The following is a 136,983-nucleotide window of genomic DNA, read 5'->3' on the forward strand; positions in this document are numbered from 1 at the left end:
TCCTCTAGAAAGGCAAGAGTCTTGCATAAGTAATCACCCTATAAAATAAATAACTTGACATTGATCTGAAAGCACTTAGGCTCAGCATAAAGCACCCGTTTCCCGTTTTCAAAACAAAGAAAAAAAGGAAAGGATGATTGTGCTTTGTAGGCTGATAAAAGTTGTTTTGAAAGTCTCATAGAGTGGTAAGCCCTCTCTCTTTTACCTCAGGGCATCGTAAGGATCTTTAAGGAAGTTTAAAGACAAGAGATGGCCAAATTATGCTCTTTATTAAGGAAACGAGGGGAACAGTGGACAAAGCTCGGTCTGAGTCATACATGCATAAAACGGAGAGAGGATTCAACTTACTGTTGTTATTTTGTTATTGGGGAGATGGGAAGCAGAGAGGAGAAAGAGGAAGTGCAGAAGAAGTTGATATCAGAACAAAATAAGAGTGAGCAAAGAAAAGAAGAAGTGGTGGAGTTTGGTTCAGTGCACTGGTCGGACATTCACTGTGGTTGCCCTCCATCTTTAAGCCATGCAGTGACACTCCCCACTCCTTCTCTCATTTCACCCATCACTGGGTTTTCTTTTTTCTTCTTTGTGAGTGTGTGTGTGTTTGTGTGTAATGTCAGATTCACTCGCCTGACTCCTCTGACCTTACCTTTTCACAGCTGCAGCTCTGGAGTGCCCAGCAACACAAGTTTCTTTTATCAATATGTCCTGTTCTGTATCACATCTCTGATTCCTGCTGGTGGTTGAGGGGTCACTGTAACATGTTTTTTGTTGCAATTAACTTTACTTACTACTTCTGATTGGTCATGCAAAAGCTGCAACCAGATCACATAAATCATATCCAATCTATCCCCAGAAAGGAGTCTGGTGTCATGGTTGTCTAAAGTTTAGTTTTGTATTTTTCTAGTTTTCTACTCCAGTTGACTTTCCTGTTTTATTCTGTATTTGTTGCCTTGTGTGTCATGTCTTGTGTTACTTCCCACATGTATTAATAATGAATTAGCCTTGTTTTCTTTGTCTTGTGTTGTCATCAGTGATTACTTCTTGTGTTATATTGTCATACATTACCCTCAAGTCTCTGCACCCCTGTGTTTAAGTTTTCATTGTTTCCTGTTTTATTTTGTAGTGTTCCCCACTAGTGTGTCAGTTTTAGCTTTACTACCTTCCCATGTGTGTTCCCTGCTGTTTGATTACCCTCATTAGTTTCACCTGTGTTTTTTTTGTCACACCTGTGTCTGATTACCCAGTTTGTGTTCAGTCTCTGTTTCCTCCCTTCTGTGTCAATTCATTGTTTCATCTTCCCAGCACTTCCCTGTGGATTTACCCCGATTCCTTTTTGTGTTCCTTTCTCTGGTGTTTTGTTGGATTTCTGTGATGGACATTTTGACTTTGGACTCTGATAGAGTGAGTTTTGTTTGCCTTTGGTTTTTTTTTGTTAAATTAATCTTCAAGCAGTCTGCATGTGGGTTTCCTTCCTTTGTTTGCTTGTTCACATGGCATCCGTTACATTAATTCAGTTTATGATTTTGACAATGTGACATAAATTTTAGTGTCCATTAGTTTGTCTCACCATACATCATCCTCTTATTTCCTTTATTGTTAAAAGGAAGTTTGTCCTTGCTGCTGTAACTTGCTAAATGCTGCAAAGTGCTCTGCTCATGGTGGATTAAGATGAGATGAGACTGAGTCCTGTCTGACCGGATCTTATTCTGTTGTTTTGTGGTTTGGTGGTTTATAAATAAGATTGATTGATCATTTATTGTCTTTGTACAATGTACAACACAATTTGTATTAATGCTACATGGTAACAGACATGTGCAGACATCTTTGCAGCTCTGCTTAAGAACGTTTCCCCTTCTTCAACCCCTTCTTGCGTGTAATTCATCATGTTACATATCATTCTTCCAGGTTTGCACTGATCTCCTCTGGTGGTGTGTTTTCCTGTATATTACTTGTTGTGTTCTTCCATTGGTGCACTGCTTCTAGAAATTTTGGGGAAGCTGGGAGGAAAAAGTGCCAGTAAAGTCAGGGTAAAAATGTTGTCTGTTTCTGTACTCACATTAGTTTTGTGCATATGAGAACACAGCTTAGATAACCATTGACAGACTATCAGTGTATCAGAAATGCTCCTCTTTCTCTATCATGACTGAAGAAGTGCAGTGTTTGTAAAATGAACTCTGCTGTGGCTGACTTGTCAATGGAAATGTAGTTGTAAAGGTGTGGTGCTAAAGATTGTGGACCCCACACTTTCTAAGCAGACTGATGACTTATCCCAGCATGATTTCATGGTGCTGAATCTGCTACTGCTGAGTGACTGACTGAATATGAATTCAATAAAATAGTCTGCTAGTGAATGTTTGCTTAGTTGCTTGTTCAGCCTGGAAAGGTAAAGGATAGCACATGTGTTCATTTTGGTAAAAAAAGAAGGAGAGGACATTTTTAGGGAAAGCTGCAGCAGGTTGTAGATCTAACTTTGTAATCAAGGCACAAATCTGAGACATCATCATGAAGCACAGACGACTTTAATTGTCATTTAGTCCTGCTGACTCACTTTTTTACACTTATGCATCTGTGTGGTTGTTTTCCTGCAGTGTGCTACAAGGACTCAGCTTCTGAACAAACTCCCTCATTACTGCTCCAGTCACAACCAATTAAACAGAAAATGATTGTAATATTAGTTGAAAATACACATAATAATAAGCCGACCTGTTGCTTTGACCTTGCCCCTCTCTAATGTAATAGCATCTTCAGAATTGATCGTGTTCAGGATTCAAGTGGTGCACTGGGAGTAGGTCATGTAAGCGCCACTTGAAACATAGTAATTCTAACAATCAGGACTCTTATGCATGCACTGGTTCTCCCCTGACCTCCATCTCTTTATACATAAAGTCTCATTATGACTCTAAACTTCTGCTAACCCCAAACCAGACACCATCAATTTAATACTCTAGGAGCTCATTTTTGTAGTTGGTCTGGTCATCACCCCATTTCATTTTGATTGCATTTTGTCTCTAGGCAACCATATGAGCAATCAGACAGATTTAAAGCACAGTTCATGGCGAGGGATTGTGTTATTAATACAGACACAGCCATAGTATAAAAAGACCATCAAGGTTTTAAGAGAAACCTCTAGTTCCTCCATTTTCAACTATTATTCATCAGTAAACGCTATGCAAGACTTGAGAATCAGTCAAGAGGCTTTGGGGAACTGAGTTTTTCATTTGCAGGATATCACTCATGAAAACACTACTCATAAGTCAGCCCATACAACAAATATAAATCAGTAGCAAACACATTTTTGAATAAAAATTTAATTTGTAGAGGCGATAATATCCTTATCCAATAACTAAGCATAATAGCATCAAATATTTAGAGTGCCCCAAAAACGACATGTGATAACATTTGAATGAGAAACCTTGCTATTGGCTAAAGGTTGACGGTGAAGGAGGAAGTAGTCTCGCTTATTGAGATGTCAAGTTTGTGGAGAGAAAGAATCAGGATGGAAGACAGGGTCAATGAAACAATGAAAACGACAGAAGCAATCTTGTTACCAATCAACAGTCAACATTGGTGTCTTCTATCATGAACATGGTTGCTTACACGTATCCAAGAATAGCCTTTTCTCACTCTAAGGGCCCATGTCCACTGACGACTGTTTCCCTGCTGGCAACACCTATTGTCTTTGCCGCTACTCACGCAACCACACTGTCAATGTCACTTTTCTATCTGATCTCAATTACGAAGAAGCAGGACTTCTGTTATAAAATTAAACAATAAAGGGTGATGTCTCTACAGAACAGAAACTAACCTCACCTGTAGACGTTGTGAACAGGACTCCATCAGGAATGTTTATGTTGACATTTCTGTCCTCGTTCAGCTCACCTCTGTCTCCTAGCTTTGATGTTGACACACCTTTTAAACATAAATGAGGCAAGTCACAGCTTTGAATATTTTTGCTATTATCCCTTCTTCTTATGATTCATGTTACTTTATAGTGACCAGCAACCTAAAGATGCACTCCCCAGCTGTGCTGCTGTTGCCTGGATTGCAAGACAGGATGTTGCTCCACTTCTTCCTATCAGATTGTTGGGGTCCAGGAGCTACCCCTGATGCTCTCAAATCTAAGCCTGGAAACTGTCCTTATTTTCTGAACTTCAAGACCAGCCTGAACTTAAATCTGTTGCAACAATGTTGAACAGTTTTGAATGCTGTTGGAGAGCAATGTTTTTGCCACAGTGTCAAAAGGCAATGGTGAAATGTTCCAGACTCTTTCCCGTAGTGTAATTTTATATGACGTGGTTCACATGACTTCAGGTTGAGAGTTTATCACTGCTTATTTATTTTCCTGTATGCTTTTTCCCCCCTTTATTTTTCTTATATGCATTTTATTGAGAGAACAGGGCAGTGCATAGAGTGGGAAAGGTTGGCGAATGACATACAGAAAAGGGTTGCTGGTTTACATTGATCCCTGGTGGCCTTCAGAGGACTTCAACCTTTGGGGCACACAATTTAACTGTGAGGCCTAACCGGCGCCCCTCTTATGGGGTTCTCACCAATCAGAATAAAGTACCTGGCACAGCTTGGCAGTCATTTTTGAGACTATTAGAACTGGCATGGGGTATGTATGGCACAAAGTGGTCATGTCACTCAGCCAAAACTATCCTTAGATGAGAGAACACTCCTACATTGTGTTTTCAACAAACCATTGTTCCACTTAGAAGGACCGGCTTGAATTTACTCAGATTGTCCTACAAAGTTTATTTGGTTCAAGGTTTAAGTTGTGGAAAACTTTTTAAATTCACTCAGAAAAGAAGGCTACACTTTGCATGTTTATTAAAGAAATTCCTCTTCACTCACAGGGAAAGAAAACCCAAAGTGCTGGAGGCAAAAAGAAGAAAAAAGAGCATGATAATTTCTAGAGTGCTTTTTTTTTTTAAAAGAAAGGACTTAATGCCCTCTCAATGAGAAATTCTGCAAAAGAAAACTATGCCATTCAATTTCTTGTCCCTGTTTTGAAATGCAAATATGATCCATTATAAAATGCTCATCACATCTACCCCCAGGTCTATTAGTAGATGTGATGTAACTTGCGGCAATTCTCCACAATCTGCACAAGACTGATATGTTTTATTGTAAATAATTTTGACTCATCCTTCTCATTACTATTGTGTTTGCATTTATTTTTGCTGCTTGTCTCAGCACTCAGCATGTGTGCTAATGCGATGAGGGTAAAACCTTGCCAACTCCAGATAAATGTTTTAATTGCTGCTTTGTTGCTGTGCCATTTTCCTTTTGATCATTTAATTCTGCTGATTACTTCTGCCTCCCATGGAGCCACATATTAAAGTATTTAGAGCTGAAGAAATTGCAGCTTTGTTTTCATACCATTTCACAGAGAAAGCAGATTATGTTCCAGAGAACACTTTATCTACAATTGTACCATAAATGTGATGTCATTTTTGAACCAGGGAGGTCTGAGATGGAGTGTGTCAGCAGAATTACCGGCCTGCCTGCTGTGCCACTAACAGACAGATGAAGGACTGGAAATGAGGAACAAATATTCTCTCATTGTTAGCAGTCAGCCCGGCAGCAGAGCGGCTCAGTTAAGCTGTCAGACTGTCAGGCACCAGTCTGCAGCCAAAACAGGCGTGAGATTTACACAAGACTTTATAAGTGCTCTAACAGCCAGACTATTACACAGGGACAATATAGTGATTATTATGGATGACTCAACAAAATTAGAAGAAAACTTTGGAGAAATACACAAAGCAGACTTAGTGTACAAAATAGACGAGGACCAAAAAAAACTGCAAGGAAAAAAAGCTTGTACTCTCACTCCATTCCACATAATGCTTTAATAGCGCTATGTTTTTTTCCCTTTTCTCTTCATCTTGTCAAAACTTCTTGTACTGTATAGTACATGGATGTAGCCTCATGATGTCATCCATTGGTTTATGAAGCAGAGTTTTGACGTCTCTTGTTTGCAGCTGCTAGATTATAAATGCTGACTCAACCTAACTTTCAGACAACCTAACAAAAGGCAAAGAGATTAAGTTGAGGCTGCCTCTTAGCCTCCTTGCTAAGGGCTACACTGTGCCTGCCTTTCAGTCAAGTCAGACGTTTTTCTCATGTGAAACTTGTATTTTTTTGTACCAGGCTGTAAACATGTTTATTTTTGCTGTAAAGATGAGCTTCATAGAATAGGTGGTTCCCCGTACTTTTGCAAGTGGTGTCTCAAGGAACTGCAGTTAATAGCACTGCGTTCATTTCACAAGATAGGGTGTTGTCACTTGATACACACCCATTCCAAAAAGAGCATCTTTACAGGAAAAATAAACATGTTTACAGCCTGATACAAAAATTATTTTGGTCTGAATAGCTTATTTCTCTATTGGCACAAACTATCCGGGGAATGGGATATCATTTTTAAATAATTTGTTAGTTTTGAAGATAAAAAAGTTTCAAGTTTTGCATATTTAGGGGCAAGGCTGACTAATGTATTTCTAATATGGTGACCGCCATTGAAAGGCTTCAAAACTCACATTCAGAAACAACTGCGTGACGTCACTGAGACTACGTCCATGTTTGGTATCGTCCATAATGTGAGCGCACCAAGGGATGATAGTCTTTTAATCTTTGACAAACACAAATACAAGAAATGGAAAAAGGACAAAAAATGTTGAAATTATTTTAAAGGTGACATATCATGCAAAATCAACTTTTTAATGGTTCTCTACCTGAAATATGTTTCCCTTGTATGTCTACAAACCCCCCGAAAATGAAAAAAATCCATTCTGCCCCTGTTTTGATTTCTACACCTTTCTGTAAATGTGTGTGAAACGAGCCGTTTCAGACTTCCGTGTTTTTGTTACGTCACAACAATATCCGGTCTGTCACGGAGTCAGAGCTCGGAGCTTGTTCAGCCCAAAGACTGTATAAAATACAACTCAACTCCTCCTCTGTTTTTCATTACCTGCACACATGTGTGCTAACAAGGAGCTTAGGAGGGAGGCATGCTAGTTGTAGGCTGTCTTAATAAACACAAAGGTTGGTTTTACTCCCCACGTCTGCAGATTTGAAGATCTAGTGGATGATTTTTATTTTTCATGGAAAAGTGCTAGCGCTAGTTAGCATAGCCACATAGCTACATGTTCGTCGCTGTGTACCAAGACACACGTCTACATACTGATAAATAAAACAACAAGAAACACAAAATCTTTGACCAATCTTCAGAAAGGTCCTGCTACAGGCGCCTCTCTGTCAGGATCAGATTCTGGATCAGATTCAGAGGGTTGAAGTGGCGCGGTCTGTAAGCAGTGTGTCTATTCAGCCAACATGTAAACAATAGATCAACGTGCTGGAGAGCTGAGGCCACATCTACTTCCTGAGGGGGCGTGGTCAGAGAAAAACTGACTGTTCTGAACAGGGCTGAAGAAGAGGGTTTTTCAGGCATGCCAAAATCTGATTTCAAAGCGTTTTTTTGAGCATAAACTTTAAAGACATGTTTTGAGGACCTCTAATACCAATATATTTTGATGAAAAGAGCATAATATGTCACCTTTAAAATGATCTCAAGAAAAGACACCTTTTAGATATATGAAGTTTTTAAAAAAAAAATCTTAGAAATGTTAATATGCTAATCACAGACTTGCAGTAGAACCACTTGGAAAAAAGAGAGACAATTTGAGGGTAGGAATAAGACCTGTATCTGCAGCCATGCTTGAAGTCCAGTCTGGTTGTAATTTAGATGATAATATAGGTCCAATGGTTGATTTGTCCCTCAGTTGGTTCCAGACTTAAACATTTTTAAATGCATAGCAGTGAAACAAAGTCATGGTCTCCAGATGATAATTCCTACAGTTTGATTATGTTTGAAAATTCACTAGAACCAATAACTGTTTATTTTTCTATATCTGTACAACATACTTATTCAACATATTCATGGTCCCCGGAACAAGAATTTAAAAAACCAAAAGGTAAAAGGCAATCTTTGATCCCCTGAATTTGTACCCAGCTTCATCCTCAGGTAGATTCATTCAAATTGTAAAAGACTACAGGTCTTTAGGCTTCATCCTCAGGGAATCATGAATATTCATCTTATTGTTTATAATATATTTACGTCTGGAACAAGGGGCTGACTGACGATGCCATTCCTGAGCCAAGCACCTAAAGAAGCAAATTTTTTTCTCAAGTGTGGTACTTTTTTTCTATCATCCTACTCAGTAAACTTTTATTCATGAAATGTTCTGCTTTAACACACTGACACAGCAATGACAAGACCTCAGGTATAGCAGTCTACAAACTGTCAAGAGACAGCCTGTTTCTGCTTAAAACCATGAAATATTCAGTTTTACACATGACAAGGCAGAGATCTTCTACTCACTGCCAGAGTACACAGAACACAGGATCTTATTCTGTTGAGAGCTGCAGACAGACTGACTTTCCAGTGTTAATGTGTTGACTGTGTACTGTACTTCTCTCTGTCAAGTTTCTGTCACTGTCCCGAAAACCTTGAGGGTACAGAAAAAACAATAATTGTCTAAAAAAAATAAACTTTTATCAACAGACCCATTATCAAGAAGACCAAAAAAAAGTTTGATTCCAAGATGTTCAAGCAATGTTTGCTGAGTTAACAAATTGCTATATTCCGGATGAGGTTTCTGTTTTTGTGTGTCTTATTCTTTGTAGCACAGTGTCGACTTTCAAAGAGAAACTGTTTTAAAGCGGATAAACATATACAACATCTACATGTACTTGCATGCCTTTGATAGAGTGTGAGAAGTTTTGTAAAGGCACAAACAAACGGACAGACTTGGCTGAGAGAGAACAAGAGAGCGAGACGATCACAGTTAAACAGGTCCACTTTGACTGTCTGGGACACTCGTACTGCTCTAAACTCTTTTACCTTTTGTGTTTGTTGGAGTGATGGATGGTGCTCATCAGTATTCAGCATCTCTGTGTCTCTTGTCATTCCTCTGGGTACCCAGCTATGTCATGAAAAAGGTAACCTCAAAGATGCAGTGCAGATGGATACATTTTCTGTCTTTCTTTCTGTCACTTTCTTCTGTGTCACTGAGCCTCAAGGGCAAACCCTCAACAAGCCGTACTTCATAGTTGACATTTGACTTGTATCACTTGATGCTGAATACAGAAGTAGTTTAGGAACAGTGGCTGGTACTCGTTAATCCAAGGAGCAAAGGTAATACGATTCCGGTAAGTGGGTGGCCATTTAAGTTGGAAAAAGGAAAGCAGAAAACCCAGATAAGCTGAAGCTTATTATGCCACGGGTAGTAATTCTTCTCAGTCTTATGATAATTAAATAGGTCCATTTATAATCGCTCCTCTCACTTTTTTTTTTTTTTTTTTTTGCTTTTGGGGGATCCCGTGGCTCAGGCAGCTTTTATAAAGGAGGTGATAATGCATCACACCACTACATATCAGAATTGTTGAGCATTGAGCTGAAACAATGCAACATATTCCCACAGCAGCCATCTAATGTTGATGTCATGCTCAGGATGGGAGGCTCTAATATTGTCATCATGTGTAAATATTGTGTTCTAGGTCGTCAGTCGTATGAAACTTGAGAGTCTGACAAATTATGGTCATTTCTCATCTTCCCGATTGATAAGCAACCATAAAGAGGAGAGATGGTGAAAATCAGGAGTGTTCTGGACAGATTTTGAATTAAAGAAACATAGTTGATAACCAGTGGTGGAAAAAAGTATACTGTCTTCATTACTGAAGTCAAAGTATAGATCCTCCTGGTCAAATATTACTGTGAAAGTGAAAGTTGCTCTGTCAGATTATTACTTGAATTAAAGTACTGAAGTACTTGCTTTTAAAAATACTTAAGTATTCAAAGTACTTCTTAAAAATATCTCAAAACTTTGTATTTTCACAATACATAAATGCAGTCAGGAATACATAAGAGTACATTAGGTTACATCATGTGTATCTAGAAGCCATTACTTGAAATCTCTAAGAACTATACCATGGAATAAAAACAGAAACTAAATTACTCCAATCACAGATAACTTAGTTTGAAATGTTCATCTGGAATGAAACAAATGTTACGTAGCTCAACACGCTTTCTCAGGTTGGACAGTGAATTTTTGTATTTTTGAGCAGAGTGGTAAACAGGGTGAACATTTCAAATGATATAAATGACCTTAAAAGGTCATTTTAAGTATTGTGTGCAAGAGAGAGTAAAACTCTAGGTCTATAGTGTGGTGTATTCAAAGAAAAGTGCATTCCCTTGTGCTGTAAGTCTGGCTTACTGTCAAGAAAACAGTACAAAGACCGCTTGCATTCTTTGCAGCTCTGTTTTTTTTAAAATGCCTTGTAGTGCCATGTATCAGTGTCTGACAAAGCCCCGGTCAGTGACTGGCAGTTCAGCAGCCTTTTACCTTCATTTGCTCTAAGCTGTCTGTATTTGTGCTATACCTTTTTTTTTCCTGTCACCTTTTAAATGTCATAACTCCTCCAAGGAGAATCAGCCTCGCCTGTTCAAACACCTCTGCTTCCTCTATCCAGCTTTCCCTGGCCAAGGCCATGCTTTCACGACAGATTATCCGCTGAGGTTTTACAGCGCCAATTTCGCCTTTCCACACTAATTCACTGTGTTTTGCAGTCAGTGCTCTACTAAAATCCACTGCTTTCCTTGGTCAGCTTAAGGCCTGCTTGGATGGTGGTGAAGAAATGGCAGCATTGTGAATGGCATTGTGATCAATCAACCTTCTTACCAATTGCAACTCGAATCAGAGCTTCGACTCCAGAATGACAATCCAAACTTTTATTTCATGCATTGACAGATCTGAATTGCATTTCACAAGAAATCAACCTTACTCAAAAATAGCTTTTTTTCACTTAACTTCTTCTTTGAACAGCAATTGTTGTAATTTAGCTTATCAACCGTGGACGTGGGTGATGGATTAAACTAGTCACTGTACATTGCCTTTTTAAGATGCAAATACACCCTCGCCATCACTGTATGTCTCATGGGGCCATAATGGTGGGGTGAGCTGGCATTGGAGGCAGTAATAGAGACATACAGACGCGTAACAGAGCCACAATGTGGGCCCACTGTACAGGATACAATGGGAACTACATCCTTCCCTTTACACAGCATTCTAGAATACCTAGCAATGCAAGCCAAGCTGGTTGCACAACTACTCAGCCATTAGTACCATCAGGAATGCTGGAATTAAAGAAAGGTATGAGTATTAGGTACAGAAAAAATGACACCAACAGTATCTTAAATAGTTAGCCAATGAGTTCAATATTTAGACCTCAGCATTGACCCTCCTTTAGTGAGTTGAGAGCTGATTTAGGACACAACCTTTTCCTATAGTCTTAACTATAGAACAAGATGCAGCAGGAAGGTTTGGCTATGGTACACCTGTCTTCACTCAAGATATTGCATTTTGTCAAAGACAGAGGGATAGGAAAAAGGAAGAGACAAATGTAGGCTAAACAGAGGTCCAGTTCAGGACTCGGGAGCACCAACACACAAACAAGACTGTTTGTTGTTTAGCTGGAATAAGTTAGCAGAAGTGCTTTTAAAGGTGACATATTACGCTCTTTTTCATCAAAATTGGTCTAAGAGGTCCCCAAAACATGTCTTCAACGTTTATTGCTCAAAAAAACACTTTGAAATCAGATTTTGGTATGTCTGTAAACCCCTCTTTTTCAGCCCTGCTCAGAACAGACTGTTTTCTGTGTCTGTGCCTTTAAATGAGAATGAGCTCTCTGACCACGCCCCCTCCGGAAGTGGATGTGCCCTCGGCTGTCCAACACGTTGATCTAATGTTCCTATGTTCCTGACGGAGAGGCGCCTGCAGCAGGACCTTTCTGAAGATTGGTCACAGATTTACTGTTTCTTGTCGTTTTATTTGTCAGTATGTCAACATGTGTCTTGGTACACAGCGACGAACATGTAGCTATGTGGCTATGCTAACTAGCGCTAGCACTTTTCCATGAAAAATAAAAATCATCCACTAGATCTTCAAATCTGCAGACGTGGGGAGTAAAACCGACCTTTGTGTTTATTAAGACAGCCTACAACTAGCATGCCTCCCTCCTAAGCTCCTTGTTAGCACACATGTGTGCAGGTCATGAAAAACGGAGGAGGAGTTGAGTTGTATTTTATACAGTCTATGGGCTGAACAAGCTCCGAGCTCTGACTTCCGTTACAGACCGGATGGCGTTATGATGTAAGAAAAACACAGAAAACTGAAACGGCTCGTTTCACACACATTTACAGAAAGGTGTAGAAATCAGAACAGGGGCAGAATGGATTTTTTTTTCATTTTCGTTTTTTTTTTAGACATGCCAGGGACACATACTCAGGTAGAGAACCATTAAAAAGTCGATTTTGCATGATATGTCACCTTCAACCAACCCATAGTAACATCTGCTTACTCGGTTGAAAAAACCCTGCTAGCAGCAGAAGTGCTGCGAACTGAAAGTCCTGCCAAAACTACAATTAGATGTCCACTTTCCTCTGCCTCCTATTAATCTTGAATAGTTATTGTGAGCTCCATGTGAAAAGCTCAACAAGCTAGGGATGAGGACTAAGCTAACGGATATAAACAGTGATTTTAAGCTAGCATTACTGGACATTGATATATAGCCAATTCAATTTGGAAGTTATCGGGTAATTAAGCTAAGCTAATCAAAGGAAGAATTCGATTTTTTTTTATGCCTTTCTTGGTTTTGCAGCAGAAACAGGGAAAACTAGTTGCCAAAGTTTATCCAAACAGGAGGGGTATTGTAGTGGCAAAGAGCCCATTTAATGCACTTCTATCTCAGTAATCGCACTTATAGATTCATATTTTATCATAGTTCTTTTAATCCTGGAAATAGATACAGACATCAGAGTATATAAGTTAATTATAGAACATTGGTTTTTATTTTTCATTTTTTAATGTTGCAATCAGTTATGTATTTTTTAAAATCAGTATATAGATTTTTTGCTTTCTCCTGTCTGTGCAGCACTTTACTGAAAAAGTACTGCATTTAAAGTACGTATTTCCTGCATGTGAATACATACTAAAACATTTACATCTTGTAAATCTTTGAATAAGAAATCAGTCAGTGCTACAGGTCGAATACTTGTGAATTCACGAATACATTAGGAGAGAGAGGAAGGGAGTTTTTATTGGTAGTATTCAAGGGAGAGGTTCCGGTGTCTGGTGGTGAGGCTTTCAGCAGTGTGACTGCCCCCTGGTGGCCGGCTGCAGTATAGGTCAAAAAATCCGCAGTCAAACTTTAAAAAATAAATACACGTCGTACGAATGTTTCTCACATCCGTATGCTGTGGTGATATGTAGTTAGTATCTGAGTGTTTTGTGTTCAAGGCCTCTTTTTCCTGAAAAGTTTCTTTTTCGTTAGTTATTAGAGTTTAAAAAACGGGGTTTTATCCGGGTTTCCTTTGATTCACAGCCGTCGTGGAGTGAAACTTCAAAGGACACACAGCGTCTTGTGACGTCACGCTGTAGGGTAGAGCTTATTACAGTGGCTTCACAGGCTCTGGCTGCACAATGGCGGCGCCCAGGAGCGGGATTTTTTGGCTTCAGAACCGTACAACGGGAAGAGGCGGAGCAACGCTGTCCATTTTTATTCACAGTCTATGGTAGTATTGAGACATGATAGTTGAAAGGTGATTTTAAAAAATCTGTTCCCTGAAAAGCCGTAAGATTCCCAGAGATCCCCTTTTTGTCAGAAAATGGGGTATATGACCTGAGCATGATTGGAAATGCACAGGCAACCTGTTCCTGCAAAGAGGAGAGAGCCAACATAGCCTTTGGAGGATAAGACAAGCTTTTCAAAACTGTCAGCAGCCTGTGGTTTGTAGTCTTAGATAATTAAGATCCCTCTGTGCTTGAGAAGTGAAGTTCAATAATGTTGACAAAGTATTCTCAGCTGAATTTTTGTTGTCAGACTAAATAGACATTACAGGACATCTCTGGATTAATTGTGAGTAATTTGAACTGGCCTTATTCTCAGCATCCATTAAAAAAGGCCTTAGATTACACTAAAAAGTAATCATGGACACAGTGAACGTTTGATATGAGTTTATAATCAGGTATTCTTTGGAACAGCTTCCCTGTGGATGAATGAAAATTTAAGTCACAGCTCCCGTTTCATAACTTCTTTTGTCAGCTACGGAGCAACAGCAATTATGTTCAATTTATCTTCCTACTGGGTATTTTTTCATGTAAGCAACTGAGATTACTCTCAGCAAAGACAAAAAGTATTTTAAGTGCTTTTCTTTTTTCTCGTTGTGTTTTGGTGGAAGAAAATTAAACGTTACAAAGAAAGGAAAAACAAATCAACTTTACAAATGAGAATCGGCTCCCTATCTTATGCCTGGGAAACATGTTTTACACCAATGCACTTGTCATTTTCCTTTCCAGCAGTCATGTTGATATCACATGGACTTTTGTCCACCTTTTCACCTAAGTGCAGGTTGGTCTTGAAATGTGGTGTGGTCCAACAGTTTTATTGCATAATACCTTGAGAGACTTTGCCATAGGGTCTAGACCAACAAAAATCTGGTCTTAAGTCTATGGTGCAACATTTTCTTGCCTAAGGATACCTTAGAAAGATGGCAGGATACACATAAATACATTTAAAAAAAATGCCTGAAATTCACCATTTAAATATCAATGCCTCCGCCTGCAGGCACATCTGGCTTTTGAAGGAAATGAAAGATGATGCTCTGAATGGTTTGATTTGACCCTGAAATATGTAATCAAGAGACCTAATCCAACCTCTTTGCACCTTTTGCCTTACTTAGTGCCCTGATTGTGCACCATTTAATAAGCAAAAGGTGGTCAAACAAACCTTAGATGGCCTTGAACCATTTACTTCAGACCATGCACTTTAGTTTATTTAGGGCATTTTTGTTTGCCTTTATTAAATATGACAGATGAAGAGAGACAGGAAATATAAGGAGAACAGAATGGTGGATGACATATGCATATGGTTGTGACCTGGAGTCGAACCATCGCCCCTACTTTAGATTGTTTGAATAGGACACTTCATTTTCATACTTATAAACATGATCTCAAATTGTGTTGCACAATTGAACACTGAAACAAAAGTTGGTAAAGTCTTAAATCTCAAGTCTTGTTTGAGATTTTGAAAGGACTTTAATGCTAATTTCAAATGTCCTATTTACTGATGATACTATTGATGCACAGAAATGCATTAAAACAAAAAAATGGTTTAACTTTAACAAAGTTAACATAATTAATGTAAGTATTGATTGTGTTATAAGTAGACACACTGGCTGTGTAACCCCCTTAACCCATCATACAGATCTATGCTGTTTTTCTATTTCATTGCAGTCCCACAGAAAAATATGTGTATGTATTTACTTCAGAATATACCATTTATATGTTGGTTTGAATAACATGAATAACAAGTAAATCAAACTTAACAAGAACTGGAGAAATAAGCATTGTTTTAAAAAATAAATTGAAATTGTTATGCAGTTAGCTGTTCAAGGGTCCCTAATTCAGAGTCAATCTGACCACATTTAGAGCTCCAATTCGTATCCTTGACATTTTAAAACATGAAAGTGTATGAGGCATGAAAAGGTCTCTATTGACTCTCCTCTCCCTCTGACACCAACTAGTCTTACTCCTGTTCCTATGTGTGACCCATTATCCGCCCCAACCTTCAATTATCTGTCCCGGTACTCAAGAGAGCTTCAAGTTTAACCTTTCAATTAGAGGAAACTTCCAAACTTTCTCTGTCTCTTTTTCTCTGAAATTGTAGAGTGAGCTTAACACAGTGTAAAATTGTGAATCAAGGGTTCAGTGACATGACACATGATGCCTTAACATTAATTCATTTCCCCTGCTTTTACAGAGGTGTGTGACAGTCCACTGGTGACCAATTTGCCGCCGTCGTCATTCAGAAGCTCCTCCCAGCTGACCAGCAGCCATGGGCCTGTTTTTGCTAAGGTCAACAGGAGAGAAGGTGAGGAATCATTCATTACTTTGTCCTTTGCTCTGTTTTATTTTAGATCATGGGTATTGTCTTAAGAAATAACTGGAAATGGAAGTTTTAAGATTTGTTCCTGGAGTTATTTTGATGAAAAGAAGTTCCTGCCAGCTCATGCTTGTTGGTTTCATTCCTCACACTCCTCCGTTGCAGATGTGACCTTTTAATTTCCCACAGCTGGGTTGCAAAGCGTAAACAGTGCATGGTTTGTGGGATGCTGGCTACCCATGAAAGTTTTGCCTTGTGCAGCTTTATTTTGTGCACTCAGTCAGTTTTTGGCATTGACTCTCTGGAGGCGCCTTTGGGCCAGTGAAATGTTGGGAACAGATTGAGAAAAGCAATGTCCCTCAGCTGCATCTCCATCTTTTACTGAGGTGTTTTCTGTTCTGCTCTGTGGGCTGCAGTGCTGCATTCCCCCTTAGTGCAGGAGAGAGTCTTTGGCTCTCCACAGGACACAGAGCACAAAACATCAAAGACAAACCTCAGCTGGATTCACATAGGCTGAGAGATATCTCTGCAGTGGCTGGGGATAGAGAGAGACAGAGATAAAGACAAAAAAACAGAGAGATAGATGGAAAGAAGGATAGAAATGACAGGCATTACAGCCAACCATCTGCATTGTATATTGGGATGTATTGGAATTGTATTAGACTAGTACATCAAAAAGTCTCCACAGGGCCACCTCCTCTCAACAGGGGTGTAAATCAAAGTTGGGTTTCACCCACCATAATAAAAATTCAAGAGGGTGCTCTCTGCTGGATGCTGATGTGCGGCTTTGTGCCTGGCTATCATGCCTCTTTGTGAAGTCTTTGGTAGAAAACAGTTTGCAGATTTTCCATTTAAAGAGCTCAGTGCATCACTGTGGTACCAGAGCAGAGAAACATCAGGGAGTTTGGGATTTCTTTCTCTTTTCCCCCCACTGTTAGAATAATTTGACCAACTTGGAGACAAATTGAAGATAAGCAAGCAGGGTGTTTTTTCTGAAAAGTTAGGCTGGAGTTTTCTCTCCCTGTAACCACCTTTCAAAACATTGCAGGAAGTTAATATGAAAGGGAAATTGTTGTCCTAATTTGTTTGGGTTTGTACTCACTGCTGAGACAAAAAGGCAATCATACAGCTGGACCTGTTCCAGCTGCAGCTGAGAGCCATGGGTCTTATTAATGTTTCAACACATTAAAATATTGGCAATATTAAATATTTTTTAAATTGAGTTTCCAAACACGTTACAACGAAAGGAAAAAAGCAAGAATATCAAAATCAATACATCAAATCTTGAATGTGCATTTATGCCTCATCTGATTACAACCCTAACACCCAAAGAATGTAAATGCAAATGTAAATCTAAGATATAAAAACTTTTTAAATGTGCCATGAAAGTGATTGGTAATAAAAATTAACTGTCCCTTCAAACCATCTTTGAAAAGACTATTCTTAATCAGGCACAAAAAATCTTGAAGGAGTCTTCACATGTTCTTTATTCAGATATGAATTACTGCCCTCTGGCAGATGGTTCAGAGCATGCAGATATAAAAATGAGCAGCACTGCACTTATTTCCACGACAAATTTCCCCCCGGGGACAATAAAGTTCATCTTATCTTATCTTAAAGAGATGGGACATGTTGTGAAAATGTTGATCAAACAGTTTTGATGGTTTGCAAATCATATAACCGTATATAAAATTGAAACTAGTGCGAATACAATGTGTCAAAAACAGAAAAAAAATATTGTTTTGTGAAAAGTATATGCTAATTTTAGATGCCATGCCAGTGACATGTTTTGAAAAAGTTGGGAGGAGGAACATATCCCAAATAATAAGATTTATTCATAACAGCTTAGCAACATAACTGTGAATGAAAGGGCTTTCCAGAGAGGCTGAGTCTCTCAGAAGGGATAATGGGACATGGTTCACCAGTCTGTGAGAGACTGTTCGAGCAAATAGTTCAACAATCCCAAAATGATGTTAATTTGGGGGTTTCATCATCTACAGTACTTAAAACCATGAGAAAGATTCAGAAAGTTTGCATAAAGGCTTGAAAAAATTACTGGATGGCTGTGATCTCAGCGCCCTCGGTCAGCATTGCACTAAAAACAGACCTGACTATAGTGGAAATCACTGCATGGGCTCCATTTAAGTACACTTATTTGTACTTCTGAAACCATTGTCTACGAACACAGGTGGCCCCTGCATCCACAGTTAAAGAATAAACTGTACCATGCAAAGAATAAACTATATATAAACTTGACCTTGAAACGTTGATAATGAAAGTACACTGATGATAATACCTTATCAGTTTGCTACTTCACAACTTTCAAGTTTCCCACAGAGTGAAGTGCAGTACATAAATCAAATGGTGTAAGACATGTTGTGTTTCTGTGAAAAGTAAAGGTCCAGGAGGGGCAGCTTGGAAGACAGGTCTCCAGAAACTACAAAAGCATGCTGTCTGGAGGAACTGGAGATATAGCATCCTTTAGACCCCTGACTGATTTTTCCTCGGCTTGTGAATTTCTAGGCATCTGCATCAGTGACTTTTGCTCTCATGGTGCTCACCAACCATCACAGACTCTCTCACATGGGTGAACAGAGGCAGGAGACAGAAACATTGAAGAAACTAGCCGTTCACCGAGTCCTGTCAGTCACTAAGTAGTTACAAAAACCCACCAAATCTATCAGAGAGGGCAGCTGGTGTGCTGGGGTTAGAGAACTCCCTCATGCCTTCTTGGTCTTTGCTCCTGTCAGTTAGCCCCTGGCAGTAGCTTGCACTTACAGGACTGTACACACATGGCAGTTTAATGCTTCACTTCCAGTGTCTTGCCCTGCTATGGATGGGCACCACTGGTAGTTAATCTCATTACTCCCACAATGTGCAAAATGGACAATTAGTGTGTCATCGGTTTGGGGAGAGGCCAGAGATATTGGCTTTGACAGCTTTGGCAATGATCCTCCAACAGACGGCTCTGGTTTAGGGGCCAAGGAGGCCACAGCTCAGCTCAGAGCTGATAGTCTCAGCCAGGGATAACTTTTTCATGAAAAAGGAAGAGAGAATGCTGGTTAAACTACTCTGATTTAGAAGAAGTGAGACTCTCCAGAACTGAATAACAGCCAATTTTTGTTATCAAAATCAATCAAAAGTAGCTTGTGGGTAAAAAGTAGGACTGCTGATGTTAATCCAAAGTGTGTTTAGTCAGCATCCTGAGCCACCATGCCAAAGTAAATGACTCATAAACATTTCACATTTCTTGTCGAGGAAGCTTGAGCATAGAGTTCATGGTTTGAGTTTATTCATCAAATTCTTAAAACAGTAATCACAATCAATGGCTTCCACACCACATTTACTATGTCACTTGAAAGAAATAAAATCAAGACAGAAACGGGCATATTCTATATGTTGAAATGTGGTACCATGCACTGGTTGGTGCTTTGAACAGTCATCTTTCCTATTCTTGGGTGCCTTAACTGTGCCATTCCTTAAAATACAAAATAATGAGGTCAGTCATGTAAAAAAAAACACCCTGCACAGTGACAACCAGGTTTTCAAGACTCTGAAGAGCACAGTGTTAATAGATCAGCAATAAGCACCCTTTATCAGCAGCAGACTGATAGACAGTCTGTATGAAAGGTTGGGGTTAAAATATTAAAATGACAATATCTGCATTGGTAGGGCACCAGCACTGAGATTTTTTAAATGCTATTTTATGGTTAAAGTGTAGCAAATGTTATTTAAGTGATTTAAATTATAAAGTGACTCAGCTTGAACAGGACACACCTCTATAGTCAAGAAGCCTTAGAGCTGCCTGCATCAATAATAGAGGCATCAATTAATGCTTTTGATCCTATTTTCTCCAGGACAAAGGCACCATACATGGAGCGACGCCTGCGAGCTAGTTTAGACAGACAACTCGAGCTGCACTGCTATACACGTCACATGTCCCAGTCTCATAGCCATCATCCAATCCCGCCCTCTGTCTCTCAATTTGGCGGTCTATTTAAACTGGGAAAAATCTCCCATCTCTCCCTCTGCCTGTCAGCGCCTCTGCTGCCTGCATGCCTATTGCTGAATTTTCACCGCCACCCCAGCATCCACCTGCAGGCTCTGGGGGTGTTGAATATTTTTTGCTGATCACTCCTCAATGTCTGCATGTAAACTTATCTGCAGGGAGTGATGAGGCTGGAGCCTGGGCACCAAACATGAATATGTATTTGCTGCTACAATAAACAATTTAAACGTGAGTTGCCAGACTGAAATATCACTTTATCACATTTTCTTACACAATCTTGAAGTTTACAGGGCAATTATAATGTTTCATCTACTTTAAATGCAACATGAGGGCAACCTCGGGGCACACCAGTGCTCTTTATGGTCACTATACTGTAGCCTCTTGGTGCATATTGCCCTCTGTAGCAGCATGGAGTCTGCAGTAGTGGGTTTAACATGGAGGCAAAGTCACCCCCAGCACCCTCATCTCTTTGGGTGTCTTTAAAAATAATTACTGTGCTGCTGTTTTTATAAAACCCACCAGTCTGAACACCCAAGCTTGTTATTCTACCCAGAGACACCCTGCTAGGTGTCATAAACCTTCAAAATTGGTCTTGTCTCTGTTAATCTGTGTTGGTGAACAACCAATGTGTGCCTGTGTTGCTTTCATGGAACTGAAAATAAGAGTTTGAGGAATTTGCCACAGGAGTTGATACTTTAATTGGGTTGCACACTTGCTGCACTTGCTGTCTATGCATATTTCATCATGCAGAGACACAGATACATGTGAAGTTCATAAAACTCTCCCGTTCATGCAAGATCTGTTCCACTTCTTTCCCCCTCCTTGGTGATATCCCTGCCCCTCAGAGTCTTGTTGCCCTCCTTGTACAGTGCAATCTGCTCCTGCTGTAAATGTCATTTTATCTCAGCCCCATGAGAGCTGCCAAGAAAACATTGAGTTAACTCCATTCAATCTTATAGGCAAATGTTAATGACAGCATTTAACATTTACTGGCAAATGTTAATGGCAGTATTTAACATCTAGAAGGTCTTTGTTTTTCACTAGGCCATACTGCTAATTGCACATTAGAAGCTCTGTAATTAGGCTGAAATAGGCTTGAAACACTTCATCAATTCCCAGTAATCATTTTCTGGAAGTGCTAATTTGGATTTAAAACAGGGATTGAAACATTAGCAGGGGGCTGCAGGTTGAAATTATACGTTAAGGGGTCCATGGAATGAGGTATTGATCTTTGTGTGATGTTTATGTGCCACCTCTGCCTCTCCAGGTGCCCGCTTCATGCTGCTCTTTAACACCTGTTATGCTTAAATCCTACAATACCTCTACTCAAAGTCTGAGGTCGTCTACATAATTATAAGGAAAAATAATGTTAGAATCCCTGATGAAATGCAGCTTGCATACCCCCCTGAGCTCTACAGCATTTCTTCTGCATCCCTCAGCACATTTTCTGATTAAAAACCTGAGTTGTAAATCCACGACAGCATCTGAGGAAACAAACTTCTTACACACCTCCTGAATGCTGAGACTACACAACCTATTTACTCCTGTTACTCGACTGTCACATGAATGGATGATAACACTACATCTTAACATTTAGAATATTTAAAACAATAGATAACAACTTAAAGACTTGTTATACAATTATTGCAATAAAACTTTGTAAGACATCTAAAAACAACTGACGTGTATGGCTTCCTGACCAAAGAGCTTCTTAAAGCAGTGAGATTTATTTTCACAATTTCTGTATAAATGGTAAAATTGATGTGATGTTGTATTTTGGATTAATTTCATTGGTGGATTTAACATTGTTTGCAGCTTTGACACACCTTTCTTGTAGTCTCTTCTTAATGACTTTTGTCTTTCCTTCCTAAACGCATAGTTTTAGTTCCCTGAAATTAACTGAGCCTTTAACTTTTGATATCTTTAAGCCACTTGAAGGCAGTAGAAGCGGGTTGTAAACACAGAATTATCATATAATCACTAAAACAATGAGGTGTTGTACTTTTCAGAAGTACCAACAGTTGTTCATTGACACATCAAGCATTTATTTGGCAGCATTGTTGGTCATTTGGAGCCATGCTTCTGAGCCTCTGGTGACTGTAGCCCCTATCAATCTCTTTCGATCTGTCGTGGTTTCTATCAACTCCTCAGGGGAAAAATGACTGACTCTTTAGCTGCTAAATGCTCCATTATACTGACCAGCTGTTTAACTATGTTTGTCTGCCATTGTGGCTCTGAAGTAGGGGTGCACAGTTGGTTGTAAGAGCTTTCTTGCTTCTGCCTGTGGAGAAAGATAGATGTGGCAAGAGTGAGGTACGAACATCTGCAGATTGAAGTGATATTTCTGTCTGTCCGTCACCACAGGCCACATTGACGTTGTTATTGATTTAAAATTGTCACACTTGTAGCTACTTTAACTGTAGAAGCTGAGAGGCGAAAATTTGACATTACTTTAAAAAAAAATTTAAACGATTAGCCACACTCGAACAATTTAAAGTTGGACAGAAAAGCTCTGTTAACTTAGATTTGTTGTCGGAGATTAACATTATGCATGAATCTTGTTATCTGACTTGACTGTCTGATAAGGTCATATTTGCTTTCTTCTTCTTTCTCATACTCCTCTCATGCTATATCAAAAAAGACACCCAATTGTTGGTGCCCAGGAGTTTCATTTTTGTTGCCATGGTATTGAAAAAAGTATTGATATCATTTGAATTTTATTAGTGTTGTATCAACATTTAAATTGATAGTTTAATGGCCGCTAGAGATGTGCACAGGTAGTTGACTAAACGATTGAACTTCATGACCCTCGTTAATCTGTCCCAGAATTACGAGTCAGTTAAACAAGTTATCAATGTTTTTATTATTACAGGACTGAAATGTTAAGTCAAAGCTGTGTTTCATCCACCCACCACTAAACGAAGCTGTAGCCACGGTTTCTGCCTTAATGCTGCAGTGCTCTAATATCTGGATGTAAACAAGCACAGATGACAGATGGCGTCTCGTAGCCTGACACAGTTTGACAGTATTATGATCTAGATAATGGAGATAAAGTTGTATGTAGCCTGTGTTAACTCAAACAGGGTTAGCTAATAACAATAGACATGTGGAAATTTACCTGCAGGGAGGACTGAAGGCTGGTAATGCTAGCTCTGGTAACTTTAACCACACTCAGCAAACTTGAACACATTGTGCTCTATTTGATCTGTTTTCAGATTGTTCTGTTACCTTTAGACTATTCTGTTAATCAGAATCTAAATTTATGTTTAATATTACAAGTGACAACCTTTGTATGAATCAGATGGTGAACTTATACAGATAAAAAAGAAAGATATGACATGGTTTGCTTTATACTTAGGCAGCCGAGGGCCTGCCCAGGCATCGTCTGTGTGGGAAACTCTGTACTCTACAGGTATTTTTCTGTTCTCATTTTTCTATTATATCACCAAAAAAAACAGATTAACTGTACACTGATCCTTCAATGTAACATTATTTTCTGAGTAAACATGAATTTATTTTAAAAAGGGTCCCAAACTTCGTGGATCCAGCTCTTTTCTTGTTTTGTTGTCCATCACTCATGACTTGTTGCTCCTGTATGTTTCTACCATCAGCTTTGATGCATAAAGGTCTTGTAAATAATCTCTCAGCAAACTGCAACCTCCATTGATTTCTTCCACTTTATAAACTCCCTGTTAGTCTGAGTCCCATTACTTAGACATCCTTTCACTGCATCCTCCACCTGCCTACCTCATTTAGTTGTAAAACTCTAAAGCCAGCATCTCCAGAGGCCTGCCCTAATTTAACTCTGCTGATGTTGGCTGAGACCCCTAAAACTGGATTCATTACCTTACCCTTGACTTCACAGACATGTACTAGTGCCCTGCTATGTTAAAAGCAGCTCCTTGGAAGACTTGATTCTGCACTGAAGTGTCTCTGTTCCTCTGAGAATCCTGTTCAGGCTGTTGGCTCTGGTGCTGAGTCACTTTTCATATATTTAGTTGCATAATTTCTCCCAGGTTGTCAAAAACATGTTAGACTTTACCTCAAATCAACTGCTACTATGTGACTTCCAGCTCAAATCAGCTGAAAGCCCCTTTCAAATCCCCTGAAGCCAACATGGGACCATTTACAGATCTTGACCTGAAATAGTGTCTGTCCCTCTTCTTAGTTATCTGTGTCTTACTGCCTCTTTTTCAAACCTACCAATTTTGGGTGACTCTTCCTCCTGTAATTGCTTGTATCCTTTCCCCACATGCTGTTTTTTGTCTTCTTGTCCCCTTCAGTGTTTCATCTCTCTTTCAAGCAGCACTGAAGGGGCAACATTGCATCAGTGTGTCCCAGTCATTACTTTTATTTGGTGTGCACATCTGCTCCTTCTAGTGAAGCTATTGCCCTGACAAGCACTGTGTCAGTCTCTATTTCCTACGAGCGGCTGACACTGTGGCAATTTCAATTAGAACAGAGGGATGGGAATACTTTGCTGGATGTTGTGTTTTTTACTTTCACTGTCGTTTTAATGACACAATTGCTGAAGTTAATTCTATATGAGATGGAGTCATATGTTTGTGGGTGTGATGATACACAAGCTGGCTGGTAGCTCAGAGGGTTTCTCTGTGGTCTATCGTCCATTGCTTATAGAACAGACTGGGTTTATGGAAGGGGGTTTAAGTATTCAGGCTTGTCCAAAATACATTACTTAATTTGTGTGTGAAATTTGAAGGTTTGTTTAAAAAGTGTATCAGTTCTAGTTTCAAAAGTGAAGTCATTACAAAACATGCACAATTTCTATTGTGCAGCAGGGGGCAACTCCTCTAGCAATGTGCATGCTACATTGCCCCAGATTCAGTGTGGTCTTACAATGTCGGGAGGGGAGGTTTGCATCAGAAGAGTGGAGACCACAGGGGGGTTTTGAGGGTGAAGCAGACCAGTGAGATAGGAAGGGGCCAGGTTATGGAGCCTTTGTGAGGTACAAGAAGAATTGAATGCATTGGAGGACAAGAAGCCGGCCCAGAGGAGGCTTTGGAGGACAGGGGTGATCTGATCATGGGAGTGGGAGTGAGTAAGTGGACAGGCAGCTGAGTTCTGAATGTACTGGAGTTTATCAAATACTTTGTCTGATGAACCATGCAGAATGATGTTACAGCATGTTCACATGCCTGTGATTGATGAATTTTGTGCAAGTCACTGATAAATGATAAAAAAGAGTTGAGAGAAAATGTAACTAACTCTAAAAAAAAATCACTGAACCCTCCATAATTAAGAGCGTCTGCTTCAAATCAACACAAGACTCTGTCCTGCTGTACACTGTACTGACCTGGGGATCTCTTTGAGATGCAGGTGTCATTTATATTTCCGACAAAAGTGCAAACATTCATCTTAATAGTTCAGCTGTTAAAGGTAGAAGATACTCACTTCCACAAGCTTGATCCTGATGTCAGATTTTGTTTTTCTCCAACATTATCCAGTGATGTGTTGATCCATGCAACTTAAATCTGCACTGCATTAAAACACACACAAGTGGCATTTAGAGGTTTCTTAGTTGGTGCAGATTCACATATCATTTTAGATGTTAGTCACTGAGATTGTGCTCAGATCAGGCACAAATCCAGGCCACTTTTCAAACACTTGTGGCTTCTGATGGTCGCAGATCTCACTACTGTGGGAACTCTTGAGTGTCTGTCACATCTTCCACTCTGCTGCCATAAAAAAGTCATAATCCTGCCTTTATGCCACTCATATTTGGCTTGTTTCCCAACACAGAGCCTGGAGGAAGCACTAGAAATAACTTTCCCTTTGATGCTTTCAAGCAGGCCCAAAAAATCTATGTATGATTTGCAGTAATGACACATATTTACTTATTGAGGGAATGCACTGACTTTTGCAGGGGACTTGTTTGAAAACTTTGAAAAGTAAAGAGAACCTTGACATAAAAATCTCTCAAGCACTCCATAGATTAGCACAGAACTGACCTTTTAGCAGAAAAAATGTTTGCTTTTATTTGACTCCTGACAAATTCATTTCAATAATGAAAAATTCTGCACTCAATACTGCAATTTCTCAAGGTTTATTTAAAAATCTGTTTCTGTTGAGAAACCATGCTCTAATCAAATTTGTATTGATTTTTGCTGCACAATCTCCCATCCGCCAGTAAATACATATCCTCTGAAAACAAGAAGGTCACACTCCAGAGCTTGTTGTTGGAGAAACCTTTAGTTGGAAATTGGGCCCATATTTCAAATCAGGAAACATTTAATTTAGCTTATTTTGTTTATCGCTTCTATTTATCAGGATTAGTGTGAAAACTCTACATTTATTCCTCCAATGAATGTTTTCAGACGCATGTTGTTCGACAAAAAAATGCTGACTTATTTGGTTGGATAGTTCTAGTTGTGTTAATCAAACTTTTTTCCCAAAAAATATTATAGTTGTATTAATGACAATTAAATACTGCTTTTATATGCTTTACCTGTTGAAGAAGAGATCATAGCAAAAAATGTTTTTTTTTGTGTGTAAGTTGTTAAAAAGTAAACTTAACAGAGTATTTAGGGTCGTTTTTGCTGCTGGATCAATGGAAGTACATTTTGGGTGACATACCCCACCTGTCCCAGTACCTGTTTCAAGCCACATCTTTGGTTTAGTTATTGTGAGCTGCTCAAACTTCCCAGATATTTCCTGTGATATTTACAATTCCGTGTCCTGAAGTTAAAGGTCTGTATTGATCTGATGTGGTGGGGTGGTTTGGACCAGATTCAAAATATTTTGTGTGGACGAAATACAGTCCAAATAGTTTTCCACAAAAGCAGTATCACATGGTGTAGGATGTCATGCTGCCTCTAAGGTATGCTTGATGATGCTACATGAGCATATTTGAAACTATTACAATGCAAGTGTAGCTGTAATACTGTGATTTCTTTTTCATTGACTGTAAATATTGACAATGATTGAATTACATTTTTAGCAGATGCATTTGTCCAGAGTGACGCACATTACATCTGAGAGTATACAACACAAGGATAGAGCAGCATGGGTAAGCACCACTAACTGCTTTAAGTCCAATCAGAGGCACTGAGGCAATGCACAGGGTGCATAGAGGCAGCTGTTTTAGATTACTTTAACCATCAACATAAACACCATTTTCATCATGAGTATGTTAATTAACGTTAACATCCTCAACATCATCACCAGCATCAATATCAATATCATCAACTGTGAAGGTGCTTGGAAAAGAGCCGGTTCTACAACTTTCCTCAAAGGTTAAAAGGGGCTCTGTGGATCAAATGCAGTGTAGTTGGGTAACTCATTCCACCACTGTGGCTACAGACTAGAGAGCAGCCTAGGTAGTGAGCCGGGGCCTTGTTGTTAAAGGGAATACCATTTGAGTTGGGCACATCAGTCATCTATGTCTAAGAACATTGATATTTCATCTACATCAACAAGCATTTCTTTTTTAACCCTTTCCGCCCACATTAGTCAATTCACTGTACTTTTTTTACTTTTAAGTATCAAATATTCCTGCCCCAATGGGATAAGTAATATAGATAGATGGATATGTCTGTTTGAATTTGTTAACTTGGAAACAGTATTGCAAAAAAATCCTCAAAACTTCATTTTTAAGGGCTTCAAAGTGCTAACTTTAACAAATAGAAATGTGCTACTTTGACATGCAAATGAAGCTACCTGCAACTTGTTGCAGTATCACCCAAATAGTTGATTTTAACCTCAGTCCCACTTCTGACAAGACAAATCCTGTTTTAGGACATTTGGGTAGCATCTGGAGTGGCCAGTTGAGTTTAGTGGGGGCACATGCTACCTCTGCCCCCCCCCCCCCCCCGGACACACCTGGCACCTGGTAGGGAACTAACAGGATTTTAAATATGTTGTAGGAAGCAGAGCCATTTGAGGGATATGAACAGTGGAGTCACGTGTGCAGCCATTTGCAGAAGTTTTAATTTGAGATTTGAACAGTGATTTGATTATGACCTTTTTTTTAAAGAAAATTAAATGAAATTTCAATCTTTCATCAACAGGTGCAGCTGTGCTCCACCAAACTTTAATATGATTATTCATTGCTTTATTTATTTTTTCCAAAAGAAACCAAAACTCAAATAATGACAATAAAATATTAGAGCTAAATTGGCATGTATGAGGCTGCTACAAGTTGTTAAAGATGATGCTGAAAGACAAAAGACAAAGAAGTTCCTCACTGCCTCTGGGTGCTTGTATGAGACATGTGATAGTATACTGTGGTTTCTTTGAGACAGGTCTGCCTGTTCTCACTTGCTGAAACACTGAGGTGTTTACATCGGGCTCAGGTGATCTCCTGCTGATACTAAAGTCTCTCCTGTTAGACAGTAAACAGCTCTTTGTTCTCCATCCCACTCTTACAGTTAAACTGTTTGTCTAAGAGTGGGAAGGAGAATCATTTACACAATCTTATTGATGACCCTACAGCCCACTTTTTCAACCTTTGTCCACTCGGGCCCTGAGAGGTGTTTTCGGTCGATTGGTCTTCTGATTTGCTGACCTAAAAAGTCACAGTCTCCCGATTGGTACATTCATTGTGGTGATGCGCAAATTTGAATGTCCAGTAGAGCAGCGATGCAATGTGCCTGACCTGTTTTTAACCTCAATTACTGTCCTGGTGAGGAAAACCTTTGGTGTCATTATTGACAGCTAGGTGGAGAAATCAAGGAGATTTACTGGATCAAAAGTGAAGGGTATGCGTGAAAGAATGTATTGCTTCAGTAAGCAAGTTAGTATGGAGAAGTCACAGATTTCAATGTGTTCACTCTACCCCATTTGGGCTCTTCCTCCTTCTCTTTTCCATCTATCTTCCTCTCTTCTTGTTCTCTCCTCTCTCTCACTCCCTAATTTCTCCCCTGCTGTCCTGTAGATGTCAGATGTCCTGACTCTCTCTCCCTCTGTCTGTCAATCTTTCACTCTCTTTCTTTCTTCTTTGTTCTTTTCCCTCAGGCCCTGCTGTAATGAGTAAAGGTCAGTGTGTCAGCTCTCTCCTGTTGTGCTGTCAGTGCTCTTGTCTGTTATGGAGGTACTTATTAGCAGTGGCCTTTAGCTGCTGCCCTAACGAGCAGGCAGCTCTGACACAGCTGCAGGAGGAAAAGTACGCAAGTCAGAGGCTATGAGATGACCTCAGAATCCACTTGCTGCCCTTAAACCCAGTCTAATGACAAGAGGAGCATATAATGTTGAATTCAGAATATTATTGGTGATCTTTGCAATGTTAATGTTTGTAGACCGGACAGAATAAATGTGCTTTGCTGTATCATACCGATAATACCATGTCAGTGTAAGAGTCACAATGGCACGAAAAACAAGTTGCAAAGTGACGAGATAACATGATGCATTTTAGTGACATCTTTGTAGTTGTCAGGACAGCATATAAGTTGTTCCCTGTCAAATTAAGATGTATGAAGATTATTTTGCCCACTTTCAACATTTTGATTGTCAGCTATGATCTTCACAACTCATTTATCCAGCAATTGTGGCAAATTTGAAGGCAATATCACTTGATGAACGCATTTTAAGTTAAGTGAAGTGATTTACAGGGTGCCAGTTTCGCCAGTGGTTAAACCATGTGACCCAGGTAAAGAAGCTACTCCTTGAAGTGGGCAGCCTGGGCTCGATTCCAACCTGTAACCCTTTGGTGCAGCTTCCTTCTCTATCCATGTCCTACCTTGACATGACATCCCAAAAATAAATAGTGCGACCTATGATTTGTCAAAAACCTGCAGATGTTAAATTTACTGTCATGCATGACAAAGAAAAACATCAAATCCTTTCATCTGAGAATATAAAGCCAGAGGCTTCAAAATACAATGTACAACATTTGGATGTACAGACCATAGACTGTATAAATAATGGACGTAGTATCTGTGACGTCACCCATCTGTTCCTGAGCACTGTTTTGAAGACACTCAATGGTGGCAGCCGTATTGGAAACATGGAACTCAACCAGGCAGAGTGGGACGTAAAGGGGAGGAGTTTGAGCCTTCTAGCCAACAGCTATGTCTATTCAGACATTGCGATGTGCAATGCTCATGATGGATTAAGGTGGGGTCAGACTGAGTCTTACCCTGTCTTGGTGTTGGGTCTCTGTTCATAATTTGACATAGTGTGGTCTAGACCTCCTATGTTTGTAAAAGCGTCTTGAGATAACGTTTGTTGTGATTTGGCGCTATACAAATAAAGATTGATTGATTGATTGATTGATTCACCCCCCGTACAGTGTGTGCCGATAGAGAAATTAGCTTCTGTAGACCCAAGCCGTTTTTTGAACCAGGCTGTAAACATGTTTATTAATGCTGCAAAGATCTTCTTTTTTGAATTGATGTCTATGTGGTTTCTGTTGTTTCTGCAGCCAGCCTCAGGTGGATTCTCAATGAATTGCAGTTTATAACACTTCCACATGGGCTTCATAGTTTGAGACCGAAGGTTGCTGCTTGGTATAGACTGATGCAGATGTAAATGCTAGGGTCAAAGTTCATGCTGTTGAAGTATGTCCGTTGTATGCATACTGCATGTTAAGTCATTTGGTACAGTACATGTGTTTTCCACTACAGCAAGCAAAAACGTCAACCATGAGTAGCGTCAATTGTCGTTGACACATGTCACTGTATTGACACCCCTTCACCAATGTTGTAGTAAAGCCACGCTTGTCCAACAGCACACTAGTGTGGAACAATCTTAATGTGATGTGCCGGTCATTTTCTGTTTCACTATAAAGCAATCTGATAATAGAAATGATGAGCTGGGGGAACATGTCCACTTCAGGTGCTGTGTCTGAAGTGTTGCCGTATTGATTTGTATTGGCCTTGTGTCAGCATGACATCACCTTGGCAACCCAATCTCAAGTGGTCTTCAGGCTGGCCTTCTTATCATGCGTGAATGTGTGTGTGCGTGCATGGGTGAGTGGTTGGTGTTCGCTCTATACGAGAGAAATCCCTCCATCTGCTGCTCAGGCGCCATGGATTTGCTTTTCTCTTACTCAGCACTTTTTCTGAAATACACACACACACGCAAACACACACACACACACACACACACACACACACACACACACACACACACACACACACACACACACACCCCTCTCAGTATTCAGAGTGTTCTTATCTTGTAGCAGCCTTTTCCATCACCTTCAATGTTTCTTCATAATCAGGTTCTGTCATTTTACTTTCTCTCACTCTCTTATACTGGCTTACACGCGCACGCACGCACGCACGCACACACGCAAACACACACACACACACACACACACACACACACACACACACACACACACACACACACACACACACACACACACACACACACACAAACTCCTTCCTTTAAATAGACTATGCCAGCTGCATCTAGATGAGAAATAAAATTGAGGCTTGGTGAATTTTGCCAGTGACTCTCTGCAGAGTTAGCTGCTGTTTAAAGGCAGAACTCTCACTCTGTCTCTCTGTCCTCCTCTGCTGTCTCTAAATCCTCTCCCTCACCTCCTCTAACCCTCCGACTTTCTGCAACAGGCTAAGAATTTCTGAATTAAACTAATCTCATGCAGAGTCTGGTTTCTCCCCAGGCCGGATTCTGTATGTGTAGAGTTTTATGAGATCTCATTTGATTCCTATTTTGGATCCGGACTTATTGGCAAGGCTAATTCAGATCAGAGACCTCTTCTATTTTCAAATTGAGGCATTTTTATAACTAGTCTGGCTTTTTCGCTGAGCCATCCGTTTTAAATACCATGCAAATTTATTTCTCTTCTTAAAATGATGACTGTGCTAGAAGATTCATTTGAGCAGAGGACATAAAATGGACAGAAGCAATATAATGCAAAGCCTGACCACATTTCATTCCTTTAATAACTCTGAATTCCCCAAAAGTTAGGTTGCTATTTAAAATTCTAATAAAACATAATTCAGTGGTTTGGAAATCAATTAAACCCTATTTTTGGTTGAAAACAGTGCAGAAACAACATATCTACATTATCACATTTTTAAAAAGTGGGAACACAGTCATTTTTTTCACTTTCTCCTTTTTAACAACACCCTGTAAATGTTTGGGACCCGAGGAGACCAGTTACTGGGGTTATTACAGTGAGATGTAAAATGTGAAATTTTCAGTTGATGACAGGTCGGGACTGCAGGCTGACCAGTTTAGTGCTAGGACTCTTCTGCTACAGAGCCATGCTGTTGTAATACATGCACAATGTGGTTTGGCATTGTCATGCTGAAATTTGCAAAGTCCTCCCTAAAAAATGTTGTCTGGGTGCTAGTATGTGTTACTCCAGAACCTGTATATTAGAGCTAATGGTGCCTTCCTAGATGTGTAAGCTACCCATGTCATTGGCAATTTTACATCCCTGTAGCATCATGCTGGCTTTGGAACTGTGTTCTGATAAACCAGGTGGTCCCTCTCCTCTTTTGAACTTGAGGATGCAGCATCCATTGTTTCTATTAAGAATCTAACATTTGTTTCATCAGACTGTTTTCCACCTCACCTCTGTCCTTCTAAAATAAAAGTTGTTCCTGGATCATGTTTATTTATGGTTTCCTCTTTACATGGTACAGTTTAAACCTGCATTTGTGGATGCAGCAACAAACTGTGTTCACAAACAATGTTTTTTGGAATTGACTTTCTTTTGCAATACAGCCACTTTTTTCATTGTTGAATTATCATGTAGGCTTTTAAACTTTGTGAACTCTGACTTCTTGAAGCAGCAAATACATTTATTCATTTCCAAGAACAGGATGAATAAAAATAAAGAACCTGCTCCCTTAAGAAAGAATTTAAAACATTAACAGGCCAAACAGCTGGCACCTCTTAAAATAAACAGAATTTAAAAATCTGTGTTTTTGTTTCCCTCTTGCAATGTCTCCTTATCAAAAATTAACTTTAGCTCTGAATTATTAAACATTTAAATAACTTTATAAATACACCTATTGCCTGATGGTTATACTCCTCCAAAGAGGAAAGGGTGGGGTTATGTAATATGAACACTGGTAACCTTACACATTGTCTTTGGTCATGCCCAAGTGATGGACTTACTAGAATACTGTCCTTCATGAACTGCAGAAGATGCATGAAATAGAGCTCGACCCAATCCCACCTTTCCTAGCTCCTTCAATGCATCCTAGAAAATTGTTTTACATTCTGGCATTTGGTGCAAAAAATAATATACTGCTTCAATGGGTTTCCTGCAGGGCTTAGACACTGACTGAGTGGTAAAGAATAATAATGGTGTGTATTCTATTGTTACTCAGCTTTCTTAGTAATCACACCGCTGAGTTGGATACTTGATTCTGATTTGTGAAAACTCTTAACAACTGTTATTACTTCTGAGAAGCAAGAGTGATGCCTGGGGCAACCTGATGACGCATGTAATATCAAAACAATCTGCAAGTAAAATACAAAATACGAGGATACACACAATAAGAAACATCATATTCATAGGCATTAAACTTATTTTTGATTTTATTATTCAGGTCAATATTCTATTTCAGAATTGATTGGTGTAAAAAAGAGCAATTCAGTCTGACCTTATTCAAACGTGAGACCCTGTATCTCAAGTTTGATGTTGATAGTTAATATTCCTTGTTTAGAGAACGATGAGAGAATAAGTTGTGTGCATCAAGTCCTGTAAGAATTCAAATAAACACAACCATGCTCAGAAAAAAATGGTGTGCTTCACATGCTGCAGAGCTGCTATCATCAAAAGTTTAATGACAAGAGTTGGAGTATTCGTATTTGAATGTGTTTATGCTAACATGGGTTTATTCTAATTGGGTTCTCCTACAATCAGTTAATGCAGACCAGCATCTGCACCCATGTTTGCTTGAATCCACAGCTTTGAGGTATCCTGTGTGATCACACAATAATAGCTCATTAATTAAACAACAAAACCCAAAGTCATAATGAAGACGGCATAATCTGACACAAACAGTTTTTGAGAAGTTACTTGAGAGTTTAACTTCTCACACTAATTACTGCTGTTTTGTTGAGTCATGTTTTTAGAGAGCGAGGGAGCAGGTAGTGCCACAAGCGGGATGGAGGGGAAACTTAGTGGGGAAGTTTGCGATTTGGCAGTTGTTTTACTTTTAGCATTATATTTAAGGCTACATTTAAAACATTCAGGACTCACACCAGGTGACCAACCATACTGCCTTTGGCTTGAGTTGGCTCAGCATGTTTTTCTCTGGTATATTTTCCATAAGTGTTTGCCTTTGCAGTGACATTAAAGTGTTGCAGTACAGTTGTGATGGGATTACTTTTTTAGACCATGATATTAACACAGTGTGAGCTAATCCCATACACCCCTGGAAATTTGCTCCAGCTGCAGTAACAGCTGTCACCCGCACACAAAGGGAGCCTGTATCCCGAAAAACATAGGAGGGAAGTCAGCCTTACAAATCACTGTTTAAAAGACGCTCTCTTCTGCCCCGGTCATAACAGTGTAGAAATGTAAATTAACAAGCTGTTATGTGATTTCTCAGCATATTTCACTCACCCTAAATGTCCCATAAAACCTGAAGCAGAAACATTAAAAGACAGGACACATCCTGACACTTAGCTGTGGAGAGTCATCAAATTGCTTTAAATACCATCCCGGTGCTTCGCAGTCAAATCCATTTCCGTCAAGTGTTTGTGACCCAAATAAATCCAATGTAATGTCTTTAATTATGAGGATTTATTATTTATCATCAGGACAGCAGAGAAGTGGTTGCCATATCACAGGGTTTTAAATCGGTGGGCGTGTAAGTGGACTTCAAGAGAAGTGGATTAAAGTTGCTTTACACCATATTTCGCAACATTTATAGGTAAAAAAGAGTTTCCTCTTAATGGGCTGACTAATAGCTGCAGAAATCAAGCAAGAGCTCATTCCCATCACTTTAACCCTTCTCCCTGGTCTCTCCCATCTTCTGTTAAGTCCTCATTTCTAATCTCTGGACATCACTCAGTTAAACGAGCATTTTTCATTTTTTTGTGCAGTCTGTGAGATTTATTATCTGACGGCTTTAAAAATCTAAGCATGGAGCGTCGACTCCAGACTATAAATTCACAGTTTAAGACTTTCATTTCAACTAGATTAAACTGTAATGAATCATATTTCACTTCTACAATTTGTCACTCGATCCTCGCTCTCTTTTCTGTCATCTCTCCCAGCATCGGAATCTCCATCACACACATACGCTCTGCCACACTCATAACAAGATGAAAACTAACTATTGCCATTAAACCATACTGTGTCTCTGTCTCTGTCTTTCCTCTGCAGGAGCTGGAGGTTGGTCTCCTCTGGTCTCAGACAGATACCAGTGGTTGGAGGTGGATCTGGGGAGGCGTACCAAGATCACAGCTGTCGCCACGCAGGGACGCTATGGCAGCTCTGATTGGCTGACGGCTTACCTGTTGATGTTCAGTGACACAGGACATAACTGGAGGCAACACCGGCAGGAAGACAGCTTTGGGGTAACTTTCATTACTTATCAAACCAGAATAGTAAAAATATAGGACAGCAAAATTATAAATGTTTGAAAAGATGATTTTGATGCAGGATGACTGCATGCACATTCTGTGATTATGACCCTCTGCCTGCCCCTTGAGAAATCAGGAAGTGGTGCCACAGTAAGGTTGTGGATGAATGGCAAGCAGAAACAAACCTCCTTGAGCAGAAATGGATAAATAAACAGGTATATTGATGTTTAGCTTCACATCTCTGCCAGATGGATCTTTCAGAAGACCAAAGATATTTGCACTTATTGATGATCTGAATTGAGTTACCACCGTATTTCAGTATGTTGAGTCTTAAATAGCACATTATTGATGATGCAGAGAGCCCTCCTCCTCTACACCAAAGTTGTCTTTGTGCAAACTATCCAGCGTGGTCTTTGTTTCCCCCCATGTGACATAAGACGCAATAACAGTGTGTGGGATTGTTTGCTTTAGTTCTGAAGGATCCAGGGAATTATTCCTGAGTGTTGGTAAATCCATCTGACAAGTGTACTTGTTCCGCAATGTGTCTGTTGTTGCAAAGCATGAGGTCCATAATTTTGTGTTGAGCTGCTTAAAAGACCAGGGGACGTTTAGTTAACTTCTATAAGTGTAAAGTTGGACACGACCTGTAATGTTACATTCAGGTCAGTTGTTGTTTGTTGAGCTTGAGTTTTCCATGCTATACTTTCAGCATGTTCTTTGAGCAGGCAGTGCTTTTGAGGTTACTCTGGCAAATTTTATGGACAGCGTTTGCCATTGCTTTGGTTTGCTGCAATAATAACAAAACATACTTTTTCATGCAAGCAAGCAAACAAGCATATTTGTCCCCTACCATGTTGATAAGAGTAATAACTTTAAGAAATATCCCTTTAAGGTAAAATTTAAAGAGAAGAAAAGATGTTATTAATTTGCAGTTAATCGTGAGTTAACCGTAGACCATCACTTGATTAATAATAATTGAAAAAGTAATTGTTTGACAGCCTTCATTTATCAGTACAATGAGAAAATGTTGTTATATACTATTTTTAAACTCTCAAAATAAAAACAACTAGACATATCTTTGCTTTTTAGAGAACAATTACTCCTAGAAACTAAAGCAAAAAGGTAGAATAAATTGGGCCCTAAATATTGATTTGGAGAGTGACATTTAATCATCTAAACAACTTTATTTTTCTTCCCTTTACCAAAAATTCTTCTGCCTAAAACCACAGAGTCCAACATCCACCCAAACCACCATCCTGCTGCCCATGAATGTATTGTCTTCATTAGAGGAAGCATTGCCACTGAAATTAATTCATGCAGCAATTATTCTGCTATCGTGCTGGAGCTCATTTGGAAAATACATTAATTGTATATCAGCATCATTTCGAAGAGACAAGGTTACATTGAATTAATCAGTGAGGATATTGGAAAACAGTGTGACATTTTTAATGAAACTCTGATTGAATTTTAAACTATTGAAAATTGGATTTATAATAAAGTTGAGGGTTCGCTTAGAGGTGTTAAACCACTGCAAATAAACAGTTAACTTCAGCGACACAATTAAAACACAACAGGTTTGTTAGCTGAAAGAATGCAAAGGGCTTTTTTTGGAATACTTCTGCAGCAGACAATTTCCCTCTCTCTAAAACCCACAGTTAAACTCTCACATCAACTTCACCCCGCAGACAGGAGTTTGCCTCTTTGTTTGCTGTTTTTTTTCAAGTCTAGAAATGAGTGCAAGTTATTAATGTCTTCCACAAAGGTTTGTCTGGCATAGTCTAACCTCAGCGGCTGTCTCCATTGAGAAATGATTGCTGCTTTGCAATCAACTTTGAAGTAAAGGCATTCAGATCATCTTTTGATTGTGTTTTTAGGTCAGTACTTTGTAGAAACTAGTAATTCCTCTTGAAAACATGAAATAGTTGATTTTACTGTGAAATGAAGATCAAGTTGCAGATAACTGACATACTTAGTTTGAACTTCCTCTGCCTTTATGTCATTTTTTCATCTGTCTGTCAATGTCTTTCAGTGTAGCCTGGAGGTCAGTTTCAGAAATGTTGCTGTGAAAATGAAGTAACTCTGACACAAAATAATTAAACAAGAACAACAAACATTACAAAAAAGACCTTATCTGTATTCACAGATACTGAAAACTACTGAAAAGGCTCTGAAATGTCTTGGTGAGCTGTATGCATGAATGCAAAAGGACAACATTTTTACCAACAATTTTCTCTACCATCCCTCCAGTCGATTCAAAATTGGAGCGAACACTTAAAGGGATGAATAACAACAGCTGAGGTTGAAAAGTGAGAATTATTTTCAAGACAAGAACAGCAAAGATGTCTGCACATTCATCTGTTATCACATAGCATTGATATGAATGCAGTAACTGTCATCAGGTCTCTGTTGCTTCGTCTGCCGTCATGTTGTACACATTCCACTCTGATTTCATAGCTTGCTTTAGATGTCATGTCCTGCCTCCTCACACTCGTCTCTCCCCTGCCCACCACCTCCCTCAACCGACAGGGAAACTTCACGCTGTGAGGGACATGTTTGAACAAGCAGCTTAGGAAAAATTCAGGGGAAGAGGTTGGATGTGTTTAAGAGGCTCATGAGATGTCTGCTGATGGATTATCTATCGCAGACTGTATCATCTCCCTAAGTTGAAGAAATGTCCTCCAACAAACTTCTTTAAAGGCTTTCTGAAATGGCCTGCAGTAATGCAGTTTACACTATTTTGAGTTGTTTATGTAAGAAATACCTCATTTAAATCAACATTGTTGCTGCTTGGTAGGGAGCTTAGCTCTAAGCGCAGGTTGATTGAAGTTAAAACACATTTGGCCTCACTGTCACAGACATAATTTACATTTCTGTGGGGACTGGTACTGCCTGCAGCGTTGTGCCTGCTCACCAGGAGCCTTTCACTCTTTATTAATAATGGATGGAACAATGAAAGGAACCTGGGCAGGGCTCTGTCAGCTGCACGGAGCTGCTGTCAAATAGTTAAACCTCTGCTGACAGGAGGCTGGGGCTGTTGTTAGAAAGGCTGCCTGGTGCTGGAGAAGTCTTAGCTTTGATTTTTGCAGCAGCACACGTGTCCATCAACAGTCTCCAGGCAAGACACTGATGGAAAACATGCCAGCTCTGGTATTGTGAGCCAGGCTCGATAAGAAGGCAGTGTAGTGTCAAAATGCAAATGAATGACAATCTGACTAAAACATGCATGTGGTGACTAAATATATATTCTGAACTGCAGCTCATGTATGAAGACACTCCGACAGACCGAAAAGAAATTCAAAGCTGTAGCACTTCTCTCTGCTCTCCTTCACATCTGCACACACTCCCAAGTGTTGCACTCCTCTTTAAAATCCTTATTTTACAGCATTTTACAGCAACAGTTTTTTAAGCTAGAGCCTGTTCCATGTCTCTGTAAAGGAAAAGCATGCTCAAGTGCAGAGTGACTGATCACCACCAAGCAAACTACCATGTGTCACAATGACAGGAAGACGTGCAGCCCTCTGATGATTGAACAACAATAGATGTGATTCAGAGGCAGTCAGGCGTCTCCTTTATGGAAGACACAACGCCCGTCTTGTTACTGCTGCAGCCCAGAGAACAGCTTTGATTGTGATATGACAGGATGCGATTTTTCTCTCAGAGAAGGATACAAACTCTGTGAAGCAAGGGAGTCATCACTGAGAAGCGGGAGCAGAGTATAACTTCTCACAGCTTAAGAACTTGTTGATTTGACACTCAGCATGAGAGGTGATAAACCCAGATCAGCTCTCAGAGTGTTTTTAAAGCTCCATATATTAGTCAGGCCAGCTTAGAGCATCGGTTAAGGAGCAGATTTGACTACAGAAACAGCTGTCAGCCTCAGTCACAGCTTCTCTCTGACTTCTCAGCTTAGGTGTCCCTTTGCTCTCCACAGCTTGGAAGTAAATATGTTTACATAACCACTGTACTTAAGTATGATGTTGAAGAACTTCTAATGAACAAGTCCACTTAAATCTACTTCTTACTTCATATGTAACAAAAAGAGTTAACCATGTATGTAAGAGTGTAGATTGGCCAATCGTTGCATGTTTCCAGTAGTGACAAGCAGCTTAAATCAAAAACTGTTCAAAAACATGTTGAGGGACGTCAGTATTTCATATACTCTATTTCATGGTTGTCTTTGAGGGTGCTTTCTCACCTGCAGCTCATTTGCCTTTTTTCAGGTCAGATGATAAAATGATATGTTGTTGCATTTTTCCTTTGAGTCTTTTTGTGTTCATGCTGCACTATTGCAAAGCGGGCTGAAGAACACACCATTGCATGGCTACCCTTAAGTCATTACATCACAGTCTTCTTTTTCCCACTGGGTAGGTAAACATATGTCATGTATGCAGGTTGCACTTTCCATTGTGGAAAGCCTCAAAGAGGCCAACCAATGGCAGCCACTTAACCTACTGTACCAACAAAAAAAGTTGGATGACCTGGAGGAGGGCAAAGAGGAGGTCAAAAGCCTCCTCGACATTTGGGCAGAAGTGCATATTTGTCAAATGTTGAAAAACAACTGACAAGTATATGAGTGACTATATTTTCTTCCTCAAGGGGAAGAATGTGCTTGAGAGAAAATACTCTATGGCTTTGGGCAGAATGCAGAGAAGATAAATATGGTAATCTTTGGTACCGGTGTTCTGTGTCCTGAAAGGTTACCGTTCACAACCACAACAGGAGCTGCAGACTGCCTGTGTCTATGGATTCTTAACAAAGTCACTAATGGTCATTTTTCAGTTATATCTTATTTACATTTCTTATTTATATGAATACAAGAGAGCACCACACCAGGGCAGTTGCAAAAAGATCAATAATAATTATTTGCTAACTGAAGAAGAGCTCGATTCAATCTACCAAAGCAGAAACACAACAACTTATCATCTTCGTCTCAGGGCTCTCACATCCCCGGTAAAAACAAACAAATAAAAACATAAACAAAACAAAAACACCAATTAAGTAAATTAACAGAGGGTTTGTTCTCTGCAAGTCTAGTGGATCCATGTGGATTAGTCCGTCTCATTTAAAAAAAAAAAAAAATTGGTAACATTTATCTCTCCACACATTCAGTACAAAGTGTCAAAGAGTACCATGAATATGCAAAATAGTGTAAATATAAATGACTTTGCTGGTGTAACTATTTTTAACAGTGCATTAGTCAGTCCTAAATGGATGGAGCCAAATTAATCTACTTTTGCACAAGCTGCGTAGTTATTCCCTTATGTTGTTATTTCTACACAAAAAGCTTGGGACTGGGCTGAAGAAACAACAAACATTTTTACAGACACACATCAAACTTTATATTTCCATTACATACATTAATGAGTCATCATAAGACGATTCTATCAAGTGCTGCCAGGTCTATAAACAACCTTCTGCAACCTACTAGGAGTCCACTGGTACCAGACTGGGCTTTTGTCCAGAGCTAATTAACTTCATCATTAGCCCTGCAGCTAATCTTTGGTAACCATAGATACATTCAGTTATGTAGATAGGAGCTGACAGTTGCAGGAATAATGAAGTTCATCAATGTCATCAGATATACTGGATGTAATGAAAGGCACTGTTAGTACTAGTTAGTGCTAGTATACTTTGTTCATGAGTCTGCCATCACCATCCACTATTAAGTAATAGCTGCTGCTAAACTATGATGGTTACGTTTCAACCAAGGTAAGAATGGCTGTGTCACACATCCAGAGGATAAGTTGTGTCAATATATAAGGCACAGGTTCCCAGAGAGAAAAAGGTTTGAACTATCTTTCATCATGAATCCTTCTATTGCGTCCAGCAATGTGCACTTTCCATGCAGAAACGTATGGTTGTGGGAGACTGAAGAACTCACTACTGGCCACATGTCTTAAAGCTGGAGTTGGTAGTCATGGAAAACTAGCATGAATTTGAATGTAGCATTTCCTCAGGACTCCATCTAACCCCCTGACTACCAACCCCAGTTTTAAATAGGGGAATCTTTTCAATAAAACCAGCACTCAAAGGAGTTTATTTACCTTAAATTATACCACTGTTTTCTTTAAATGCACTATTATGACCCAATGAGGGAGACAACTGTAAAAAAGTGGCATTTTATGTGTATTGAACAGCCACATGCTTCTTCCAGGGCTCTCTCCTGGGCGCCGTATACAACACATTTTAACAGTAAATGTTACCACTTATGGTACATTTCAGCAAAAGTCAGTCAGTAAAACATGTCTCTGGAAAAGATTCAGCTAACGTCAACATCTCCAGTTACAAATGTGCTGTGACGTTGTGGTACAAGCCACAATTTCCATCTTAAGTGCATGCAGTTTTATGACACACCTGTGTCTTTGTGAAATCTCAGCAGCACTTACTTTATGAAACAAATACAAACAACCCATTGCTACAAACAACCCAAAGTCTTTCACACTAAACTCTGTCTGCATGTGCACTCTGCAGGTACAAAAGGTTTCTCTACTTTTCCTTGAATAGCATTTTATGCAGGATTTCTGCCTGCCTGTAATTGCCTGTTGTTAGAGTGCTTCTGCTGAAAGCTGCTGTGAGGATCTTCCATTTAGTGTCCACTTTGGCTGTTCTTATCTGATCATGTCCTAGACACTGATCAGCCTTGAAATTGTGACCACCTGTTCAATCACATGCAGGCCAATACAATATTCTGACTAGAAATCCTACTCGAAAATCTTTTTCATTTTTCACTTTTGGTACATTTGTCACCTTTCTGACCATGACAACTAAAGCTAGACATATGAACAGAGTTTGTGACAGAGCTGTTGTATTGGGTGCATTTGCACAGGTGGTCACAATTACAAGGCGGATGTGTTATTTTTATCTACTGAGGTATTGTTTGACAGAAAACTTCATCATACCTTCTTTCAACTGTTGATGGCATCACACAGTGAAACCAACCCTGCAGCAGCATTATGTAAGGGATAATGTATGGTTAGCAGGTAGTTATGGGAAACAGAATCCCAACAGGGTAAGACAAGACCCTGACGCAAAAAGAAGGCGTGTAGACCCCACTTGTTACCAGGCTACTAACTTAATCCTCCTGTTGTGTTGCGGGTCAAATTGACCCTTTTTAAAGTCTATTTTAGGAAATATATGCCTTCCAAACCATCTAAATGCTGCATAAAAATCTGGGCAGCATGTAACAGAAGAAGTGTTGTGTTAATTTATCAACATGACTTCACAAAAAAGAAAATCTAAATGTAAAATATTGATTTAAATGGTTAGTAATGGAGTTAATAATTAATGTGTATTGGGATTTTTTGGAGTTCTGACACTTTTGGATCATTGAATATGCCCCGGGTCAAATTTACCCAGAAACATTATTGCTGTTCCAGAGAAATTAAAATAAATGGGAGTAAGACACTGACACATTGGCAAAAATGAATTGATTAATAGTTTACTTAATTAATCTAAAATGATCTATGTATACAGATTCTAAAAAATAGTCCCAGTGATTACACAACATTTAGCGTCCCATGGTGATGGTTTCTTATCTCTATTGCATTCGATTTTAACTGTCCTCATTCAGAAGAAAAGCAGAAGAAAAATGTGTAACTCTTTTTTCCGCCGATTCATTTGATATGACTTGTAATCAGTTTGTCTCTGGGTTGCTGACGTCAGTGAAAGTTAACAACCGTTGTCAAGACGTTCTGACCAATCAGAATCAAGCATCTTATACAACCAGGAGATCAGTAAGAACGCCAGGTAATAATAGGCATTAAAACCACCATTATGTAAATACTCAGTAAAATTACATTTATACAATTTAGAACATTCCATTTAAATGGCAGTCTAGTTTGCTTTGATAGGTCATATAGGGGAATAAGAATCTAATTAAATCTGTTTAATAACAGTTAAATACTCTTCAGAGCGCATAAAGGACTTGAGTGCATTTCTCAACCCTTTTTACTCATGCCTTCCTCCCTCTCTCCTTCCATTCGTCTCATTGTCTACTCATCTCCTTGACTGAGGTCTCATCAGAGGCTCCTCACATTTCAAAACATGCACAGTGAGGTAAATGAGATGCCACTCTCCTCAGGCCTCCTCAGCAGGAAACAGAGACGTTTGTTGAGCTCAACGCTTCGCTGCCCAGCCGGCTCAGCCCTTCAAAGCACTGAAGACGGTGCTGAGATCACAATTATGCTGCGCCAGGGAAGCCAATTCCACTCACACAGCCACATCAGTACGCACTCAGCAGACAGACACACTCTTAGAATGATTCACGCTCTCAAGTAGACAGGAGACATCAGCAAAGCATATGCACTTTAACGCACTGAAACCCAAAAATGCATCTTTTTCCTCCCCATAGAGATGCATGTGTTGATCTGTGGGCTCTTTGTGTATCAACCACACGATTCCCACAGGCAGCTGATTGGGAAAATAGAGGCCATTAGTCTCTTTAAGAGAGGCTTGATACAGAGACAGAGTAGGTCCCAGAGTTATTGATCACCGGACAGAGAGAGAGAGGGAGAGATGTTATTAGCAGCAAGGATCAATGGCCTCTGTGAGCTCAAAGTTTGAAAATGCACAGAGACCAGGAAGGTTAGGGGGAGTTTTTCTTCACACTCCACCTGAGTCCTTTACTTTTGGAGTTCCATTTACAAACAAAACCGAGTTGTTGAATGGTATAAAAAGTAGTATACTGGATTGATGAGGAGGTTTGGAGTGGATGAGATGAGAGATGGAGGATGAAGGGGTGCAGTGCAAAGGGATGAAGGGGGTGGATTGCAGTGTTGATGTGGCTGTATGTGCTAAAAGTCCTGGATTTTAGATTCAGTTCGGGGTAGATCTTGACAAGCTCTCTGGTTCAGCTTCCCATACGTGGATCTTGTGTAAAGAAGAGAGATGAGAAAGGGGAAACGAATTCACTTGTGGGACCTTGGACAAACAGGAGGGGATGGGTTGGATCATTGGCTGTATAAATAATTAGTGTGGCCACTGTGACATAGCAAATTGGTATGTCTCTTGCCTTTTTGGAGCAGAGACTCTGAGAGTTATAGTTTAAAGACGAGGATGTAGTGATGAAGAGCAGAGGGGTTAGCAAACAGCAGGTTACCAAACTGTACAGTTCTGTAATTAGTCTGCAAATTAGAGAATTAACCATCATGTTTTTCACAGAATGTTTCAACTACCTTTACAATTGTCATTCTCAGAGACTGAAACCTGAGGCATCTTTAATTCTACTGTCAAGTTTGGCATTTTGGACTTACTTCTGGAGCCACCTTAAAGTGGCCACTTGAGGAACTACAGTTTTGGTCACTTCTGTGCTGGCTTAATTTCTGAGCCCTGGAGGTTGCAGCTTGGGTTCCCCATCATTTTTCACTTTTTCCTGTTCCTTAACATTAGTTATACTTACTAAATTCGATACAGACATGGATCTGTCTTATTATGCTTTTATCTTCTGAGAGGATTTTTCAGTTTGTGTCTAATTTGGCGCCCCATTTGGACAAAGAGTTATCTTTTAATCATTTGCTGATCTTGTCCAGTAAATGTGTGGGTAATGTAGAATTAAGAATTCTGTCATGGGAAATATAGAGGCCTAATTTGATGGTGTGCTGTTAATCACTTTAACTAACACATACAGTACCTCCCACCAATGGTTCAGACATTAAAAATGACTTTAGAAACATCCAGTCTTTATTTGGAAGTCTTATTTGTTTGTGTAAGTCACACAGAGGCCCCAATTTTAATTTCAGTGTTTGGATTTATTATTTCTGTGTCTCTAGAACAAATGCAAACTTCAACTGAAAACCTGTTTCCCCAGTCTGCATTTTCACAATGTTCAAAAGAGTACAAAAAAAGCTCTTTTGGTCCTGTCTCATGTTCTTTAGGATCTCATTAAATCATGTATGCCTTCAAATCTTCCCTCCTGAAGTACAATGGTTAAACATTGATGGCTGAGTGCAAAAACTGGTCAAACTGCAGTGGCTAATGTTGTTCTGTAATGTTGTTCTGTTGTTTCAGGCTTTTCCAGGAAACAGTAATGCAGACTCTGTGGTCCAGTACAAGCTGGAACAATCGGTGATAGCCCGCTACCTGCGCCTCATTCCTCTGGACTGGAACCCTACTGGGAGGATTGGACTCCGACTGGAGATTTATGGATGTCGATATAGTGAGTCCAAATTTTATAATTGACTGATTCCTTGTAATGCTTTAATTAAAAAACAAAGTGTCTCCTATAAAAAGGAGCAATAATCATTAAGAGGCATCTTTTTTTTTCATCAGATCATGATTGATCTGTGAGACTTTAAGATAATTATCTGAGATCTTTTTATAAGATCAGATGATTTTAAGTCGTGTTTTCTCTCCAGGATGTTTGTCAGGTGGAGTTTGGCTTTGCACTTAGTTTAGGTATTTTTCTTTGGACACTTCACATATACGATATTCATGTTTCATGTACAATAAATTGCCTTTTTAAGGTATTATTTGACATTAAACTGTAAACAAAGTATTTAATTTCATTACTTAAATGTGTCCCACCAATGATTAAATCACTGTTCCTTTCTCTAACTCTGCATTATTCCATAGCTTCTGACGTGGCTAACTTCGATGGCGGCAGCAGCCTGGTCTATCGGCTGAGTGTGAGGCCGAGCTGGACGGAGATGGAGGTCATCTCTTTAAAGTTTAAAACCCTGAGGAATTCTGGGACGCTGCTGCACGCAGAGGGACAGAGAGATCACAGCCTCACTCTGGTGCTGGAGAAAGGACGGCTGCTGCTCTACCACCAACAAGGTCAATGATCCTCCAACATCATATGTTATTCATTATGTATGCAAAGTATGATTTCTACACTATTACATCCTGGAAACTAGATTCTTTGGATGGACAATATTTGAACTGAATGTTTTTTTTTTATCCCAAGTGGATTATCAATGTTGTCACACTGAAAACAAACCATACACATGCACCAACAGAACTATTTGAACAAAGAGTACATTCATGGAGAGATGCCAAAGTGAGGGGGCTGCATATGGACAAGTGCCCAGATTACATGAGGGTTTGATGCTTTGCTTAAGGGTTTCTCGGCAGTGCCCAGGAGGTGAACTGGCACCTTTCCAGCAACTAGTCCTTGAACTGACTCTGACTCCCAAGACAAGTTCCTACAGACTGATTACTGTATAGTGTTTCTAAAGCTCACAACTTCTTTCACTTTAATTTGGCAAATGATCTTTACTTCAGTTTACTGCTGTCAAGTGAGTATGAGTTACATCAAACTTGCTACATGTGGAATCTAAGACAAACATAATGACATCTTTTCTCTTTACGGCCCGAACTAACCGGAAGCCATTATTCGACATGCATCAACTGACACTCCTACAGAGCAACTGCAGGCATCAGATTTGAAATGGCAACAGAACAGAGCCAGCAGTATTGAAGGAAAAGGTTGAAATTCAAAGCTTGTGACTAGAATGATTTTGCTGCGAAGAACAATTCTAGCGCTGTAAGTCTGCATCTGTGCATGTTGAGAGTCTAATGCTGTAGCTTATTTTGGTCGCAGTGCTTATTATGGCTGTGGGTGTTGATTTTCAGTCGCTGGTGGTTATTGTTAGCTGCTGGGTCCTCATTTTATGCTCCAAATTTAATCCAGGTCACAGCAGAGACATCAAGGCGTTATGAAGGCATCAAAACAATAGGTGTACCTCAAGCATGTGTGAGATGCTTTATTATGATTGGAATAACTTCCTGGTAAAGATGTGTCTCCTTGAATAAGCAAAGACAGACCCAGATAATCTCTTGGAGTGTAATCAAGTTTGGATGAAATTAGATTACTTTTTAAATTTATTTTCTAATCCTACTTTCTATACGAAATATAATAATGCAATGATAGAATTGGATTTTGTCAAAAGTTTTGGTGATGTAAAGGTGGGGCTTTTAATCTGAATAGGTTAACTGCAGCTAATTTGGTGCGTTCTCACTGTAGGAGTTATGCCCACTGGTTTATATCCGTATTACCATGGAGTAAAGTACACGTGGAACACTCAGTAAATGCACTTACATTTTTAGAAAGACAAAAAAACAGCAGTAGCTAACATCCTGAGGAGAAGGTTTGAAAATGTGCTTTGAGGAATTTAATTAAGTTTTTTGAACTTTTCTTAAACAGCATGTCTGGCAAACTCTGCAGCTGTTCCTATCTGTTCATTTATTTTTCATTGCTCTGAGTAATAGTCAGCTGCACACCTATACCATACTGTGTAATTATACTCTCAGCCTCCAGAGAGAACATTTTTCCATCTCAACGTAAGGAATCTAATATCCAACACGTTTTTCGCCCCTACAATGAAATTGAAGGCGCTCCATGTTCGTCTCCGTCCATCTGCTGGTTTGTTTGCATGTTTGTCAGATGTGATTTCTAAGAAACTGCTGATCCAATTTGAAGAAACTCAAGGGAACCATGCTTCTTTCTACTTTTGCTGATTACCTCAGTGAAGTGTTTATCTGTTCATCCATATGTCTCAAGCAGTTTCCGTACTAAACTTATCACATTGAGAAAAAATTTGAAGAAGTGGTGTAGGTCAACATTGCGTACCTGTACGGGTAAATACAAGAACCTAAAGGTGTTGTTGTGTACTGCAAGGGAAGGCAGCATCTTATTCCCTCTCTCTTGGTGTTTTCTTTCTCACACTTTTTCTCCTATTTCTGCTTTTCCTTCTTTTTACTTTACCCCAGTATTTCTGTCTCTTTTTCCTCTTCCAGCTCCACCTCCTCTCTTCGTATTCCTTCTCTTTTAATCGATGGAGGTTGCTAGCAACATGAGTTAAGGATGAATTCTGCAGAGCACAGTGGGCTAGCACAGCAATACATGATCCATGGCCTCTACCTGCACAGAGTGGAGCTCTGTTGAGGTTGTAGAGAGGAAATACATTGTGTGTGTGTGTGTTTGTGTGTCTGTGTGTTGCAGTTGGTGTAAATGAGGTTAAACCTGAGGCTTTGTTAGACTGCCAGGTTGTAGTATATTCACCATATGGCAGCCCTCTCATCAAACCTCCCATCTGGCTCTGCTCACCAAAGATTTGTGTCCTTCCTTCATCGCTAATACTCTGAATTATTACATTCTGTGAATTTACAAATATTTACAGGATGTAAAACAACCGAAGATGATTCAACGCTGGACTTTAGATAACTTAGTGTTTAGAGAGTAGACCTCCAATACTTATGAGGCCAACAGGTGTCAAAATGGGAACACTGACATGACTTTTTCCACCCTGTGTCAAATTTAATTTCATTATGGGGAAATCTGTACAGAGGGGTTGACACGACAAACCATATTTACCGACATTAGTTTAAAATGAACGGCGGTAACCCAAGAGGAAATAGGAGATGCTATCTAGCAAAGATTTAGGAGCAAGACCACACCTCAACCACGCCTCTTCAGCTCTCTTATAAATTCAAACCCATCCCTCACCTCCCCTTCGTTCTCAGATTCTGCACCACACCCTCCCAACCCCTTTTCTTCCTATTTCTTTCTTTCTTACTGTACATAAAGCTCTTAAAGGGAGTTACAGTGGATCTCCTAATAAGCTTCTCCAAACCAGTACCAGCAAGAAGTTCAACTTCAAATTCAGAATCACTATTTCAATCAAATCAATAAATCATTCTCAAATGTATCCCTTTTGATGGTGTGGTCCCTGCTAGTGAACTGACAAGTGCTTAAAGTTTAAGATGGTGACCATAACCCTAATTCAGTTGTTTGGGGGAGAATTGAAAATGAGTTCCTTAACAATATGAATGGAATATTACAGATAGAAATACAACATGTGGTTACCTCCCAAACTCAAGCTCTTATTAGCTCATAACACATCATTAAAACAATTGATGCCAAGATTTTTCAATGCAAAGATGTAAATTTAGAGAGAAGAAGAAGTTAGGCTGCTAGTTTGAACTTAATTTTTTTTTTCATATTTCAAGATGCAAGGTAGAACAGTTTTAAGTCACACCCACCCTGTCTCTCTCCGTCTGCAGTCCAACCAAAAAAAACAGAATCATGTTTGATTCCCTGTGTTTAGAGTAGGGGTGAAGAGCATTAATTCCCTGTTGGTGTTGTCTATTTGTCAGCACTGGAGGCGTGTTATGTGTGTGAGCCATCAGTCTGACATCAGTTCCCTGAGTGACGCCTGTCACATCTCCCTGTTAGACCTGCCGAGCTGATAGTCAACAAACTGCTCAAAGCATTCTGGGTAGCCGGGGATGAAAATAAACACTGCTTCCACTGTATTTGGAGGGACGTAGAGATTAGATTGAGATTAGATAATCCAGCGAAACAGCCAATACAGCAGAAATAAAAACATCTCATGCCTCAATCATAGCGCTGTCACTGCATCTTTCTTTCTCTAGCTCTTTGTGTTTCTCTCCACTGCTTGGCTGTCCCTTACCCTTTCTTCTGCTGCCTATTCTCCCCCTATAGTTATTTATCACAGTCTTTCCCATATTGTGCCCCAGTTCTGCCCTTGCTAGATTTTTTCCAGAGGTGATTATTTGCCTTTTTCAGTTGCATGCTCCTTTGTTTTTCTCTCATTTTCTCTCTCTTTTTTCTTTCCCACATCCCCTCTGTCCCTCCCTATCCCCCTCCCTTCCTCCCCACACACTCCCTGGAGTTTGCAGTCGGCAGACAGTGTAATTTAGATCAATAGCTTGTAGCATCCACCCTCAGCCACAGCATGCTCCTCCACAATCAGCTGTTGGCTCAGGAGAAGAAAAGAAAAGTTCAAACTCTGGGAGAAGAGATAAAACTTGCAGATTTAGATGCCCTATCTCCACAGCACCAGACTGTGAGCTGTTCTCTTAGGCTCTTCATACTTATCTCTCCCATTTTTCGCAGCCTGATCCTGTCAGTCTTGAGCCTCTCTTTAACGGTGAAACATGTCGCATCAGGAGGGAAAAACAAGCTGGCTGAGACACAGGAGAGTTAATGATGGTTAACACTAGGCATAAGGGACATGTGCTGCTTATAAACCACACAAGTATGAGCCAGAGCAGATGTATTTTTGTAAGACAGTGTTTCAACCATTAGCATAAATTAATGATGAATGAAAACAGAAAGACAGACAGACTGGCAAACAAACAGATAAACAGTCAGACGCCTGCACTAGCCGCCCGTGGCTGTCCAAGCAGTTGAAATAAATTGGCTGGCTCATTAAGATTTATGTCGGCTATCCAAAACCATCTCATTTCCTCTCTGCTTTGCATTTATCAAAATGTCAGCCTGCTATAATGTAGCTCAGTGCTTCATAATTCAGCTCAATTCTGAACTGTCAACAGGAGGCTGTAATACACAGCAGTAAACACACCGAGGGTGAGTGTGTCCCGCTCCAGTGCGTTCCTGGACGAATGGCGTTAAGTATCGTTGACTAAATCAGGATGGCAGCCGAGAGGCGTGCAGGGCAACGCTGCATGTTAAGTGAAAGCCTATCATTTCTCTCCATGCTCCATAATAACAACATGCTGATGTTGATTTCTGTGTTTTGGTGTGATAAAACACATAATAGTGCAGATTTTACAGTGACAAAACATCAGCGTGATCACAAAGGTCTTTTCATTAATTGTGCAAAGCAACCAAAGCCATGGCAGCATTTTCCCTGAGCTGTCTGCTGCGGAAAGAAACAAATCTCTCTGGACTGACTGTGCCAGTTGGCTGAGAAAAGAGAAGACAATGAGTTGTGGGGATTACTGTTGCATTTGCTTACTCTTTTCCACTTTTTCTACAGTGATTTACAGTGAGCCTTCAGGAGTTTCCATTATAAACAGCCTCATAAGAGTTTCAGTCAGCAGCCTCCGTGTTTCCAGAAGAGCCTGAAACTGCAAAGATACTCATGGGACTCGTATTGAAACACACTCCTCTGCTGTATAACAAGTAGCTTACTGCAAACCCTGAAGAAAAATCCAGTTTGCATCTCACAATAAAGAGGTGATGAGATGCACACTTTGTCAGGAGGAAACATAAGTGACCGACCTCTTTGTCTTTCTTTGAGGAGATACTGATAAAAAGAGAGACACTCAGCATGTTTACATGATGTTGAACAAGATGATTTCTTACGTTAGTCTCACCAAAACTGGACATTAAGATACATGTAAACATGTTAATCTAACTAAAATTGCTCTAGATAGAATTTCTCAAAGTCAGATTAACATACCTATAACTGATAATTCATGCACCTCAATTAGCCCCAAACTGGCCTAGGTGTTCTGCACATGCTCCACCATTTGTCCTAAAAGTCATAACAGCATAAATATGCAGAAGGAAGTGGAGTAGTGAACAAAACCACAACTGAAGCAGAAGAAGAAGGAAAGTAAATAAGACAAAGCTATCCTATTGTACGTATGGAGGGTACAGAGCTGTAAAGTTGTCCATGTTTTCACTGTTTGACACAACACAACAACCTGTTTGTTTGGTATGTGATATAAGAGGTCAGTTGGGAGAAAGTCTACTAGTGTCTAGCTGACAGGAGGCATATCCTAACCCACTGCAGCAGAGATGGACACATTTTTGTCAATAGATCATTTCAAGCCCAGTGCTTGGAAACTACAGAGAGGACAGCCATCCAATTAAATTGCCTAACAGAGCTAGAACTGTACCTCGATTTGATCATGCATGTAAGCGTACTGACTGCAGTGTATCTATTTCTGACTTCTAGATAGTAAAGACATGACATAAAAGAAGAGGAGAGACTTCATTGTCAGACTTCGAAAAATAACGTTGCAATTTCATGGTCAGTGTATCAAAACTTTCAGTCACACTGCAGTGTTAAACTGATCAATATAAAAGCTGATCACAGCTCCTGTGAGGATCTGCAAGTTTGATGTTTGCAACTTGTGGACTACGGGTAGTCCTTTCCTCTTTGCTGATCTTGTCTTGTACAAGTCAAAGTAGAGACAAAAATCTCCTCCTTCTGTCTTTTTACAGTCAAATGTAACATTTTCTGTCAGTCTTTATTGAGTTAAATGTAAACAAAGACTGTTTTTGCATTGTGCAGTAAATCACCTGGTTACTAATTATTGACTTTATTATGTTTACTGATAAAAAAAAAAGAGATGTGAAATGAAACAAAGAAAGGAAAGCTACCTGTCACAGCATCAGCACTCCTGTCATGAATATCTGTCTGCTGTTGCTTTTTTTCAGTTTGTTTCATGACAATAAATTCAATTTCCAACTGTGACCAAAACTCAGAATTTGTTTCAGGAAAGTGCATTAGTCTGTCAGAGCCAAGCTATTTAAATCACTGCACCAAGTGATGCTGAAATGCTGACACAATTATAACAGCCTGTCTCCTGATAAGTCCTGTCATTGTCGTCCTTCATAAACAGATTTAGAGCTGGAGCAGAGAGCTGTAATGGAGTAACAGACAGAGAATGATAAGGTGATATTGCCCCAGGGAGCCGTCTGGAACAGTAGACTCCTGAAGAGTGGAAAGTAAAATATTCAGCGTAGACTCCACAGCTGGTGGACAGGAACACTCAATATTAGTTTGCTCAGGAGGTAATTATTGCTCAGTGTCCTCACAGACACGCAGGGAGAATGAGGAAAGTTAAGACTGACATGGAGAAAGAAAAAGAGAGAGCGGTTTTATAAATGAAACTTTAGTGTTCTATAATTGTTTGCCTCCAGACTTCTGGTATTGATCATTTCTTCTCTTTTACCACTTACTCAAACTGAAACGAAGTATGTCGTTGCATGAAAGGGCTTCATAATAAAAGACTGAAATGAAGATATTTTGAAGTCAGAGTTAAAGACTCTCATGTCCTTTTAATATGGAGCTCTGGGCTGGAGGTGTTGAGCATGGCTTTTCAGAAATACTGGAAATGAGTGGACTTCATTTGCAACTTTCGAATATGTTCACATTTTAAGCTGGTGCAACATACAACAGAAGAACATGCTGCTGCTTAGAAATGTAAAACCAGCTGAAAAATGTTCTAAAAACTTAAATAGAAACTTTAATTAACAGGAAAAGATCAGTTCATCCCAACACCTCCAGATCTTGCAAATAGACACATCTCATTATTTAATTTGTGCACATAAATACAGACTATTAAAGACATTAAGAGGATTTTTTTTTTGCCAAAAACACAAGTTAAACATGTGCAGGACAAGATCAGCGAATAAATCAAAGGTACCACTTTGTCCATAGGGGGCGCTAAAATAAACAAAGTTGCTCCCTGGAGCTTTAGGAGGTCTTAGTCATTTTATTTATGAACTTTAGAGAGACCCAGAAAAACTCCAGGCTACCTTCTCCATCCAGTCTCCGTGCAAACTTCCTGGTGGATTTATACTTGCAGTTAACATCTTGATACCTTGGTTCAGTTATTTCTGTACGGCATAAATATTCATGGCTAGATGAGCAAGAACTGTTCTCACAAACAGCAACTAAACAGCCATTATTTATTCAAAGTTTAACACTGAACAACCAGACTAGTCAACATAACCACTGTTTTACATAAACGCTCATTAGATCAATCAATCAGTTATTTCTTAGCATCAATTTGTTTAAAATTATATTTCATAAAAGCAGTTTTATACCTGTGCACTAAGCAAAAGTGCAGGTGCAGTGCAACAGCCAGAGGGACAGACATTACAAGTATTATTTCAAACCAACCAGCACAGAAGCCAAGAAAATTTTGAGTAACGGCTCTGTGATTGGGTCATTGATGCTTGCCAATATATGCAAACAAAGCCCTGCTTCAAATGAGTGATCGGCACAGAAAGAGAACTGAAAAAAACCAAAACCCATAAAACCCCAAACTTTTTAATTTCCACAAAAGTTGGGCAGAATAGTTTCCAAATCCAAAACTTGGATCTGCCTTCTTTTGAAGGAATTATGTCTGAAAAATGATGAGGTTAATCTCCTTGCTTTTGACAGTAGTAACTGTTGTCTCCTGACATGGTTGATACATTGATGTATCCACCAGTTTAGATTTTCTGAGGTTATTAGTTTTATCTGCAGTCATTTTGCAGCTTCATCATGCATCGTGGTGTGTCTTCCTCTCCTCCCTACATTCTGAAAGATATGTGGGTTCAAATATCAGAGTGTCACCTTCTTGTTTGAAACAAAGATGGAAGTTTTTCTTTGAAGCTGAAACATTTGACTTAAATGTATAATTAATAATGGGACACACTACCATGACATCACACATTTAAAGGAAATAAATAGCAAGAAAAAATGTGTGACTTTCAAATTTCAGTATCATTATATTTTAGAAAAATTCAAATGACTTTGTTTTTTTGTTCCTAGCTTTTTTTCAGGCTTAATTGAATATCAATTTAATTTATGATCAATTGTTAACCTTTAGTTAGGTGCCAGACAGTCAAATTTTTCATGACACAAAGTTTGAAATGAGCTCTGGATGAGTCCCACAGGAAAGTCTGCAGAAATGTGGACTCATGGAAACGGTGTAATTTGGCGTTGAAAAGTCTGAGTCAGAGCACTCACACACTCGATGATCTCGACAGTGGGACAGCACTAAGCATTCACACACTTACCAGTAACACACCCCAAAATCTGTCAGTCAGTGAGTGTGGGATTGGGACTGGGCCAAAGAGGACTTTGGAAGTGCTTTTTAGGGACACCTCTGAGAAGAATCATTTTCAGCAGGCTGCAGGTTGTGTGCTTGAGAGGATGTTTCCATTAGCTGGAGTCATCAGATGCAGTTATGACACATAATTGATTTCCCCCACATACTTTATTTCAGGTTTGAGTTCATCGTCCAGCGGTCAGCTCCTTGTTACTCTTGGAAGTCTGCTCGATGACCAGCACTGGCACCACATAAAGCTGGAGCGGCTCAACGCTCACCTCAACCTCACCGTGGATAAAAACACTCAGCAGGTTCACATCCCAGCGGAGCTCAGCAGCTGGGACATTCACCAGGTGAGAGAAAATCTGGAGCATGTAAAGATCAGAGAGAGACAGGATTTCAAATGGTAGTCCTTTTATAAATGTACATTATTAGGGTCAAACATTAACAATCTGACAGGACACTTCTAAGACCTTTCATGTTTCACAGCCGTGCACAGTTTGTTTACTCGGCTGAAGAATCCTTTTTGTCTTTTACTGATTTGGCTTCCAGGAACTGCACTCATTACGACTTTAATAAACTTCTTTCTCATTAAACAAACTAACACCAGACTCAATGCTGCCAGTTCTTATGACCTATGAAAATAACCAACGCCTGTAAACCCTGACAGCCATCCACTGAAGATAATGTTACTGTTTATGTTTTAGTTGTTTTTCCTTTTGTCAAATACAAAGTGCATATAAGCCGCTGTGAATGACTAAATACAAACTTATTACTGCAATATTGGAAGCATTCATGCTTAGCTTGCTTATTAATGTTCTTGTCTTCTGTGACATGTTACATTGTTGTGACATGTTACATTGTGGTTCAGTTAAGTCTGGGAACCGTCCAGGGCCATGGTTTGCAGAAACCCATTCTGTCAAACAGGAACTTTCACGGCTGCTTGGAAAACCTGCTCTACAACGACCTCAATCTCATCGAGCTGGCCAAAAAGAACAACCACCAGGTCTCTATGATGGTGAGTCAGTGTTTGCCAGCGTCAGCTCAACATCATTATCAAATCTGCCTGTAAAGTGACGTAAGCAGAAGAAAAGGTGACTGTGGAGTTGTTGAATTCTAACCCTATTAGTTTTTTGACACTTGGGCAAATTATTGCTTACTGTGCACTTTAATTTCATGTAATTAATCTCCAGGAGTTTTTAGTCATGAGAAGAAAAAATCTCCAGTATTAGAAATTATTTTTATTTTTGGGAGAACGAAGTGACCTTAGAAGTTCAGCCTGACCTCACGTTGGGATCCATGGCTATAGACAGTGGCTGTTTTCGAAACTGCCTTTACTAGAGGTAGGTACTGATTTGGCCAAAATTCAGTACACGCAATGTGATTTATCAAACCTGAAGGAGATAGCGCGCTGTATTTTTGCGTCTATATTTCGCACGTTTGAAAGGCAGGTGCAAACTGGCACAGCGTTACACACAAATGGCTGCGGGATCTGGGGCGAGAAGGCGGCATGACTGGGCACTTTAAACCCAATAAAGCTCATCATAATATCGCTTTGCAGCAAGCCTGCTACAGCAGGGCTTACAAGCATTACTACATTTTTTACACATGGTCATGTAATTTTGAAGTCAATCAAACTGACAAGAAGTCTAACAAACCAAGAGAACAAACACAAAAAAATTTAATAAAACAACACAAATTGAAAGCAGTTCAGCACCACGGATAGCGACCGCATCATTCTTGTACCCACTTTAACTTTTTCAACTAATGAGAGCACAGTAGGTCACTGTATCAATAGCTATAAAGTTTAGTAAAATTGGCACAGCGGCCCACATCTCACATATAAACAAAAAATCAACATGAACTAGGCTACTCAGCCTACTCGCCACTGTTTGGACGAGCCTTAAGCTCCGCGGACTTGTTCACCATGCGCTGTATGTCCATTTTCTTTGCTCTCAATAGACAACATGGCAAGTCCACTCAGTCTCTCCTGTCCAACCGTGCTCCTCAAGGGTTTTTAAATTATTTTTAACTTGGAGAATGAGCGCTCAGAAGGTGCAACCGTGACGCGAGCAGTCAAAATTAAAAGCAGGGCCTCACTCAATGCAGAAGTTACTGCTGGGTGGTTGACAATGAGCGTTTTTGCCAGATCTGCAACAGACTTTTGCTTTGGTATCTGGTCCCTGAAAGAGGTTCTAAAAGAAAGCAGCTGGCCAGTGAAGCTGGGGGCGATGTCCCGACTGTAGTCCTCACTGAGCTGCGCCAGGCAGCTTGGTGTAACTCTTCATCTCGTGCTTGCAGCAGTGTGTTGGGGTGAATGTCCTCAAACATGTTCACAGTTCTATTTAAGCTGATGAATCTTTGGGACAGTTGCTGGATGATGATATCAGGACATGCATTAATAACGTTCACCCGAAAGTTGCTCTCTGCGTCAGTGAGGCGACTGTCCTCATCAAAGTGACGCCTTACTTTTCTGGCCCTATTTGTTTCAAAACTGCGATTGACTTCCCAATTTAGTTGTGTTGTCGATTTTCCCGATGGTTAATCAACTTATTACTTAAATAATACAAAGACAGGATCAACTTGCAGCCTTTGGGGGTATATTGAAGATACAGCATACAGCTCACATCTCTGATCATCCTGGACAGACAAACCCAAGAAGCGCCCCAAACAAATCCTTTCCTCTGCTTTTATGGCCTCCAAGCGACGTCACTGTTCTACGTTTATCCTGATAGTTACTATGGCAACCACCTCCTTCATGGAGGTCTTGCTTAATACTTGGCTCCCTTCTTGCATCCTATCCACATATTGTGCAACTGGGACACGTACGCAGTGTCAGCTTTCCCCTCATATCATATTGACCTGAGCACTTACTTGTGAGAAAGTGAACTAATGAACCCCTTTTAAGGACAAATACTGTTTTCTTGGGAAACCATGCAACACCACGTATAGTGCCAACTTCCCTCTCAGGTCACTTGTTTGTGAGAACGTGAACAAATGAACCCCCTTAAAGACAAATGGAGAGAACATCTGGTTATTGGGAAACCCCGTTCTCCTGCTCATTTCTGGGATTTTAGATCATAATTCGCCACAACAGTTGCTAGAGCAAGAGTGGGAGACTTAGCCTCATCAAATTACTCTCTAAACTCCATCAAAACACTGATTGCGTTTTGGAGTAGAGTAGATGCGTTTATTTCATCGGCAGATCTTCTGGGTTTTTTTCACAGCATTCACCTTTTCACATGGCCTCCCAAATCGCGTTTCTTCTGGCAACTCTGAGATGTCTCTACTGGAGTTCACCAATGTGTTTGTTTGCCTCCTCCACAAAGACCTCCAACTCCATGGCTTCAAACTTCATTGATCATTTAAGGCCACTCTACTCTCTCAAACTCTCCATGGGGACAGCCAATAGCACACGCAAAATCCTCATTAAAGGGCAGTCCGCACCACTTTTGCACTTATCATTTGCGCACGCAGTCATAGTAGATCACCCGCAACACGCCCAGAAATAGCACGTGCAAAATTATAATTTGCACACGCAAATTAGCGCTCGTTATTTGGGATCTTAGTAGATCAGGCCCTAAGTCTGCCACAACATACAGATAAAAACAACAATAGGGAGAAGGACCTTTATCACTACAGTCATACCCTGTCTTGCCTTTCGCCCCGTAGCGTCTGATGACAGGACGGAGTTACTCTGCCCATGACACTTTGACTGAAAAGATACAAGTGTTACAAATTATTGCATACGTATCAATGGACACTATCACTTCTCTCTAAAATAACTGTGAATATTGTTCCATCAGTTCCTCATTGACCTTTTGTAAATACTGAACACTTGCTCTGAACAGCTGCAATTAGCAACTTCATCTTATATCTTATTTTAGTAGAGCTCATGGATAACTCCTGATCAGGCTCTGACTTCTCTCTCTCTCTCTCTCTCTCTCTCTCTCTCTCTCTCTCTCTCTCTCTCTCTCTCTCTCTCTTTCTCTCTCTCTCTCTCTCTCTCTCTCTCTATATATATATATATATACATAAATATATACACATCCCATAATTTTAAGTTTTTATATCATTTAATGTGTATTTAAAACTGAATAAGTACTTAAAGACTTTTAAAAACTCTGAGCTCTTCCTTCTACTGTTTTCCCTCTTATTTTCCCTTCACGAGTGTCACCATTACGCTAATGGTCACTCTCATGATTATTATTGTCATTATCGTTATTTTCATCATCATCTTTACTTCAATATCTGTCATCTCCATCACCATCATCATCATAACCACGAGCATCACCATAATCTCCTTCATTATCATCACGAGTGTCATCACCAGTGTCATCACTCGCACCGCCCAGAGCAAAAAAACACAGACAGATTAAAGTGAGAGACTTTAGAGAAGGAGACAAATGAAAGAGCGAGGTGGGGGGGAAGGAGGTGGAGAATGACAATGAGGAGCGAGTGAGAAAACAAGAAGGGAATGGGACAAACTAGAACTTTGCAATGCATGTTTGCAATAACAGAAAACTTGATTTGATATAAATTATGCTTTGGTGATATGATGGGAAAGTATTGTGCCTCACATTGTGCTGTGCAGGAGATAAACCTGGATATATTACCAAGCATTATGCTAAGAACCTGTTTCCCTCCTAAGGTTGTTGGATTTTGATGTGTTTGTGAAATTGTAATTAGGCTCCGAAACTTTGCATTCATGTTTCTGAAAATTCTGCTTCTAATCTGATATCAGTTAATCCATAGTGTCATTTCTTTGTCCCGTTGCCATGCCGTGGAACAGGGGATGTGATACAAATAATGACCAACTGGTGTAAATGCTGTGTGACCCCGTTGCTTCAGGTTCTCCAACTTATTTTAGCCGCTCAGCGTATATCAATATGGTAATATGGTAGGTGTCCTTTTTCAGAGAGCTGCTGATGGGACCTCTGTGACATCAAGTCAAACTGAGTCAGCCCCAGCACTCAATGAATATTCATCTTGTATTATCTCTTCATAATAATTTCTCTCTCTCTCTCTCTCTCTCTCTCTCTCTCTCTCTCTCTCTCTCTCTCTCTCTCTCTCTCTCTCTCTCCCTCTCTCTCTCAGGGCAATGTGACCTTTTCTTGTGCTGAGCCAGTTTTGGTCGCTGTGACGTTCACCGACTCCCAGAGCTCCCTCATGTTGCAGGGACTGAGGTCGTGGTCTTCAGGGGTCATCTCCGTGGCACTGCAGTTCAGGACCTGGAACAAGGCGGGGCTTCTAGTGACCTTTGACCTCCCGCAGCAAGAGGGAACGGTGTGGTTGTACCTGAGTGAGGCCAGACTTCGCCTACAGATCAGTAGAGCTGGCAGGGCTCAGCTGGAGCTCAGTGCAGGTCAGTTCAGTCATGATTTTACAAAATTACAGCTGATCGTTGAAATGTGTTCTCTTAGCATAAATCCAGAGCCAAAACATTGAAACACAGTAATTTGTCATGTCTATACAGAAAATAAAGTGTTAAACATTTAACCCAAAAGGCATGATGTCAGATTTGCAATAGGCCTTTAATCCCAATGAATAAAGTGACTGTACCAGGCTATGACCAGAGTAGGGGTGTGTCCAGAGGGGCAGCCGTGATGAATGGGCCCCTCTTGTGATATGAATTTTAGCCACCCCAAAATGCTGAACTATGATTGGCTGTAGTGCCTTGTCAGAAGCAGGACATTTGATAAAATCAACTATTTGGACGATGTTTCAACCAAAGACTTCATGATAAATGGACGTGATATCCCTGACGTCACCCATCTGTTTCTGAAGCCCTGTTTTGAAGCCTATCATCAGTGGGTGCAATATTGGAAATGTCGAAGTCAACCTAAATTCAGTTTAGCTAGTGTGAGATAAAGAGGTGGGCTTTGAGCCTCCTCGCTAACAGCTACAGTGTTTTCGCCTGTCAATCAAGTCAGCTGTGTAGCTAATAATGGAAAACTCGTAATCTTGCTATCGTCTAAACTGCTGAGTTATGAAAAAATTCAACGCGCGTACAGTGTGTGCCAATCGAGAAAGGAGCAATTCAGACTAAAATATTTTTTTGTGACAGGCTGTTAACATGGTTATTTTTTTGAATCTGTTTGTATGTGGTTTTTGTTACTTCCAGAGCCAGCCTCAAGCTGACACTCGAGAAACTGCAGTTACTTTTTAGCACTTCCGCTTTGGTGTCATTCCTCACAGCCTGAGGTTGCAGCTTGGTTGTAACACGTGTTGCTCCTCGAAGCTTTCTTTGTGTTTAAACAAAATGCACTTCTTTTTGTTCTTACTATAAATTGTAACGTTGAACACAGATCATCTTTTGAGTCCATAAAGAAGTAAGCTTTGAGGATTTACATGTAGCCACTCTGCTGTGTAACTTTGAAAATTTAAAGCATGACATGCAGAAAGATGTCTGATACTTAGATGTTACTTAAACGATATGATTTGTGAGGACTAATAAGGGTAAACAAGAGATTTGTGTGTGTGCATACATACTTCTTGACACGCACCAAAGTTAATCATTCATCTGTTGTCAGTTGATTTACAGCTTTTATGTTTTATGTTGCGCTCATACATGCACAAACAATATCCCCTTACTGTCATATTTTCATTTTAACACAAACAAATATGAAATGGTTCCTTGACCTCGGAAACAGTAGCATCTTGTTTTTTAGATCCAATGGCAAGCAAACTGACATGTCATAGTTTTCCTGACAGGTTTATTGTGCATTTGTCATTATTTGAACAATGTATGGTCTTCTGGTCGAATGGCAACTTTGACTCACTCTGAAGTAGGAGATCACTAGATGTGGTTGGAGGCTCCAGTGTGAGCTAATGATCAGACTTTGAGTTGTGATTTTTTATTGGACTGAAATGTCTCCTTCAGTATATTAAGGTTTTAGGTACTTTTACATACTTGACGATTTCTTCCTGACCTTCAAAGCCCTCCATAACCTGGCCTCTTATTACCTCATGACCTGCTCCATCCCCACACTCCTGGTTGGAGTCTGTACTCCTCCCACGCTAAACTCTTAGACACTTATGACCGAGTGCCGCTGCCTCTCCCTCTGGAACTCTTCCAGAACACATCTGAGACTGTACTGACCTTTCACAATTAAAATCGCAGCTCAAGACCCATCATTTCAGATCTTCTTTTAAATACTGATACTGCTGCTTTTGATATTTGTTTTAATGTGTTGCTTCTTTTAATACGTTTTATACCCTCTCCCTTTTCAATGTGACTTTAATTTTTTTTTTAATTGTTGTTTTATTTATTATTATTGTTTTATTGACTCAAAGGAGACAGGATCCTGACATGCAGCAAATTCAGATGGCAAAGCATATGAAATCAATTATAGGTCGTATAAACATTAAGATATGAAGTAACTAAAACCTGCTTGCTGTCATGTGTGGGTCTGTTTTTGAATGAAGGCTCTGGTCTGAACGACGGTCAGTGGCATTCTGTGGAGATGAACTCCAGGCAGGATCAGCTGAGCATCACAGTGGACAAAGATGAAGGAGCTACCGCCCACACCAGCATCCCACTTCCCATGACCCCAGAGAGTCAACTCTTCTTCGGTGGTAAGAGGACATGAATCCTGCATACATTTCATTGTTTTGTTACCATTTATAAAAATACATCCAGCTGAGAACGGATGCCAACCAGCATGCATCTCCACCTAAAAGCCTCCTCTTAGCAAATATTTAAAGTTGCACCTCAAGTATTTTGCTGACATGCATATATAGGACTGTTTAAAATTCATGGAGGTACTCGGGTAATAATTATCATCTCCAGAAGTCCTTTGCAGGTTTAGTGCCACCCACAGAGGGATGGAGTCGTAAAGCTTCTCCGTCTCTCCCCCTCTTCTCCCTCCTCCTCTTTCCTTCAAGTGATCCTTCTCCTCTTTTTTTCTTTCCTCTTTCCCATTTTCCTTTTCCCTTTTGGCTCCTCTTTATTCGATACATTCGTCTCCCTCCAATCACCTTCTCAAGGTCTCCCGTCCCTCATTTTTTCCTCTCAGTACTTGTGTATGCTCACCCTCCAAGTAGTCTCAAAGACACATGCAGTTGCAGACGCATGGTATGAATGTCCCTGATTAAAGTCTTTATTAACTCCTGCTGTAGTCACATGGTACTTAACCTGTATGATAATAAAATAGCCTTGAAATTATAAAAAAAGTGCTTTGAGTTTGACTTCAGTGAGATTTACAGTCTTTTTTTGTTCATTAAAGAGAAATTTAGAGCTGAAACTCCAGCGCTATAACTGACTGTTTCTTTAAACTTCTTCTTTCATGCGTCATCATTGTCGCTTCTAGAAAGAAAAAAAAAAGAAGCTCAGACAAAATCTTCTTTTGAACTCCCAAAATTCAAAGTGACAATAAACAGTGACTCATCTTTTTCCTTCTCTTCTGCTGGGAGGAGTAAAGCTTAGCCCCCGATGGGCTGACTGTACCAGAGCAAGGCAGAGCCCGGAGCAGAAGTGCTGCATGGCCAGGGTTACGAACATGTGGGATCAACCTTAAGCATAAATCACTGATGGATGAAACAGAGTTCATTGGCATGCATTGTCTAAGACTAGTCTTAAATGATTGCCACCTTGGACTGACTTTTTTGAGGGTTTAGTGAGTGTTAAGACTATATGCACCAAAAAAGAAGCTAAAAAAAGAAGCATTCATGAAGTTAAAACCAAGTGGCAACCTCCGATCTCAAACTATGAAGCCCATGCGGAAGTGTTACAAACTGCAATTCATCGAGAATCCGCTTGAGGCTGGCTGCAGAAACACCGGAAACCACATAGACACCAATTCAAAAAAGACTATCTTTACAGCATTAATAAACATGTTTACAGCCTCATTCAAAAAACGGCTTGGCTCTTCATAGCTAATTTCTCTATCAGCACACACTGTACGGTGGGTGAATTTATTTCTAATGTGACGGTTCAGAAGACATTAAGATTATGAGTTTTTGCCCAAATAAGGACGTAACTGACGTGACTCCGGGTCTGGAATGCATAGCTGTTGGCTCGGAGGCTCACACTACGTCACACTCTAGCTGGTTGAGTTCCACATTTCGAATATGGCTGCTGCCGTCAATTGGCTTCAAAACAGCTCTCAGGAACAGATGGGTGACGTCACGGATACTCCATCCATATTTTATACAGTCTATGGTTAAAACTAGCTAAGAGCTTTGATGTCATCCACATTTTTACTTAAAAATTGATGAATTTAGTTCTTCCTCTTGATATTGTGGCTCTCTTTCCTTATTTAACTGGTTATTTTGTTTGTCCTGCAGGTTTTCCTTTTTGTGAAGCACTTTAAGTTGCATTTCTTGTTTTAAAGGTTCTTATAAATAAAGTTAGTTTAAAAAACAGTAGAAAAATGACAAGCTCAGAGTTGAAGGTCAGGCTGTGAATATTTCAGAACATAATGTTCTGGGTTGGGAGTTCAGTAACAGAGTGAGTTGGCCTTTTCATTAACCGTCACATGGTGACTTTTTGGCAGAGACTCTCAACATGTGTTTGAGTCGAAACATATTCAGTGTTTTTCTCAGCCTGGCTGTCAGGGAGGATTTTACACTCTGATTTGAAAACAAATCATTTATTATCAGTTTCAACACCCATGAATGTGATTTTCAAACCCCTGAGGTTAATCACAAGTTGAAAGCTCATATTAAAGCTGGCATCCATGTTTCTCACATGAAATGACAGTTAGACATGACTATGACACCATCAACCTTCTGTTTACACCCGATAAAAATGTTACATTTGAAGCATTTCCAACCAGAGTTAGATTTTCAGCCCAATCCATCATGAGATTTCTTATAATATGAAATGTGTCATATAAAACCTATGATTGGTTTTTGCTCAATCCAAGAATTTATTAGAAAAATATAGCACACTGTTTGTTCTTTGCACCTAGTCTTGATAATATTATATTATTTTGTGATCAGCATTTACTTTAACTACAAACTCACTATTACATGTTTGCCTCACAAGTTTTACCATCATGTTAGTATTATTTTAACACCACACTTAAGTGTAGCAACATTTAAGACACACTGTCTCAGCTGGCTGAACAAACTTAAGAGGGGGATGTTAATATCCTTGTTTCTCCAGCCGTGTATGGTTTTGACTGATGTTGGGTTTAGACATGTATGATTTTTAGTGAACAATAACATTCAGATTTATATTCATATGACATTAGTTGAGACTCGCTGCTGATTGGATGTGATGTGTTCATTTCCTCAGGTTGTCCTGCTGATGAGGATAGACAGGAGTGTGTGAACCCCTTCAGAGTGTTTCAGGGCTGCATGCGTCTCCTGGGTCTGGATAACCAACCTGTTGACCTGATTAAGGTGCAGCAAAGGCTGCTGGGAAACTACAGCCACTTACAGATTGACATGTGTGGCATCATAGACAGGTGAGTCTTTGTTTTAACCATTATTCTTCATGTGTAGACAAGTTTGAGAGGGTTTGAATGTCATGCTACGTCGACAACCAGACACGTGCTGTTTGTGTCGTTAATCCACTTTGACTTGAATCCGTAGGGATGATCGTTTTTCTTATGACTGTTCCTCAGTTTTGTGTGTTGCTCTGGTTCACTGTTTACTTAGGTCATATATCACTCTAATTTGCTTATTTGCTACTGTTGTGACACATGTGTAAAGTCATACTAAAGATATTTTGGCAATCATTTCTAATTTTAGTGCACCTCCATAAGAAACACAGATGAGAAGTTTAATTAAAATAGTTTGGGTCCTTTCATGAAGAAAGTTTTGATCAAAAGTACACACCGGAAGAGCAAAGCGTCGATTTAAGACTCTTGAGTCTTGACTGTCCTGACATTCAGCGACAAACAAACAATAGACAATAGAAACATAGACAAAGGAAGGAAGATTGAAAGGGTTTTCTGATGTCTCTGTTTTTTCCTGTCTGCATTTCCTATTTATAACAACAACACAAACAAACAAACACATTAATTGATCTTACCCACAATTGGTGTCTGTGTATCCAAAGCCTGTCATTCATCTGTGCCATAAAGACATCAGATAGTCAAAAAGATACCAAACACGAATAAACCAGACACCCACTGCCTCGATTGCAAGACACTTAAGTTAATTTTCAGTGAAACCTACATGAAATAAATACTCACTAAAAAGCAGATCTCCACCTGAGGATAGTAAAAAACTCATACACAGTTATAGAGTATAGAAAACTGATGCATTTAGGTTTTTTTTTTATTAGTAACATACAGGCATCTGAAATATAGATTTTCCTCAGACTCATCCCTCTACTGCTCTATTTGAGAGACACAGAGAGACAAGAGTGTAAACAAGGGAGGCATTTTGAGGACTCAGCGACCAGTACAAAAGTTGCACAGAACAAATTCATCCTGCCAGACAGATGAAATCAATATTAGACATGTCACACTGGCTGGAGCATCCCAGCGGCTGATGTGAACAGAGGCTGGTACCCTGGACAGCTCCTTTACTGCTGACTAACTGCAGGATCAGGACCTTGGAGAGTGCTGCTGTGTGCAGGTCAGACTCTTAATTCAGAGTTCTCTGCAATTGTGGGCATATTAGTATCTTTGTAAACTCACTCATTTTTTAAAGGTTTGTATGTATTGCACATGTTTTGTACAGCATATAAATTCTCCATTTTTAAATGTGACAAAGTTTACCTGGTTTGATGGATAGAAATCAATACCAAAGTCACTGCAGCTGAGAGGTGAAAGAGAGTTGACTACACAATATTGCATTTGATGGGTGTCCCCTAACACTTTTATTAAAAGAGTGAAAAAATAAATTGAGATGTCAAGGAGCACCATCTGACAGCCCGCTCACAGGGGCTTTTCACTGAAGAAATAGTTGGAGGGGAGGATAATATCATAATCCACTCTCTTCCCTCCACACAGTTATGTAAGTTTCCAAATCTGAACCATCTCTCTTGGGTGGCTAAATCACTTTGTTTATAACACAGAATGAAAGAGATCATTTGAAAAATCCTTCCCAGAGGCACAAGATAAATCAGGGATTGAAAGGAAGAGCACCAGGAGCCTTTTATTAATGCAAATAACTCCCATTCTTGGCCAATTTACATCCTGGTTACACCAAACAGCTTTCCTGAGGAGAGACTGAAAGACTAACTCCATGTGCTACTAAGTGGATTAAACAGCACTAAAAGGGGAATGTTTTCATCTCCTCATTCACTTAAGGTGATTATCAAAGCCATAAAAGAGAAGGAAGTTCTCCCATAAGTGTCATAGACGGATCAGACTCTAAAAATAGTTCAATAGAATACAGCCATACATAAGATCATGAGAGGTGGGGTTTCCCAAAGTTTATAGTACACTGAATCCCCATTCCAGGTTAGGTAGTATAGTAAGGTAGAATCTGTAGGCGTAGGGGGCCTGGAGATTGTAATATTGAGTAATTACAATTCAGCAGGCGTTGGTAAACAGGAGAAACAGTCTGTTTGAGCTGCAAGAAACGGAACCTATTGCATCGACATCCTGGCTTCAATCTGTGGTAATCTGATGATGAATTAGTGATCTGTTTTAACAGATATCTTCATGCGGTGAACAATCTGTTCCTGATCAGAAATGTCATCTTGAGCAGGAAACCTGCTTGATGCTGTTTTGCAAAAGCCAATTAGATTTCCAGACTTCCTGTAATGCACCAGAAATAATCGACCTGATCTCCATTCAACAAACAAGAATTTATAAAGTTGATTTCATCCCTGCTTGAAGACAGACCTAACAAAGCTTACATCTGCATGATGATGTTGTTGTTTCTAACTTAAGACCTGTTCAAAGCAAGTTAATGAAAAGAAGATACATTTCTGTATCAGGTTCATATTGCTGAAGAACGCCAGAGTGGAGCCTCTGTGTTACTCAGTACAGTGAAACTGAGGCTCACCAGAAACAGATGAACTGGCACTCCTTTGGTGTATGTAATGCACCAAGACATGATAGTATTTATTTTGCAGTCATATCTTGAGCAGTAACTGTATATTTATATGGACAACACACCTCCAACCTCTCATTGTGAGATGTGGAGCCAATAAACTGCCTCAATTCACACTCACATATTGCACTGGTGGGGCCCTGGCATGCACAGAAATGATGTTGCTGGTAGAGCATCAGGACTGACATCACGCCCCTTCAGCTTACCAAAACACACATTTAACTCACATGTACATTATCAAAGAACCCTCAGGGCAATCAAGTTCACAGCAGAACAGATTCTTGTGTTGATTTGAAGCAGACTCTCACAGTCATGGAAAGCTCAATCACTCTTGTGTCAGTGTTCATTACGTTTTCTCTCACTGTTCCTCCTCTGCTCTGCTAATCTGCTACAGAACACTGCAGGAGCTGCATTTATCAACAGAGCTGTCAATCAATCATCTTTTTAACATCAAATAAGTAATTAAAGCTAAGCCTTTGACATATATCAGCATTACAGGAACTAACTGCTTTGGTAAAAACATGTCAGGGAAAAAATACATGTATTTTTATTTTCTATATCAACCTGTGTTCCCTCTATTATAAATACATTTAATGCCACTTATGTTGGCAGTTCCAAAAATATCAAGACACTTTAATACTCTAAGTATTATTTGTTTAAGTTTGGGATTCACTGTTACTGTAACATCTGTAAAATACGTGGCATATGTTTTGTATGTACGATTCAGGCTGTTTATAGTGGGGAAAAAGGTTTAAACTGTGTTCCTGTGAGACGACTTCCATTGCGCTCAGTAAAATGCTGTCTCTATGCAGATGTGTAGGTCTTTCTAGTGCCATCACCATCCTGCCAGCTACCAGAGGAGTGGAGCTCAGCCTACAGCGGTAGTTTGAGGTTGGATTGACCCATTGTCCAGGACCAATTCACAGAGACTTGCGCCCACCCTCCTCTTGGTCACTTGTTGTCTCAAACAGAAAAGTCTTTTCAATCAAACCAGCAAAAGGCATGCCCCATGGTTTATACTTAATAATATACTATCATTTTCTTGAAATGCATGATTACAACTTCATGAGATAGAAAATTGTTAAACAGTGGGTTAAACACCATAACACAATAGAATAACTCTCTCTACGGTGTATTTGTTGCAATAGTGTTTAGGACGCATTACAATATTTAAATAACAAAAAAGGTATTGAAAGTGTGTCACAAGCAAGGTAAAAGACATAGTGACAATGAGAATGAAACTCTGGATGAAATGTAAACAATATTTTGGGTATTACATGTAATTGCTTTCTTCTTTAGACTATAATGTGATGGTTGATACTAGCCCGTATGCTGTCTGAATATGAAGCCGGAAACAGTATTAGCCTGTCCCAGCAGACAGACCTGGAACAGGTAGAAAAGCCAGTCAAAGGTCGAATACTAAAACACAAATCACATTGAGGTATTAAAATGGTGCAAAAAAGGCGCTTTAATCAAAAACCTGTAAATAAGAGGAGGGAGGTGTTCTGGACTATTTTCGGCTTCCTTGAGTCTTACTGTCACTGTGACCTTGTTTGGCTCAGAACAGGCACGAAACAAAGAAGTCAGATTTGAGGTGTTCATGTAAAAGTTTTGTTACCTGCTATTGATTGGTCTCATTGTAAAGAGGGTGTGAAGTCTGCCATTGCTTAAAATAGTGACAAAGTGATACAGATGTGTTTAATTTTCTCAATAATGTCATTCATTGTGAAAATAATTCTCAATATTGTTGACCTTTTAGCTTACAAGAAGTGTGAGCCCTAGAATGTGACGTTGGGAAAATGTTAGTTGGAGTATTTTAGCTGCAGTTCAACCACCTTTACAAGCACTTTGTTTCAGGCATACGACATCTTTTGGACACTTGAGACTATGAAGTCTCTGAACTTGCCCGCCCCTCCTGCCCCCCATCTCTTTCCTTACTGTATGAGTGTGTGTGAGTTCATGTTTTGAAGGCGGATAGATTAAGCTGTCAGAAGGCAGTTATTCTGACCTCTCTGCTTCTGTCAAATTCCTGACAACTTAATAATACACCTTGTCAAAACACACTTACACATCCACAAATAGAAAGAACACAGGTCATCAGGAGGCCCTGTGTTGTTTTCTCTGATTGTCTATGTATCTGTTTGTCTGTCAGGAAGTGACTCAGTGACATGTCTGCTCTTCACTTGACCAGAGACTAACAGACACACATGCACATGCACACGCACACACATAGAGTACATCTTGCTCCCAACATTTCTGAGCCATTCCCAAACTCCATCATGTCTGTGCTTGGATGTGATGTTAGCTTATCCAGGACCGGGTGCAGAGCAGACGTAAAGCATAAAATGACTCCCCTCCTCCCCCATGCTGCCCAGCAGTCGGCAGATATTTGAAGTCTTTGTAGGACATCCCGGTCTGCCGTTGCAGTAATGGTGTGCAGATCAGGGGAGGAGCAGCACCGTGTTGGTTTAGCCCGAGGCAGTAGCAGAAACCTGGGAGATTGGATGCAAGTCCTGTGATCCAAGCTGTGTTATGGGACACTGCCACACCATGCTGGAAACTTTTAGATAAGCTACAAAGTCTCTTTACTCAGTTAAGCTAGGCGTCCTGTGATCTGACGGGTGGCACAGTCTGCTGTCATGTTGCAATGCAAATTATAAGTCGAGCTAGCAGCCCTCCAAAGATTTATATAGGGCACAGCATTGGCACAACCTGAAACTTTAAACCCTTTAAAGACTGATTGTGGATTTAGTGATACAGGTTACATCTCTGTTATGTGTTCCACTTAGGCTTCTGTTTCTAAATCTTTCTGTAATATTCTCTGCATTTCTGTTTGAGGCTGCATTTGGCAGGACTCTGTCGACAGCAGACAGAGTGTTGAGACAATGACAAAAAACTCTGCCAGCACTGCTGGAAAGAGTTGCCCACTGTGGCTGCAGATGGTTTGTGCCAAAACAACTTGTGTTTTTCCAACTTTTGCAGAGTGCAGTGGGTGCAGGGACTAAATGAAGTTGGAAAACTCAAGAGAAGGGGTCCCTGAACACATTTGTCTGTTTGTCTGAAGATAAAGTATTTTCTCTTGGCATTCCTACTTCTCCTGAATCAGGGTTGGAGGATGGAGGATTATACACAAATGTATTCATCCTCTAAGGTTATCGATTTGATTTGATGGACAAATGCTTATTTGCGTTCTTGCTATGAGTTGGACAGAAAGATACCACTATTACTCCGTCCTCTCATGAACATATATGATAAATACAGCGAGCATCTTGTTAGCTCAGTGCAGCACAAAGACTGAGAATAAAGGAAAAAGGTTTTATTTTATTTTGTTTGAAAGGTTTGTGAAAAGGCACGTCGTGGTTACACTGGGTGTTGTATGTCTCACATTTTATTGGGCATGGGAAGTCTCCCGGAGCCAGCATCCTGCCAAGAAATGGTCTCATTCATCATCCCCTTTAAAAACCACAACTTCAGTTTGTTTTTTTTGCCACGTCTGGTCAGAAGCAGACTTGCTCTTTGCCCCATCTTCCTCTCTCTTTGCTGAGCTGTGCTAAATGACTGCTGGATGAACACATCTTAAAGTCATGTCAGAGCTCTTGGAAATAAAGCACACTAAGCTTATTATGTATTTGAGTATCCCCAAATTCTTAATTCTGCTGCTTAAGCTAAAAGGTTCTGTAGGTCCATACTGGTTTATTATTAAAATTGTAATATAGTTATAGAGAAAATGATCGAAATCTGCCGTGATGTTTCATCAACTTTTTGTATTAAGACGCAAAATCTATTGATCCTAAACAATTCTGATCTTAAAATCATGAACATTGAAATTATTTTTTACTTAAGATCAATTCAAACAAAATGATCACAACAATGATCTTCCAGAGCCAGTTCGCACCCCTTGAGGGAGGTCAGTTTTCAGAGGGTTGCCTTTAAAAAGCATCATCTGTTATGGTGAGATTTAGCTTTGAACAACATGAACAATTAACAGAGGAACAAAGACACTGTAGATTTGAACATGATCTTGAGAAAAGTTCTGGACTTAGACATGTCTGCATTGGTAACCATCTACCTTCAGGAGATAAGTTTCACTAATGCCCCCTTCTTTATAAATCCACCTCTGGTTTGTCAAAATCACTGTAGCAGTAAAAAAGCAGTTCATCCAAATCTACTGACCGCCATGATTTCGACCAGCATCATTCCTCAACTGTGCTGAGTGAACACAGCCTCTCTTTCAGCCTCACTATCTGCAGTCCCCTGACCTCAATTCGTCAGGTTCACTGTCCAAACACAGTTGATATCCAGTCACTGCCTCCAGCTCGTTGCTGCTCTCTTCATCCATCCACCCCTTCATCACCCTCTGTCTCACCTCGTCCCTCCCACCTTCTCTGCTTTTTCTTTCTCCATGCTGCCTCATTTCCTAAATCGTCTGGATGCACCTCTTTTCTTTCGTCCTTTTGGGTACCTATAGCTGTGCTCAAAGAAGATTTTGTTAGAGTGCAGGTAGGCTCTTTTGTTTCTCTGGCTTTGTGAGGACTCTTGTAAGTGGAACATTGGAGTGAGAATGTTGGTATGGTAATGTATTAATTATGATGATTGCAGGGTTTAAAGAAAGGCTGTGCATTATAGGGGTTCTCTGGAGTGTGAAAGCACCAACACTGAGGTGTCTTAGTGGGGGTGTTAACAGCACCTAACTGAAATACTTTTTGGAGGTGAATTTTATAAAAGACAGTTTTCATTTTTTAGCCATTCTATTTAGGTCAAAGTGCATTTTTATTGAGAGTGTTACACTGCACTTTATTTGTCTGTGCTTTTACATCAATCAATCAATCACTATTTGTTTAGCGCCAAATCACAACAAATGTTGTCTTAAGACTCTGTACAAACGGAGCAGGTCTAGTCCGTACACAATATAAATTATTAACAAAGATCAAACATCAAGACAGGATTAGATCCAGAGAGATGATAGTGGTGAGATGAATAGTAGTTGTTGTTGCTGGTGTCTGTCACATACACAGTAGCAGGCCGTCTATGGCAGCAACTCCGAGGAACCTACGATACAAGGGAGCTCAGGGACTCCAAAGATGAATCATGATTACAAATATATATAAAACGTATTATTCATACTTGATTAGTGATTCACAAATTGGGAGGCATGGCCCTTAGAGGGGTTTTCAGTTAAGATTATTTCATCCACCAAGGGGGGCCTGCAGGATAAGTTTGGGACCACTGCTTTGTACTATTAAAATGTTGTTTATCATCTTTCTCATTTCTAGGACTGAACAGCTCTCTAGGTTTTCATTTTTTTAGGAATAGTGTGCATATTCCCTAGTTGAATTTTATATTTTTATTGATCACATGTTGTATGAGCCACTGTTTCACAATTAGTAGAAGCTTATGTATTTCTGCATCTATTTCTGTTCACCATGGATTTCATCCGATGCACAACCATGGTGGGTTGTTTTGTGGTTTATGTTGTTTGGGGATTTTGAGATTGCCAACGGGGGTTTGAGGGGTTTGCAATTTTCTGGTGTAGGACTTGTATAATCAGGGATAGTTACACAGAAGAAAACTCAAAGCTCTCGACAGACAGATGATCAACAACACAATACTAATACTAATACTGCTAAGTAATACCACAGGGAGAGCTTGACAGCAGAGTTGGTGCATAAGCATAAAGACAAATATGCAGATAAGAACAACAAAAAGACCAAGATCACTTTGTTTTGTCTGTAAGAAAAAATGAAAAGGAGTTTGATCAGAAAGCAGTTTAGACAAATGTGGGAGGAAACAAATGTGTTTTGATGTTTTGCAATGAAGTGGTTTTTTTTATGTCTCTTAAAACATAAGAAAATAATAATGGATATATCATGACTTTGCTGTTTGAGAGACAACTTGTTACAACTTATAAAGTTCTGACTCTTACTGATGCAATCTAAGTGAACAATAGTAACAAAGAGATGTTTCAAACCAGCTTCTCTTCACAACATGCATCTGCACTCAACTTGAAAATAAAGACTTGTGAGATTGTCTTTTAACAGATTGAAACTTTTTTGTTTTAAGACCGCTTTTATTCACATCCCTCCTACACGCCAGATCATCAGAGCAGTCAGGTGTGCAGAAGCTCTTTTCATATCAACATCCTTGAGAAACTTTTTACAGAACTTGACTGACAATGAGCTCTCTCTCTGTCTCTGTCTCTGTCTCTCTCTCTCTCTCTCTGTCTCTCTCTCTCTCTCTCTCTCTCTCTCTCTCTCTCTCTCTCTCTCTCTCTCTCTCTCTCTCTCTCTCTCTCTCTCTCTCTCTCTCTGTGTGTGTGTCTCTCTGTCTTTCAGGTGCTCCCCCAGTCACTGTGAACATGGAGGAAGATGCACTCAGTCATGGAGCACCTTCCATTGTAACTGCTCCAACAGCGGCTACAGAGGAGCCACCTGCCACAGCTGTAAGCAACCAGCAACAGGGCTTTTGCAGGTCTATAAAATATAATGATGAAAGTAGAAGTTAAAGTGTTGAAAAATGGTCAGTAATAATAACTAAATATTTTTGGCAAACATTACATTACTTTAAATAAGTGCTAATGATACATATGAAGTTCTTTTTCCTGGCAACTAGTAGATTTCCAAAGTCCAATTCTCCTTTTTTTTTTTGTAGCTCTTATTTTGGTCTCCACCATGTAATATCTGGCTCCATAGTTGCTAAATCTTAAATGAAGTCCACAAGCTAGCAAAACAGTTACCTAGTGCATTAAAACCAAAACATTGAGCTGAAAGAGGCTCAAAGGCCAGTATATGTTTAAAGTAGTGAAAAAAGTAAGACACAAGTTGAGACAAATTTTATGGAGCCCCTAAAGTGACATGTGCAGAACTTTTGGAAAGTATCTCGTGCGCACAAGATACTTTCTCTTTCTCTTTCTTTACAACCACATACCCTCGAATCTACGCTACTGTGATTGGCTGAATCGGAGGGAGACATCTGATTGGCTACAGACATTGCCCTGCTGAAAAAGATGCATTTGTGAATCTGACCACGGCAGGAGAGTCTCAAAAATTCCACACATAAATGCAGTGAGGTTCACAAATTACAAACGGTTCATAAATGCAGACTAAACCGTTCGTATATAAATGTAACAAGATACAAACTTATTGTATATTTGTGGATTTTTATTACATATATATAAAACAATAAATATTTGTGTGTGTGAATTAGAAATACGTTTGTGAATATTGTTTTTTATTTGTGGATTTGTTTTAACAGTTATATAGAATGATATACATTTGTGTGTGAATTGAAATACATTTGTGAATCCTTCTGTTTGCATTTGTGATTTATGAGACTGTATCCCTTATGCCTGAACAGACCGTAAGACTTCAGAATCCATTTTAGGTACTGTTCTGAGACAATCAAGCCGTGACGATGTGCAAGCAAAGCCGTGATATCTCTATAAGGCAGCCCAAGGTTGAAATAAAGCTCAACTAACTGCCGTATTGCCATTTTAAGATCGAAACTGGTTGATCTCCAGTGCTTACTTGGTATCTTATGCACACGAGAAAGTTTCTCGTGCGCTCCTGAAAGTATCTCGTGCGCACGTGAAACTTTCTCATGCACACGAGAAAGTATCTTGTGTGCACAGGAAAGTATCTTGTGCGCACAAGATACTATCCAAAAAAAAATGTCTGCACATTTCACTTTAGGGGCTCCATAAAATTTGGTTAAAAGTTTCAGAAAATAAGTTGATATAAACAGCAGAAAATTATACTTTATTGTCGTATTATGTATTTTAGTTTACAATCACAGTTTGCTTTACAGTAAATCTGATTCAACAAATTCTGACTTTAAATTAACACTTTTCTAATATAATATAAATATAAAGATTTACATTTGTTCATAAAAATAGTAAACATGTTTGAATTACAGTCCTATTCTTTGAAAGAGCCTTTATTTCTCATGAAACATGAACAACAAATGAAACCTCTAAAATCTCACTAACGCAAGCTCATAATAGAAAAATGTTATTCGTTTAATGAGAAATATTTATGCAGTTATAGTTATTGGCAGTTTGGGACAAATATCAGCTCCACAGAAGTATAGATAACCTCTATATCTCTATTATCAAGGAGTGCCACAATCAGTGTTCATCTAAATGTCAGATATTTTTGAAATTCAAACAAATGCTAGATGAAGCCATCAGCGAACAAGCGCAGGATTGATACAGTATTCTAGACGTGTTCTGTTTGAGTTTGCTTTAATAACATTGAGACCCCACGCCCCCCAACAATTAATCTCTGATTGTTTTATTTCCCCATTCATTGTTTCGAGACTTTAATTAAATGTGTTCAATCGGGAATAGACTGAACAGATTGAGGTACTTTATTATGCTGAGTAAATTAGACTTCCATTTAATTTCAGAGTCTGTATCAGTTTTGTTTTTGGCTCTCCGACACCTGCACAATGTGAGATATCTCAGTTCGAATGTATCACTTTACTTAAAATGTGTGAACATATTTTGAAGCTGTGCGTGAGTGTGGGTATGTTTCTGTGTTAGGTGTCTTTAGAATGATGTGACTGGCTGCATTTCACTGTAAAGGTTCATGCTGAAAGTAAATGGCCTTCACTTAAACTATATCAAGCTGCCACAGACTGAGAGCCACTTCAGACACTGGATCAATATCTCCACATTTTGTGAGATATAACTTGTAATAAAACGTTTAAATGAAACATTTTATTTCTCAGAAATGTTCCAAACTTTTTGAGAGAAAGGGATTCAAAGACAGGTGCCAGCTGAAAATGACTTCACTGCAGAGATTGGTCAGTTTTGAGATATGGCCCAACTTTTTTATAGACTGTCGCTGCTTTTAAAATACAGGAAAATATGATGAAAGATACTCTAAAATATCAGGCTAGACACTCAAACTGCATAAAACTCCCAATTTTAGATAAAAGATAACTCTCTGGATCATTTTCAGCCAAATTTGATACGATTGTAATATGGCTTTTTTGGTAATACAGTGCAGACGCACTGTGTCACTGTTTCCACAGAGAGTTAGCTGAAGAAAGAACAAAGAGATAACTTCTGATCGAGATGAAAGCAACATTTTTCACCCACTTGAAACTTCAAACAGCACGCATCAACAACAACTTGAGAGCAGGCGGAGTAAACTTCTTTGTACTCGCTGAATGTTTTTCTCTCTAGATGTTTGATGTTTCCAGGTGGCTCATTTGAAGTGGTTACCATAAAAAGACGCAATTGAGAACTGAGACAAAACAAGGGTTTACTTTCCATACAAGCAACTCTTGTATGTATTGTTGAGCCTTGTCGGAAGATAATTGAGTCACATTCTGTACAGAAAATAAAGTTTCAATATCTATATTTAATCTTTTTAGGTTATATATCTTCTACCTGTTTAATACAGCACCACTTTCCATGGTTTATTATAAAGAACTGCTTGGGAGTTTCAATGAAACCCTAAGAATATGTATTGTGTTTGAAAATGACTAACACGGCTTCTAACTGCCAAATATTAGGAGCAGAAGAGCTAAAACACAAGTATTCACTCGGACAGGTACATGAATTAATGTTAGAGTTTGATAGAAGATTTTTTGTCTGGAGAAACTTCAAATATTTGGAGCTATGTAGACCATATGTCACCTGTTGACCCCTCCTATACCATTGGGTTCATGCTATTATATTACATTTGTTGAAGCTTTGAGCTTCTCGGAGGAGTTTTTAGCTTGTTTGGAAACATACTTTAATCCATGTCGATACCTCTCTACAAAGTCAAAATAGACCACCAACATAAAGCCTTGAGTATTTTTATAAATTTATTTTTTATGTCTGAAATGGCTGGTGTCGATCAAATGATTAACTAGGCACTGAAACAGATTTATTATTTTTTTCAAGTTGTGTTTTTGACATTGTCGCCTTAATTGGATAGTAAACTGGAGATAGGCAGGAAATATGAGGAGCAGAGAGTGGGGGAAGACATACAGCAAATGGTAGAGGTCGGGAGTCAAACCTGGGACCACTGCGACGAGGACTATAGCCTCATTATATGGGTTTTGCCCTTAGACCGCTAGACCAACGGCGCCCCTAAAGCCAATTTTTTTATTTCTCATGGATGAGCCGGGGGATACATTTGAGAGTTAAAATTAAGCAGGGTGAGATTTTTGTGGGAATAATAATAATGATATAACTTTTTACACATGCATAGAACAAATCAAAAAAATAAATTAGAGGTACAGTTTTGGTCACATGGGGGTCAAAATCAACACAGGAGCTTTGAAGGCTGAGTTGTTGGTTAGTAACAGCTAGAGCTACTGAAATGTAATAGATGTCTTATTTGTGGCTATATCTTCTATAGAAATGCTTATTGTAAAAAGAACAGTCACCACTAGGTTAACCTAAATTGCTCACAGCAGAGGTTGGTAACACTCCAGAGAGCAAAAAAACAATACTTTATCCATATTTAACTTTGTATCTAATATTAATCACATATTGAACCTAAATGTCACAATAAATGATTTAGGTACCCTCTGGTTCCTTCTTTTTCAAACATATTTCAGAGTTTTGTAGTCTCAGCTGGTGCAATCCCCTCATAGTAACTAGTTTCCAAAGTGCCTACACCATTATATATGACACACTTATTTGCTTTAATCTGTTGTAAGTATTCCTAAATAGGTCAAAATGTTTGCGCTCGAGTTAGTGACTCCTTGCTCTGCACTTTGCCCTGTTTCCCGTCTTGTCTGAGCTTTCCTGTTCTGCGTTATCAGAGAAAAAAAATGTATAAAAATGGAAAGAGGTGAAGTGTTGAGAGACGGATAGACGGCTGAACCAAAATAAGTGAAGTAGCAAGGACTGGAAGAAGTTATACTGAGGGAGAGAGATGAAGAAAGTGATGATAGGAGCAAGAGGAAAGCAAACTGCAAAGGAGATGGAGGCAGAAAGCGTGTCAGAAAAGGAGAGTGAGTCCTACGGCTGTCTGTTTTTGCTACATAAATGGATTTCAAACTTAGGGACTGCCTGCAGTATTTTAGGTGAGTCAAATTAGGGTTTAAAAAAGATTCAGGCTTTGATTACACTGCCAAGCATTGATTGAATCTTTCTACGCTCTGGTGGTGGTGATCAGCTGCAGGCAGGATCAGAACAAACTCAGGTCCACACACACACACACACACTCACACACTTCCGCACACACACTCTCTTTAGTGTTAGATTGTTATATTTGGGTCAAAACCCTTTTTTGAGCTGTAACGAGACACCATCTTGGGAAAAGTTTTGACTGACGTGAGAACAAGAAAGGAACACATGTGTCTTCTACAGTTCACAGATTGACTTCTGTGGTTTCTCTTCCTTCACTCCACTGTGTGAGTGCATGTTTTTGTGTATCTGTTTTAAAACCTGATGCAGCCTGAGGGCTTTATATAACTTGGTTTCACCTATTTAAATTCAGTAGTTGCCACTCTCATCGTTGCATAACTGTATTTAATTGATTAATGCATTAACATTGTATCAAAGAGGGAGGCATTTTCCACTAAATTTAACAGTAGAATCATTGGCATAAATTATAAAAAAATTTAGACTCATGTTCCTCTGACTGAAACAGAGCCAGTAATGACGCTAAAACGCTCCAGCAGCCCAAAACTTGTCTTTTAGGAATTTATATGGGAACTTTTCTTCCTTTCCAGAACGTATGAGTCTCATTCAATTGGGTTGAGCTCAAATCAGAATGATATCCAATTGTCACTGTATAGAACAAAAACTTTAATTATCCTATTCCAGTCATAAAATGTATCATTGGAGAGCTATTGAGGATTTTTAAACCATGGGTATTATTTTCTCTTGTTTTTTACAGCAACATATGAACAGTCATGTGAGGCATACAAACACAAAGGCAACACTTCAGGACATTATTATATAGATGTGGATGGCAGTGGACCAGTCAAACCCCAGCTCATCTACTGTAACATGACAGGTAGCACTTAAAGACTTATATAACACGATAAATGTTCAACTGTTGATCACATTTTATTTAGCCTGAACTTTGAAAGAGGTCAATTTAAGGCTGTCATTTATTTTCCTTTTCTGCACCAGAGGACACAGCATGGATGGTGGTTCAGCACAACAACACAGAACTGACCAGAGTGCAGTCATCCCCGGAGAAAATCCAACATTCAGCCCACTTTGACTACGCGTCTGAAGAGGAACAGCTGGAATCCATCATCAGCCAATCAGATCACTGCGAGCAGGAGCTTTCCTACCACTGCAGGAAATCCCGCCTCCTCAACACACCAGGTGAGACCAAAGCTTGGTGATGTCTTCTGTGGTGGCTAATGCACAGACTGTATACATTATGGACACAAAGTCAGTGATGTCACCCATTGGTTTTTTTTGTTTTTCCGATTATTTTTGGGGCTTTTCATACCTTTTAATGAGAGGACAAGACAGTGGATAGAGACGGTTTAAGGGATATGAGGTGGGGATGACGTGGCAAAAGGCTGAGGGGTGGGATTCAACCTGGGGCTGCTGCATTGAGGACTATAGCCTCTGTACATAGGGCGTAGGATCTAATCACTAAGTGCAAAACTGACATCCCATGGACCCATTTCTGAAGAGGCATTTGAATCTCAAAGATGACGATTATTCAGTGAAGACATAAAGTTGAGGCGGGCCTTAAGCCTCCTGGCAAACTGTGTCCACTTTCAGTCAAATTAGTAACGTCCTTAATCATATAAATTGCCTTAGCATAATCAAATCAGATGAATCCTAAAAACGTAACCCCTGAACAGTATTACCAAATACAGAAACGAGCCATTCAGACCAAAACTGTTGTTTATATCAGGCTGTAAACATGTTAAATTCTACTGTGAAAATGGACATTCCTTGGCCTTTTGAAACAGCCTCAAGTGGATCAAAAAATGTCTTTGCAGGGCGCTGGTGGCCTAGCAGTCTAAGTGTCCCACATCCATAGTCCTCGTTGCAGAGGTTGCCGGTTCGACTCCTGGCCAGTAGACCATTTACCGCATGTCTTCCCCCACTGTCTACTCCCCGCGTTTTCTGTCTCTCTTTAGCTGTCATATAAAGGCGAAAAAGCCCAAAAATATATCTTTAAAAAAAAATGTCTTTGCAAACCGAGTTTTTCTTCGTCTGAGGCATATCTGCAACAAGAGACACTTAGTCAGTGGAGTAGGTAATTAAAACATTAATGACACATCTGTTGTGTAATTTCTCCTTCTCACTCCACAGCAGTTGCTGAATGTTTTGCAACACAACCTGATTTCTGAGAAAAATCATCAGCTGCTTTTTGAGAGTTCTCGGTTGTTTTGAGGTTCAGAGACTTCAGAAATCAATTGATGATGGCCAGGTTTAAATAAGGCACTCACAAATGAATTTACCAGTAAATTTCTTCTTGTTTTTCCAGAAGAATCTTTACTTTTACATCTTCCTTTGAAGCACTACGAACACTAAAAGCCTGCTTGTAGGAATGCTCATACGGGCGATGTCTCTGTAAAGTAGCTGCTCATTTCATCTCCATTTCCACAACCTACACGTTGATTCATGTAAAATTCATAGCTGTTGTGCAGTAGTTTCCAGAAGTGCAAAATATGAGTTAAAGTTTTGTGTTTGTGTATTTTAGAAGGGTCCCCGTTCAGCTGGTGGGTGGGAGGTCCAGATCCAGGTCAGGTCCAGACTCACTGGGGAGGGGCTCTGCCTGGCAGCCGGCAGTGTGCCTGTGGCCTGCAGGACAACTGTCTGGACTCAAACCACTACTGCAACTGTGACACGGACCTCGACCAATGGTACTGTACTTTTTAATGTCCCTTTATCTGTTAGCGTAAATCCATGAGGTATAATCTGCTGTGAAGATTTAGTTTTGAGGTTCTACAAAAAGTGTTTTCATGAATCAGAATATCTACCAGCATTGCTGCAGTCTTTTTTTATCTTATATTAAGCTGATGGGGGAAAAAAATGTTTAGCTCAGTAAATTACTTGAAATGTCATAGTACTCCACAAAAGTGTCCAATTAAAGCCATATTTCAGTCAGAAAACCCACAAATGTTAATTACAGCAGCAGAACACTGATTGTGTTTGGGGTCTTGGCTCATGTCTTCCCACTCCTCACAGATTTATTTTACATACAGAGATTTTAGGAAGGCTGAGATAATCTGAAACCCTTGAGCTGGAGCCAGTGGCGATTCTGGGGAGGGGCCAACTGGGGCCGGTGCTCCTGTAAAACTGAACTTGGATCCCCCTGTGGCCCCCCCTCCAAACAAATATTATACAATAAAAAAAGCTTCAGTATTGTGCCAATGTTACAGGTAGAAAACATGCGTGTGGCACTTGGTTCCAGTCCCTTAGAGCGCTAAGGGACTCATGTTGAGTGTAAACAGCCAAACAGCTGCTGTCAGTCTGCATTTTGATCGAGTACACAGTAGTATATATGTCTAGTATATAGGGATGCACTGATGTTTTGCCAGTTTGTTCTCAGCCAGCCCTTCTCAGTCTCTTTTGTCAGGGTTGAATGTGTCCCTCTGACAACACCCTTTGCCCCAGTCTGGCCTCCCCAGTAAAATTTGTCTAGAACCGCCACTGGCTGGAGCCTGCAGGTGGATGTGAGGGAGGAGGTGAGGCTGAAAACACAGTACATCATACATGAGTACAGTACTCTGTGCAGGGCAGCATCAGATATGACAGAGCAGAGGGAGTCACCAGAAAGTTTGAAGCCTAAATGGGAATGGAGAATGCATCTGTCCGGTGATTGTGAGGTGATGCGTGTTGAGTATAAAATCAGCGCAGCTCGAGTTGCCTGTCTGAACAAGCTTTCAGGTGTTGCTGTAGTGAGAATTTTTCCGTTAGAGATATAAAAGACTAGACGGCGAGAATACTGGCGATTTCCATACTGATATTTCAATGCATGTCTCTGCTGCTGCTGGTAGTTTGATGTTAGCAGCCACCAATGAGCCTTTGTTTACATTGTCCTTGGACATGATTCACACTGAGGGTTACACTGTGAGGTTACATTGTTCTCTGGTGTTCTCAGGAATGTGCTACACTGAGCTTACACACTTATTCAGTGACTAAATTGATACCAAGAGACTGATCTGTCAGATAAAACTCAGTTTCAAATATCAATTTATTTTGTTGCTCATCTTAGACTTATATGACCGTTAAAACAAAACACAGTGTGATCTTTTGTCAAGTATTTGCATATGTATTGATGTAGTAGTGAGGAAATGGGTAACACAGAGGTCTCCAACAAGTCTCAAGTTCCTTGGAGAAGTTTTCAGCCAGGTTAAAAAATGATAACATCTGTAAAACTCAGCACAGGGTGTTGGATTTATTCTGGAAAGACACACTATTGCTATTGAGTCTAATGGAATGTTTTTAAATGAACTGTGTCCTATTGCTCTTAATGAAGTCATTAATATGATCGAGTATTTACTGTCACATCCTTTCATACTGGACATAAATGAACCATGAGACACCTGGAACTAATCCAAAGATATTTATACACCCCTCCATATTTTTTATCCAATCCTGTGTTGAAATCCTTTCATCCAAGCTGTATGCAGCTCTGTATTTGGGTCACCTTCCCCAATCCTGTGACCAATTCTACACATTTTTACCACATTGTAACCAAAGCATGTGACTGTCTGCATCGCCAAAAGGTTCTTCTTTTTATTATCTCTCTGCCAGAATCTCTTTCACTCTCTCCCTTTTTTTATACGCTTTCTACCACTGACAATATCTCATCACATTTATCAGCGCTGTGTGTGCACGCTGTCAGTCCTAGATGTATTATCTGACAAATTTTATAGTAACAAAGCTGATTGTTGGAATTTGAAACAGAACAGAGCAAAGAGAGTGTGCTGAATGAGCAGATGAAACACCCGGTCTGCGTTTATGTGGAAAAAGAGACCAGATTCTCGTCCTCCTCATTTATCGAAGAGAACAATCACACCATCAAGTGATGGAGAGATAGTGTCATAAATACATCAGGTCGAACTTTTACTAATGTTTTATTTTGAAGGTCAGGTGGGTTCAAGTTCTTAAAGCCTTCTGTTACTGGTGCTACTTCTTCTTCACCTTATTTTCCCCTCTCCTCTTATTCTTTATCCCCTTTTCTGTTCAACCTCCTCCCTTCCCTCTCCCCACCTTCTCTTTTTTCATTCTTTAATCCCTCTCTTCCTCTCTTTTCATTCTCCCCTCTATTCTCTGGTTTTCTTCTCCTCCCTCATTTCTTTATATGACTCTTTTCCACTTCTCTCATACTCTGAAACATTTTTATTCTCCCCTCCTTCACATCCTTACACATCCTTCTCTTCTTTTCTCCTTTATTCTTGTCTTCTTCAACTTGACTGATACCTCCATCTTCATTTTCTATTTCCTTATATTCTCCTTGTTGATTCTTCTCCTTTTGATTCACTCTCATCACTTCCTCTTCCTCCCTTTCCTTCTCCTTCCACTTGTCTTCTTTCCATTTCATCATCTCTATCTTTACCATCACCTTTTGTCCTCAATTCTTTCCCCTGCTCATCCTTATTTTTCCTCTTGTCTATCTCTTCCCTTCTTTTTTTTCATCCCCTTCTTTTTATTTCTGCCCTTTGTTTGTCTCTTGTCTTCCCTCTCCATCCCCTCTTCTTTTGCAATGTTTCACTCTTTCTCTTCTTTTTCGCCTCATTACTTTGCTCGTCTCTCATGATCTCCTTGTCATCCTCTGTCTGTTCTTTTCTCTCCTCCTCAACGTCCCTCTGGCCTTCATGGTTACCTCCTTTTACCCACAATCCCTTTTACACTTCCTTTTCCCACCGCTCCTGTTCCTACATTTTAACTCTGTTATCTTTAAACCCTGCTTCTATATGTCTCATTTTCTCTCCTCCTCCTTCCCCATCTTGTCTTTCTCTCTCTGTTCCCCTCCTCTTCCTGCAGGGCTAATGACTCTGGCCTTCTCATCCATAAGGAGACCCTCCCAGTCAGGTCCCTGGTGCTGGGTGACGTCACGCGGCCAGGGTCTGAGGCTGCCTACAGGGTGGGACCTCTGCTCTGTCATGGAGACAGTGAGTTAGCCTTGGTTGCTGCTTGTTGCACATGTCTCCATGTACACCAATGATTTTATAAAATTAGTTTCTTATAATGCAATATTCTGTATTATTTGGTGGATTTTATTTTCCATACACTAAACCGATTTAAAGGAAATCCTCTCTTCATCCTGCATTTTATTTGTTAATGGGAAAATAGTGTGAGGCTAATTACCTAATTAGCAGGCTGGTAGCTAAAATATGACTCCCTTTCTGTTCTTTAATAACAATTTGTAATGAAAAGATACTCTATATAATAAATGAACATAAGGACAAAATATTTCAGCCACTTTAATTGCCTCTAATTTCAGCCTTCAGTAAAATGAGTAGATAAATAAACGGCTTGAAAGATAAATCAACATAAATGAGATAGCATAGCTGGAGTTCTGCCTTGGTTCTTAGCTAATTAGCTGAACAGTTGGCTCATTTGTTTACTACACAATTTCCATTATGCAGACATCATAATGACATTTCTTTTTTCTTCAATAAGTTTGGCTCCAGAGTGATATCAGCCATCTTTTCCATCAGAAAACAGAAGATGAAGGATAAGAAGCATTAACAAGTGTTTGTTTTTCTCTCAGAGAACTTCTGGAATGCAGCGTTTTTCGACAAGGAGACGTCATACCTTCACTTTCCTACTTTCCACGGGGAGCTGAATGCAGACATATCCTTCCTGTTTAAAACAACGTCCTCCTCCGGGGTCTTCCTGGAAAATCTGGGCATCAAGGACTTCATCCGGATTGAGCTCAGCTGTGAGTCAGAACCCAACAATATTATGCTTCACTGACATTAACATGCATTGCAGCTCTTGTGAAGAACTTTCTGTTTGTGTTTATTTTGGTGCCCCCTCTGGACAAAGCAGTAGCTCATGTCTCTTTACTGTTTTTTTTATGCATCCTGCAAAGAAACGTGTCTCACATCGAGAATCTTTGCTTTAGAAAATGCAAAAAGAAGTCTGTTCTGTTTTCTGTTCAACTCTTTAGCTAACCCCTACCCACCAGCAGTATTTACATGCATTAAAAATAATGTATAGACATAACACATCTTGTCGCTGATGGCTTAGATTGCTTTTGCGGCTCATGAAGACACACCAGAACTAGTGTGTTTCATAACAAGCTAAAACTCCTCACAGGAGCTTTAATTGTTTAGTTTAGGGAGAAACAACATCATCAGATTGATACAGTGTGATTGATTAAAAAAAAATGTTGCTTATTATTCACTCACTTGCACAGTGTGAAATCAGATATTTGTTTGCACATGTATCTGCTGATCTGGGAACGTTTCTCTGTGCCTGCCCTAGATCAAAGTTTATGTCATATAAGAGCTAACACAATTTTTCTATCATCACAACTCAGTGTGGAGGCAATGCAAGTTACAGCATGTCTCTAACTCAAGCGTGATGTGGAGCACAGACACTGAAAATTGACTTGCAGTGCGACATGACACATCTTGTCTCAGGAGGTTCAACTAAAGAAGAGGATTTTTATAGATTCTGGATTTTTAGGGAGAAGAAAGAACTAGGAAGTCATTTTTTTGGTGGAAAACTTGTCTTCATTTGTGCCTGAAGAGATCAGTAAAAAGCCTTGTAGTGGCTGTTAAGAATTGTCACTGTTTTTTGTTGAAGGCAGAAGAATAGATGTGTAAATGAAGGTAATGTTGAAGCTTTGTGTGAAAGCATTCTGATGCTAAAAAACAGAGCTGGCTTCAAAGTTGTTGTTTTTTATTATATCCTCTAACCAAGATCCAGTTGTGTTTGATCACAAACCACATGACTGTTTTATCTATAACAAAGTTTAAAAAAAAAAAGAAGAAGCTGGGCACAGATTTAAACCAATGGTTAAGTAGCATCCCCATATAGCAGGCAGCCTGGGTTTGACTCCTGCCTGTGGCCCCTCTCCCACGTGTCATTCCCCCACTCCCTCTGGTTTACAGCTCAGTTCTCTCCTCTTTAAAAGTGTAAAAGCCCCAAAAAATACAACTAAAAAAAAAAATGCTATTTTATAATAGGGATGGGTATGAATATTCAAGTACTTGGGTACTCGCTATTGACCCCATTATTCGAGTAGCATTCTGTTGCTCACGCACCTTGCAACATAACTTGAAATCATACAGCGTTACAGGTGTGACCATGTGCTTTTTGTTTTCGCCTAACTGAATTTACTAGGTAGGAAAATAATTAATGGGATATAAACTTATGACTTCTCCGGCCATGGCTTCAGCTTTAGTACAAACCAAGCCAGATTTCAGCCAAAACTGTTTTACGGCAGCTACGACAACACTTTAGGAAAATATTATTCCACCAAAAGCAAAATCACAACAAATACAGAACCGTCTGCGACACCTGCAACATGCCAGTTAAAAAAAGGGATGTCTGGAAGTACTTAGAAAAAAATATAAAAGTTAATGTGCAGCGCAAGATATGTGGCGTTAAACTTGCATACCATAGAAATACTAGTTTGATGCTTAACCACATGCGCTTAAAGCACAAGGAGAAAACAGCAGAGACAGATAACAGGCAGTCTCGCATCACGTCTTTTGCTCGCCCTGTTAACACACATCGTTGTGATGAAACCAGAGCGGAGAAGATTAGCCTGATAATAACCAAAATGGTAACTGGAGATATGCTTCTGTTAAGTTTTGTGAAAGGAGAAGGTTTTAAAAGAGCTGATCACGTTTGTCGAGCCGGAGTACAAGCTACCATCACGGAGAACAACTACGAGAGTGGAAAGATGGAAAAAATAATAATTGCGAGTACTCGAGTAGTCATTCATTAGGTAATTTGAGTAACCGAGTACAAGTATTATTGTAAATTACCATCCCTAATGTGTAAAAAATCTAATAATCTTTCCCTAAATCTCACCTTATCATAGTTGTTTCAGGTAAAAACTCTAGTTTTTAAATGGCACTGTAAGTACATTTAAGATCAGAAAATACACAGCATGCAGTACTTTAAAGTAAAATCAGATTTATTTCGGTTCAGAGGACTTGTGTTGTGGACAGTGCTTTAACTTCTGCTTCACGCAAAGCCATGCCCTTCTGGATATTCATTGGATTGAAGTAGGAGAGGAAACCTAAAGCATGAAGTATGAGATGAGAGGAAATGTACAGTAATGGCCACACTGTTGAGAGATGATCTGTGGGAGCTAAAGTTTAATCTCTGTTTAATATCTTCTGTCTCTCTGTCTCTGTATCTCACTCAAACAAACTCGACACAGACGCACGGCGGAGGACAAATGGCAGCCCTCCTCCTTGGGGGAACCCCGTCATTGTTACAGCAGAGCGCGCCTCTTATCTTGCTGCAGCACTATTACCGCTGTTATTATGACAGCTGGTGTTGAGATGACTGTGTGTCATTATTACTGCTGTTAACATGACTGGAGCCGGGCCAGAGAGCAGTCTCTAAATGAAGTTATGCCTCTGGGTTTTTCTATCAAATGCTTCCACAGTCCCTCAGCGGCACTGCTCTCCCTCCTCTGTCAGCCTCGCCCATGAGGGATGATGATGTGTTCGTGCACAGATGTCACCGCTCTGCTAACTTCACCTTTAAGTGTGGAGCGTGGGCACACTGGCAGTTGTTATGATGGATGAACACAGAGTCTGTGCAGCCTTCAGCTCACCCCCCTTTGCTGTAGGTTAAGTTTCAAATCTAATAGAGCGGTGTAAATGCTGTGAAGGTTAATAATTACAGTATGCTGACCCAGATAAGGTTTGGAGGTTCACTCCTGCTGGGATCAACACACATACAGTACACTCTGAGTCTAATAAGTCTACTTTAAAAAGTAGAGGTTGGATTGTAAGTGAAATATATCTGTATTTATCAGCTCTATAAGGTAGGGAAGTCCCAATCTGCTTTTTTGACCCCTGATCCTGATCTGGATTTTTAATATTGAGTATCTGCTGATACCAAGTCCTGATCTGATCTGATCTGATTGGCCAAGATGACAGAGCTGCAGACTGGTTTGTTTTTTCCATTCACTGAAATATCTAAAGTAAGCTAAAGAAGTAAAAGAAGTCTTCAGCTTATTCCATTTAACTTAGTCCAGTTAGCATCGTAAAAATCACTTACAACCAGTTTTACATGCTCTGCTAAATGAGACCCACGAAACTGGTGTGCAAGCAATACTGCACGCTTAAACTTGAGATTGGTGGATTCAACCCAGTGTGCAGTGAGGCTCAGCAATAACACGGGACAAACATCAGCGCTCCAAATGTCTGTTGTAAAACCAACAGTTGTCACATCTTGTTTTAAATCACCTCGTCTGTTGTCACAAACTTTGCTGTACAGCTCCTGTAAGGCGTCTAAAATATAGAGACAGGAGGACATACCATGGGTCCAAAAGATGACAAAAACCTGCATTCTCTACCACGGAGAGGTGATGATTGTCTGAAGTGATGAATTTAACCACCAGTTACCTAATCATGAAAATTTTCCACATGTCCCTCTTCATTTTCGCATCACTTCTCCATCATTTTAAGGTATATCAGTTAATCCAGACAAACATTAACTCACCTCACACCTCCTGACTATGTAATTTAAAGAAAACATAAGAATGCAGTGTTTCCTTACATTATTTCGGTATTATTTGTCTGTTTAACTTCTTTTTCCTACTCTCTTCAAAGATAATTTGGATACTGATTAACTCTTTAACCTGACAGTCTTAGCCCATAAAAGAAACTACAAAATAACTTTAAACTCTGACTAAATGATTAATCCTGAGGAGAGGTTTAATACATTTCAGTGCCTCATTTCATTCAGCAGATGCTAAAAGTTCCCAATGCAACTAAATACCTGGGAGCTAGTTCAGCAAATTATTGCCTGATCACACACAAATTTATAACCCTTCCTTCTTGGCCTGTTGCTGATCTCTGACTCATCTCAGATCTGTCCAGCTGTATGTCCATCCTGCAAACAGATGGACTGAAGGGGAAACCAATCCACACCTCTGCCAACATATGATGATGGAGGAGCAGGACTGAATAATGGGTTCAATGAAAGATGGCAAAATCTGGAGCCCAACTGAAGGAAAGACTTTGAATGAACAGTGTGATGAAAGAAGTCCTGTAGCTATGTCAGGGTGTGCTATCTTGGCCTGGACTCCCTCGAGAAAGAGATCTGAATTCCCACGGGACTCCTTGTGAATTAAAAGACCTGCACTTTTCTTTGAAGTCTGTTGTGTCTGTAGTAGGAAGTCAACCGCTCAACCTGGCTCAAACTGTTTAAGGTTCTGAAGTATCAAGGAGTTCAAATGTATTAAAGTCTGTGCTTAAAAACGTTAACATAACTATAAAACACATGGAGATTTCTTGAGGAGAGTTGTGTTATCCTCATACTTTTTCAGCCAAATGTTGTTGAAACTGTTGTTTTACACAAAGAAGAAAATTACAGTGCATGGCCCTCCATTCACTGCATCCGTATAGTTGACTGTCTAGAAACAACATACACTGCAGGGTCATGCTTGTGCTGTGAACCGTTCCTCATTGGTTTGCTTGATTCCCTACATTTATCATAAACAGTAAAGTAAAAGAAGTGTAGTAAAAAACGTAGTTAATATAGAGCAGCTTATAGAGTGTTAACATCACTACACACTGCTAGGTCGAACGGCTCAGACTGTCTGTCTCTCCAAAGATGGAGCTGAAACTTTGAAAGCACCACAAAGGATTTGCAGTACTTGAATTATCGGAGGAAATGATTATTCCTCAGTACCAGAGAGGGTTTGTTGATTTTTAGGTAACTCTTCAGCAGGAACAAGCTGAACTCATTCTGCTGGTGTGACTCTAAACCAGTCATCCAAACAAAATAAAAAGCCCTTGTGTATAATGATCTTTTGTTTGTTGTCGTCTTCTCACTGTACTGATATCTGAGCAGACTAATCTGACCACATTCCTCCTCTCCAGCCTCCTCAGAGGTCGTCTTCTCTTTCGACGTTGGAAACGGACCACTGGAGGTGCGAGTGGAGGCAAGCGTCCAGCTGAACGATAATCGATGGCACAGCGTGCGAGCTGAGCGAAATGTGAAGGAGGCTTCGTTACGTGTTGATGAGTTTCCTGCCGCCACGCAGGAGGCGCCCGCTGATGGACACATTCACCTGCAGCTCAACAGCCAGCTATTCATAGGTGAGAGGCAAGTCCTTTCAAAATAAAGTAAGAATAGAAATACAAAGATTAATACATTAGAATTGAAAAGCATAAGCACCAACATTTGATGTGTTATATATAGTTGGTGTTTGAAGATTTTCATCATTAGCATCTAAGTGATGCTAATCACTTATCCGTTTTGCTCTCATGTTACTTCTTGGGTGTGTCACAAGTTACCCCAAGATTCACACTCCTAGCTGCATGTGTCTTATTACAGAGAACTCCTTCCTCAGACTCTTTTATAACTGCACTGGCCTCAGGTGCTTTGAAGAAAGTGAACATTGAATTTGCCCCAAAGTCTTTGCCTTTTTAGTAGAGCTACAGCAAAAGCTAGTAGTTAAGGCTACACATGGCTGTAATTAGGCAGTAAACAGTGGAATAAGTCTAAAACCAAAACTGGACATCAAAGCCTTCTAACACATCTATAGACAGGTTGTTGGGATGAAGTTTCTATTTTGATTGTGCTCTCATATCAGCAGTTAATGACCATGTTTTATGATCTCCAGAAACAAACACAAATGATTGCATTGATTTAAATGTGTGCAACAAAAATCATCTGACCATTCGATTAATCAGTTATTGTAGTATCAGGTTCAGACGAGATCTATCGTTATCCTATTTAGCGCAACAAGCCTTTATTCACAGTTTTTTAATCTAGCTGTTTTCTTACAGCTTCCTGCCTCTCCCTCTGTCGCATTTTTTTTTGTCCATGTGGTCGCAGCAGATGGCCGATCACAAATAAAAGTCTGGTTCTGCTCACAAGGTTTCAACCTGTTGAAGGAAGTTTTTCTTTGCTGCTGTTGCCAAGTGCTTGCTCAATGGAGACTTGGTCTCTTAAGGCTGATTAATGAGCGGGGATCTCAGAAATGCTGTAGGCCTCTGCATAGGTACTGGAGCTACGCGAACCTCCGGCGTAGGTTATGCCGTCTATTCGACGCAGAAGTATAAATCAGCCTTTAGACCTAATCAGCTTTATGTAGTATTTTCAAATTAGAGGTAAGACCTCAGGTCTCAATCTTATAGTTTTTTTTTTAAGTGTTATTATTTCCCTAAGAAATATCTTTCTGTTGTAGGTTGTCTTTTAATTTCTATTACTCAAGCAGTGGGGATTATTGTGTCAGGTGGAGACTTCTTCTATGCTGTTTTAGTGATTGAGGACTTTTAAAAGTGAGGGAGTACATGGGATTGACTAAAAGGTTCAGCACTGCAGATCTGTGGAGCAGCAGCAGAAGAAGCTGTTAATTAATTTAATCAGTTCGGTCAGTGCATGTTGGACAGGTCTTTTTCATGGGATTTGTTGACAATGAGAAAATGTTGACTGCCAGCTGTTTCCTTAAAAGTCCAGGCAGCGGTCAAAATCCAGCTGATTATTTGATAGTTAAAGCACAGATTGTTGGTCCTTTTTGTAAACTTTCCAGCAATGTTTTTTTCTTTTTCTTCTTAACTCCATCAGTTTAAACTCTCTTATCTCCATCTTTCATGAGTCTGTTAAACCTCCCTGCTTATCTGCAGAACTGCGTTCGAGGGAATAAAATCCAATCTTGTATTTTGAGGCTTTATCTTTCTGCAAATATTATGGACATTTTTTCATTTGTAAACAAACGTTTTTGAAGAGAAAATCAACCAACAAATAAACGATGGGATTGTGGAGAAGCAGAAAATTGAGGTGAGCAGTGACTGAGCGGCCGTGTTAAACTAATAATCCCCTCTGAACAGCCCAAAAGAAATGACCGTGACTCCCTCGCCGTATATTTGCTGCACTGTGTTGTTTACTGTTGATGCGGAGGGATTCATATATATTTGAATGTAAATGTGATGGGATAATGAAATAGACTGCTGTGGGAGAGGTTGTTTGTATTTGACAATGACTTGATTTACAGCAGAGTGATATGCATTTTAGCCTCTCTGTGTTTTTGTTTTGGGAGTTTTATTGTGAATCCATAATGTTAGCAGCCTATTCTCTATGAAATCATAACTCATAAGACTGTAAAGACACTTATATTGCCATGAGTAACGTATCCCATTTGTAATGTATAAAATTGGCCCGTATAACTTAAGAGAGGGTATTCCATAGTCTGAATTAATAAGCCGTAATATTGCCTTGGGTGAATTTATCTGACTCAATATATTCTGGTTTTACTTCATTCATTGCCTTTGAAAGGAACCCATTGTGAATAGACTCCGTGACACATATTTCTTATACAATCTGCAGTTAACGTAACGCAAATGAATCAGTCAATAAGTGTTTGTGAGGCACAGATGTATGTGTTTATGTCCTCCTGTTTTGTTCTGTTGAAAATACACAATCTGTGCAAAATCAATTTTCAGGAAGTGACTCCATCAGTGTTACCTTTCAGTCTGTTTCATAGCCTGATTCAAATTCCTCACAGGAGCTTTAACAATGCATGTTTCCCCTTATGACACCCATCATGCTCTCTATATACTGTAAATATCAGGTCACTTCTGATCCCCTTTTTGGATTAGTGCTAGCAAGCCTACAGTAAGCACAGAGGTTTATGAATGACTGTCAATCAGCTGTACACACAGGCTGTACATGGTGTTCGAAAAGAAAGTAACAGGTTGTTGATTTGGACATTAGAGCCATGACCTGCGTGATGTTAACATCAATTTAACCTGAAGAGTAAAGGTGTTTTGTAGTTAAGTGTTTCTCCCATCATGTTGGATCAGCCTGTATTCTCTGGGAGCTCAAAGTTGAAGCTTTGTTTGTTAAACTTCAGTTTAGTAGAACTTTGCCATGCGTACGTTTCATTAAGCCTAATCAAACTTTTCCTGATTGAGTCATTCAGAGAACTCTTAATTAAATGTCTCAGTCTGTGAGCCCGTAATGTGTTGTCGCTGGTTTATAACTCGTGCTGCAGAAGGAGACCAGAGCTTCACAGAGGTTTGTGATTTAGTGGTCTGAGAGATTTCTGGCGGAACATTTGAAACTCTTCCAGACTCAAACTAGGAGAGTAACTCTCTGCCAACTCCAGTCTGCAGAACAACTGTCACACATGGAGAAAAACAGAAAAGAAACAATGCTGGCTTGGAACTTCAGATGAAAATTATATATCACCCTTTCTCAAGTCCGTAAACAAGGTGAGGTTGCAGCAGTTAATCATGACGTTAACTCTCAGGTGGAGGGAGAGAGCAATCGTTCCTTTTGCCTGTTAGTGGAAAGTTCAGATAGTGCAGCCACGCTGTCAGCCAATCAGAGACCAGCACACTGATACATCACTGGCTGTGTCTGAATGCACCGCGGAGCAGATGAGGTCTTCTTTTGCTGCTGTTACAACACAAAGCTGTCAATCCAGCAGAGAACGAAAGAAAAGAGACAAATTAAGATGAGGTCTGACACTGTTCTTGCCCAAGTGTTTGTTTTCTGCTGCTTTTTAAAACATTTTTGGAGGGAAAATATTGATTTAGAGGCTTGTAAGAATTTGGGATACACTTATTTAAAAAAAACGTATCTCCTTCACTGCTTAAAAATTGCTTGCTGTTATTCATAAAGACTTGTGGTGATATTTTAGTGAAGGCTTGAACGTACTGAGTAAACTTACAAGCTGAATATATCAGAAGACTTGAGGTCATCTTAGGTCATTCCAAATCCTGTTCTGATCATTTCTCCATGTAAGGCCACCTCTGTGTCGGCTCCACTTCTGTAAGAATATTTGAGGGTGACATCATGTGGTCGTGACTCATCAGGATGTAGAAATGAGCCGCTTAGCACTATGTATAACCTTCCTCTTGTCAACTCTGCTATACAATTGTGCTTTTCAAATACCAACATTATAAAACACATCTTTAAAACAGTGTGGAGGATAAACAGCAGCTACAATCCACACTGACAAGCAAGACCATGTCTGTATCGTCCTCCTCATCAGAGGAAACACTAGAGTATAAGAGACTGAACAAAGGCTGTGATCATGGCTGTGTGAATCTTCTCTGCCAAGAAATTTGGAATGCCGACAGATAATGGATGGTAGAACAGAAATCTCCATGCCAGTATGCGGTCAGGCATCAAATTGGAGGCTGCGATTTCTTTTGTTTCATAGATATAAATCTAGAACAGTCTCCTTTCCAGCATGATGTCAGGAATTGTGTCGTCTTGTTTTTCATCATTGTTTGGCTGTGTGCTGGAGTGTGAACAGACGACATTCAACGAAGCAGTGTTGGAGTCGAGTCTCAAGTCCCCAGTTCTACTCAAGTCAACGTCATTTGAATCAGAGTCAGAGTTTTGTTCCTCTTATCTAAGTCTGAGTCAGAGTCTGAGTCACGTCCTGATTATCTGAGTACGAGTCCAAGAGGAGTCCCAAGGATTTGTAAATAGGACTCGTGTCTCACGCTAAGCTTTTCACTGTGCCACCTGGACTGACTGGGACAATTTTTTAGGGGGGAGATGTGTTGAAAAAATGTAGTTACAGTGCTCTGGCTGATGCATAAATGTGCACCTGGCTCTCCCGGGGGAGTCCTGGGGTTAGTTACTTGTTGATACTGCTGTGGTGGGATCATTTCAGTTGTTCGTAAATTCAAAAGTACCTTCAACCCAACAACTTTTAACCAGACTTTAACTGAGCAAACATTGAAGATTGATACAATTTGCAAGCAGCTGAGTAACAGTGACAGTCCAAGTAACTTAAGCAACCTCTTTACTTTTCTTGGTGCATCCTGGTAAAGGTTTGAGACTGTACCCCCCTTGTCCTCAATGTTACAAATTTACAAAATGTTCATGTTGCGCTGCTTTGCATCCATATTTGAAAGCAAAACTCATCATTCATTGTGAACACGCATGTGCAAATCCAAGTCACATCAAAAGTCCTAAAAAATTAGGACTTGAGTCCAAGTCCCTGGTATTCGAGAAGTACAACACTGCAACCGAGTGCCTCTGGTTACCCATCTTAAAGAAAATGGCAAAGAAGAGGGTGTCCCTGTACAGCCCTGCAAGGCCTTTGAATTCCTCACACTCTAATCCTAACTCTGTCCTTTTCCTTGGAGCATAAACTAAAGGATCTGATAGTGCTGCATTGTACTGTATTGTTTTTTTAGTTGGCTAACTTAAATGTACAATATCTAAGACAAGCAGCACATAAGGTAAGAAAATATATAAGGATTGTTCAGGCTTGAAAACCTAATTTGGCCGCATGGTGCCTGTTAAATCTGGGAAATCTCAGTCGAGGAAGAAAACATCTGAGCTAGTGTAAAAAAAATATTTTTTATTTTTTTTATGTGGCAGGAGGCACCGCTTCCAGACAAAAAGGCTTCCTTGGATGCATCCGCTCTCTGCAGCTAAACGGTGCCACTCTGGACCTGGAGGAGAGGGCAAAGATAACCCCAGGGGTCCGACCCGGGTGCCCAGGCCACTGCAGCAGCTACGGCTCACTCTGCCAGAACCATGGACGCTGTGTGGAGAGAGACAATGGTTTCTCCTGTGACTGTGGCCCCTCAGCATACACTGGATCCTTCTGTCACCAAGGTAAAAATACTCAAATAGACACAAAGTGATGAAGACTTTTTAAATGCTAATGTCTTGAACTTGTATCTAAGTAAAGGCTGCATTGTTTAAAGTTTTTTGTCCATCAGACATTTTAATCAGAATCTGATGGATAAATTCACACTTTGGATAAAAGAACCTGAGTCCCATGAAACACATTCTTCAAATAAAGGAAATGACTCTTTAGACTTCAAATTACTCATTCAGTCTTTATCTGTACAATTTATATAGCTATTTCATTTCCTCCTGTATAAGCAATGATAGACTAACTGAGCATTGAATTCATAAAAGGTTTATGTCCCAGGAAGGCGGAGGAGATGTATGCTTCATAACTGATCCAGACGCCATGTATAGGCTTAATGAACAAGAATAAAGAATAATAATGGGCAGTATTGGTTTGAAAGATAACATTTATGCTAAAACTTTATTCTAAATACCGTCTGTCTCATATTCTAATGATATAACACATCTTAATCTCACCTAGTTTGAAGCAGCCCTCAGTGCAATGTTGTACTTCTTGGTGTTTCTGACAGTCTCAGGCAGTGATGCATTAGAAAGGCTCACACAGGACATACACACAACACCAAGAACGTCACATCCACTGCTCTGTTTGGTGATTTCTTTACATTTTTGAAGAGCAATTTGTGTTTGTCAAACTCAGTGGTTCCTAAGCTTTTTTTTTGCAGGGCCCCTTTTGGTGGATGAAACCATAGACTGTTTATAACATGGACGTCATCTCGCTCGGCTCGAAGTGAGGCTGCCACAAAAACTGCGCCCCCTGTATGTGTGCGTGTGTGCGTGTGCGTGTGTGTGCGCGCGTGCGTGTGTGCGCGTGCGTGCGTCCGCGTGTGTGCGCGTGCGTCCGCGTGTGTGCGCGTGCGTGCGTGTGTGCGCGTGCGCGCGTGTGTGTGTGTGTGTGTGTGTGTGTGTGTAAATTGGATCAGTTAATATTGGTGGTCCACTGACAGCATCCTCTGCAATCAGTGTATGAATGTGGTGTGGATAGATGAATGTTACTGGAAACATAAAAGTGCTTTGAGTGGTTTTAAAGATTAGAAAAGTGCTCTTTAAGTGCAAGTCAATTTGCAATGTAAAAGATATGCAAATGAATAAGCTGTATTATTATTATTTTACTTTAGTGTTTTAATAGTTAGTTTTACAGTCATTAGTGAATTAAAGATCAAACCTTTATTTTGTTCTAAATTACTGCAGAACAAGCTTTTACTGATAGTTTGATCATGAAGCCAAAGTGAGAGGAAACACCACGTTACTTCAGTTCAGTCTGTTTATTCGCTCACAAACATGCCGTTGGACATTATTGGCCTCTTTTTGCAAAACTTTTATCCCTTTGCATTGTTTATTTTGACTCTTTCGAGAATCTTTCATTGTTTTCTCACCTCTTTGAGACAAGCAAGAAGAATAAACCAAACAAAGAGTCTCAATTGAAATGCAGCATGTCTTTATCCATTTGTAAGCAGTCAGAGAGGTTTACATCAGAGTTTTACAAACTTCTGTCACTGTAACCTCTTATTCCCTCACACTTTAATGATGAGGAGAGAGCAAAGATCAGACATTTTTCTGAAGGGGATCTTTCAGACTGAAGGACCCTGAATGTCTGTATTGTTCAGTGTCTGCACTTCTTGATCTCTTCTAACTCCTTTTGTGTGGGTCATAATGAGTCCACACTCTCCTGAAGGCTAAGTATTGGGATTATCTTTATGGACTTCTGTCTGCTGTATGATGCATCAAAGGCTTTTTGATGGTTAAATTAGTTGTGCTGTGTGGTTCAAAGGAATAGTTAAACTGTTGGTGCAATTACTGGGAAATACACTGACTGGCTTTCTTGCCTAGAGTTAGAGAAAAGGTCGATACCACTCTCATCAGTTAATTTTACGAAGAGAGGCTGGATAGATTAGCTCAACAAAAAAATGTTGTCACAGTTTAAATGCAAGGTTGGCAGGCAACCTGAAGTGAAAATTATCGTAACCCTTCAAAAATGAGACTTCATGTTACACTTCAATCCCAGCAGGAAGATTTGGTTACCTTTGGACAAAGTCTGAATGTTTACAGTCTTAATGCTATGGTAAGTTAACTGTCTAATGATCTACAAAGACCTTCTCATATTTCCAGAATTTCAACTTTGATCATTTGACAAATAGTTGAACGACTGTCACCATCCAGACAATGCCAAACCACGTTCACAAGTTGAACGCTTCACTTCCCTTTTAGATGTTCCTCATGTGTCCCACACAGGCACCTCAGAGAGAAAGAGCTTTCTATTTTTAGGCACCAAAACTCTGAAACGTCTACCTCTGGATGTTAAAACTGCAAGCCCATCTTTTAAATCTGGCCTTTGATTTAAAGTGATTTCAGGGTTTTGTTCAAAGTTTTATTGACTTCGCAAAAAAGTTGCGTTATTCAACTTTTACTGTTATTACTTGATTTTACTGACATCCATCCACACAGTTTACAGTTTTTGCTCTATTGATTTTGTATGAATAATTGACTCCGTAATTAACATTTCTTATAAATATTATATTATTTTAACTGTTGCTGTCAGTTTATCTTTTATTTTCAATATGTATCAATATATTTTGGGGACTTTTACACCTGTTTTTCAGGGAGGATAGGACAGTGGATAGAGCAGGAAATTGGGAGAAGGAGGGGGGGAATGACGTGCAGGGAAGGGCAGCAGGCTGGAATCCAGGCCACCTACTACATGGGCACACAATTTAACCGTTAGGCTAAGTCCACGCTCATCAATTTCTCTTTTTATCTTCCTTTCATTGTGAAGCTCTTTGGGCGGCATCCTTTTATGTATGCAAAGTGCTATACATGTAAAGTTGAGTTGAGTATGACAGCAGCATGGTTCTGTGGCAAAAGAGCCTGGATGCTAAAACGGCCACTCCTGCCTTGTCACCCATTAAAAAACATTTGGTGTTTATAAAATGAATAAAAATACAAATAATACCCTGAACTGTTGAGCAGCTGAAATCCTATAACAGGCAAGAATAGCAAAACTCCAGAAACTTGACTCTGACACGTCATCCCAACTTTTTAGGAAATGGGGTTGTATTTGATGCAGGCTAAGTAAAGCTCTTTTTACACTGCCAGTTCAGGACTTTAAATTTACTCCACTGTAACATCTCTTCCACATGTAACAGTCACAGCAGCATGATGGGTCCAAGTTGTCCAACTGCTTTGCCAGCTTCGGCGATAGTACCAGAGTCATTAAGGTAGAATCACTGTGAACTGATGGGGCAGGCAGGACAGAACAGGGATGTGTGTGTGCATCATTCGTGCTTTGTATCTTTGTATCTTACATGCTTCCATAAAATGTAAAATCACACACTGGAACAACAATATTACGCAGTTGCTGGATCAATACAAAAGACTAACAGCCATTCTCAGGAAGTTCAGTATTAATAACATCCCAGTGTTTTACCTTTATGACTTTCAGAGATTTCAGCCAGCTTCACATCAACGACCTCCATCGTCTACAACCTCCAGGAGCCCTATGAACCCAGCAGGAACAGCAGCACCATGCCTTCCTCCATCTACTCTGAAATGACGCTGAGAGGAGAAAACCTCTCGCTGAGCTTCAGGACCAATCAGAGTCCTGCTCTGTTGCTCTACATCAACTCTTTCTACAGAGAATACCTGGCCTTGCTCATCAACAAACACGGTGAGGAGGATGCTGAAAAGGTTAATTTGTTTTGAGCAACCTTCTTTCCTCTCTTTTCTCTCTGCCTCTTCTTCCCTCTGGATTCAATCTGCCATCCTCTGCTGCCTCCTCCTCCTCCACTTCCTCCTCCTCATGCAGCCAATGTAATTGTTATGCACAGCAATGGGTTCAAAGAAAACAGTCGGTGCAGTTACTATTAAATGATAATTCCGTTTTCAGTGAGGGGTCTTTTCTTCTTGTTTTTCTATTGTGATTATTTATTGTGTTCAAATTTTCATCACTCGCCTCTCTGTAGAGCTTTGCGTTGCTCCAGTTGGCACAGAGCGATGCCAGAACTCCTGCATAGCATAATCCGATTTTGCATTTATCCATTGCTGTAACTTCATTGTGATGGCTAAAATCAGGCAACAGAAACCTTTTATGAAAATATTTTCCTTTATCCTTAAGCCCAATGAGTGGATGTTCTTTTTATATCCGTGTTATGAATAAAACTTTTACAAATCCAGCTGCTTGAAGTAACTTTCAGCCTTTTTAATGACTTAGAGAAAAGCTGAAAGACACCAGGTGTTGAATAGTTGATCGAGCTGTCATCAGGTGTCTGCACTCTTACTGAAGTATCTAATTTAATCCCTGAGAGAGGTTCATTTTTGATGCCTTAGAAGAAGGTTTTTCTCATGTTTCTCTCCTTTCAAGCTGTAACGAAAGCCTCAGCTGCTGCTCTCAGAAACGTTTCACTCGCTGACAGCCTGAAACACCTTTTGCCCTCCAGGAGACTGTTATTATTATTATCAAGATGCAGTCTTATGATGGAGGAACCACTCCCTATTAGAATAATTCTGAAAGAAAGTAAGATTGTGACTAGAGGGGCCATTATGAGTTTGAATTATTACATTTGATTATTTCCTATCATTACTGCTAATCTGTGGAGTCCGTAGAGATGTAATAGCATTCAAATGATCTCAGCACCATGGAATTTATTAATAATAACACTGTAAAATAACTGGAAATTAATTTTACACCAAAGAGCGTAAGTCGGAGAGATAAAGCATTAATCCTTGCAGCATTGAATGGTTTGTAGCTTCTCAATTCAGCAGCAGGTTTCTTGGAAAATCAGATAGTTGCAGGGAAATTCTTCCTTTGAAGGAGTGAATACATGTCTGCTCGGAGTAAAGACTGTGGTAATGTTTGAGCTACATGGATTATATGCTTCATTAATTATCAAAGACATGTTAATTGAGTCTTTTGTCATGTTGTATCGGCAGTGGAGTAAAAATAACACTGAATTAGTCTGGATTTCATGGAACAGGGTTCTCTTTGCTGTTGGTCACAATAACAGTACTTTGAATAAATGTCCAACACTGTTCATGTTTGTAAAGTTTACTGCAGCAACAGCTTGAATCCCATTATGTTTTTAAAGCACATAAATAGTATTCATTATAATAAGCTTTACCCAGCCTTGATCAAGTACGTATAATAAGTTTACACTAAAACTTAATAGATGTAATGTTATTGAACATCAGCTCTGAGGGTATACACCTAAAAACAAAGCCTCATTAGAAAGATTAAAAAAACACTTAATGTATCTCTGCTGCTCTGAACAAGCTTTTCCAAAGATATGACACTCAAATTAAAGTGCAACAATTTGTTTTGGTTTCAGGGTATGACTAAATTTCTGTTTTGTGTTTGCACAGATGAGCTGGAACTGCGGTACAAGTTGCACAGCAGCAGAGATGTGGAGGTGCTGGGGAGCCGAGTCATGAACTTGGCTGATGGACATCTGCACTCACTGACCATCAGGAGACTGGCAGACACTGTTTCTGTTCAGGTAAACGTGAATTAATAATAATGATAAATACTGTGTCGCTCAGATAATCACACCAGAACATAGAGGGAAATCTTTAATGAATATATTCTGTTCGATGCATTTTTGAAAGAGGTCGCAGTAGCCCTTTTCACACCGGATCTTTGTCCCTGGACATTGTTCTACATTTCCATTGATGTGCTTTTATTACAAAAGCAGTGTTGTAGTGATATCAACACAAAATCAGCCACAGTTAAGTAAAACTCTGCTACCTTCTCCTCTTGTATGTACCACCAGTACCATGAAATTTATTGTAAGAAGCACTTTTGATACTGTGTTTTGTCATGCAAAAGGTGAACTGTTGACTGCACACCAGTGCGACCAATGCCTCAAAGCATGCTGGATACATAGTGAGTCAGACCAGTCTAGTGGCACCCCTTTTTCAACAGCTTTTCTCCCTTGTGAGGTTACAATTATGCATTGAAAGAGGATGGTGGTATACCATTAAGTAAATAAACGTTGTAGACTGCTGGTTTGATTGAAAAGACTCCTCAATTTAACGCAACAGGTGAACAGCAGAGGTGGGTCAAGCAACTCTTGTGTAATCAATTGTGACAGTGGATCTGTCTGTACCTCACAACTATCAATCATGCCATAGGCTGAGCTTAATCAGTGTAACACTAGCTAGCAGGAGGACGGAAAACAGATGACACTATAAAGAGCTACACAGCTACACAGACTGCACGTTGCTCAACGCAATGGAAGTCTTCATGCAGGAGGACTGATTACACCTTTATGGGTGCTCCCAAAAACACACTGCTCCTTATCCATTGAAGTGAGTTATATTCCAGATCTTGCAACCCATTAAGAGGTAACTAAGTGTATGTACAGGGATGTCCCAGACTTGATTCAAGCATAACAAAACAGAAAAAACTTTACAATAATCTGCACCTGAAATGGACAGAAAGTAAGGATATCCTGAGTGGGTAAGCAACAAGCGTGGCACCAATCCAAGCAATTTTAATTTGTAGGTATCTACTTTGTTGTCAGAAACATAGTAATGTGCTCAACTAAAACATCATGTGTGAGAATTGACTTTCAGAGCCACAAAACACAGCAGCCAGCAGTTTAAATGATTGATAGGGCGAGATTTTCAGCAAGCAATGATCTTCAAATTAGTCTATAATAATCTAAATAAAAATTTGAATGAATCATTCCCCTCAGGCTTTTGTAAACCGAGTGGGATAAAACTTCATAAACACTGCGGCTGCTCTTTGTGTTTAAGCTGCTTTCTCTTCCTCTGCGTTCTGTGACTCCACTTTGGTCTCAGGGTGATCAGCATTAGCAGATGTCGTATTGATAAATGATTCACTAAAGCCCAAATCTCTGTGTTTGCAAGCAATACATCACGCCCTCTGTGTTTCATTAAAAAGGGTGCCTCTCTCTATGAGGCATTTCCCACCTCCAAACCTGCTCCACTTACTCTTCTCTGCTCAGCTACTGTGACCCACTGCTCCTCACAGGATTCATCCCCCAAACTGGAAACCAGTAGACCTATTTCAACATGCAGATCAGAGGGTTGAGAGTTTTTTATGCTATTTCCTTCTTGGCAGCCATCTGTTGAATCCTGTCTCTGATGGTTTGTCGCTGTTGTCGGTCTTTGCTTCCTACCTGTTAAGCTTTTACCTGCCGTTATCTTTCAGATTGACCAGAATGCCAGAGAGGACTTCAACTTGACGTCTGATGTGGAATTCAACAGCATCAAAATGCTCATCCTAGGCAGAGTGCAGGGTAAGTGGGGCTCTCTGAGCGCAGACGCACGGCACTTAGACACATTAATTTGAATAACAGCACTGAGATGTTTTGCCTCATGTGACAAAACACCGCTCTGGAGCTCTTTGCTGTTTTCTATTCATCAGGTTGGGTGGTCTGGAGGGGAAACTGCAGTCTGAACAGCTGTGGGGCTTTTAAAAGACAGACAAGTTGACATTCATATTCACACAGCACTTTATGTGGAGATGTAAAATAAAAAACTGAAATAATAAAGGTGGTGCCATCCTCTTAAGTTGCTGTTCTGTGGCATTTCAGAGCCATATGGATGAGTAAAGTGTTGTTTAAATGGTATTGTTTTTTTTACAAATGCAGAAGTTCAGAAAATACAGTTTACAATTGTGAACTTTTATATGTGTTATGGAAGCTGTGAGTAATACATTCTTTATGTCTGTCTAGCAGAGCGGGCCTCCAGACAGCTGTAATGGTAATAACTTTAGAAAAGGTCTTTCACTTTGTATGGTAATGAGGAGAGATTGAAAAGAACAAATTACTCAGAAGATTGGAGTCAGCACCCTGCGATTCAGCATAACAACCAATAAGTCTGAGCTGCCGTGGGTGGGGTCAAACTAAACCAGGAAGTCAGACAGTACAGATCAGAACATTTTATTTTCACATCACTCCAGACGTCCTCTAAAGGTATAATCTGTCCTCCTCAGACTTTTCTTAAAGGAGGTAGACTTTATACCAAAGCTTTGATATCCATGCCATAACTATAGATCAAACCAGTACACACTGACCAGCCATCACATTATGAGCACTAGTGGGTGAAGTGAGCATCATTGACTATCTCTTTACAGTTGCACCGGTCAGTGGATTAAATATGTTAGGCAGTGAGTTACATTTTTGTTCAAATTATTATGTTGAAAGCAGAGGTTGACAAAGATGTGAGCGACTTTGACAAGGGCTAAATTGTGATGGCTAGACAACCAGGTCAGAGCATCTCCAAAACTGCAGCTCTTGTGTAGTGTACCTGGTCCAAAGTGATCAGTATCTACCAAAAGTGATCCAAAAAAGTCAAACTGGTGAACTGGCAACAGAGTCATGGATAGCCAAGATTCACTGATGTGAGTGGGGAGTGAAGGCTGGTCTATGAAGTCACATTCTACAAAAGTGCTACATCAGCTCTAAGTGCTGAAAGAGTTAATGCTGAGTCTAGTAGAATGGTGTCATTTAAAGTGCATCATACATCAAATTTTAAGGCAATATTTACTTTTAGACAGAAACTTCAGACAAATCCATAAAAATCCACATTTACAACATTCCTGTCTTTAAAAAATCCTGGAAATACACGTACATTTTTAAATATTGTATAGCATGTGGTTCAAAGTATTCCATTTTTGAGCTTTCACCTGTCTGCTCTCATGTCTTTAAAGGTACCGTTATAGATGTTTCATTAGATGTAAACAGTATTGTTGTAACAATGATAGAAAATAAGAAGTGCTGTTCTTTTCAGTGACCTTTAAAAATATTCTAATTTGGTAAGATTACCAATACTACTTTTATCTAATCTTAGTTTTTACTACTTTAAAGGCATCCCACAAGGAGCCATACTGGGTCCTGTCTTATTTACAATTTATTAGAGAGCAATAATTACTCTATCAACAATCAAACAAACAAAAAAGCACTGTTATATGCATCTCTACGCAGATAATACTCCCCTGTGTTGTTTCTGCTTAGTCTAAACCTACAAGTTTCGTTATTCTGTTTAAGCTGTTTCTCAGACTAAGAAATCTTACTTTGAACAGCCCACACTTCTCCACAATGTGTGGTAAGAAACAAGTACAAATGAGTGTACATTCACCTTATTCGATTTTGTGGAGTTGTGTGTAGCGTTGACCCAGGCCGCGTTTAGTATGTGACCCTGCCTTCTCTCTACTGAGCCACAGGGCTCGAGCAGTCATATCAGTATCACAGAGGCAGTAAGATAGTTGATATACTGTCACTCCCTGCCAGTGCTGTCATCCATCAGCCTAACTAATGGACCAGGAAATACTGGAGGGACTGAGATGCCCAGAGAGAGAGAGAAAGAGGGAGGGAGAGAGAGAGAAAGTGATAATGAAGTGAGAGTGTGGGGTAGATAGTGAGACACAGAGAGGTGGAGGTAAAGAGCAGCAGCTGGGTGGAGGTGGACAGTAATCATGTGTTCATGGGTATAAGGACAGTGCTGTCACTGAGGGATAGACAGCTCACACCACCCTAGTGAAGACAATTTTTAACATCGTACTGGCTTTAACTTGTGTTGTGAATAATGTGTTCCTGTTAAATATTGATTTTTATGTTCTTTTCTTCATTAATCTGAATCAACATCAACATTCCAGTTCATCATGTGCTTAGTTTAATTTCTTTAGTTTGAAAGGCTTGAACTTGAAGACAAATGAGACAATATTTGACTTAATGCAGCAAGTAAAGATGCAACCATACATACTCAGTCAAGCCATTTTTTAAAAACATAAATAGCCCCAGAGAGAAACTCTGCCCTAAAAAATAGGCTGAATGTAGTTATAGAGGAAGAAAGTATCTTAATAGACGAGGATTAGATAGTATGCAGGATTGGAAAATCTAATCCTTCAGCCTATATTTAAAGGTTTTTCTACCATTTCAGTTATTTATCCTGCAAGCTACTCGTTAGATAAACACACATATAAATACATCAAGATCAAATTATTTCCCCTGCTAAGAAGATTACATTAATTATAAATCTGAATCAAAGACTGTGCTGGGTCTGGAAGTCCTGGTCAGGTCAGGACTCGAATGTAACTCTGGATTAAGTTTTTAGACGGTCCCAACACTTTGCCAAAAATCCCTCCAGTAGAATAATATTGTAATAATGAAAACACACAAAAGATCTCTGGAGTCTGGTGTTGCATTCATGGTTGATTGTCATCCAGCTAGCAACAAGTATCTAAAGAACAGAGTCCTTATCAGAAAAATGAACTATAAAGTTCCATACTGCTCCTTTTATTCACAACATGATATGACCCTCCAATCAAAACAACAATAGGAGGGATCACAACACACCCTCACACAACTAAATACCAATCAAATCTTCCGGTGGTGTTACTTGGAAGCTGTGACCTCACATTTTGGAAGCCCCAATAAGCCCAAATTAAACAAATTAAATCTGGTTTAATCCAAGCAGCAACCTCCCGTGTTGAAAAATGAAGTGCAAAAAACTGCAGTGTCCACTTGAGGCTGGCTCCAGTAAACCAGGAAGCTACATACGCACCCACTAATGCCCATTTGTACAGCAAGATTTTCCCAGCCTGATACAAACAATGGTTTTAGTCTGAATAGCTCATTTCTTTATTGGTACAAACTGAATAAGGGTTGAATTTTTATAAAACTGAGCAGCTTTGATTAAATTAAGGCTGAGAGTTATGCATAGATTTGCATAGCGTCGCTGCTGAGTTGACTGATGGGCACATTGTAATTGTTTGCCTGTAGGCTTAAGGCACTGCCTCCGCTCCACTTCTCATGATATGGATTATTATGGTTTCTCACTTATGTATTTTATCAAAGCTAGATAACTCATTGGATACGTTAACCAAAGGGTTCTTTTAGCCACTACATCTGTTAAAATAATTTCAGTTTATGAAGTGCTCTCTCCATCCAGGCCACTCTGCAGGCGCCAGTTTATGTGTTTGAAAAGTTGATTCTTCATGGTAGTAATTTAGATGCATGGTAATGATGTGCTGTGTAATCAAACTGTCCTGTGGGAATGATTGCAGCTCACACTGACATTTATAGCTTCTGAAGTTTTTTATTTAGCACCTGCTGTTATTAATAGTAATGTGAGAGTGTGAGTTGCTCTGCATTTCTTTGTTCACACACAAAGTTTAACCTTTAAATGTGATGTATTCAAACAGATGAAAACCCTTTTCATCAAGCAATGAAAAGCCTGTCAGTGCCTAAAAGCAGGTTTTACAAATATAGAAGTGTCACTTGGAAAGTCCAATACCAGGTCAAAATTTAAACTTTTTCAAACACTGGTCCTCAGAGGAAGAACTGCAATGGCTTGATGAACCTATATACATTTCCTTCTCAAACCCTTTCAGGTTACAACCTGCACTTGTACGAGAACTATAATAACCTACAAAGACTACTAAGGCATTTCCCCCGCACATTTATTCTTCAAAGGAAGAAACCCTTTAGATGTTAACAACCTGCCTTCCTTCTGCAACTCCCTTACTAAGTAGAGTTAAGTCAAGTTTGTTTATACTTACTTAATTATACATTTTGCTTTACATTATCAAAACACAGAGAATAAAATAAAACTAAATGGCAACATAAGAGGTGAGGTGATTGCATGTGCCACAAACATAAGCTTGTAAATATTGAGAAACATAGTCCCTGGGTACAACAGTTAAAAGTGAATACAAAGATGTAGGACAATTAAAAAATGCATCTACATCTATAGATGTAGCATCTACAGATTTTGCAGAAACGTTGGCAGAGTTTTCAATTTTTTATATGGCTGTAGCCTAGAGAGCTCTCTCACATGAACATGTTTACATGAAATGATGTATTAAGGCTGTTAATGTTTCCTGGGGAAATACATAAAGAGAGAACAGCAAAGGCCTCAGAACAGATCCCTGTTGTACACCAGAAGACATTGAAGAAGACTCTAAGATAAAGTTCCCAATGGAGCTGAGAAAACTCTGTAAGAAATATTAGATGAACATCAATCTAATTTTGTATCTAATAATCGTGCCCAATCACGGAGCGTCTTTATTAGTATATGAAATTAGTATATTAGTGGGTTTTCTGAACACTGGACTGAAATTTTTCAAACATATTGTGTCTCTCTGACACAGCAGCTATTTGAATGGCCACAACTTTATCTACAGTTTTAGAGAAGAGAAGGAGTTTTGAAATACTAGTGTAACTTCATACATGAACAGCTGTTAAGCAGTTTGTTTCTCCCAGCACTCCAATACCCAAAATGTGTGACAAACATTTTGGTCTCTCCTAATGTGGCTGTTGACATGCCTCTTACCAGATGTCAAATAACATCACGACATATTCCATTTTAAATTTGAAAATGCTTACATTTTACCAGCAGGTTAATAGCAAGCATCTTTGTTATTTATAGAACCAAGCCAAATCTGATTCCCTCTCATTCCTCCAAATTACACCAGTTGTTGATGCACTGTCAAAAAAAAGTTGCCATGTTGATAACTTTTCAGTGCTAAAAAAACTTCCTCACAATAATTTAACATTCCAAGCATTTTGTGGCACTTAATAAGCCTTCAAACTTCTGTATCTTTAACTTAAACTGGGGTTTCTGTCATGCCAGTACCTGAAAACAACAAGCACCCACAAATGCAACCCCTGGCATTTTTTGTTTTAACCAAATTTTTGGTCTGAACTCCCATGAAGAAAGAGGGGGTGATGATCTCTTTACTGGAAACATCACAATGACAGAGAGTGGTGAAAAAAATGTAAGGATCACTGAGGACACAGAATATAGAATAATGTTTGTATTGGTTATGATTTATGAGTGTCAACAGAAAGTGCAAAAGCAGGAACTAGTGCCACCTGTCATGTACTGTAGCATGACAAACAGCAGCGACACAGATTGTAATGCAATTGATGTTGATGCAGGACACCATTACTCACGTCCCATCTTAGTATTAAAGTATTAAAATGATCTTCCTTTAAACCTGTACTGTGTGTTTCAGCTGCCTCTGCAGGTAAGCAGGCATTGATATTGTAGTAATTATCATACCAGTAACTTTACAAGCTTTAAACAGTCACAACTTTGACTTATATGGTTCGCTTAGTATTATACTATCAGCTTTATTAAGCAATTGGTTGGTAAAAATCTGTCCCAGGAGGTTTTCATAACATCAAAGAGGGAGTTAACAAGATAGAGCCGTAGACAGATACCACTTACCATCGTGACCACGGTCTCAACAAGATAATGTTTTTATCGCAGCTGCGTTTGAAGTCTGTAATTGGAACTTGCTGATAACAAATTTGTCTTCTCTTCCCTCTTGTCTTTACTCTTTGTCTCTGTCTGTGTTCAGAGTCTGATGAGCTGGATTCAGAGCTGGCCGGGTTGGCCTCTCTTGGGTTCACCGGCTGTCTGTCAGGTGTTCACTTGAACTCAATCAGTCCTCTAAAATCTGCTCTGCTGCACCCTGACAGCCATGTTATTGTCACTGGACCACTGGTGGAGTCGAGCTGTGGTTCCTCTTCTCCGGCTAATCCCTACACGGCAGAAACCACACACTCCTTAACAGGTACAATGAGCAAACAGCCCTTATAGCTGTACTTAAAGTATCCGCAGGTATCCATCCTCCATATGTCGTAATCCTGCTGTTTGTCTTCAGTATTACTCTTAGCAGCTCATTACACTTTTTAAGGGCTCATTAACCATCCTCCTCTGTAAGTCGACAGCATGAAGGCACAGTCAGATGAGATTAGTCAGACTACCAAAGTTAAATCTGTGCTGAAACCTTTAACAAGCACTGTCTGCACTGACTGATGGTCCCTACATGGACTCTACAGTCCGCCTGTGCTCTCCTTCACCCGATCTCCCTGCTCTTCTGTCACATTCTCTTATTTTCTTCCACCTCTCATCTTTGCAGTAGTTTTTGTGTGTTCACCTTTTGCCTCTGTCCTGAATTCTTTCTCGACTTTTTCTTATTTTTCATTTTTAATAGACCAGCCTGGCTCAGCGGATCCAGGTCAACCTTTAGTCAATGCCATGAGGAGTGACTCAGCTCTAATTGGAGGTAATGTGGTCCATTTTAGCAAGAGCAAAACAAATCATTAAAAGATCCAAACGGTGGGATATTGTCAATAGTCTGACTCTGTAAATAGAGGAAGCAGGAGATGTGTTTGAGTTGCAGTTTCGAGCAGCATGCATGTCGGAACAGGATCATTTTGATCTTTGAGGCTGAGGAAACAGGGAGGAGATGTGAAAGGTTTGCCTCGTAATGATGGGATTTTTGTGAGATTTCACAAAATACACAAAAATGTCACAGACAAAAGGATTAAAGGCTTTAATTTCTATTTTAAAACCACTTTAATGCAGAGTTCAGCTCAGGCAGGCAGCATTTTGTTTCCTCTACAGCTATATAACTGAAAAGTGCACAGTGAAGTTTTCCTGTTCAAAGACATAAGGTTAATTTAAAGCTCCTGTGAGGAGTTTTTAACCGGAAAGGAAACAGACTGATATGAACAGGGATGCCTCTTCATGAACTAACCACTAAGTAATGTTTACTGACAAGCTCATCCTGCTTTCTTTTTACAGTCAACTAATTAGTTCATAGTAGAGGCGGTAGTAGTTATTTTTGTGGTTTCCGCCCACTGTGAAACTGGGAAAAGGCAAAGAATCAGCAGTAGCAGAAGAAGACTCTGTTCGCACCTAGCTAGCTAGCCTGTACTGCAGTATGTGGCTTCTACTGCAGCACAAATCATGATGAAGGAGATCACAGATGAAAGCAAGGTACTCTACCCAACCCCCAGGAAGTTTCCTCGCCAGTTTAGGAGATGTTTGGATGTCATGAAAATTATGGGATGACTGCAAAAGGTAGACACTGAGAAATGTACCAAGGAAAAGTTAGAGACATGATTGGTGGCTAAAGAAATCAGTATGGTTAGTTGTCTGTGGTCTCTCATTAGTGAGAATATTGTTGTCAGATGTTTTTTGTTTTGCAGATGTTTTATTTTAAATATTTCACCTAAAGACAGATGAACATTAAAGTTGAAGACTCATCTGACTGATAATTTGGGATTTTTTACACCACGTTTTCAATAAATATTGTGGTGTTATCGTTTACATTTTTTCGATCATGAAAATTGTGAAGTGAAATTCTGATGTTATGACAGCCCTAGTTTACAGGCAAGAAAAATATGTAGACATAATCAGTCTTCTACTAATTTTGGCATTTGCTCTTGTAGGTCGTATAGAGGCACATGTATTAATTTCAATCTGTTTCATAAACAGCAAGAACTCCTCTCAGGAGCTTAAAAAACAACTTTAGTCAGTTTTTTCTTCTTTTCTTGCTCCAATTCAGTTTCTTTGTGTAAAATTGACACAATGTAGCTTATGGTGCAAAAATAAGTGAATTGAAAACATTTCTGTCACTTTCTTTGAATAACCCCTGTTACCTCGGTTCATGTTTGTAACTTTAAGGCAAAATTCAGTTTTTGTATTTCTATTCCGAAGGGGTTATCGCTGTGGTGATCTTCATCAGTGTATCCGCGCTGGCAATACTGGCCAGATTCATCTGCAGCAGGAAGGAGACGTATAGGAACCAAGACGTAAAAGCGTCCCAGCCTGACGACATCCACGAGTTACCCTTCAGCAGCCAGGCGGACTCTCAGTGCGCTCCTCGTGAAAACCAGAAGGAGTTTTTTATTTAGCAGGAAACCCTAAACTCCCACCTACCTGACAGGACAGAACAAGGTGATTTATCCCACACTCAGTGCTTTGGGGGACACACAGTAACCCTTGGCTCGTGTGAGTCAACAGGATATGAAGTCAAAAACTGAACAACTTGTTGTTTCTTTCATGTCTGCTGCCATTTTGAGGATGTAAATACTTAAAGATGTAAATGGTTATATGTGTGCTTATAACAATGTTTACCTGCCATATCCAAATGTTTAAAGTGATTTATTGAAATAATATATATGTGATGATCAAAACACAACTTTGTTGCAGTTAAACTAGACTTTTGGACTTTATGTTAATTTATAAAAGACACTTTTTTTAATAGGACAATAAACCTTCAGTGAAATTCAAGATGTCAGAGCCATGGAATGTGTCAAAGTATGGGAAGACTGGTTGAACTGAATGCAGGTTTGATTCATACATATCAGCCAAAGCACTTCCCAACTACAATCCATCCCTAACAACTGAACATAATTTTAACACCTGCTGTACATATTCACACAAAAATAAAGTCAACCCAAAAACTTTCCTTCTACACTTTGTCTTTGAGTGCGGCACAGCTTCGTTACTCACTGTGCTTTTTGTCTATACATCACGAGATATAAAAGCTTTACAACGAGGCCGTGATATTTTCAAAACTTTAATTCTGCCTGTTCCACCTGCAGTGAGCAGCCATCACAGAAACTTTCAAAGTGGCTTTCAACAGTGAAGCTTTAAGAAGGATGCATGATAAAACCTTGACTGTCACTTCCTCCTGCCGTTTAATGTGTTTCTGCTGAAGCACTAATCTGTGTTTGCTTGACAAGTAGACTAGAGGATAATCAGGGGCAGGAATGAAAATGAATGTGGAGGAGCTGACATTGGGGAGGAATGACAACATGAAAACCAGCTAACCCAATATTATTATTGGATATAAATACTTTACTGTCTCTTTAATACTTTTGAGTTTTTTAAGACTAAAAACGGTTCTACCTTCCTCACTGCGGTGTCACAATCAATGATTTTACCTCATTATTGCGGAGTTTAGGTATTTGTTTTGTGTTTCTCTCAAACTACTCCATTGACAGGATGATTTTTTGGTTTATGTAACATTGTGCAACATTTTTATAGAAACAAATGTCTCTTTTGATCCTCTTCAGCACAGAATAACACACACACTCATTATACAGTTGATGGAAGCATTTACATTTGCACTTCTAAACACCTGCTGCCTGGCAGCTCTTTCCCTGAAAATCCCTGTGGTGCGAATAAAGCGGTACATGTAATATTTCCCGGGTAGTTAACAGGAGCAATGATTGCTACCGTGCATGATAATGAAGAGAACAACAAAGCCAGACTAAGAAATTCTGAGGAAGAAGACGTTGCGACTTGGGAGACTTATGATTGACAGGTAAATTAGAGCAGAATCAGCCGAGCAATGAGTGCTCGGTGCAGGTGACGTCTGTGCACATGACAATTATTATGAATACGTTTTAAAAAAAAAGATTATTACTCTGTTGTATACCTGACCTTCAAGCCGAAAGGTTGACTGACTGTAGCACTGGGTTTGACAACTTTAGAAAAAGACTGAGTCGTTAAACTGGGGATATGCAAAAGTCACTGCCTCAAACTTCTGATCATGTATGGCCTCCTGAAAGTGCAGGTGAGATTTTGAGCATGTATGCGTCATTGTTTGCAAAACTAAACTTCCTTTTCTGTGTCATTCTTCTCCGACTAGCTTGTTAATTTTTGCTTGAGGTTTCTGCTTATGCACAGTGAGTTCATCATCAGAGTGTGCTCATGTATGTAAGTATGTAGGTAGGTAGGCAGGCAAGCCAACCAATCCTTTTACCAAGTATGAAATAAATGATTAAACAGACTTCAAGCAATCAGGAAAAAGTTAGGAATCACCTGATTCACTCTGCACATGCTCAGTTTAGTTGCAGCTAGTTTGTATAGCAGTTTGAACACTTAAAGTTGTAGACAGAAATGTCAAAAATGTTACAACAAATTTTCGGTGGCCGAATTTTCAGTGCATCCCTATTGTTTTGAAGGGAATTTCAACAATCAATCGGTATGTCTGATATAAACTGCCAACATCCATCTACATTTTTACAGTAGCTTGCTGTACGCTGTAGCTACGATACGATACAGTACAATACCACAGTATAAGATATGGTTGTATATGATATAACACCACTTTTCGCCCCCTTAGAGAAATTTGTCTTCAACTCAAGTGCTTCATCCATTTTACTGCCTCCACAAACATGAAAACAATCAACAATCTTCATTGCTTAACCACATTTAAATCTGCAAATGATCCTTTATCGTCTCACTCAGAATTTTAAATTTGTCTTGACATTCAAACGTGTCCTTTGGCTATACTAAGCATCGATTATGTACAGCAGCCTAGTTTTATGTTTGACTTACCGTTAATCGTCCTGATGGCTTCAGAGTCAACCTACATGGATCCCTTGTGAATTTAAATCTGGTTAAAGAAAGAAAAGAATAATTTTTGCAGCCAAAATGTGATGAAAAAACATGTTGAGAGGCAGCTGAGGTCTTTAGTTTCCCTGTTAAATGAAGCTGAAACACAGCATCACTTTCCCTCTCCAGAGCAAATTAAATTAACATAAATTTACATTACAGATTGTTGTTCTTCCTAAACTTTTTATGGGAGCTTTTTTGTGTGCACTACATGACGTTATTGATGGGTATTAATAAGCTTCTGTCTGCAGAGTGGAGATAAAAGCATCTGACTAAACGACTGAAGCTGAAACATTCAGGATGCACATGTTGAAAATTCTTGATTCCAACTGGTCAAAGAGTTCAAAAACACATTTCTGGGATACTGGGATTTAAACTAGATTTTATATTCTATTGGGATGTTACTAACACCTCAAACTCTGTCATGAAACTTTTCTTCCTCAATGGGTAGATTCCCCTTGACATTGGGAATATGCATCTAAATAAAACCCTGGCAAATCATGAAAAAACCTGCACACTTGCACAGATGTCTTCTCTTTCTGATAATATCTTCCTGCAGTGGGTTACTTGAACTAGACTGAAAAATCAGTGCCACCAGCTGTTTATGTAGATAAAACAACTAATACACTAAAATGTAGTATTAGATGAAAAGGTTGAGGTTAATAGAGCCCCTCACTCTGTAGAAGATGGACTTAAAGTAGAGATGTTGTACCCAGTGAGATGGCATTTCATGATTCAGTGATGTAGCCACAGGAAAAGGCCACAGAGGTCTGGAAGAGTTCCGTTTAGTTTTTGACTCGTGCATGGAAATAATTTCTCTCTAGAAACATTTCAAACTTCACCACTCAGAGGTCTCAAAAGCTTAGAAACATGTTGAAGTAACTCCCACCTCTTATCTGTGTGTTCATTCACACATTTCTCCTTTGAACATCATGAACAGGAGCCGCTCTCAATTTTCACCTCATCTCATGAAACAGAATGCTGGAAACTGGAGATCTCTTTTCAAGTTTCGGATCAGCAGATTCCTGGCAAACAAAAAGTGAAAATAATCCAGTATATAAATCTTGCATTTTGGCATTGGTTTAGCTGTACCGAGGCAGGTTTCCGTTAAATTTTCCCCCACTTTTGTTGAATTCTTTTGTCCCTCTGGATGTTTAATATCATTTTTGACCAGTTCAAATGATCTGGAGATGTGAAGTGAAAATCATTTGGCAACATATAGCTATTTTCTTCTTTTCTACAATGAAGAAGCTACTAGAGTGGCACAGAAATAAAGAAGTGGGTTGAAAGTTAATAACACAGGGAATCTGAGCCTGCTGCTGTGAGACCCCCTGGGACTTTTCATCTGATAATCCATCTACAAATTAATCCCTGTCTACTTGAAATGAGGAGAGGCTTTAGGATTAGCTCTTTGAAGTTTGAAAAGTGGACCTCTGAGTATTCAGTGCATGTCATTGCTCTCTTTCATTTCCCATATGCAGTGATTTAAATGTTCAAAGTTTATTTTCATTTGATCACTCTAACAGGACAATCCTGGGGGTTCAGCTCTACTAACTTCAGCTTTTTCAATCTACATGCAGATTATTTTACAATCCCTCCGAGCTTTCTTCAAATCTGCTGTCATTTTTGAATAATAATTTGGTATCAGTAACACTGCATGCTTACATGGTTTAAAATTAGCTAAATACCATTAGGGTTTCTTACTCGTCTCTAATGTAACGTGTGGGTAAAAGCATTCTCCGGCTCAATGGAATGATAATTGAATTTAACTCACAACTCACTCAATGTTGGTGTGGAGTGTTATGAATAAATGGGCTCTCACCTGAATGATGAGAGGGCTGATTAATGCTTCTTCAGGCGGACCAAACATCAGCTGTAAGAGGGGCGGGTGGAGCGTGGTGCTGTTTCCTGCTGCATTGTGGAGGTGGGATGGATAATTACATGCAGCCTTCTCTCTGATTAGTGATCTGATGAGACTGCAGAGCTATAAGCGGAGACAGCACAGCCGCCCACCTGATTTCAAATAACGTCGCAGGCCTCTGCTGTCAGTTTGTATCCATCATAAATGTTCTGGGAAATGTTTCTGCAACGTGACTGTGGTAATGGCAAAAATGTGTCTCATTTCAAAATTGATACTTGGGTAACACAAATGTATTAAAGAAAGACTAAAAGATAGTGGCATAATGTAGGACTCAAGGCGTCTGTTGATAAAGTGTAAATGTTTATTCTTAAATCGATACTATAGTTTGTGGTAAAATTGACCCTGCCTGCAGTGGTTGATAGCCTAGCTTCTGTGCCAGCTCTGCCTGGTTCTGGGGCCAAGTTGACCAGCATACCCTGTGCTTTCGACCAGTACCAAACAACCCCACTGTAAAAAAAAAACTATCCCTTTAAGGTGTGTTCAAATCAGTTCAGTCAGTACGAGTTTTGGCATACTGCAGAATTTGCTCTTGATCACATACTGCATACTGAATTTTGGCCGAATCAGTATGTACTGCTAGTATAGATGGCGGTTTAAAAAACAGCCCCTGAAAACCAGCTCAACCACAAGATCACAGGACATCAAACGGGAAGTAAAGAGACACAAAATAAACTACTAAACTACAACCACAAGAACACAAAAAGTCAAAATATAACATTGGACTTCCACCAGATCTATGTCTGGTCCGTCTCTATGCTCTCTCCTCGGCAACACCCACCAATTAAATTTTCAGAACGCAGCACGTAGCAGGACGCTGGACAGCTGGAGTCATGTGACCGAGGTTTTCCTGCGGTAATTAGTGACTCAACTATTATCCTCCTACTCCATGTTGTCTTTATCAGCCTTTGAAAACCTCAGACCAGTTGACTCCAGGCCTGGTTCTGCTCATCATGACAGTTTCTTGTTGTAGTTAAGTGAAATATGATCTGCTGATAACACAGAGAGTTTTATTCTGAAAAGTAACCAGATGTTTTCATTTTGTTTTGGTGCCTGACTTCCTGTCCCACTCAGTCTTCTCCCTAGTCTGAAATAACACATTGGCTGTTTCCGAAACCGCCCACTATACTAGCAGTACATACTGATTTGGCCAAAATTCAGTATGTAGTAAGCAGTATGTGAACAAGAGCAAACCTGCAGTATGCCAAAACTCCCCGGATGTCTACTGATTCGGGAAAATTTCACAGCATGCATCGGGCCAGTCTGCCTCGCGCACTGACTAGAGGAAATCCGTTTTTGGGTGCTGCGAAGGTTATTGAATTCCATATAAACCACTTCCTAACTTTATAAATCATAAATGATGCTAAAGAAGCAGTTTCTCTATCGGCTTCGCCGTTGTTTACTTCCGCTTTCCGAAACCCGAAATCTAGTGACGTCTGGCCCAGCATACTGCAACACAGATCGAACAGAACAGTCATACTACATACTAAATTCAAGCACAGTATGTAGTAGACTATACCTACTACCTACTACATTAGTAGGCAGTATGTAGCAGGCGGTTTCGGAAACAGCCATTGACTAGAATAGAAACCTCCGGTACGGACTGGAAATGGAGTGGATACGGATCCAATGGAATTTTGGCCATAGACAGGAAATACAAGCACAACAAGAAAACACCAGGGAAGCACTACAAAATAAAACAGGAAGTCAAGACAGATAACACCCAAGAAAAAAGAAAAAAACTACACAAGATCAACTCTTGACACTTTTGTTATATGTATGATTGAATGATTTAAAGTGCCATGCCCACAAACCTTACAGGTAATAATATTGATTTTTAAAAAAGGTCAAATTTGTTTCTTCCATTCAAATCTGTTGAAATAAAACACAGATAAAAAGATGAGTGAATGTGTCTTTTGACATTCATGGCTGTTGGGATGTTGGCTTAAAAGCTAAGGTTTCATCAAGGCTCTGATATGCTTGGCTTGCTTGATTTACAGCAGAGGATTCTTGCTGCCTGCTTGTGACTAACTCCCACTTAAAGTATGTGAGAAACACCCACAGACTTTAAAAACTCTGGACCTCTTTAAAAGACTTTTATCTTTTAATAGAGTGACTTTTGATGGATCTCCTCACCCCTTTTATGGCAGAGGTGGTTTCGGAGAGGCCAGAATGAAACAGCGTCATCCAGAGGTTTGACCAGCTTTGACTCTGCTACTTTTTAATGTCTTCATAACTTGGATATGTATCAATATTAAACTCCTGGAGAGAACTCTAGATATGTTGTGGAGGGTTTTAAGACTACCCTCATCCTCAGCCCCTCCACAGTCTCCTCTCCATGTCTCCACAAGGGGATTTAATCTTCCTCTAGATACATATCAATTATCACAGTAAAGCCACCTTGGGGGCTTCAAGGTTTGATAATAAATTAAGTTCTCTTGAACATTTTTCAACATCACCATGGGCTCTTATCGCCATCCATGGCAGATGAGTGTGAGGCTGAGGGCTTTCAGGGCTGAGGCTGGAAGAGAAGTTTCTAGGGTTTTTGACACTGCAGCAACCTCACACTGTAGACTATTAATTAGGGAACATCACCACATCTCGTCCCTGCCGCCAAGCGTTCACCCCTCCAGTGATCAGATAAGAGTACACACATAGATCACTTGGCTTTGCTGCTTCACTGATTACATCTTCAGCAGCATTATGCAAAAGAAGCTCCATGAATACAATCCATCTGGGTGGACACAAAGTCTGTAACACCTCATGTTTTATTGATATTTCGCATGCAAACAGTCTGAGTTCATCGCTCAGAACATTAAATGCTTCAGTTAATTTCATAGAACATCAGCAAGACCTCAGTTTGACCTTCTGGCCCTGCAGGTGTCCTGACAGATGATAGAAGCTGAATGTGTTGCAGATAGATGTAGAACATGTGTATGAAAGCTGCTTGGTTGTAACCATGAGGTGCATAGAAACAAGAACACAACTCAGATTTATGATTGGGAACATAAAGTGCTGAACCTAAAGCACCTTAAGTAAGACACCTTACTCATGTCATGTCAGATGTGGCTCTCTGAGGCATTGATGAATGATTCATTAATTTGCTATATTCACAATAACTTCATGTTATTTCTCATGACAGATGACTGCATATCTACTTAAAGGGAAGTTGTCCAGCTGCATTTCAGCAGGTTTCGATTGTTCTCGGGGAAACCTCCTCTGTGGGGAGCTGAAGAGGTAGACCAGAAATGCAATACAATATCAGAATGATGTAACATATATAAATAACGAAAATCTAGACTTTGGTCTGAAATGATTTTAGTTTTAGGTGTAAGGTCCCTTTGCTGTGACTCTTTGAACTATAGTGCCACACCAGAGGAGGAGATATACAGTTTTTAAACCCTCACGAGTCACTACAGAATGAAACATCAAGGCAGATAATGTATATTTACACAATAGATGACATACAAATTACACATGGAGGTATGAAGCTACAACATCCATTTAAAGTGTCTTCTTATTTAACATACAGCACAGACATTGAGCATGCATAACTATCAATCAATCAATCAATCAATCAATCAATCAATCAATCAATCAATCAAGCTTTATTTATATAGCACCTTTTATACAAATCAAATGCAACCCAAAGGGCTTTACAGCGATTGCAAAACGAGAAAGAAGCAGAAATGAAACAATGGCAAGACATATTTGGGGACAATAATAATAATAAGACAAATAGTAATAATACAAATTAAAAATAGAAAACAGCATAAAATAAAATAGAATAGAGACCAATGCACACCAAAATAAAATATGTGTAATTAAAATAAGTTAAAGCAATAAAATTAAGAATAAAAAATAGTTAAAATAAATAGATTTTAAAAAAGGGTAAGGATAAGAGTTGAAAAATAAAACTAAGGCTAAAAATATCAATAAAACTGAGTAGATAAATACAAATTAAATAAATGAATGAATAACACATAAAATAGAATAAGGTAACAGTTAAAATTACTAAAATAATAAAAGAACATTTAAATCAATATTACAGTAAAAAGTAAGTAATACAATTGTTAAACCCTATGTTTTTAGTTTACATTTAAAAGTCTCAATGTCTCTATCAGCACCTCTCAGAACTATGGGTCAAGACAGGGTTTGTGGAATATGTTACATGAATTAACATTTGGTCCTTATATTAAACCAGCTCTACAGCTTTATTGAATAAATAGTTATGATAATAAACCTGAATCAGGTTTGATGGAATCAGTCTGAGCAAAAGTGGACAGAACGTATCCTCAGATCACATAAAACAGGAGCTTTCAGGTTTTCTTATTTACAGAGGCTTTAAAGCTCAATGTCAAGCTATAGTGCTGCACGGTTTGATGAAATAGTGGGACAGCACTGTGATTTGGGATTGCATTACATTACATGGTATTATGAATCTAGTTGCTTGGTTATCAAGTAACCTGCAGAGATGAATGATCGTTTTGAAATATGTATTTCTCAATTAAAGACATGAAAATATAAAGTGAATACATTTTGAATTTTGAAAACACAAAGCTGGTTGTGTCTTTAAACTTGGAAATTCTTCTGTCTTTGCATTCTTCCAAAGTGCAAAGACAGTAGCAATATGGCGCCTCTGTAAACTTCCTCCTCACAATGCCTCCTTCCCAGTACAAATACAGTTAAACTTTTCAGGTGTTGATATGAATTGGTCGTGTTGCCACGCACAATAGCGACTTTGTGCGTGTTTAGCACAGAACTTCTTTCTGTTCAACTTCACCAAACCTGATTCTAAAATATTCACATTGACCAAACGTTATGCTTGTTTTGTCGCCACCAGTTTCGTGTCGGCTCATCTGCACCCATGTTGGTCACTCTGGGCTCAGCATAGTCATGTGACCGAACAATCGTGCTGCAGGCGCACAAACACACAAACCGTCAGAGCTGCTGATTGGCATAAACAAACAGACTCCAAACAATCAGAGGTGAGGCTGTGACAATTACTTACACATGTGCACTTTTTGTATACATCCCAAATCGCAGCCTTTTCTTTGCAGTTTTGTAATCAAACACTTGCATTAAAGGGGACATATCACGCTTTTTTCATCAATATATATTGGTCTAAGAGGTCCCCAAAACATGTCTTTAAAGTTTATGCTCAAAAAAACACTTTGAAATCAGATTTTGGCATGCCTGAAAAGTCCTCTTCTGCATTCCTCCTCAGAACACTCTGTTTTCCCTCTGACCACGCCCCCTCCGGAAGTGGATGTGCCGCGGCTCTCCAGCACGTTGATCTAATGTTTACATGTTGGCTGAAAATACACGGCTGCTCAGAGATTGCGTTACTTCAACCCTCTAAATCTGATCCAGAATCTGATCCTGACGGAGAGGCGCCTGTAGCAGGACCTTTCTGAACGATTGGTCATAGATTTAGTGTTTCTTGTTGTTTTATTTATCAGTATGTAGATGTGTGTCTTGGTACACAGCTACGAACATGTAGCTATGTGGCTATGCTAACTAGCGCTAGCACTTATCCATGATAAATAAAAATCATCCACTAGATCTTCAAATCTGCAGACGTGGGGAGTAAAACCAACCTCTGCCAGAAAGGCAGCAGGACCTTTTATGAAGGATTGGTCACAGATTTAGTGTTTCTTGTTGTTTTATTTGTCAGTATGTCGACGTGTGTCTTGGTACACAGCTACAGCTACAGCTATGAACATATAGCTATGTGGCTATGCTAATTAGCGCTAGCACTTATCCATGACAAATAAAAATCATCCACTATATCTTCAAATCTGCAGACGTGGGGAGTAAAACCGACCTTTGTGTTTATTAAGACAGCCTACAACTAGCATGCCTCCCTCCTAAGCTCCTTGTTACCACACATTTGTGCAGGTAATGAAAAACGGGGGAGGGATTCAGTATTATTTTATACAGTCTATGGGCTGAACAAGCTCCGAGCTCTGACTCCGTGACAGACCGGATATTGTTGTTACGTAACAAAAACACGGAAGTCTGAAACGGCTCGTTTCACACACATTTACAGAAAGGTGGAGAAATCAAAACAGGGGCAGAATGGATTTTTTTCATTCTCGGGGGGTTTGTAGACATGCCAGGGACACATATTTCAGGTAAAGAACCATTAAAAAGTCAATTTTGCATGATATGTCACCTTTAAGATTGCAGTTAGATTAGATGTGCAGCACTAAAGCTAACAACAAGCTAAACAAACCTATTGTGTTCACTGGCCACACAGCTAATCAAAGATTTATTAAAGCAACCTTTTTTACACATTCTTACGTTGCCGTCAATTCATTGTTAATGTGAAGTTCAAGCTGCTTTATTTTGTAAGAGGTCCACATAAATTAAATCTAACTCGCTTGTTTCAAGATGAAGAGGTTTACTAAGTGTCTTGGGATTACACTACCCTGTATGCATGGCACATTAAGACAGAAATTCAGGATCACTTTGATCACTGCGAGGTAAAATCAGTGGAAACTCAGTCTGCCAGAAATCAGCATATGTAATCATAGAGGCTCTTTGAAGTCAGATTTGGGGAAAATTGGATCGAAAATTGGTATAAGTTAAAAACTTTTTGATTAAGTATTCGGCACTCACAGCAGAATATCATATAAGTCCACATTTCTTAAACTGGTTTTGATGGGTCTTAAAAGAGAGTGATTAACCAGTAAATTATAGTAATCTATGAAGTCAGCTCTGTTGACTTTTGGAGGCCTATTTCTGAATCTCTACAAATGCATAATCATATATTAATCTTTCAAATGTTTGTTTATTCTGTCTCTACTGATCCCAGTAAAGCTGTAGCATCAGTGGAGCAGATGTCAGAGGATAACCAGAAATAAATATATAAATCAGGGTGAGTTTGTTTGTTCATTTGTTCATTCAGACACAAGGCACAGCTGTAGGAGCATAGCGGCCCAGGTGGAGCTGAAGAATACTGTTTCATTTCACCATCAGGCAGACCGAACTGTTGCTGCTCCTTCACTCTGTGCACGCAGAAGGTCACATCAATATGTATTTGGAAACAACACGATTGAATGTTGCCTTGCTCACAAACACACTAACGTTAATCAATCACATGTAACATTGGACTCGGCCTTTGATTACAAAACAAGCAGGAGTATTGCACATCCACATCCACAGCATGTGCTGTGAAATCCTAACATTTGAGGAGAATCTGATTAATTCAGAAAACACAGACAACAAAGTACTGCTTCTCTCAGCCTTGCTCTGAAACTTTAATAATGTTGCAATGAGATTAACTGTATTTATGTAAAGAAAATGCAAGAGGGGAAAATTCTGCTACCCCTTGTTTAGCCTCGTGCTTTAATATGAGGAAGTTCACCTGACAGCAGTTTCATCTTACTAACATAAAGCACAATAACAAATGTCCTCTTGGTTTTCTTGGTAGTTTTATTTAACTTGTTCTTTATCGTCCCTTGAAGTAAAATTATCAAAGAGCTCGGCAGCAATATGGACTGAGCGTAATGTCAACATCAGCAGTGAGGCTAATACACTTCCACTTTACAAGACGAGCACAAGCCATTCAGCTTGTTTGGTATTGTCATCAATTTGAATTGTAATATCTACTGGCTGAGTCTTGGAATGATTCGAATAAAAGACAACCCTGATTATAAGATGACGAACCTTATCAAGATTGAATTTTGGAAAATTCTGTCATGACAGAAAACAACGTTATCCTAGTTTATTCATTATTAAGCCATCTGTCTCAGTAATAACAACCACATGTTGCCTCTATGCTGATCTAATAGGCTCTTTTAAAGTTGTATTTTTGGGGCTTTTCGCCTTTATTGGATAGGACAGCTGAAGAGAGACAGGAGACCCGGGAAGCAGAGAGCCAGGGGAAGACATGCAGCAAATGGTCATGGCCAGGAGTCGAGGCGACTTCTGCAACGAGGACCACAGCCTCTGTACTGTATACTGATGCCCCTGATCTCAAAGGCTTTTAAGTGGATGACGGTTCTGGTGTAAGAGACTCTGGAGACCGATGTATTTACTTTTTTGTGAGCTAAATATTCTGAAATTTTACACTTCATTGTTATTTAATGAATAACTGAAATAAAAAACATTAAGACATTCATACCCTCAAAAGGTTTTTCGGTAACGTACTCAAGCACTGTCAGTCAGTCTACTAGAAGTTGCCGCTTTGAGGGCAGTGCTAAGATTATCTGTGACTGTTAGCTTTTTAAAAACAGTCTTTATGGACTCACCATCTTCAGACCTTACACTTTGTGATGGCATATTTCTTGGCTGCTCAACAGTTGTTTATTGTCTCTGCTGAATTGATAACAGTTGTCTTAAAACCGTCACTCTACCTTTGCTCTTGAATAACTTGGCTACCTTTTCGACCACTTTGTTCTGGATGATCACTATGTCTCTCCATCTTCCATCCCCCTGGCCCTTTAGTTGTGAGCGGCATCTGGCCTCAGTTGTGAGGGGTACACCCTTTCAAAAATAAGTGGTGACATCTACTTTTGTAAATAAACATTGCTATTCCAAAGCATAGACCCCGAATAGAAGCCCATCTCACTTAAGGCGGGTACACACTACAGGCTAATCGGGCTGATTTTTGTCCCAATCTCCCCCTCACGATCAAAGCCAGCAAAGGCCTGATTGTTGGATGTTTGCCGACGTCGTGTGTGATTTTCCTGTGGCGTGGGGTGTGTTAAGAGTGATTCTGTCAGGTCAGAGCCGCTCGGAAGGCGTCAGAAGGAGATATCGTAAATAACGAACATGTTTAATATTTGTGAGTAGAAATCCTGTAGTGTGTGGGATGCTCCGAGAGGAGCGGAGCACACACAGTGTGTAATGAATACAACTCGCACTGTAATGCATACAGCCCACGTTCCCGCCGTCTCCATGACTTTTTCCATAATCGTTTTTCTTTTTTGTGTGTGTTTTTGGAAAGTAAGAGGCCGAAAACGATCATCATTGCCTCTTCCTGTTGGTCAGCCATGTTTGTTTACACCGAAGTCACGTTTTACTACGCGAGATTTGGAATATTGAGTGTGAAGAGCCTGATACTCTGCTGAAGAATCAGTTAGTGTGCTCTGCAGTGCACACCACACACTGTAAGGTCAGAAGAGAGATATCTTGTGCAATCTGTCTTTTGTTATCATCAAGTGTGTGGTCTCTAAATGTGTGAAGGTTTGAAGAATCCTGTAATGTGTGCCAGCCTTTAGTTGTTCTTCATGGAAAATGTCTTATCTTTGGGTCAGTTCAGAATTTGTTTCAATTTAAGTTTTACATGAACTATGAACTAAGTGAAAAACTCTCAATATCTTGGGATGTCCTCAGGTAAACCTACACTGTATTTCATAGGATCCCTTTAAAAAAGCAGATTTACAGGCCACAGACACTGCTGATCGCTGTTCAGTGTGATTTGTATTGAGTCTAAAGCCTGGATAGTTCTTTGCTCCACACTCATCAAATTCACACCCACACTGTGGTTTCACCCCGCATTGAATCAGATTTGTAGGCGTATCTAGATTCAAATGACATCCGGTATTTATCCCCGTCCATGCTGGCAACATCCAGCCTGTTGTGCTGTGCATCAAATTCCCTCATCTCCTCCGTGTAATTATTCAGTCTCTGCGCCTGTAACACATCAGTAATGCTGTTTATGGCCCAAGGTCAGAGCAGAGGGGGCCGGGGAGCCAAGCCTGTGATGGATTAATACTTTCCAAGGCTTTGAACTCTGGAAGACAGTGACACATTTCAGTGAATCAAAAAAGGAACCCCTTTTTTAAGACTCATTTTCTCTGACACGGGTTGAAAATGTGGACTCAGTGTTTCCCTAAGAGTTTTACTGTGATCTGAACACTTAACCACCAGTAAACACAAAGTGAAATCACACAAATCTCTCTCGTTAAATAAAGTGGGTATACAAGCAAATATCCTCTTCTTATAGTTCATTTTTCCATTTGTATTAATGCAAAGAGATTTTTGTATACATTTAATTTAATACAGACTTTGTCGAACAAGGAATTCCTTTCATTAATGTTTCATTCTTGAGCTTTTTGAGGGCTAAGAGCAATTCATCTGTGAGTAATGCTGCCTTGTGATTCTTTTCATTTACAACAAATCATTCAGCCTCGTTGCATCTCAAAATCCAGATCAATTCGTTTTTGTGCTGCTCTTTACTCACAACCAAATAATCAGCCATTTCAGCTTCATGTTGCCTGAAAAGACGCTCAGAAAGCCACAAGAGATCTCTTGGCTTCCACCTTGAACTTGAAAGGAAAGTTGTTTTTGCTTTGGGCTTGTTGTTTTGCCATGGTTCAGTTGAATGCACATACAAAATGAAGGAGCTTGTTACCTCCGCCTTCAACATCTCCCTCTGTGGTTTGTACTCTTGCTATGGTTTAGATTTGTTATTTGCGGATTCAGTCTCGGGGGTTTGACCTGAGTTTGCACAGTTCAGTGCTCCTCCTGGGTTTTTGAGCTCAATGGAGGAACAATATGAACAGATTAACAGGATTTGGAGTTTCCACACAGTTTTGTGGTCATGAGCCCACTCAAAAGTGGATTTTGTAGACAGGTTAAAGGACCAGCTAGTTCTCTATCCGGCTTATTGACTCAGTGAATGGTGATCTGTGTCCAATTCTGTTTCTTCTCTAAAAGCTGTACTTCCAATTCATGTTTTGAAAAACTTCTAAAATTGAATGAATTTGATAATGAGCCACAGAGCAAACATAGGACTTCCACCCAAACACCAATTGTTTGATTCCATGTGAACAAATGGTCAATAGACTTTAGGTCAAGTTTGTAGATAATGTCTCGATGTCAGTAGAGTAAGTAATGTGCACGATATATTACAGCTTTGGTCTGTACACGAGACGACCCTGATTATAAAGCGCCCCACTTTCATGATTTTTTTTTGGGGGGGGGGGGGGTTAATTACATAGAAATCAATTTTATTTATTATTTATTAAATGTGTTTATTTATATAAAGGTCCATGCACAATATTGACCAGAAATGTTTCCATTTGCTGCATTTTACCAGAGATAGCTTAAAGCCAATTTAAAATGACCGATAATAGAAACCAGTTGAATAAAGCAAAGAATCTTATTTTCAACATATTTTGAAATCGCTGTTAAAGAATAAAATTGTGCATATAGCATCTTTTAGATTAACATGACACATTTAAAGTAAATTGAAGGTAAACATGTGCAAATGGAGCACTTGTAGTACAAGTTTTTACCATTAAATACTGGTACCACAAGTACTGTAGATAATTTGTTATTAGTCCATCTGGCTCAGTTTAAAAGCAGCCAGGTGTAGCCTCTATGGTGATCGCCAAGGCTTTCAGCTTACTGACAGCTCTGCTAATGGGTATTCATTCAGTCTGTTTCACAATATCTTACACACTCTCTGTCAGTCTCTTGGAAGCGGTCATGTTCTAGTCCACTGTAAGATTTCCTGGGACTGTTGGTATTTTAAAAACAGTCTTTTAGGGCTCATCAATTCCTGACATTACACTCTGTGACACCATATTTCTTGGCTGCTTGACAGTTGATTAATGTTGCTGCTGCATTGATGAACATTATCTTAAAATTGGCATCATAACACTGCCTCAGTTGATGAATAGCGTGGCCTACTTTGAGCCACTTTGTTCCGCCCTCCACTGATTTGAACAAACATTGGGATTCGATAGTTTGGACCTCGAATATGAGATGATCCCCCTTTTCAAATGTACTTCAAGGAAAAGAAAACCTGTCTTGTACTCAGGTCATTAAGGTATGTAATGAAGGTACATACATAAGGTAACATAACAGTTTTATGTAAATCAAATTCTTTTTAAGGTACATATTATAAATCACTGACTCATCAATGACTAATAATCCATTGGCCTGCTGGAACACAATGGTGATGGGGCGTGATGATTTAGCTCAGTTGGTAGAGCAGGTGCCCCATGTAAAAAGGACAATTCATGTCCTTCAACACTGTTTTTTCTTTGACAGATCAACTTGTAGTTGGAGAAGACTTTAAGAAACTTACCAGACTTTTTGGGGGTGTTTTTCTGAAGTTTTCTTTCCGAACAAAGTTAGAATTTAGCCGTGACATGTTTGTCTGACACCCTCCATCTCCTGGCTAAAAGCTACTCTGCCTGCATCTCATCTCCTGTCCCAGAGGCTCACAGATCCTCTTCATTCGGTATCAGTGTGTTCAGTATCATGTCATTGTCAGACAGAATTTGTCAAACTTGCTGTTAAAGACCTCCTCCTGTTCCTCCATCATTATTTTCCCTGCCTCAGCTAAAACGTCCCTCTAAGTGTCTCTGAACTGTCCTCAGTCAGGATGTACAGTGAAAGCTAATGTGATCATTATTTATTTATATCTGCAGCACACTTAATACACTTTATATTCAGGTGAGTATGCATTAAGTTAAATTAATATAATATTCCATTTTACCAAGTCTGCTCTACTAAACACCACTAATTACTACACACAGTACCTTTAAGTATCTCCAAATAAAAAATAGATTAAAAAAGTATTTTTCACATAATGTTTCCTTTAGGCTAACCACAGTGTTGGACAAACTTTATGGGCGCTATACCGGCATTCTCAATAGGCTGTACTCGTTTATAGCTATTCATTATTTTTTTCTTTGAGGGCCCTTCCTACATGAAGGCCTTGTGTACACAGTCCCCCCCTCAGTCTGTTTCCCCCGAGGTCAGGCATCAACATATGGTACTTTAATGGCAGCCAATTACAATAAGCAAAAGACACCAACACTCGCACACTCTGGCAATCCATTTTGGACCAACTGTGGGCCAGCTAATGGAGGGGAGTTAAGTCCACACACTGCAGCCAAATTGCTTTTCAACTCATATGTTTTTCACATAGTTCAGCCTTGTCAAACATCCCCACAGGAATGAACTGCACAGTGTGTGACTAATAAAAGAAATGAGGAAAATGTCAGCTTGTAAGGAGTCACTTAGTTTAGCCAACTGTTTCTTGGATTCACCGTATGGAGTGTGATTAAGAACCTAAACTGGAGAAAATATTGTGGTGCTTTTGTGGAAGTGTGTGTGTGTGTGTGTGTGTGTGTGTGTGTGTGTGTGTGTGTGCTCGATAACGACTTATTTGTAGCTCAGGGGGTAAGCAGATGAAACATTGAAGACAGCTGTTGGTGCAGTAAAAACCACATGCTGCTACACTCTTTCCAACATATTGGTCGTTAGCTCAACACCACACCAGCCATAACTTCACCAAAGTTATGTGTCATGTTACGACTTATATTAGATCTATCCCACACTGGTCATTTCAGCCGCTTAATTCTTCTTTTGACCTATGCAGCAAGTTGGCAATGAAGGAATGAGATCAGGGAAGCACTCAGGATTGGAAAAAGACCAGAAAGTAAGTGTCTTTCTATCACCTTGACAGCTGCTGACTGGCCTTCTCATCTCTGGCTCTTTTCCTCTGGAATCCCAAAAGGGAGTGAAGGGTCACAGGTGGTGATCTGCCTCAGAGCGCCTGCTTAGACTTCATTATGTAGATTTCCTCCATTTTGGGATTCTGAGTCCTCATCCTCCATATCCCTGCTGAGTCTGGAGTTGAGTGATTAAAGGTTGGCTAAGAGGAGAGATGTCAGAGAACTCGGTGTGTCGACAAGTCTTTGGAGACTCCTGTGGATCGTTTGACACCCACAGTACCCCACACACTGCAATGACTGAGGAGTAAAGAGGTTTTTCCTTAAATAGTTTTCCTTTTTGCCCAGAAACAAAAATATGTGCCCGCCAGCGCTGAATATGTGCGTCATTGCGACTGGACAAGGGAACGAGCATGCACAGAACGACCGGAATTAAAGCGGAATGAACGTGTACATTATCGAGGAATTATTCAAATCGGATTTAAAATCAGAATAAACAGCCACTAACTTCAGATTTAAGTTTAATTCGGAATGATCGTTTTCATTCGGAATTAGGTGTTTACATGGTCATTTTTAATCTTTTTAAAGAGGATTTCATTTTAATTCTGAATTAAAGAGGAATTAAAAGTCTCATGTCAACGTAGCCAATGTATATATAACTGACAGCATTGAATAACTACGGATCATATTGAGGTGTTTAAAACGTTAATCACCCTGAACATCAACACGTGGAGCAGGCTCTTAATCTCCACGGACACACAGTAATAAAAGTGAAGGCTCAGACTTCTACAAGGGAACTGAACAGAAACATATTTTAGACTCACAGTGTCCAGTTTTCTGTCTATTCGTTCTTATTGAGAAATATAAGCATGCCCTGTGGACACTGGAGCATTGACAAGAATGGGAACATGCACGCCGCAGCCGTAACGCAATACAACGCGTCCTGTGGATTTTGGGCCAGGGCTTTGCTGCTTGCTGACAAAAAGAAATAATCCTTTGGACACCACAAAAGTTGACACTGCAGTTGCAACCCAATTCAGGGTCAGCATTTTTCGTAGGGTCCAGCCTTTGTTGTTTATGTAGACCACTCAGGCTAAACTGAAATTAGATGCTCTGGTCAATGGAGGATTGCCTGTGTACAACATCAGCTGTTTCTGCAGTAACATCTTCATCAATGAGCGCTGCTTTGGTCACTTAACCTCGAAAGCTTCACTGGAACCAGCTAAGAGCTAATGTTGCATAACTTAACATGTTATTTTAAAGAAAATATGAAGTTCAAGGGCCATTTGAAAGCCCACCATCTTGTCTGAACTGGCGCGCAGTCTTGAGATATGCACCAGATATATCTGGGTAAAGTAGGACGCATTTGTGTTTGAAGGGGCCTTTGAAATGGGACAGCCTTTGACACACTGCTGTGATGTAATTGGTATTAACTGCACCCATCAAATATGCAACCCCTGAACTGGGACACAGCTTAGTAGCTGCATTTCAACCCATTCTTTAAAACGGCTGTAGAAATGTATTGCAATAGCATAATCCTTTCTCTGCTCCCCATTTCCTGTTTACCCTTGCTCACAGTTACATAAGAGCAGAAGTGCCAATAAAAAAGAGTTGATGGCTCATCTCCAAGCAAAAGCCTTGCTGTCTTTAAGAAACGATTGCAGAGCCCGAAAGCTTGAAGTCTTTTTACACAAGTATTCCAAGCATTTTCTTTTGTAGTTTTTTTTTTTGTCTTTTCACCTCTTAGATATATATTGATGAAAAAAGCGTGATATGTCACCTTTAAAGGGTTCTGCAGATTGGTGCCTTGTAATTTCCTGTCGAGATTTCCTTCAGAAACATTTCAGAATGAAATGGTAGCTGAAAGCTTTTTCTGACAGCTCTGCAATTCATAAAACCAGTGATAATAATATATAAGTCACATGAAAAATTCTTCATGTAGTCCAATGCACAATGAACATATGAATATGTAATGAGTTTTACAAGAGAATAGGTTTTATGCTTTTACACAATAAGGACCGAGCAGGATTGTATTGTACTGTAATTATATGGTTCCCTTTATTCTGAGTGTGACGGCAGGAAGGAGTTGGAGGGAGTGTGAATTGCAAAGGCCTGTGTTTTTTTTATTTAAATTTTTCAGGGTATTGAAAAGCCTCTATAGTAACTCTTACAGAACTTACAATATGAATTGTGCTCTGGTATGATATTAAATTTCTGCACAGACAACCACATCTTTGCTTTGTGTCGGAAAGGAGTGGGTGTTAGAGAGAGAAATGGGATACAAAGAGACAAATAAGGGCACAGGGGAATTAAAGATGTCTGGGGATGAGACATGGATTTTTCAACATTAACATTGTGACACAATTGGCTTTTATGCATGAACCCCACAATTTTGTCCTTAGGTGCTTTGTGTGCGATTTAAGAGAACTCTTCCCACCCATAATTTTTGAATCTAGACTTTTACCTTTTTTTTCTGTGAAGGTGAGAAAGTTGGTCAAGCAACTATTTCTCTTTTCTGTATTACAAACAGTTAGGATGCTGTTTCAAATGTCCATAAAAACAGAATTTGATGGTTTGCAAGTAATTTAGACCCCATATATTTAATTGAAAATAGTGTAAATACAGTTATTAAATGTAGGTACTGAGAAATTGTATCGCTTTAATATTTGGGAACTGAAAGGAGTCAGCGTTTTGAATGTGAAATGTCCTATTCTTACCTGATAAAGGATTTCAGCTGCTCAAAAGTTCTCAGTTTCATGATTGGCTAAATCTTTTCAATGGCTGACAAGCAGGTCTGTAGGCAGGCAGGCCAGTTTAGCACCCAGACTCTTCTGCTGCAGAGCCATGCTGTTGTAATACATGCAAAATGGGGTTTGGCAATGGCTCGCAGAAACATGAAAGGTCCTGCTTGAAAGGGCATTGTCTGGATGGCAGCACATGTTGCTCCAAAACCTAATGGAGCCTTCCCAGATGTGTCAGCTACCCACACCTTGGACACTTAAGCATCCTCAGACATTAATGGATTCTGGGTTTTGAACTGTGTGCTCAGAACAAGCCAGGTTGTCAATCTTCTCTTCAGAGCAGGACACAGCATCTATGATTTCCCCAAAAGGTTGCTGGCGTTTTTTGATCATGTGTATACATGGTTTCCTCTTTGCATGGCACAGTTTTGACCTGTATTTGTGGATGCAGCCAGAAACTGTGTTCATAGGTAGGGGTTTCCGGGTATGATTTTAAGGCCATGCAGTGATTTCCACTTTAGAATCATGTCTGTTTTTTAATGCCTTGCCACCTGGGGGACAATTGATTGAAGCCACCCATCCATCCTTTTGACAGAGATTTCTCCAGATTCTCTGAATGCTGTCTCTCACACAGTGATGAACCGGTTTTTCATCTTCACTTCTAAGTCTCAGCCTATCTTGAATGCCATTTTGATACCCATTCATGTCACTAACTTATTGCAAGCTAACCTAACAAGTTGTGAGATGGTTATACGGTTTTTATTTTCTTTAGCATTACTCAACCTTTTCACTGTTTTTTTGTCCCTGTCCCGTTGAATTGATGCCACTTGGAAGGTAAACATCGGCTACTGACATCACTTCATAGTATATTATTTGCAAACAGACGACTTTTGGTAATAGTGCCAATATTGGACAATACCTTTGTTACACAGATACATCGATGTATCCCTGAAAACTGTGAATGCTCTCAGGATAGTATTGTAGAATTAAATCAATAAAATACACCCTCTTCCCTCAGGCCTCCTGACACATCCGTCCATCAAAGCAAACCAAAAGCTTTGACCCGTCCGACGATCCTGTTAGCAGTCCACAGAGCCCATCTGGTATCATTTCTTACAACAAAGCTGGTCGAAATCACCTACAGTTGTGCTAAGCTGCAGTACCGGAGGGACCATGTGTCATATTCATAACATCTTTTTCAGCTGGCTGTCTTTAGAGAAGAGGGAGCAAAAGAGACGGAAACACTGGTGGAATATCTTTGTAACAGCTATATTATCTGTCCCCATTTAGACATTAATATCATCCGCACTCCAATGTTAGATTAATTGGCTTTCTTTATAATAACATGAATTAAATGTGGTGTTAACTGATGGGGAGACTTGCATACTTAGAAATAATGTCATGCTATCTTCATCAAAGGGAAATAAGCAATGTTTACTATTGACAAGAACTGCAGTTCCTCAAGGTCCAGTTGAGGCTGTCTCCAAAAATGAGTTCTTATTTGTTCCATTTTAGAGCGCCTAACCTAGAAAAGGAATGGATTAACTTTAAAACTTGTAATATACTGTTGTTTTGTGTTGCTACCTTTCCTGTTGATTGCATTGGTCCGGGGGCTGATTTGTATACTCCTTCTTGCCTCAGCAGTTAACTTAGCTATGTATGTCACTAGGACACCTAGTGCTGAATATTGAAAAGTTCTCAAAACTCCGGGTCATGGAGCAGGTTCTTATGGAGGTCAAGAGGATAAGAAAAGGGAGGAGGGTTCTGCTTGTGTTCCTAAAGGACACAAGGCCATCAGTCAGAATTCAATCTGGGGTACTTGACATGATGTTACACACTCATGTACAGTAGGTGGCGGTATGCACTTCAAAGATGTTTGCAACCCAGCAATAAACCAAGAAGAAGAAGAAAAATTGGAAGGAGATCCTCATGGACACCGCAGTGGAGAGCTACAAAGTTATCTATCCTATCTGTTGTCCTTGATTTGTCACAATCTGTGAGCCTCAGTTAGATAGTTCTGTGTGATCCATGTCGATAATTTTACAGACATCTTCATGTTTTAATGTTTCACTTCACACATGGTAATCGGTGGGAAGGCACATGTTGATGTTGACCCAGACAAGGCTAGCTGCATGTCACCTTTTGATCGTTAAATTTGTTCTTTGCTACACAAACTGTCTAATTAAAATGTTGTATAACATGAAAAGGTCAGCCAGTGTGCATTTCTGTAAATGTGAAGATAATTTCTTTTTACATCTTTGTTTATTTATTTGTTTACAGTTTCATAAATACTGTGTAGCTTCCACTGATATTCTTGGCTTTTGTATCAGGGGGGTTTACTGGAATGCTTCAGCTTCCATAGCAGCTATTTTTTGTAGTTTTAGTTCCTCCTAACTCCTCATCATGGGAACAACTGCTTCAATTTAGGATCCTGTTAATGCCACTGACAGTACTGTTACCCCTACATACAACATAACTGGGGTTCACATTAGTGTTAATAGATTCTAAACCCAGCACAGACCAGGAACAGCCTTTGGCATAAGATCTACTCTCTGTTAATAAAGATATTGAGGACGATTTAAAACAGTGGTTATTAAACTTGCACTGCGTTTTCTTTCGGTGGATCATTGAATATCAACTATGGAAATATTCTGCTTACACTTCAGCTCAAAATGAGACCATTCTGGTTGGACTGTAATGATTTTATCGTGAGGTATAAAAATGTAAAATACATTCACATTGGAAACAAAGCCTGCCCTGCATTCTCCGATCCCCATCCACAAGCCCCACTCGTTATCTGATCTGAACTTGGTGCACTCTTTAGCTGGGACTACAACATAAATAGGACAGCCAGTAACATATCATCAAAACAAAAACATCCGGGATCTTCAGATTCTGTAGAGGTTATTTAATTTTGTTCAAAATGGGGAGTAGCTACAGCGTTTGTAAAACTGTAAAGAACAAAAACAGAGTTTCACAGTTCAGGGACAAATAAAAAGCCCTCCTTGTACCATCTTCTCTGTGCTTGACCCGCCATGACAAGGGTCAATGGAAAAGATTGTTTTGTGCTTCAGAGAGGGGAAAATAAAAACAGAGTGTTAGCAGTGTGGAGTACAGGGTTGAGTCCCTACAGAGTGGTTTGAGTGGATGGCCAGAGGTTAGAGCTAGGTCTCAAGATGAAATTGAGACTTGAAGAGAAACCTGTGAGAGTTTAGAGGTTTGGTGAGTAAAAAAAAAAAAGACTGATCTGAAACCTTGATGTGAGGGGTAGTGATGTGCAAAAGTGCAGGACCTTGATGTGGGAGTTTCAGCTGGGATGGAGAATTGATGCTGGATTCAGGCCAGGAGCTGCAGAGACCGAGTGCTGTGGAAGAGAACTTGAAATGAGCTGTCAGGACTGTCAGGGTGCCTCCAAGTTCCAACAGTAACTTCTTTTGTCTGATCCTCAGCTCTCTACTAATAAAGTAAAACAATGCTCATTCCAGGTTCAGTGTTTGAGACTTACTTCTCACCATTTGGAACTCACTGACACATATTCTGAACAGTCCCTCTTTGTGGTTAAGTTGTACAGAGAAGCTGTGTTGAGAGTTTGGGGGTGAAGAAAAGGTTGTCGAGTATTATCTATAAAAATAGTGCAAGACGAGCGCAGTGGAAGTATCAAAAGGTCTTATTTTTGAATATTTGTGTCAGAGATTGTCAGAATAACCCAGTAAAAGTAGTGAGAGATCTGAACTAATATTATCTGAACCTGGTTCCAGGTGCTGAATTCTCTCTAGGTTTGTCACTACAAGGAAACTCTTTTACATTGTCCCAGTATTTTGATGTGAAATCTCATATTACAGCTGCTTTCAGAAATTTCTTTATAGGACTGTTTTTTGACAAGTCCGACTTGTGTCTGATGGAACAGACACACCTGTACTTCAGATGTAAAGGGAAGAGAGAGGTGGTTTTCAGTGAAGGCAGTCAGTCTGTATAGATTTATGATTTGTTGGAAATATATATATGTATATATAGCTAACCTGTTT

The 136,983-nt window shown here is 39.6% G+C and overlaps 1 protein-coding gene across 3 annotated transcripts; it reads left to right on the forward strand.

The window, feature by feature from the left end:
• The first annotated feature begins 1,236 nt into the window (after window positions 1–1,236).
• LOC117806654 (contactin-associated protein-like 4) lies at window positions 1,237–112,937 on the forward strand. Of its 3 annotated transcripts, XM_034675638.1 has the most exons (24): window positions 1,237–1,398; window positions 15,874–15,984; window positions 35,286–35,479; window positions 45,491–45,638; window positions 46,055–46,258; window positions 55,205–55,380; window positions 55,899–56,045; window positions 60,125–60,392; window positions 62,456–62,605; window positions 65,271–65,442; window positions 74,323–74,429; window positions 79,837–79,956; window positions 80,076–80,276; window positions 81,619–81,781; window positions 84,912–85,039; window positions 85,642–85,812; window positions 90,956–91,174; window positions 96,429–96,668; window positions 100,147–100,371; window positions 102,063–102,196; window positions 103,876–103,963; window positions 110,035–110,250; window positions 110,674–110,745; window positions 112,185–112,937. In XM_034675638.1, exons 3-24 carry the CDS (start codon window positions 35,423–35,425, stop codon window positions 112,379–112,381), a joined length of 3,603 nt encoding a protein of 1,200 aa, XP_034531529.1. In that variant the 5' UTR covers window positions 1,237–1,398; window positions 15,874–15,984; window positions 35,286–35,422; the 3' UTR covers window positions 112,382–112,937. The 3 variants fall into 3 exon arrangements, with proteins under 3 accessions (XP_034531529.1, XP_034531537.1, XP_034531544.1); XM_034675646.1 differs by lacking the exons at window positions 1,237–1,398; window positions 15,874–15,984; window positions 110,674–110,745 and having other exon boundaries at window positions 35,297–35,479; XM_034675653.1 differs by lacking the exons at window positions 1,237–1,398; window positions 15,874–15,984; window positions 110,035–110,250; window positions 110,674–110,745; window positions 112,185–112,937 and adding an exon at window positions 104,092–104,187 and having other exon boundaries at window positions 35,297–35,479.
• Window positions 112,938–136,983: the final 24,046 nt, after the last annotated feature.

The sequence above is a fragment of the Notolabrus celidotus genome, chromosome 2, assembly GCF_009762535.1.
Source record: "Notolabrus celidotus isolate fNotCel1 chromosome 2, fNotCel1.pri, whole genome shotgun sequence".
In the NCBI taxonomy this organism is placed as follows: domain Eukaryota; kingdom Metazoa; phylum Chordata; class Actinopteri; order Labriformes; family Labridae; genus Notolabrus; species Notolabrus celidotus.

What these genes read in the sequence shown, in the direction of transcription:
- LOC117806654 (XM_034675638.1), top strand. Translation starts at nt 35,423, where the DNA reads ATGTTCAGTGACACAGGACATAACTGGAGGCAACACCGGCAGGAAGAC. An exon ending in TCAGCTGGAGCTCAGTGCAG is followed by an intron (nt 60,393 to 62,455) that starts GTCAGTTCAGTC and finishes TTTTGAATGAAG; the next exon opens with GCTCTGGTCTGAACGACGGT. An exon ending in CAACAGCCAGCTATTCATAG is followed by an intron (nt 91,175 to 96,428) that starts GTGAGAGGCAAG and finishes TTTATGTGGCAG; the next exon opens with GAGGCACCGCTTCCAGACAA.